The sequence below is a fragment of the Rattus norvegicus genome, chromosome 14 (assembly GCF_021556685.1).
Source record: "Rattus norvegicus strain SHRSP/BbbUtx chromosome 14, alternate assembly SHRSP_T2T, whole genome shotgun sequence".
NCBI classification, from domain to species: domain Eukaryota; kingdom Metazoa; phylum Chordata; class Mammalia; order Rodentia; family Muridae; genus Rattus; species Rattus norvegicus.
Window position 1 is genome coordinate 68,090,060 of NC_141547.1, and position 144,179 is coordinate 68,234,238.

Sequence of the window (144,179 nt, forward strand, 5' to 3'; positions counted from 1 at the left end):
ATACTTTATAAGTATTAGATTGTATTTAGTCTTGTATAAATCTCTTCAGCAGACCTAAATTTAAATTCAAAAGGCTAATATTGTATAACTCTTTAACTCAACAGAAATATTAAATATGTAAAATGTATAAAAAAGAGTACCACAACTTTATAAGTTTATTACTGACAAGAAAAAAAATGCATCTAAAAGTGAATTTGAAATAGTTGTCAATAAAATATAATTACTAATTTAAAGTTACTCAGGAATAATTAGGTGGTGGCCTTATCAATAGGAATGCATGTTTTTAGTGGGACACAATCATTCTTTACCCTTTTGACTTTTCTCCTTATTTACCCTTCGTTTATTTGTGGTTTCTTCTGTGCAGATCCTCTGGATAGCCTATCAATTGCATTCCTTATTTGTGAAACTTCACTTTTCAGTCCCATGCATTCTATTTGAATGTTTTAGTATTATACCGAATATTTAGTTGTGTGACCAAATTCCCACTAATACATTTTGCCACCTTAATGCAGTATTGTTAGTTACTTTCATATTTCTGTGAAGAACTTCATCAGCTCATGGCCTTGTCTGCCATATTGCCTTGTATATCACATGCCAGGTTCATACAAGACATAAGTTTTCAACCACCAGTTCCCTTGCCTTTCAAAAAAGAAAGTCTCAGTCCTAATTTTCAGTCTTGTACCCTCCATTGTAGTTATTTAAACTCACAGGATTCCTGACATCCATGTAATGTGTCTCAGGTTCTCTTACATAGATGATGAACTGAGAACATTCTGGCCCTGTCATCATTTCTGTCTTACTAACTTCCTGATACTTTTCAGGAAAAAGAATCATTAACCACTCTTTTTCTCTTCTTTCTTTTCAATTTTCAACATAAAATTTCTCAAGTTCTCTAATATGTTCCTGTCAGCAATTGGACATCACACGGAAAATGTAGCTATGAGTTACTTAATGACAGAAATCAATTCTGAAGAGTACATGGAGAATCAATTTATGTAGAGTTGAGGTTATACTTTCAAAAACACCGACTGTGTATATTATAGTTTATGGTTATGTGTTCTTTGATTTCTTTCATATAGACACTAAGTTCTTAGAAAGAAAAAAATTGAATCTTAAATCCTTGACTCACCTTTGCCACCCGTTAGAAGAATCTCAACTTATGCAGCCTGCCACTCTAACATCTCATTAATCTATTTGCATTGTATGTTGCACAAACAAAGAAGACCTATAAAGGTTAAGGCCATGCCAAAGTAGACTTTGTAAAGCCAACAAGATCTCACTCAAGCCTACACAAAGAACTACAGCAAACATGAGAGGCTAAAAGAGGGAGAAATTGTCTTCACCAGAAAAACAAAAAGCAAAAAACAAAACAAACACACAAAAAAACCCATCAGTTTGTTATCCAATACCAGTCAGCCTTGGAAACCTAATATGTGTGTGTGTGTGTGTGTGTGTGTGTGTGTGTGTGTGTGTGTGTGTGTAAATCAGGGTTTCTCTTACTGCACAAACATCATGACCAAGAAGCAAGTTGGGGAGGAAAGGGTTTATTCAGCTTACACTTCCACACTACTGTTCATCACCAAAGAAAGTCAGAACTGGATTTCAAGCAGGTCAGGAAGCAGGAGCTGATGCAGAGGCTATGGAGGGATGTTACTTACTGGCTTGCTTCCCCTGGCTTGCTCAGCTTGCTTTCTTATAGAACCCAAGACCACCAGCCCAGGGACAGAACCACCCACAATGGGCTGGGTCCTCCCTTCTTGATCACTAATTGAGAAAATGCCCTATAGCTAGGTCTCTTGAAGGCATTTCCACAACTGAGGCTCCTTTTTTATGATAACTCCAGCTTGCGTCAAGTTGACACACAAAACTACCCAGGACACTGTGTGTGTGTATGTGTGTGTGTACATACATGTATGTTATATTTGACTAGAAATGTTAATTCACTTATACTTCAAATAATTACAGATAGAAAGAATGCGTAAACAAAACACTTGAGGCAGTCATGGGTTTGCGCTGAACAACATGCCTGCTTCTGTTTGCTTATTGCATCCCACAATGATAAAGCAAATACAATTCCTATGAATGCAACAAATCTCTATCTTTCCAGAAAGTGTTTTTGACCATTAGTCTTCAGTGACATATGGGATTGGGGCAGAGAAGAATTGAAAAGAAACAAGAGTTTCATCAAATAGGGAGGGTATAATCCTGATGATGATTACTCAAGTCAATATGCAGCAAAGGAGATTAGAAAGGACAATGGCTTTAGTAAAATCTTAACAGTGCATTAATCAGAAAGATCTTCAAATCTCCATGTGTTTGCACAGGGCTAGAGTAGGCAGCCCTCCACTCTCCCAAACTGCCAGTGAGCACATGAAAAGATGATCAGTCTCATTAAGAATGCAAATTGAAAAGTCGCAATACTGATCCTGCTAAAGTGCCTATAATTAAACTCTTAAACGTGAAGATGATTTTTTGAAACCATACATTGTTCACGGGAATGTAACACGTCTTCAGCTACTTTGGGAAATAGACTACCAGTTCTTTAAAATGTACCATGTATGAGAACAGTGAAATTGTTTAGCAATTGAAGGCATTTGTTACTAAAGTTAAGGACATGAATTTGATGCATGGAACTAGCATGGTGGACGGAATGAATGGTTCCTGAAAGTTCTTCTCTGACATCCACACATGAACTGTAGCACACACACATAATTTAGCAACATCAGACTATAATCAAGAAACCTGAAATCGTACCTATAAACACTGTCAACTCAGTTCAGCACTTTCATGATAACCAGATAGCTGATTCAGAATGTGCATTAACAGAAAAATAAATTAACAACATGCTATGTAATATTCAATAAATGTTTATTTGGCAATAAAAATAAATTTAACAAAAGTCTACCAATGGACTTTGCTTGTTCTTATTCTAGTTTCTTCATATAGCTATGTCTATGAAAGCTCTAAGACCTATTACACAGAGTAAAAAATAACTTCAGGTATCTTTGAAAAATATTAAGTTCCTTAAAATTGTTAAAGAAATGGAGGAGTTTGAGATTCAGAAAGTTTTGAACATACATCTCGGGGCTCATAAGGGGAATGGTTTCATACTATCCTGGCAAGGGTCTCATTTCATTGCTTGAACCCTGTCACTTAAATCCTTGTGGATTTTCTAGGGGTAAGCATAGGCTTTGTGTGGAAGGAATAGCTTTTGTCCTGGAATGAAGATAATAGACATATTTCACATTATCCTTTTGTAAATTCATCAAATAAGGATGAACATTACTGTCGTGAGTATAACAGCAGAATATACACTAATGAGAACAATGATAAATCAAGGAAGTTGAAGAAAAATATCAAATAAACAAACAAAAAAAAACCAACTCCTTGCTGTGTCCATGTTTAGAAAGAAGGAAACAAGGAAAGAAAGAAAAGAAATAAAGGAAAGGAAGAAAAGATTCTTTAAACAATAACTGGGAATATTCCCTAGAGGGTTTTGTACTGAAAAGCAAATTCAGCAAAATATAAACCAAAAGTTCACTTTATTGTGATGCATGAAAATACAAAATACAAAGCCAGAGAAGTTGGCAATGGCAGAACACTATTTCCTTCCTAAGAGGCAGGCAGATTTTTGTGAAGGAATTGCTATGCCCATCCTTAAAATCCTTTGTTATCACATCATTGTCAATGGAAAAATACAACTGACTACTCACTGACGTTGAGACACTGCTGTAGAGTAAGGTTTTGACTTAGAGCTCCAGTTTTAACACTGCATCTGTGAAACTGCGTTTAATTAGTCCATCTTTGATCCCATTACCTCATTTCAAACTATCAGACTATTTGGGTACATATAAATCAATAAATTTCAAGTGTTTCACACAGCTATTAGCAGAAGGAAACATGCAATAATCATTATTTTGGCTATAACTTTCATTGCCAAATCTTCTCCAAGTGATTTTAAATGATAGGCATTTCTTCCTGACATACTGAGGCTCATTTTATTACTTCATTTCCAGTCACCACGCTAACCTGGTTAAGCTGTTCTGGGAACTCACTGAGCCATCTCTGACAATGGTGACATTTCTACTGTGATTTTTACACATCTATTATTTCCATTTAAAATTGTGCTAAATAAACTTATATTTCTTACTTCAGGTGAAGTTTAAAGTTTTCTTGTTTCTTCCCTAGGGGTGGGAAATATATTCATACTTTTCTGGTTTTGTTCCATGAAGATTTTTAAAAAAGGTAAGTTCTTCTTGCTAAGGTATGACTGCATTATCTGTTTCTTTGATGCGCACAATCATATACATGTGTGTGTTTGATGGCATGTGCATATGCCCATATGTTGGTGTGTGTGTTTATATGTGTGTGTGTGTGTGTGTGTGTGTGTGTGTGTGTGTGTGTGTTTGTGTTTGTGTGTGTGGGTGTGTACGTGTGTGTGACAAAGCATATGAGTAAGGTCAGAGAACAAACCATAAGATTAGGTTTCTTTCTTCCATTGTGTGAATTCTGGAGAGTGAACTTAAATCAACAGGCTTGATAATATCTCCCTTCCCAAGAAATAAATTATTAAAAATATGAAATTATATATCATATATTGTTGAATAGTAACACTTTACCAGGTTCATAGAGAGTTTGAAGTATTCAATATTAATTGTATTGATAAATAGTATGTAAGATACTTTGCAATGCTAAAATATAAAAATATAGAAATAGCACCATAACAACATAAACTGACACGTAATTAAGTAATTTAAGAATTTCTTTTTATTGCTAAAAATAACTAAAGAAGTATAATAAAATATTGGTAACATACTGAATAAGATCATTTTATGGATATAAATCAAGGATTTATAGATTATGATCCATTTTATGAAAAATATAATAAAGAAATGATATACTATAGTTGTGTAAATTGCATAAAAATGAAATTAGAAGTCAGTTGATTTGTTATTTTGGAATTTTTCTATTTTGAGAATCCATGATGGAAAATATATTGATATATGGAGAGGAGATCTATGTACCACCATTGCCAGGAATAATATCACACAGTTAGAAATGGTTAGGACCTTTAAACACCACAAAAGTTGTCATTTGGACAAAATATTATTTTAAAAGATGTTCAATATTTTCTCTGGTCAGAAATTTGTACACTTAATTCTTGTATTCTATCTTCACAGTCATCTGCCTTCTTGTATCACAAAATGTCTCGAAATACATAGTCGCTTACCGTATCAAATCAGTTTTAATGGTCAAGAGAGCTGGAAAAACAAATCAGAACGTTATTTCACTACATGGAATCGATTTAACATGAAAGCTTTATGGTTTGAGGAAATGTAATTGTCCTTTCGGAAAATCACAAGTTAGAATTTTTAGTGTACATAAGTAAAATAGACTGGAGTTCAAGGAAGCAGGAGATGGGTTCAGAAACACTGGCTGAGTAAGACTAGCATAGTAACTATTTATTTTCCTCTCTTCAAACAGCATAGAGCAGAGAATGATGTGTTGATGTGATTAGCATTTCTTCATAAATATATGATTCCAGATGAATAATTACAGAATAAGTTTACCCAATATTTTCTCCTACATGAGGTGCTAGAATTTTACTTAAATAACCAGCAGGATTCTTACGTCCCAGATATGAACGTCTGTTGTTATTACAGTTGTTATTAGTATTTCTTAGTTTCTCCTGCACAAGGAAGGTCTCAGGCTAGCTCTCACCTACTTTGTGAATATAGCCTGTGGCACTGAGGGTGAGGCTACTCAAGGACTTACATTTACTCAAATACTTTTAAATCAGACTACTTTTGTCCCATTTGGGGAAGGATAACAGTGCATTTTATACAATGTCACATTGGGACTTCTCTGCCTTAATGCTCTTTTCAGTATTACTGACTGATGCTTATGCAGTTACTTGTTCCATGAAGAAATGATCTATGACACACTCGTTTGAAAGTTAAAAATCTAATTCATGTACACTATTAAATATGAAAGTCTACAAAATCTTTTCTAAGATCTGGAATGCTACAAAAGTTATATGAGTCCCAGGTATTTAAATACCAGTTTCTCAGTGGTACTTTTAGTTAGTAGAGATTTGCTGAGCAAGTATTATTGGAGTTGTATTTTGTGGGTCTATAGCCTTACTACATTCTTAGGATGCTCTCCCCACCTTTTGCCAGTGAATAGATATGTGTTTTCTAATCTTCCTGTTCCTGTTACCTACTGCTGTGACTTATCTACCATTATGGACTCATGTGTGTCAAACCATAAGACAAAAATAATATAGTATAAATATAATATTTATTTTCTTAAAGAATAAGTTTTTGTCCATCTACTAGTTCCTTTTGGTAATGGAATTCTATCACAGCAACCTGAAAATTACTAAGAAAGGCTAGGAATGCACCAGAATTTCAATAAATGTAAAGCACAATTGACTTCATGCCATAAAAAGATATGAGAGGATAGGAAACGAAAGCCGTAGTTATAGTATTATGTGCAATTAGCCTAATTATCTAAGCAAATAGATCTGTGCTTTTAAATGGATATTTTCATGTATTGAAAAAGAATTTCTTGGGAATGCTTTTTAAAATTGTAATCTATGGAAGTAATTTCAAAGTCTGATGCAGGCTTTGCTTAAAGGTCAGTTATATGCTAATATGCTAAACCACCCTGTGAACCTTTGTAATATGTATCATATATTTTATATAGCACATATTTGTAAAATGGGCTTTTCTTCCATATTTATTTCTTTTTTCCTGTTCCGCCTCCTCCTCCTTCTCCTCCTCTTCCTCCTCCTCTTAATCCCCTTCCTCCTCCTCCTCCACTTCTCCTTCTTCTTCCCCTTCTTCTTCCCCTTCTCCTTTCCCCTTCATCCCCTTCCCCTTTCCCTCCTCCTCCTCCTCTTCCTCTTCCTCTTCCTTTTCTTCTTCCTCTTCTCTTCTCCTCCTTCTCCTCCTTTTTCTTTATGTTTATTGGATTTTTATTTGCATTTCAAATGTTATCCCCTTTCCTGATTTCCCGTACATAACCTCCCTATCCGATGCCCCTCTCTCTTCTTGTATGAGGGTGTTCCCCCACCCCAAGCACCCACCTCCTCCTGCCTCTCTGCCCTGACATTCCTCTACACTGGGGGAATGGTCCAGCTTTGACAGGACCAAAAGCTTTTTCTCCCACTGGCACCCAACAAGGCCATCCTCTGTGACATATGCAGCTGGAGCCATGGGCCTGTCCTTGTGTACTCTTTGGATGATAGTTCAGTTCCTGGAAGCTCTGGTTGGTTGGTATTGTTGTTATTATGGGGTTGCAAACCTTCAGCTACTTCAATCCTTTCTCTAATTCCTCCAGTGGGAACCTCATTCTTAGTTCAATGGTTCGCTGCAACCATTCACCTCTGTATTTGTCAGGCTTTGGCAGAGCATCTCAGAAGACAGCTCTATCAGGCTCCTGTCAGCATGCACTTCTTGACATCAGCAATATTGTCTAGATTTGGTGGCTGTATGTATATGGGCTGGATACACAGGTGGGGCTGGCTCTGAAGGACCATTCCTTCAATCTCTGCTCCAATCTTTGTCTCCATATATCGTCCTATGAATGTTTTTGTTTCCCCTTCTAAGAAAGACATGAGTATCCATACTTGGGTCATCCTTCTTCTTGAGCTTCATGTAGTCTGTGGATTGTATCATGAGTAGATCAAGATTTTTGGCTAATATCCACTTATCAGTGAGTGCATACTGTGTGTATTTTTTGTGATTGAGTTACCTCACTCAGGGTGATATTTATTAGTTCAACCCATTTGCCTATGAATTTTATGAAGTCACTGTTTTTGATAGCTCAGTATTCCATTGTGTAGATAGATGTTCCACATTTTCTATATCCATTCCTCTGTTGAAAGGCATCTGGAATTTTATAGCTTTTGGCTATTATAAATAAAGCTGCTATGAACATAGTGGCGCATGTGTCCTTGTTAAATGTTGTAGCATCATTTGATATATGCCCAGGAGTGGTATACTTGGGTCTACATGTAGTATTATGTCCAATTTTCTGAGGAACTACCGGACTGATTTCCAGAATAGTACCAGCTTGCAATCCCACCAACAATAGAGGACTGTTCGTTTCTTCACATCCTGGCCAGCATCTGTTGTCATGTGAGTTTTTGAATTTAGCCATTCTGACTGGTGTGAGGTGGATTCTCAAGGTTGTTTTGATTTGCATTCCACAGATGACTAAGTATATTGAACATTTCTTTAGGTCCTTTTTGGCCATTATCTATTCCTCAACTGAGAATTCTTTGTTTAGCTCTGTAACCCATTTTTAAATAGGGATACTTGACTCTCTGTTGTCTAAGTTCTTTAGTTCTTTGTACATATTGGATACTAGCCCTCTATCAGATGTAGGATTGGTAAAGATCTTTTCCCAATCTGTTGGTTGCCATTTTGTCCTAATGACAGGCTCCTTTGCCTTACAAAAACTTTGCAAATTTATGATGTACCATTTGTTGCACACATTCCAATTCAAACAATAACAGTGGAAGATTTCAACACCCCACTCTCATCAATGGACAGATCATGAAAACAGAAACTAAACAGAGACATAGAGAAACTAACAGAAGTTATGAACCAAATGGATTTAACAGATATCTATAGAACATTTCATCCTAAAACAAAATAATATACCTTCTTCTCAGCACCAAATTGACCTTATAATCAGTCACAAAACATGCCTCAAAAGATATAAGAAGATTGAAATAATCCATGTGTCATATAAGATCACCAAAGGCTAAGGCCGGATTTCAACAACAACAAAAATGGCAGAAGCCCACATATACAAAGAAGTTGAACTCAGTGATAATTTGGTCGAGTAATAAAGAAAGAAACATAGAATGTTTTAGAATTTAATGAAAATGAAGGCACACATACATAATCTTATGGAACACAATGAAAGCAGTACTAAGAAGAAAACATAGTGCTGAGTCCTCTAAAAAGAAACTGGAGAGTGCATACATTAGCAGTTTGACAGCACACATAAAAGTTCTAGAACAAAATAAACAAGTACAACAAAGACCAGTAAACAGCAATAAATAATCAAACTCCAGACTAAAATCAACCAAGTAGAAACCAGAAGAACTATACAAAGAATCAAAAAACCAGAAGCTGGTTCTTTTACAAAATGGACAATTTTGTTGACAGATACTAGGTACCAAAGTTAAATCAGGATTAGATAAACAGTCCTATAATTCCTAAAGAAATAGAAGCAGCTAGCCCTTCATGTAAAAAGATTTGGAAAGCTAAGGAATTCAAGGCCTATACCTAAACATAATAAAAGCAATATACAGCAAACCAGTAGCCAACATCAAATTAAATGGAGAGAAACTTGAAGGAATCCCACTAAAATCAGGGACTAGATAAGGCTGCCCATTTTCTCCTGCTTATTCAATATAGTACTTGAAGTTCTAGCCAGAGCAATCAAACAACAAAAGGTGGTCAAAGAGATACAAATTGGAAAGGAAAAGTCAAAATATCACTATTTGCAGATGATATAGTATACATAAGTCACCCCTAAAGTTCCACCAGAGAACTATGAAGCCTGATAAACTTCATCAAAGTGGCTGGGTAGAAAATTAACTCAAACTAATCAATAGCCTTCCTCTACTCAAAGGAAAAACAGTCTGAGAAAGAAATTATGAAAATGACACCCTTCAAAATAGTCATAAATAACATAAAATACCTCAGTGTGAGTCTAAACAAGCAAGTAAAAGATCTGTAGGACAAGAACTTCAAGTCTCTAAAGAAAGAAATCTTGCTTCTGGTTGCTGCCCTCACAGAGAGCAGAAACGCAGCCCCTGAGGAGCAACTTCAGGCCCGGGACCAGAGGGGAAAACAACTAGCACCATCTGGGACTCCTGTGCACAGGGACCCAAGAAAAAGCAGGACAGGACATTCTGGTTGCTGCCATCACGGAGAGCTGGAAGGCAGCCCCCCAAAAGCAACTTCAGGCCCTGGACCAAAGGTAAGACCAAATTTTCTGCTCCAAGTGACCTGCCCTTTGGAATCAGGACACACAGCGGCAATATTCCTCTGGAACTGGACATTTCCATGTCCTAGCTGGAGCCCAAACCACTCTGATCCCAGCCCACAACTCCCTGATCCCAAATCCATGGGAGAGAGAGCTCACTGCCCAGGCAGGTGATCTTTCCTGAGACTGCAGAACAGGAGAGACCACCAGTACTGCCCACCCCTTCCCACATTCCTGGCCCAAGACGAAACTGTATAGGTCCTCTGGGAACAGGAACATAGTGGCACTCAAGCTGCAGGTCCCCTGCGGTTCAGACACTACCCGGCTCTGAAGGGACCCGGTCAAACAGCTGCCTGCACCCAATCCCATGGGAGGGAGAGCTAAACCTTCAGAGGGGCAGACACACCTGGAAAGCCAGAAGAGACTACACTCTGCCCACATTTCTGACTCTAGAGGAAAATGCCTAGTGCCCCCTGGGACCACTGTGCACAGGAACCCAAGAAAAGGTAGGGCAGGCCCTTCTGGTGGCTGCCCTCACAGACAGCTGAAATGTAGCCCCCCAAGAGCAACGTCAGGCCCGTGACCAGAGGTAAGACCAACTTTTCTGCTCCAAGTGACCTGCCTGGTGGACTCAGGACACACGCCCACAGGAACAGCTGAAGACCAGTAGAGAGGAAAGACTATATGCCTGAAAGAAGAACACTCTGTTCCCATAACTGGCTGAAAGAAAACAGGAAAACAGGTCTACAGCACTCCTGACACAGAGGACTATAGGATGGTCTAGCCTCTCTCAGAAATAGCAGAACAAGGTAACACCCGACACAACCTGATGGGGAGAGGCAAGCGCAGAAACCCAAGCAACAGAAACCAACACAACATGGCATCATCGGAGCCCAATTCTCCCAACAAAACAAACACTGAATGTCCAAACACACCAGAAAAGCAAGATCTAGATTTAAAATCATATTTGATCATAATGATAGAGGACTTCAAAAAGACATAAAGAACTCTCTTAGAGAAATGCAGGAAAACATAAATAAACAAGTAGAAGCCTATAGAGAGGAATCACAAAAAGTCCTGAAAGAATTCCAGGAAAACACAGTCAAACAGTTGAAGGAATTAAAAATGGAAATAGAAGCAATAAAGAAAGCACAAAAGGAGACAACCCTGGATATAGAAAACCAAAGGAAGAGACAAGGAACCATAGATACAAGCATCACCAACAGAATACAAGAGATGGAAGAGAGAATCTCAGGAGCAGAAGATTCCATTGCTTTTATCTACAAAACAGTTAAAGATAATGTAAAATGGAAAAAGTTACTGGCCCAAAACATACAGGAAATCCAGGACACAGTGAGAAGATCAAACCTACAGATAATAGGTATGGAAGAGTATGAAGACTCCCAGCTCAAAGGACCAGTAAATATCTTCAACAAAATCATAGAAGAAAACTTCCCTAACCTAAAGGAAAGGATGCCAATTAACATACAAGAAGCCTACAGAACTCCAAAAAGATTGGACCAGAAAAGAAACTCCTCATGTCACATAATAGTCAAAACACCAAATGTACAAAACAAAGAAAGAATATTAAAAGCATTAAGGGAAAAGGTCAAGTAACATATAAAGGCAGACCTATCAGAATTATACCAGACTTCTCACCAGAGACTATGGAAGCCAGAAGATCCAGGACAGATGTCATACAGACCCTAGGAGAACACAAATTCCAGCCCAGGTTACTGTACCCAGCAAAACTCTCAATTAACATAGATGGATAAACCAAGATATTCCATAACAAAACCAAATTTACACAATATCTTTCTATAAATCCAGCCCTACAAATGATAATAAATGGTAAAGCCCAACATAAAGAGGCAAGCTATACCCTAGAAAAAGCAAGAAACTAATCGTCTTGCAACAAAACAAAGAGAAGACAAGCACAGAAACATAACCTCACATCCAAATATGAATATACCAGGAAGTAACAATCACTATTCCTTAATTTCTTGTAACATCAATGGACTCAATTTCCCAACAAAAAGACACAGATTTACAAACTGGATTTGCAAAGAGGACCAAGCATTCTGCAGCCTACAGGAAACACACCTCAGAGACAAAGACAGACACTACTTTAGAGTAAAAGGCTGGAAAACAACTTTCCCAGCAAATGATCTGAAGAAGTAACCTGTAGTAGTCATTCTAATATTGAGTAAAATCGATTTTCAACCAAAAGTCATCAAAAAAGATAAGGAAGGATACTTCATACTCATCAAAGGAAAAATCAACAAAGATGAACTCTCAATCCTAAATATCTCTGCTTCAAATATAAGGGCACCTATATACATAAAAGGAACATTACTAAAGCTCAAAGCACACATTGCACCTCACACAATGATAGTAGGAGATTTCAACACCCCACTCTCATCAATGGACAGATCATGGTAACAGAAATTAAACAGAGACATAGACAGACTAAGAGAAGTCATGAACAAAATGGACTTACAGATATTTATAGAACATTCTATCCTAAAACAAAAGCATATACCTTCTCCTCACCACCTCATGGTACTTTCTCCAAAATTGATCATATAATTGGTATAAAACAGACCTCAACAGAAACAGAAAGATAGAAATAATCCTATGCTTCCTATCAGTCTACCACAGGCTAAAGCTAGTCTTCAATAAAAATAATGAAAGAATGCCCAAAAATACATGGAAATTGAACAATGCTCTACTCAATGATAACCTGGTCAAGGAAGAAATAAAGAAAGAAATTAAAGACTTCTTAGAATTTAATGAAAATGAAGGTACAACATACCAAAACGTATGGGACACAATGCAAGCTGTGCTAAGAGGAAAACTCATAGCTCTGAGTTCCTGCAGAAAGAATCAGGAGATAGCATATATCAGCAGCTTGACAGCACACCTAAAAGCTCTAGAACAAAAAGAAGCAAATTCACCCAGGAGGAGTAGAAGGCAGCAAATAGTCAAACTCAGAGCTGAAATCAACCAAGTAGAAACAAAAAGGACCATAGAAAGAATCAACAGAACCAAAAGTTGGTTCTTTGAGAAAATCAAGATTGATAAACCTTTAGCCAGACTAACCAGAGGACTAACCAAATTATTAAAATCAGAAATGAAAAGGGAGACATAACTACAGAATCAGAGGAAATTAAAAAGTCATCAGATCCTACTACAAAAGCCTATATTCAACAAAACTTGAAAATCTGGAGGAAATGGACATTTTGCGAGACAGATACCAGGTACCAAAGTTAAATCAGGAACAGATAAACCATTTAAACAACCCCATAACTTCTAAAGTAATAGAAGCAGTCATTAAAGGTCTCCCAACCAAAAAGAGCTCAGGTCCAGATGGGTTCAGGGCAGAGTTCTATCAGACCTTCATAGAAAACCTCTTACCAATACTATCCAAATTATTCCATGAAATTGAAACAGAAGGAGCACTACTGAATTCCTTCTATGAAGCGACAATTACCCTTATACCTAAACCACACAAAAAACCAACATAGAAAGAGAACTTCAGACCAATTTCCCTTATGAATATCGATGCAAAAATACTAAATAAAATTCTGGCAAATTGAATCCAAGAGCACATCAAAACAATCATCCATCATGATCAAGTAGGCTTCATCCCAGGTGTGCAGGGATAGTTTAATATACGGAAAACCATCAATGTAATCCACTATATAAACAAACTGAAAGATAAAAACAACATGATCACTTAATTAGATGATAAGAAAAAATAAAATTCACCACCCCTTCATGATAAAAGTCCTGGAAAGAATAGGAATTCAAGGTCCATACCTAAACATAGTAAAAGCCATATACAGCAAACCAGTAGCAAATATTGAACTAAATTGAGAGAAAATTGAAGCAATCCCACTAAAATCAGGGACTAGATAAGACTGCCCACTCTCTCCATACTTAGACAACAAAAGGAGATCAAAGGGATACAGATTGGGAAGGAAGAAGTCAAAACATCACTATTTGCAGATGAGATGATAGTATATTTAAATGATCCCAAAAGTTCTACCAGAGGACTACTAAAACTGATAAACACCTTCAGCAAAGTGGCTGCGTATAAAATGTACTCAAATAAATCAGTAGCCTTCCTCTACACAAAAGAGAAACAAGCCAAGAAAGAAATTTGGTTAATGACACCTTTCATAATAGTCCCAAATAATGTAAAATACCTCGGTGTGATTTTAACCAAGCAAGTAAAAGATCTGTATGATAAGAACTTCAAGCCTCTGAAGAAAGAAATTGAAGAAGATCTCAGAAAATGGAAAGATCTCCCATGCTCATGGATTGGCAGGATAAATATAGTAAAAAATGGCCATTTTACCAAAAGCAGTCTACAAATTCAATGCAATCCCCATCAAAATACCAATCCAATTCTTCAGAGAGTTAGACAGAACAATTTTCAAATTCACCTGGAATAACAGAAATCCAGGGTGGCTAAAGCTATCCTCAACAATGAAAGGACTTCTGGGGGAATCACATCCCTGAACTCAAGCAGTATTACAGAGCAATAGTGATAAAAAAAAACTGTACGGTGTTGGGACAGGGACAGGCAGATAGACCAGTGGAATAGAACTGGAGACCCAGAAGAACCCACATACCTATGGTCATTTGATTTTTGACAAAGGAGCCAAAACCATCCAATGGAAAAAAGATAGCATTTTCAGCAAATGGTGCTGGGTCAACTGGAGGTTGGCAGGTAAAAGAATGCAGATCGATCCATTCTTTTCACCCTGTACAAAGCTTAAGTCCAAGTGGATCAAGGACCTCCACATCAAACCAGATACACTCAAACTAATAGAAAAAAAGTGGGGAAGAGTCTCAAACACATGGGCACTTGAGAAAATTTCCTGAACAAAACACCAATGGCTTATGCTCTAAGATCAAGAATAGACAAATGGGATCTCGTAAAACTACAAAGCTTCTCTAAGGCAGAGGACACTGTTGTTAGGACAAAATGGCAAACAACAGATTAGGAAAAGATCTTTGTGAATCCTACAACTGATAGAGGGCTCATATCCAAAATATACAAAGAATTCACGAAGTTTGATGGCAGGGAGACAAATAACCCTATTAAAAATGGGGTTCAGAATTAAACAAAGAATTCACAGCTGAGGAATGCTGTATGGCTGAGAAGCACCTAAAGAAATGTTCAGCATCTTTAGTCATACGGGAAATGCAAATCAAAACAACCCTGAGATTCCACCTCACACCAGTCAGAATGGCTAAATTGAAAAACTCCAGTGACAGCAGATGCTGGCGAGGATGTGGAGAAAGAAGAACACTCCTCCATGTTGGGGGGATTGCAGACTAGTACAACCATTCTGGAATTCAGTCTGGAGGTTTCTTAGTAAATTGGACATTGCACTACCTGAGGACCCAGCTATACCTCTCTTGGGCATATACCCAAATGATGTTCCAACATATAACAAAGATCCATGCTCCACTATGTTCATAGCAGCCTTATTTATAATAGCCAGAAGCTGGAAAGAACCCAGATGCCCTTCAACAGAGGAATGGATACAGAAAATGTGGTGCATCTACACAATGGAATACTACTCAGCTATCAAAAACATTGACTTTATGAAATTCATAGCAAATGGATGGAACTGGAAAATATCATCCTGAGTGAGGTAACCCAATCACAGAAAAACACACATGGTATGCACTCATTGATAAGTGGCTATTAGCCCAAATGCTCGAATTACCCTAGATGCACAGAACACATGAATCTCAAGAAGGATGACCAAAATGTGGATGCTTCACTCCTTCTTTTAAAGGGGAACAAGAATACCCTTGGGATGGAATAGGGAGGCAAAGGTTAGAACTGAGGATGATGGAATGCCCAATCAGAGCCTACCTCACACGTGGCCCATACATATACAGCCACCAAACTAGACAAGATGGATGAAGCAAAGAAGTGCAGACTGACATGAACCGGATATAGATCTCTCCTGAGAGACACAGCCAGAATATGACAAATACATAGGTGAACGCCAAGAGCAAGCCACTGAACTGAGAACGGGACCACCGTTGAAGGAATCAGAGAAAGGACTGAAAGAGCTTGAAGGGGCTTGAGACCCCATATGAATAACAATGCCAACCAACCAGAGCTTCCAGGGACTAAGCCACTACCCAAAGACTATACATGGACTGACCCTGGGCTCCAACTGCATAGGTAGCAATGAATAGCCTAGTAAGGGCACCAGTGGAAGGGGAAGTCCTTCGTCCTGCCAAGACTGAACCCCCAGTGAACGGGATTGTTGGGGAAATGGGGAAGGGAACATTCATATAGAAGGGGAGGGGGAGAGGTTAGGGGGGATGTTTGCCTGGAAATCTGGAAAGGTAATACCAATTGTAATATAAATAAGTAATACCCAATTTAATAAGCATGGAGAAATAAAATAAAGGTGGAGGAAAAAAGTAGAATAAAATTTAAAAACATAAAAATAAGAAAGAAATCTCAGAAGATGAAAAGTTCTCCCACACTCATGGAATGGTAAAATTAATATAGTAAAAATGGCCATATTGCCAAAAGCAATCTTCAGATTCAATGCAATCCCCATCAGAATTTAATCTCATTTCTTCATAGAGTTAGAAAGAGCAATTTGCAAATTCATTTGAAAATACAACAAACTTAGGATAGCATAAACTAGTCTGAACAATAAAAGAACTTCTGGGGAAATACCATTCCTGACCTCAAGCTATGTTACAGAGCAATAGTGATAAAAACTGTCTGGTATTGGTACAGAGACAGACACATAGATCAGTGGAATAGAATTGAAGACCCAGAAATGAACTCACACACTTATGGTCACTTGATCTTTGATCAAGGATCTAAAACCATTCAGTGGATAAAAGATAGCATTTTCAACAAATGGTGATGGTTCAACTGGAGGTCAGCATGTAGAAGAATGCAAATCCATACGTTCTTTTTTGCCTTGAACAAAGCTCAAGTCCAAATGGATCAAGGACTTCTACATAAATCCAGATACACTCGAACTAATAGAAGAGAAAGTGGGAAAGAGCCTTGAACACAAGGGCACTGGGGAAAATTTCTGGAACAAACAATGGCTTATGCTCTTATGCTCTAAGATCAAGAATCAACATTGCTTCCTTCTTCTTCTTCTTCTTCTTCTTCTTCTTCTTCTTCTTCTTCTTCTTCTTCTTCTTCTTCTTCTTCTTCTTCTTCTTCTTCTTCCTCCTCCTCCTCCCTCCTTCTCCTCTCCCTCCCCCATCCCCTCCCCGCTCCTCCTCCTGCTGCTTCTTCTGCTGCTTCTGCTGCTTCTGCTTCTTCTGCTTCTTTTTCTTTAAACAGTACTGGAAATCAACACTAAGGCTTTACACATTAGAATAAAATGCTCTACTACTGAGATATATCTTCAGCTAAGTATATATAATGCACTGTGATTCCATAGTGTCTCCTTGCCCCATTTTATCTTCTTGTTAGTTTCTTCTTTCTCCAAGTAGTCCCCATTTTAGCTGTCATACTCTCTTTTCTTTATCCACAAAAACTAAATGTCCTCTGTTTCCTAAGTGAGGTACACTTTGTTTACAATAATAATCTCCAGTTTGATCCATTTTCCTGGAAAAGCCATTGTTACTTGTGGCTAAACACAACTATAGTGTGTGTGTGTGTGTGTGTGTGTGTGTGTGTGTGTGTGTGTGTGTTAGAGAGAGATGGGGGGGAGGTCTGGGTGCTGAATGTGTACTTGGCTGCTATAATGTCCCAATAAGAATAGGTATGTATAGTATTATATGTTGACTTCATTTCTGTCATTGACATGCTTAAAAGTTGTTCATTTGGCTTCTGTGGTAGTGCAAATTTTAGTTTGATTTTGTTTTAACTTCAGTGCTGTTTTGCCCTGGTTCCTGAATTAATTCACATTCATCAACACTGTCTATGTGTTCAGCTTCTTGAGAAAGTGTAGCTTTCTTTGGACTACTTATTCTAACTGTGGCAATAGAAACTCAGTGTAGTGATTGGTTTCAATTTGGTTTATGATCTGTAATTATGAGATATAGTCAATTATAGCTCAGGCTGTTCTCAAATTCCCTATGTAGCCATTAAGTATCCTGAACTTTGCTTCCCCTACCTATGCATTCCAAGTATCTGAACTACAGATGAACAACACCATGCACACCTTTCAACTTAGTTTGATTTTCATTTCTTGCATTCTAAGAATGTTGAGCATTGTTGTTGTTGTTGTTGGTGGTGGTGGTGGTGGTAATAATTTGTAATTGTTTGTCTATTTGTTGGCCATCTGTACCTCTTTTTAAATTAATCTGCTAATTTTCATTGACTCTTTATTAATTGTATTAGCTATTAGCTTATCCTTGACTTTTTTCTATATTTTTATTTACTGAAAACTGTGAATTTTTTAAACATAATATACTCTGATTACAGTTTCCAATCCCATAACTCTTCTTAGACCTTTCCCACCATGCATTCAAATCTATATCCTTTCTCTCTTCCATTACAAAACAGATATTTGCTAGCAACCTAAGGCCACAGTGGTCAGTGAAGCAGATAGCATAATTGCACTCATCCTTCTCCTCCAAATTCAATCATCTAGTTCTCTCCCAAGTTCTATAGCAGACCATCTGCTGTGGCCTCCATTCCCTTCCTTTCTGCCCCATCTCCAGAGTAACATTCCTTTGTCTCACCCACAACTCCAGCAGTCAATCTCTGAAAACGCATGAGCAAGCTTCAGACCTCCACTCTCCTTCCTCTCCAAATCCATTCCCCTACTCTCACCTCCAGCACTGCAGCATACTAACTACTGGGGCCTCCTTTTTCTCTTATCCTCTGTTCCTATGGGACTAAGAAGATACTAAGAGAACACTCTGCTTTCTTCCATCCTGTGGACCTCTCAATCCCAGTTCCAACTTCTAGCCCATACCCATTCATACCTAGAAAGATGTCCCTTGCTCATAGTAAAAATTGCCATCTAGCAAAAGAATCTACAGATTCAGTACAATTGTAGAACTAGAGTTTTTAAAAGGTTACTCATTGTCAGAGTCCGGATGTGCAGGGCCGGACGTGCCTGAGGGAGAGCCAGAGATAGGACTTGCCAAACCAGCTATCAGCCCTAAGGACATTGACCATCTGTAGCCTCCCCTCCCCTTCCTTCACCCCTCTGAGTGAGATGAGCCACCCTACCTGCCTGCCGAGCGGCTAGAGAGCACGTACTCCTTGCTGATGTAATTTCGCGCTGAAAGTAACTGTGCACCATTTGAATTGACCAATCATGTGTAACCTCGAGAATGCCCCTAACCTCCCCTATATAAATCCCCGAGTCTGGAGGCTCTGGGTCGATTCCTCTGTCTCCTGTGTGAGATACGTGTCGACCCGGGATCTCGTTAATAAAGCTACCTCTTGCTGTTACATCAAGAATGGCTACTCGTGATTCCTGGGGGCACCCCACCCCGCGATCGGAGCAAGAGACGTGGCTCCCCGTTTTGGGGTATGCTCTTTCACAATCTCCATCAACATTTTGACACAATTCTTCACAGATCTTAAAAAGACAAATTTTATCTTCTTGTAAAAAGATAAAAAAAAAATCCCAAGCAAACAAAAATGCAGGATAGTTGAAACAATCCTGTAAAACAAAGAAGTGCTCATGCTGCTCATGGGATCACCATGCCTGATTACAAGATGTCTTACAAATCCTTACTTCTAAAAACAACATGGTATTGTCACAAAACTTATACATCACTCAATGGAATTAAGTTGAAGACCCACACATAACTCCTCATATCCACAGAGAACTGATTTTTTATAAAGAAGTAAGAAGTCCTGACTGGAAACAAGGATAGCATTGTCGAAAAATGCAGTTAGTCAAACTAGATGGCTTCCTGAAGAAAAATCCAAATATATCCCAGATTTAATCACCCTTCATAAAACTAAAATGAAAATGAATCAGAGACTTTAACATAAAACCAGATACACTGGACAGAAGAGAAAGTGGGAAATATCCTTGAACTTATTAACACAGAAAAAAACCTTCTTCTGTATAAAAATGCCAGAGACAGTACAGATACTAAGATAAACAATACACAGGACCTCATGAACTTGAAAAGTTTCTGCGTAGCAAAGAATATTATCATTTAGACAAAATGGCTATAAAAATGGAAAAATTTTTACCAGTAAACATTTGAAAGAGGGCTAATATCCCAGCTATGTGCGAAACTCATAAAACTGGATATTAAGGAAACAAATAACATAATTAAACAAATGTGCACAGATCTGAACAGAGAATTCTCAAAAGAGGATGCTCAAACAGCTGAAAAACACTTGAAAAAATATTCAATAGCCTTAGTCTTTAGGGAAAAGCAAACAAAAGTACTTTGAAATATCTTACACAAATCAGTTTGGTTATGATCAATAGAACAAATGGAAGCTCATACTGGTAAGAACATAAAGCGGACTCTCAACCATTGATGATGGGGTACAAACTGTGTAACCTTTGTAGACATTGGTATAGCACTTTCTTTGGAAGATAGGAATATATATTCCTCAAGAGCCAGCTGTGCAACTATTTTCCGTAGGCATAAATGATGCTTCATCTGAACACAGAGACACCTGTCAAACATGTTCTTCCATACTTATAACCAGAAATTGTAAATGACCTACATTTCTTTCCACAAATGAATGCATAAAAATATGTCATTCATTTATAACCTGAAATATTACTCAATTGTTAAAAAAAATCCAGAAACATGAAATTTATTGGGAAATAGATGAAACAAAGAAAAAAATCATCCTGAGTGAGATAAAGTAGTCCCTGGAAGAAAAATAGAGTATGTTTCTGTTTTATTTGGATATTAGCTGTTAAGTCAAAGAAAATCAAATTATAATACATAAAGCCTCCGAGCTAAGTTACAGGATAAAGAACTGGGATGGAATAGACAGATCCCTCTAGCATGGAAAAATAGAATTTATATATTTATGGATGAATGAGAGAGGTGTTGTAACAGCAGAATAAAGTGAGGAGAAGGAAGGACAAGAAAGGGAGTACAGGGAGAAACAGCTAAAATTAAGGGCCATTTTGTGTTAAAGAAAACTAATATAATAGGAACGTTCTAACATATATACATACATGAAAGAGGATATATGATGTGAAATCAATAAAGAATTGAGGAAACAAACAACTGGCCATCCCCAAGTGAGTCCCATGTGGAGCCCACACCACCCAAGCTGTTGCTAAGTCTATAGATTTCTTTCTAGAAACTGGTGGCAAAGTCCAACTGCTGACGACACCTACACAACTCACCGAACACGGGAAAGTCAAGCTGGTTCCTACATAGAGCCTTCATTCTGATGGCCATTATTTTTGGTATCAGAAATTACAGTGAATGCTACTAAAAGAAAAACAGAAACACAAAACAAGGCCCAAACCCTTTCATTTACAATGGTGTCCTGCTTGAAAGATATGCTAGTGCAATGATGGCACAAATTGTGGGCGTAACCAACTGGTGTCTGATTCAATTTAAGGTCCACTCCTCATGATGGATCCCATACCTGACACTACTTAGGTAGCCAAGAATCTGAGTCCACATAACTTAGGGACCCATGGGAAAACCAGTAGAGTTTCCTAAAGGAATGTAGCAATAAAACGACTGCTATAATCATAGACCAATGTCTTGTTCAGCCATAGTCAGGGAAGCTTCCTCCTGCAGCAGATGGGAATAAATATATAGATACACAGTTGGATGTTACGCAGAGACTGTAAGGACTATCCAGTATACTCATGCCTCAATAGCATGTCTACACCGAATTCCTATCCTTAAGGTTCAAAGTACCCTGAAGTAGAGTCAGAAGAAAGAGTATAAAACCCAGATAGGAGGGGGCACAAAGGGATTGAAGCCTTCTAAATACCATAAGACCAAAATACTTACTATTCACAGACACTGAGCCAACATACCCAGCGTCTGCAGGGGTCTGAACCAGATGGGGTCTTAGAACCTAAAGGAAAGTTGAACACACATGCCCTTCCATAAACTAGAAGCTATCTCCGATTGATAACTGCTTGCAGGTGAAAATTTAGTTTTCTCCAAGGGAATTACACTAGAGAAAAAAGCTACCCTTAAGGGTAGGCTGCATGCTTTATGTTTTATTTTCTTATTATATCTTAGAAGCCTGTTTGTTTTCTAACTAGAGACACAAAGGCAGTGGATCCAGCTAGGAGCAGAGATGGGAGAAAAAGGGGAGAGAGAGTACAAAGTAGGGAAAATATAATCAGGACATATTATGTGAGGAAAAAAACCAAACAAGTACTTTTAATAAAAGAAAAAAGTTAAACACACACACACACACACACACACACACACACACACGCACACACAAAATCTATATTTTAAATTCACACTCTCTGTTTCCTCAAACACCCCCAGTGTTTGCTTTTTCCTCAGTAGAACCTCTCTGAACCTCTCTGCTGACAAATGGTGGTATCCCAGGATCTTTGCCAAGCTGGACTCCTAGACATCCTGTACAGATATCCTCAGGGAATGTCCTGAGTATATCTGAGCAAGCGAAATTGGCCCTCCTTGGCTATCCTTTTATGATCTTTATCATATTGCCCACTTCTAAATTCTCTTAACAGTTCTTACCACTAAACTGAATCAGGTAGACATGAACCTATATTGTCTTCCCACTCAATATTCTTTGTAATAATCAAACATCACCTTTCCAGTCAACTCTTTGTCTACAGCACTATTACCAATTCCTGTCACAAAATGAGAGTTCAGTAATTAATATATTGATAATAAAGATTAAATAGTTGATTGAATAAATAAATCGAGGTAGAAAAGTAATGATATAAAGAATTAGCTTAGTTCCCAACATAGAATATACTAGCAATCTTTCCCTTGAGTCTGTTTTTATAAATGTGGGAAATAATTTGTCACTCTAAAACCCTTGATTACAGCACAACGATCTGAGGTGTCTGACATTCTCCATGGTATTATCATTTACAATGTCAACTGGGCTTGGACCACTTAGAAAACCCAACGAATTGAGGTAACAAAGCTAAAGAATAAACAATGGGAAAAAATTAATTCTCTTATGCCTTGCATGCTACACTTTCTCTTGCTTCCTTCTCCTTCCAATGACATTTCTCTTGAATTTATGCCCACAATGTCATGCTCTATTTGTTTCTACATTTCTCACCAAATTATGACTAACATCCCTTTTCTTCTTTTCAGCAATATGTCAAGCAGCTAAATTTGAATTACTTTTTCCCTTTGTGACTGAATGTTCTGCATCATGTAAGGAGGCTTAAAAGGATCGTACAGTCAAAGAAGTACTCACATAATTAGAAAAATGCTATTTTTTTCACAAAATTAAATAAAGGCAATCCTATCCCTCTTTTCTTTCACACATATCATATACACTAATGCACAACACAACTGTATTTCCAAATTTGTAACACTTCAGGTCTCTGGGTTTGATTAATAGTAATTGTCAGCCCATTAAAATGGATTATGATGATTCCCAAGGAATTGGTTGTTAACATAATTAACAGCTGGCTTTGCTTTCAAGGCATTAATCAAAAGAGCAAGTTGCAGGAAATGACCAGGTTCTCACAAATGTTGCTAATTAGCAAAGGCCTTGAAGTTGGCTGATAGTGACTGCTGGTACTGTTATCTGCATGATTGGATCACAACTAAAACTCCCACAATATGATGTGTTTTCTCAAATGCTATTAAACCAAAGGTTTTTGATTAAATTTACTTTAAAAGAAGCACACTCTACCTTTTGACTGTATACATTTGGATACAATGCAGTTTGGAAGATCTGCAAGAATGATGACATTACATAAATCTTAATATCTTTCATTCATAAATGATGATAGAGTCATACATGTTAATTTCCCCCTAATTACTTTATAATAAGTTAAGTATCTGTCCTAAAATACTTTGAGAAATGTTATAAACTTTACAATTACCTTCTTAAAGTATGGCACATTGTACCCATGTAATGAACCTGGACCATGAGGGAAACCAAAGATAGAAATACTCAGACAAACCTTCCCTCAAATTATTCCCACTCTATTCAGGAAAAAAATAAAAACAAAAAACAAAACACCTTGTGACCCATTTTTCAGAATTTCCACTCAGTATCTTTATAGACTTATTTTGTTTATATTTTAAATTAAATTTTGTGTCCTAATTTCTCAGTGTGTTTTGCCACAGGAGTATTCCCTAACATTATATGCAAAAATCATATTTAACTGGAACATACTCCTTCAAAGTGACATTTTATACTTTTTGTTCTTAACAATTTCCATAGCATCAGAGTCATAGTTTTTGCATTTAAATATAATTGGGTAGTAGTGTTGAGAGAATGACCTCTTGAAGTACTATAGTGCTTTCCCGTCAAAAACAGAATTCACACACCGTGAAGCAGGCAGCAGAGAAGACCACTCAGACACAGGTTAAAGCCAATGGAAAGAAAGACTTTGTTAGCCAAGCAGTGACAACCCTGTATGTTTGGGACCCACGAAAACAACCTGAGTCTTTCTCAAGTTGGGTTTTGGAGCTCGAAAATTGCATTCTAGGTTGACACATCTAAAATACCAATAACAGTTATCCAGGATCAGAACTAGACAAGCCAAAAACGCAATGTTAGGACATAAAGCGACTTTGCCAGAACCATGGACTTTGATGGATTCGGTCTTTGCTTTTCTTCTGGCAGGAGTTACTGTCATGTGCTGCCTTCCAAGGCCTGATCAGTGCTGCCATCATCGTAGTCTCAGTTGTGTTAACGTCCCGGAGCCTACTAAGATCTGGAGCCCTATTATACACGAGTAATTAATATATGATACAGGTAGGACTGTCAAAATCAGTACTAATAATATAAGGCACCCAATTAAAAGTGTATTTCAGATAAATTACAATTTTAATGTAAACATTCATATTTAGAGTTAACATGTTTACTCTAAATGTAGGTTAATTTTATCTGACAGCTTCCCACAAACGTGGGAACATATTTAGTTGTAAGAAGGCTTATGACCTGCCAAAATTACCTCCATCTCCATTGGCTAAACATAAGAGGTTTTATAATAAGGAAAGATGACCTAGAGAATGAGAGTCAGTTTGCAGACTAACTGGTGCTCATATAGACCAATTATACTGAACATCTTGGGCTGGTCTATTCTGATCATAGTCACGGAAGAACAGATAGCAATGGAGATAATCTTTCAATAGAACCTGAACCCAATATGCTAGCTTTGAAAACGCAGGGGTAAGGAGCCAATGGAAGTTGTCATCTCCAGACCATGGAGAAGACAAAAAAACATGATGTATCCTCTGTACCATTCTAGAACATCCACAGCACCATAGCACTCTCTATAGTGTCATTCTGTCTTGCAAAGTCCTTGCTGCTTTTTACCAACAAATGTTTGTGATGCATTTCACTCTTAGAAGGATATGGTCAACTTGTCTGGTGGCTACAAGAATCTTATTTCTACAAAGCTATCAATGTCTCTCTTGAGCCCCATAATGTGATAGCTTTATACAACCCATTCTAAACTCCAAACTCAGTCCTAGAAAATACAGTTTCTGGAAGCTTTCTGGAGCGAAGCACCCTCCTCTTTCTCCTGGTTACTTATTTCTCCCACAGAGAAACTGCCATGGCCTGTTCCACTGTTGGAAAGCTAGCAGTGTTTTCTTCCTTCGTTAGCATGTGAACGGCTTGAGGAGCAAGACGGCAAGCAGCATCTTGAAGCATTAGTCATGAAATTAACTATGTCACTGGGGAGTCGCATTGCAGAGCAAATCAAAGACAGCTGAGATAACCAAAAGCTGTTGGCTTGCGTGGAACTTTCTAAATCCGAGATGACATTCAGGCCCTCCTAACCACTTTGCAGGAGTTCAAGATGAAAATCCAGGTTTCAAATGCTCCATATGTATCGGTAGTTATTGCATTATAGGTGGTAAAACTCAAACAGTTTCGTTTCCCAATAGGACTGTGAATACTAGAGAGGCCTCTCACTGAAGGCTGAAATCATCCCGAGTTCTGGAAATGACTCCTAGCTCACAAGTTTCTGATTAGGCAAGGAAGATGTTTACAGTCCTTTAAAGATGTGCATGTTTTTACAGAGGACTCTCACCAAACACAGGTCAGAGATGGAGTAGAAGTAGTTTAGATGGGGTTCTCATATTCAACGGGTTCAAGGTATACAAGCTTAGAGAAAAATAACTGTTGTACATAGAAGCCACTGTTCTTGCAAAGGGCTTCAGATACTGTGGAGCCCTAAGACAGCAGTCACCACTGCCCAAGGTTGCCTTGAGGATGGAATCTCTGGCCTGGAGGTATGACGCCAAGCATTGGTACTTCAGACTGTACTAGAAAGCAGTAAGGGTTTTCTCCCAAGAATGCATATTATCAAAGATACATATAATATCTGCAAGGTCTGATTCATGTCATATGTTACTTGCATGTTACATATATCAGCATATATGGAAGAAGACGTAAAATGGATATTTCCACTCCAATATTGGTAGGAAGTTGCTTTATTTATTGTAGAAAACTTTAGTTTTCCTTCATAGCAACATTTTTGGAAGGCTTCTCTTTGCTTATTATTTTGAGCCAAGCAATAAATTAGGTAATTTTTATCTATTACTTTATCCTCTGAACATCTTTGCAAGTTTAATCATTTTGTGGATGCCAGAAGTGGATTGGGTGTACAGAGAGCATAAGGAAATGTTTCCTGACCTAAGGAAACCAGGCATAGAGTATGGTTTGAGAGAATATGTTGTGCTCATTTTTGAACATGCTGAATTTGAGATCCTATGGAAGTATAGAAGGTGTCTACACACACACACACACACACACACACACACACACACACACATCTTTTAGTCAATTTTATATAAAAAAGAAACGTTGTCTTGGGAATTATTGAGAGTATATATCAATTCGAGCCCTGAATGGTGGCCTCACTTAAGGAAGAAGAAGAAGCAGAAAAGTTCCAGTGGAAACAGCGCAGGGAAAAACAATGCAGATGCAAATGTAAACTGGAACACTCCCCTAAAGACACATGGATCAAAGCCAAGAGTGACGGCTTGCACAAAGACACAGCTTCACGGCAGGTCACATTGCGTGTGTTTAGCTCGCCCGAGTATCTGAATTCAATCACCAGTATTTTGTTATTTGTGGTACATAAAAGAAGCATGGCAACACACAGATTTATAGTGCTCTGGCCATCAATAGCTAAATGTTTTTCCATTTCACATCAAGTACTGACTAGTGAATTATAGTGACTTTGCTGAAATGTTTTCAAGGTTGACAAATAATAGTAGCTGTCGACTGAAATTGGAATAGTTAGAGAAATGCAAGGAAATAGAAAGCCAAATTAACAACTGTGCTTAGGAGTCAATGAACAAAAGGAGAAAAATAAGAGAAATGGTCCATATATGAAGAGATAATCTTGGGTAAAACTATTTCATTAACATTTTATGGGACTGTGTTAAACATTTCTACATAGGGCTTGGGGAATCAGCAGGGTGGTTATATGTTCTGAATTCTTCTAGTACAAGTGTGGCAATAATTCACAGAAAATAATGTTGAATGTTAAACACAAAGAGCTCTAATTGAGGACAGCGCTGACTCAGGGCCTCTAAGGATGAAATTAATTTCATTTTTCTGTCCAAAGAAGTGAAATTCCTTTCATTTTATAAGCATAGAGATCTTGGTTCACACTGGCCTTACTTCCCCAGCTAGCTGTCACTAGCATATAGAAAACATTAGTCACCAAGCCTATAATAAGATCTGGAATCAGAGCAGAATTTACAGCATAAATTACTTCAAATGTGCCAGGCACTATTCAAGATGTTGGGAAAGTATCTTTAGGAGTTGGTTGGTGCTTCCAGGGGTGGGATGATAAAGGCTTGCAAGTCAAGTAACAGGCAGACATTAGAATGGAAAAATTAAGTGAACGAGCGTAAAAAAGAATTAGTCCATACAGGAATGTATCAAGAAAGATATCCAGGACCATGCTGAAGGATCAGCCCTTGGCAGGAAGCTGAGCTATTCTCCCACTGTCACTTCAGATATATCCCCCCAACCCATAAGATTCTATATCCTGTAAGCAAATTTCTGTTCCACTTTCTCCATAACATGTAACATTTTCAAGTTTAACCTACTTACCAGGTTGTTGACTTGTTGATAGTTGAGTCTCTTTGTCATATAAACAAGTTCCATTTTACCAGGGACTGAATAGATCTTTGTTTATTCAAATTCCATCATCTGGGAACTAGACAAAAACTAAAGGATGTTTAATATCAAATTATTTTTAAGCTTAAACAAGAGATGAAAAAAGGACAGAGAAGTGAAGAAGAGGAGGAGAAAAAGGAAGAGCTGAGAGGAAGAGGGAGAGGGATGACTCACATCTAGCCACTGTAACTACAAATCTTTTGTTTTTCCTTTTTAATGGTGAGGTAGCACATTTTCAATTGTGTATGTAATAACCTATTTTTAAATTTAGAATATGCCATTCTTTTTGGTCTGTCAATAGTATATATCGATGGTAAGCAAAACTCAAATTATTTTCAGAGTAGGCAGGATGTGGGACTATTTATGCTGTTTGTTGACCTCGTTGAGAGCCCGTGACTACATCACAAGATGAAGAAGTCTGCAAATTTTACTGCAAAACTAAGATAAAAGAATACATTCCAAAATTCAATTACAGGCACTGACATGAAATATCTAAGTTTTATTAGTGGGAAGATTCTCTAAAGTTAAACTTCAATTGGCATGAAGGAACCTTCAACACTTCTGGAATAAAAATGCTCCCCAAATACCTCCCCAGTGAATCTGACTAAAACCTTGTCTCCCTGAAAGCTTTGGCAACTGGATATCCTCTTGGCTCCAAGTTAACACTAAGCTATATATTCAACACATATGGAGACAATACATTAGGTGAACTTGCAAAAAGACCTTTGACAGCTACTCTCCCCGATTATCTAAAAAGAGGAAGACTGCTCTGCAAAGCAAGGAAAATATGTCTGGTTTCATTTAAGTCTTTGTTGATAATGTAGGTCATGAATAGACATTCACATGGAAGGTTTTTATTGTGAATACTACCCTGATTTATTATCTTAGAATCCTGTATATGAATATATATGCATAGAAAGTTATTATCTTTTTAGAAAAAATTGAAATATAATTTTGACAGATAAATCAGTATACACTCCTTCATATAAAATCATATTCATATCTTGTAGAGCATATTTGGGAAGTATACATTTTCTCTCTCAATAGTAGCCAGATGTTCGTGCAGTATCGAAGAGTCAAATAGGTAGAGACAACTAGAACAGTGACAGATGAACATGAATAGAAATAGGATGTGAATATTTTAGTCTAAACTATGAAAGTCAATATTTTTCTCTCAATAAACTCTGAAGAAAATAAAAATTCAAAGTTTTACCCCTTGCTTTATTATGTCAGACATAATAGTTGGAAAATAAAATGTGGAAACAGCAATATATGTTGGAGTATTGATAGTTTAGGAGAAAGCTTTTTATGAGCTTGCCACAATGATACTACTAAGGCATCCTTTCAATTATTTGTGCCTTTGAAAGAAATATACTTAAAGAAATGTGTAGCATGCATTATAGCGGTTGCTTGATAAAAATGATATAAATGTTTCTCAATTTCCAACCCTTCTCCTCCCCTGAATAATCTATTTGAATTAGATACTCAAACAGTCGATGAAAACTGGCAGTGTCCACTGTGTTGGAGGAGTGGGTTTCCAGAATCCCTGTTTCGAAGATTCGACACATCACTAATGCTAACAACTGCATGTAAATGACTCCCGACTGCCTCTGTGACTTGAGCTTATTGAACAGCACCATCCAGATGTGGGAGAGTCCACCTCAGCATCTTTTCTCAAGACTAGTACTACAAATACATGGGGAAATTCCTCAATGGATTTCTTTTTTAATTAATTAAAAGGAGGAGAAAAAGGAAGAGCTGAGAGGAAGAGGGAGAGGGATGACTCACATCTCTCCACTGTAACTACAAATCTTTTGTTTTTCCTTTTTAATGGTGAGGTAGCACATTTTCAATTGTGTATGTAATAACCTATTTTTAAATTTAGAATATGCCATTTTTTTTGGTCTGTCAATAGTATATATCGATGGTAAGCAAAACTCAAATTATTTTCAGAGTAGGCAGGATGTGGGACTATTTATGCTGTTTGTTGACCTCGTTGAGAGCCCGTGACTACATCATTAATTAATTAGATATATTTCTTTTTTTTTGGAGCTGGGGACCGACCCAGGGCCTTACCACTGAGCTAAATTCCCAACCCTTAGATATATTTCTTTACTTACATTTCAAATGTTATTCCCTTTCCCGGTTTCCTGCCCATAAGTCCCCATCTCCTCTCCCTCCCCTACATGGGTGTTCCCCCATCCATCCCCCTTACCGCCCCTCCCCCACATTTCCCTGCACTGGCGGTCCAACCTTGGCAGGACCAAGGGCTTCTTCTCCCATTGGTGCCCAACAAGGCCACCCTTTGCTACATATGCAATTGGAGCCATGGGTCAGTCCATGTATAGTCTTTTGGTAGTGGTTTAGTCCCTGGAAACTCTGGTTCATTGGCATAGTTGTTCTTATGCGGTTGCAAGCTCCTTCAGTCCTTCAATCCTTCCTCTAATTCCTCCCAAGGGGGTCTGTTCAAAACACAAGCTAAGCAACTGTGAATCTGAAACAAGTTAGAGTTCAGGGAGGAATTGACAGCATAGTGTTTAAATCAACTTACTTAGGTTGCCTTACAACCTATGTAAGTTGTCAAAATCTTTATTTGAAATAACATGAATAGAGTAACTTCTTAAATAGCTTAAACATTTTTCTCATTTTGTATCTTCATGCTGACATATGGCTCATGCATCTGAATGCATACATATATAATACATAAAATACAATTGCTATGCATATTAGCATAATGATTATGTTATAAGCAATAATCTAGTTATTTATAACTAAAATTTAATAAAATGTAAATTATATTTCATCTAAAATTGCTATTAAATCAGTGAGATCTAGAGTTATTTTTATAGATAATTGATAGTTTATAAAAGAAACACCTGAAAAGAATGGAAAAAATTCAATCTTTGCTTTTTGAAGGCAAATTTTACTGCATGAGATTCTCTATTGTTACTGTAAATCTTCTAATGCTATTACATTTAACAAAAAAAACATTATGATTAGTTGAATGCATATCATAATATAACAAAATGATAGTATTGTGGTTTATTATGTTGATATGATTACAATAAAATAATAGTTATTTTACATACATTAAATGTATATTATTATTATAGTACATATATTTCCACTATTTTTACACTTTATTATTCTCCTACCAGCAGAACAGTCATTTGTAATATGACAGATATTTATAATATTTTAGTCATCTTAAGCATCATATTATAGTTTAGTTAAGCATAGTCTATATCCCTGAAGATAGCAAAGAAGACACATATTTATCCTTTACACTCACTGAAGTAATAACTTTTAAATATTTAGACTTTGGTTAGTGTGTGTCCCCACTATAAATAATTCATACCAATAAGTATTGTACTCGATCCTCGCCAGATTCCTTTATTTGTTAATTTAGCAAGCAAATAATATGTAAGCATATTATGTTACAGTGAGACACCATGGCATGTGGTGGTGCGGCAATGGAGAAGAGACAGAACACGCAAATCCCAGTGTTCACCGAGGGCAATGCAAGGAGACTCAGGACAAACGACCCAGACAGAGCAAGCTGTCGAAATGAAGAACCGAAAGACCAGCTCACCTCCCAACAGAGAAAGCAAAGAGAAAAATCAGCCTGTGCTGAAGACAGGAAATCATTTCTTCATAATCACAGTCGAGTCATCAAATATATTCTGGAACTCAAACTCAGGACCTCAGTAATGATAACTGATGCTTTGCCATGAGAAACTGTCTTATGAGAAAAAAGAATCTGTGTTTTTCATTCAGGGTCTTATTTTTACAGTTATAGAAGATTCTTCAAAAATATTGAAGGCCTTTTAATGTTTCAGTAAGTAAAAAAATAAGTATTTTTCTAAAGTAAAAAAATGTGTTTTTTCCCACTTATTTTGTTTATTTCTCTTTTCAATCTTTTGGTCACTGTGGAGCTCAGGATGACAATTTTGGCACACATCCTCCCACCATGGTTCTTCAGAGTGCTGGAATTACAGGCCTGAGCCATTCATCATGTTTGGCCTTTTATTTTCAAATAAAAGACGATAAACTTCAAGACAAAATAAACCCAAATTTAATTTCTGTCTTGGGTTCTTCTTTCCCAAGAACATTACAGAACTGCCCCAAATCAAGCTTGCTGACATATTTAATTATGAAAACTGTTATCTTACTCATTTTTAAATGGGCAACATAGAGTTTTGTATGTAAGAAAAATTCTCTCAGCTATTGCTGTTATATTCCATTAATCAGATGAATCTCAGTGATTTAAATATCTTTTTAAAATAAAATGTAACAAGTCATAGTTTGTTAGAGTCTTTCATTTACCATATATTAGTATGTTCAGTCTGCCTTCTGATTTAAACCATGCCCTTTCATTTTTCATAAGCACAATTGCAGATTGTTCTGAGTTCTGCGGAAAAGAAGAAACAACATTCTTTGGAGGAGTTTATAGTCAAAGACTAAATCAATGAAGCTTGGTTTCTGTGAGGCCAAGACTTAGGAGATGTCCCAAAGTTTTTTTCAGAACGAGGACTTTGACACAAAGAAACATGACTCTAAAAATTATACTCCTGCTATAAAATGTAGAATACTCCATATAAACAAAATTTTATTCTGTCCTCTGTCAAATGTGGATTGAGTTTTAAACTTAGCAACCTGAAATCATTTTAGGACATCAAGATATGCACACAGAAAAGTGCTTATTATTATTTTATATCCTATGTTAATCTATTTAGTACTAAAAATTGATTTTGTCAAAAGTATAAATGTTCCCACTAGAAAGAGATCTTGTTCATTATGAAAGCATCATGAGCAATAAACAATATTTGTTCAAATATTTACATATTAAGCACTACAAAATATGCTTTAAATGTTCCATTGATGTATTTCCTATTTCCTTCTTCAATTCATTTATTCATTTACCCATGTCTCGCTAGCCGAAGATGACTCAGAACTCACTGTGCAGTCTAAGTTGACATGGAGTTCGCCATATTGTTCATTAGCTAGGATAACAGACATGTACAGATGTGGTCCCACATTACAAAAGTCATGGGAAATACATATTTTGTAATGACCTCACAATCTGTATTACCTCACAATACAAACTAGGAAAAATAAATATAAGAAGTGTACCAAGTGTAGGTGGCTTGTAATAGCTAAATATATCTTGGTGATTTCTGAGCCATAGGCATTGATCAACAGTGTCTGATATTTAATAAATGACCATCTGATTCATGTAAAAGATTTAAAAGTAAGTAATGTTTTGAGATACACAAATTAACTTAAAATGAAATCTTCACTGTTAATTTTTCAGTAGGTAGACTTAATCATTTACTTTAACAAATAAATATAGGCATTCTTATATATTAGAGCATGGTTCATTATTCAATGCCATAACTAAAATCAGAATTTTAATATATTAATATAAATTTTGTCAAAAATTTTATTATGAGTTATCTAATAGTCAAATAGCCAGTTTTTAATTTTTGTTAAAACATGGTATCTGCAAATAGTTTCTTGAAGTTTTAAAGAAAGCATATAGTTCATAAACTGAATTTATTGTTACAAGTTATAAAATAAAATATTAGAACTGGATATGTTTTAAGGAATGAGGAAAAAACATGAGAAGTCATAATATATTAAAATAATATCATTGATGTTCATTGTATGGGGAAAGGTTGATGGCTTATTTAACCAATAGTTTAGCCTATCAATTTTCTTTTCTTTTCACTCTCAGAACTAGTTGTATTTTATCTGAAAGATGAGAAAGTTCTTCAAATTACCTTTGGAAAGAGAAATTAAAAAGCATAAAGAATAATATAGATGCTGAAGTCGGTTGACTTTGAGGTCTCCAGGAAAAGGGGCGGGAGTGGTAAACAAAAACCCTGTGGCATTCAGCTTGGAGTATCTGTACAGGTTCATTGAATGAAGACATATTTGCTGCTTCTATAATTCTTGGTTTGTAGTCAAAAAGGAAAAGATAAATAAATAAAAGTGTTGTTATAAATTATAAACATCATAAATATCAGTGAAAATCAAGATTTGAAAAAAACCTATAAAATCACTGCAATCTATACTAGTAGGTTATATTTTTAATCGGCTATCTTGACAGCATGATTAAACAGGAATATTAAGGCATTTGGACTTTAGCTGCCAATTATAAAGGGCTCAGGTATTTGAATGCTTCATTCCCAGTTGTTGAAAATGTTTGGGGAGGCTATGGAATCTTTGAGAGGAGAACCTTGCTGGATGAAGTACATCACAAGTAGCGGTCTTTGAAAAATGATAGTACCAACTTTATCCAGGATTCTATATTCTCTTTGCATTCCTAGTTGGGTAGGGCATGTGACCTCTCAGCTTCTTGCTCTCTTTTCCATACCTGCCTGTAGCCATAATTTTCATTACCATGATGGACTTTTACTAAGCCAGTATAGACTCATCCATAGGTTGCTTTGGACCACACTATTTTATCACAGGAACAGGAAAATAACTTATTCAAATCCTGATTTGTTTAATTCCAGACTTAGTTTCTTTTGTAAAATGCATTCAACTACTTGACAAAAAACTTGGAATAGAAATTGTCTATTCTGCCCTACAGTTTCAGATGGACAATATTCAGCAGAGGAAGAAGTCAGTTCATATCATGGTTTGTCAGAGAGGAGAGAGAGTGAACCAGGAAGACACCAGGTTTCATTTGCTCATAAGGACCAGTGTCCTAGGGACATACTTCCTCTGATTGAGACTTGACTCTAAATATTCGAGAAGATGTCAAGTTATGTCACTGCCTAATGCCATATTTTCAGAACATAGTCTTTGGAGAACTCGGTTTCAAACAACCATTGAGAGAAAGGGACCTGATCCTACACAGCCAATACCCCATTTGCAGCTTGACTCCCCAAGTATTCTGACTGAAAAGGGATTACAGGATTGAAGGCTCATGGACTCACAGTAAGGACAGGTTCCAGTCAGAGACAAGGAGACCAGATAACACCAGAGAAAACCAGATGGTAAGAGGCAAGCTCAAGAAGATAAGCAACAGAAACCAATTTGACTTATCAACTTCAGAACCCAGTTCTCCTACCCAGTTCTCCCAACACACCAATAAAGTAGGATTCAGACCTAACATTTCATTTCATGAAGATGCTAGGGGACTTTAAGACGGACATGAATTACTCTCTTAAAGAAATACAAGAGAATACAAGTAAACAAGTAGAAACCCTTAAAAAAGAAATGCATAGATCCCTTAAAGAAATACAAAACACAATCAAACAGGTAATGGGGCCACCCACCCATTTCAAAGTTTTTAACCCAGAAATGTTCCTTTCCAGAGGAAGAATAGGAACAAAGAATGGGACAGAGATTTAAGGAGGACTCAACCAGGGACTGCCCCACCTTGGCATCCATCATGTTTGCAGACACTAATCCCAAAACTTTGCTGTGGTCAAGAGGTGCTTGCTGACAAGAAACTAGTGTGACAATTCTGAGGAAGTCTCACCAGCAACTGAATAATACAGATGTGGATGCTTGCAGATGTGGAGCCAACCATCAAACTAAGCTCAGAGAACCTGGTGGAGGAGTTGTTGGAAGAACTGGAGGAGCAGAGGGAGATTGAAACCCCATTGGAAGAGCAACATAGGCTGGCCTGGCCACCCAGTTCTCCCAGAGTGTAGAACACCAACCAAGAAATGTACCTGGAGGGATCCATGGTTCCAGATACATATGTAGCAGAGGATGGTCTTGCCTGACAGTAACATAAGGGGAGGCCCTTATTCCTGGGGAGGCTTGATGCCCCAGCATAGGGGGGATGCTGGAGTGGTGGGATGGGAGAGTGTGGGTGGGTAAAGGAGCACTCTCATACAGGCAAAGGAGGGAGGAACAGCAGATGTCGGATGAGGGGCTGGTGAAGGGGTAACCAATAAGTGGGATATCTTGGGATGGGGGGTGGGTTGGTGGAGGGCGTAACCAGGAAGTAGAATATCATTTGAGATGTAAATGAATGGAATGATTAATAAAAAATATTGATAGTAAATGTGCAAGTTCAAAATGTAGACAGTGTAGAGAAACAAGATGTCAAATGGTTCAAGTCCCAGTCATGGAATAGATAGCACCTGCAAGCATCAAAGGAAAGAACTCTGAATTAAGTTAAAAGCAAACATATCCTATAGTTCCTTCTTAGGAATTTTTCACTGTCATATTTAATGAACTACTTTTGCTACAATATACATATTTATGAAAATTCTGTTTCTATTGAATATTTGCAGAAGTAAGTTAAATTTTAATTATTATCAATATAGATGGTATGCAAACAAATGATAGAAGTCCCAAATGTACAATTTGGGTAATGTTTTGGTTTCTAGTTAATATTTTCATCTTTGATAAGTTGTATTTCTCCACTCGACATATTGTAGAGGAATTTTAAAGTAATGACATGGCTGCTATCACAAGGGACCACACCCAAGTAAATTCTTGATTTGTGTGATATTGCTGGAATATAGACATACCTTTAAGAGACATCTTTAATCCCAAAAAATAACATCATATTGAGGAAAAGACAAAGTGTTGAATCAGAGAAAAATTTGATAAAGTAAATTAGAAATATGACATGCCCATATCAGCTCAGGAGGAGAAGTGATTTGAGAGCAGTGAGTGAGAGAATGACATGATATATGTGTGGTAGTTTTACTTGGTTTACAGAGTTAGGTTATGGAGAAAACAAGCTAGAAAAATGTGAAGACAGAATGAGTCAGAAAATAAGAAGGAGCCAGAAGTACATATTGCCAAATTAAAATGAGACCAAGCAGAGCAATTCAGTCAGAAGCCAAGCGAAGCCAGATTGAATCAGTCAGCTTGGAAGATTAGGATTTATGGAGGCTAAAAGCTAGCAGGTCTAGGGATAGCTAGAACAGAGAAAGAAATATTCTGTGCTCAGCCCAAGCCTTGTATTTGCACAGCTTGGACATGGCTGTCATTTCATCTATCATCTGAGCATGATTAGGAAAAAGCTTCTTGTGTATGTTCCATTTATAACTGATCATTTCTTTATTCCATGCTTTTTGACTAGTTGTGAGCTTTTTGTTAATCAATCAATATCTACTACAGATACAAACTTCTCAAATGAGTGTTGAGATGGGTATTGATTTATGGGTATAGTGATAAATCATTCAGAACAGATTTAATATTATGTCAACTTACTAAAATAATAGCAATAGGTTCTTTCCAAAAGCCAAAGATTTATCTATTTATATGTTCTTAGTCCAAAAATGATGGCAAGTATGGGTTTTACCTTGTGGAGCCAGACTTAAACTCAATCAAATGATGTTTATTACTCCCATGATATTCAGATTTTGCTGCACCAATGGGCATGTCTTGTCGTTTGAATCCTTACTGAAGCTTGAAGGGTTAACAGCTACGTATTATACATAGTACCCTCTAATGCTATGAACATTAATTAGGACTTAAGTTTCTAAGTAAATACTAGGTTAATTTTTACATGTTCTATCACTTACACAAGTATGAAGTACCTTCAGAAATAAAGTTCTTAGAGGTAATAATTTAGCTATAGTAAAATTTTTGTTTCTGTTTTTTGTAACTCTAAAGTAAAATCCATTGATTTCTTGAGCTCCCCTAGCTCTGTTTTCCTGTTCATTTATACCTGTGTGGTATTTAGTTTTCCTCTATTTTTATTATTTCCCATCAGATTTTTGTTCCATCCAAAGTGCATTGCTCAGTGTGTGGTCTTTCACTTCCCTGTACTACCTTTGCCTCTTTAGTTTATATAGATCAGAATATACTACTTTGACATTGGTGAGCTCTGACAAAATTCCTAGAACTCACTTTGTGTTGGACAATGTCTCATATTCATCTGTAGTTCTCTAATTCCATTCTGGCAGTTTTTCCAGAGATCATTTAGCAATCTTGCTATTCTTCTTTATTTTGACTTCATGTATAGTTTTTATTTCCATATGAGCATATTTTATGTTTTTTAAAAATATTCCCTGTCATTTCTGTTTTTTCCTAGTTAATTCTCTTATATAAGGAGTAAATCCAGTATCTAGACTGGAACTATTGATATGTAAGAACGAACCAGCATGTACTCTTATGATGTGGATTGGAACATGGTGTGCTAAGATTTGAGATTAATTTGTGGATCAGTCATGTTTTATGAACTGTCACTAAATGAGTCTTGGATCTGTTTTAAAACAATTGTCTCAGGTTGGAGTTCATGTTCTCTCTTCACTGCTAATCATGTGGTAGTGTTCTATTACTCACCAAATAATGGCATTGACATTTGTAAAATGGCAAGCCCTGAATATGTGTCTTGTAAATGTTTCTGTATCTGATTTAGTAAACCTTTATTGGCTATAAACATCATTCTTTATCTTAAGTAAACAAAAATCCTTTTATTAATCACGAATATCTACTATTTAAGAAAAACAACTGTCAGATGCAGAGGAACATTTCTTATCTAAAAGCATTTATCTCCAAACAGTCATGAAAAAAATATTAGCTTGCCTAGGGCAATGTATGGTTATATTTCATGATCAACTGCCCCATTGTCTAAGATAGTTTTGTAATGTGGGGTTATACATAGGGTGATGTAGTGATGTAGCAATGGTTGAAACTCAGATGTCTACTGATGCAAAATGCACAGCCTGTATAAACTAAGCACGGATAACAGAATTACATATTTTTAGGCCAGATTTTGCTTTTGAAGGCAAAATACATAAGTAAGCAAGTTCTCTCTCATGTTGTGCATATATATGTATGTATGTGCATATATTGTTTTCACATGTGTGGGTAGAGGCTTGTGTGTGTGTGTGGGGAAGTTAGAATTCAAACTAAATTGCCAGTCCTTAAGAGTTGTGTACTTTCATTTCTAGAGAACACTCCACTGAGACCCAAGTCTTATAAGTTTAGCTAAGTTGATTGGCCAGTGAATACCCCCAGGGATATTTCATTCTGCCTTTCTGACACTTTGATTTCAAGATGTGTGCCACCAAGCCTGCTTCATCTGGAAGAGCTGGGCATGGGAATGTGGCTCGTCACACACGTACTGACTGAACTATCTCCCCAAACCCACTTCACATTTTACAATTATATGGCCTTTTGTATCTACTTACCTACTCTTTAAAGCAACATGAATAAAATCAATATTTGTCTTTCTTCAAGGCCCAACTGCATAGAAGTAGTAAGATTAAACGACAACAGTGACAACAAAAGAACAAATGGCACCTACACAGGTGTTTACATCTGGCTATATTGGTCACACACAAAAAGCAAATGTTTCAGCTGCAGCTGATTCTTGTCTTGTACTAGTAAAAGAGCAATATTGCTATAGTTTTTTGCATTTTTTTCCCACAAAGGAAGCAGGAAATCCAGATTATTCTGTGAAATGTTCCAGGATTTAAATGTTGACAACTAATTCAATTAATTTTTAAACACTGTATAGGCAAATATGATGTGAGCCAAACAAAACACATGTGCGGGCGGTGGGATACAGTGCGGTACCTCTGCTTAACAACCCAAAGTCTCCTCATACCCTATCTTGTTCTCTTCTATTTTCCTTCTGCTAGTTCATGACCAAGGTCAAGTATGAGCCTCTTAAAGCCTTTTCCAGTTTACCCAAGACAGTGTGTGTTTTGTGCTTTCCACTTTTGCGTGTTCCATTCACAGGCTGCTGTCATCCGATCAGTGTGATACACCACCTGCTCATTCCTATGCCTGTCCCTTCTAGGCTTTTCTTAAGTGGCTTATTAGGCTCTAAACACCAGATCAGGCAAGCGTGTTTTTAATTGAGAGAGAGAGAGAGAGAAAAAAAAGATAGAGTCTTTACAGACACAATTAAGCTAAGGATCTGAAAATGAGGTCATCCTGTATTAACTGGGTAGATGATAAATTTAATGACATGTGCCTTTAGATAAGAAGAAAGGACAGAGACAAAGGACAAGAACATATGAGGACACACAGATAATAGAGATGTACAAACACCAAGCAAAGCAACAACTAGAAATACTGAAGCCCAAGGAAGCAAATGGGGACCTTTCTTTTTTACAGATTTCACAGTGACAAAATTTATTACTTATAGTTTAATTTCTATCTCTTGCTTGCACAATTGAGACAAAATAAATCTGTTCTTTTAAACTCATTGTATAGTTATGGGTAGATATACAGGTAGAGACTATACTTGACCAATCCTAAATGCCAAACACCTAGCATAGAGTCAGACATGCTGGAGACAGGCATGAAATTTGTGTTAATTCTTTGGAATCAGAAGCATAAATTCTTAGTGTCTCTGAGCTTATGAGATTCCTTGAAAACTTCATGCACTATAGCAGAATAATATTATTTCATGCCTCATAAATTCAGTTTTTGAATGGGTTTATTAAGACTCGGTAATTAAGAGAGCAACAGTTTATTATTACTAAGAATCTTTATGACCTGTTTCAGCAGAAGAATATAAAGTATGCTTCTCCATAGATAAGTGAAGAGAAATAATCTCTTTTAGGTCAGATGTTTCTACATACCACAGAAATGCAGTTCAAAAGGCCATTTTATTTACCTAAGGAAAGAGACACATTGTCCCCAGGGCCAGAGTAGCAGAGTAGAAAGAGGAGCCTCTGATCATCAGAATTGGATTTGAATCACAGAGCTAAAACCTTGGGGAAATGGTTTAACCTCATTGAGGGCCCTGATCATCATGGGAGGAGGCAGTAAACACTAAGTATTTAAAAAAATCAAATAGGTTAAAAGTTCTTCCTTGCTATCTAGACTTGGGAATAAATGAAAAAGAAAAACTGATACTCTTCTTTTACAGATTTCCAGTCAGCTGTTTTTGTCTTGATTGAGGAATTAGTTTGGGAAAATGGGATTCAGTTATACTACTGGTTTGAATTTAAGTGTATTAAGTTGGATTTCCTACGTTTTAAAATACAATCCAGATTTCTGTTCTATAATTCCTAAAAAGCTGGTTGGGATGGATGTAATTCTTAGTATACTAGACCCATTAAATCCTGGAATTGTTTCCCTCGCAGAGATGAAAACAAATCAAATTCTGACTTGGCTGTACATTAAACACCCTTCCGGCTGATTGTTAATTGATGCTCATAATCAGCATATGATTCATAATGAGAAGGTCACAGGGATGAAATCATGGAACAGCACCACTTCAGTATTAAAGCTTTTTTTGTGAGGAAGTACATCTTGCCAATTGTGCTCAGACTTACTGTAGTGTTTTGGATGAGAATGTTCCCCAAAGGCCACTTGGTCCCTAGTTGGTGGTACTGATTGGGAGGTATGACCCTGTTAGAAAGAAGTATATATCTGAGGATAGACTTTGACATTAGATAGCATTGCCTTCCCATTTGTTTGTTCTGCTGCCTGCTTTCAATTGAGGATGTAATCATTCACCTTCTTCCTCTTGTAAGGACGCCTGGCATACGCTGCCATACCTCCTGGACACATTGATCTTTATCCCTCTAAAACTCTGAACTAAAATAAACTCTCCTATAAGTTAGTATGAAAAGTGACTAGGACACATATCTCTACTGGATACAATGTTGGTAACGTTGCCCACCAATATTAATATGCCCACAATGAGACATATTAAAATACAATAACACGATTTTCATTTCCTTTTAAAACTCCAAAGGGTTTTATGTAAGTAGCTAGCAGATCATCAAATAAACCAATTTTTAGACCTCACTCTCCCCGGGTATGAATAAGGGAAGTTGACTTATACAATTGACTTGTTTGGATCATTGACTCCCAATTGGTGGGAACATTCTCATCCAAAACAAGACAGTAAAGTTAAGCACAATGGGCAGGACGTACTTCCTCCCAAAATGATTTTATATTGATGTGGGGCTGCTCTGTATTGTCTTCTCTGTTACCTTCTTAATCATAATATTGATTGTGAGCATCTACTCAGATGACACTGCGAAATGTCAGACATTTGGATTGTCACAGGTAGAGAAGATAAGACACCCCTGGAAAATGATAGAGGTGAGAAACACCAATAGACATTCTTCAATTTGCAAGTGTATAAGACAGGCCCATAGCAGCAGAAAGTCATTAACACTAAATGTGAGCAGCTAAATAAGTAGAACACTCTAAGAACTATAAATGATATGACCATGGCCACTAAAACACACACACACACACACACACACACACACACACATTACATAAATGGTAAAGCAGTTAATTTTATGAGAATAAACACAGGAAAATTTTTTATTCAGAAGACTGTAATTAGCAGAGTGTTGAGTAGGTGGACAGTAGGTAGTAATAGGGATACAGGAGGGAGGGTTAGATATAATAACGTTTTTACCTTAAATGTTTTCATACAATTTCTTTTTAACACATGTACAACATGTTATTTGCAAATTCTTATTGTTGAAAAACTGAGAAAAGTTAGATGAATTTTAGATCTAGCTGAAGACCCAGCTATACCACTCTTGGGCATATACTCAAAAGATTCTCCACTACGGCACAGGGACATGTGTTCCATTAAGTTCATAGCAGCCTTATTTGTGATAGCCAGAAGTTGAAAACAACCCAGATGTCCCACAACAGGAAAATGAATATATAAAATATGGCTCATTTATACAATGAAATACTGCTCATCTATTAAAAACAAGGACACTATGAGTTTTGTAGGCAAATGAATGCAAAATATCATTCTGGGTGAAGTAACTCAGATGCAAAAGTATATGAATGGTATGTACTTATGATTGAGTGGATATTAGCTTAAAAAGTACAGAATTCCCAATATACAATCCATAAAACTCAATAAGGATAAAAAGCAGAAGGAACCAAGTGAGGATGCCTCTATCCTACTTGGGAAGGAGAAGAAAGCAATCACACAAGAGGGGAGGGAGGGGCCTGGGTGGGAAAGGGGGCATGGAAGGGAAGAGGGGAATATGATCAGGTATGGAGGGGAACAGGACTGAAGCCCTGAGGGCCAGCAGAAGTAATGGAAACAGGAAACCTCAAAAGGTGGGATGTAGAGGGACCCTCCAGAATGTACCAGAGACCTGGGAGTTGAGAGAATCCCAGGATGCAAAGGGAGGGGACTTAGATGAAATGCTAACAGTGGAGAGAGGGAATTTACTGAATCCACCTTCAGTCAAAAGACAGGGCATCAAGTGGAGGGATGGGATTGCCATTCAACAGTCAAAAACTCTGACCCAGAATTGTTCCTGCCTGAAAGAACTGCAGGAAAAGAATGGGAGAAGAGCCTGAGGGAAAGGAGGTTCAGTGACAAACCTGGCACTATTACTGATGCTATGGTGTGCTTACAAACAGGGTCCTATCATGACTGCCCTCCGAAAGACCCAACAGACAGGTGAGTCAGATTCCCATATTTAGACACAACCAACGGAGAGAAATTGGAGACTCCTGTGATTGAATTAAGGAATAAATGGAAGAAGCCGAGGAGGAGGGCAACCCTATAGGAAGACCAGCAGTCTAAATTAACCTGGACCCCCAAGATCTCTTGGACACTGAGTCACGAATCAGGCAGCATATAACAGCTGATATTAGACCCCCAACACATATACAGCAGAGGACTGCCAGGTCTAGACTTAGTCAAAGAGAATGTATGGAATCCTGGAGAAACTTGGAGCCCCAGGGAGTGGGGAGGTCTGGTGGAGTGGGGGTTGGGTGGGGACATCATGTGCGGTGGGAGGAGGAGGTTGGATGTGGAACAGTTGAAGGTAGACCGAGAGGGGATAAACTGTTTAAAAAAGATTGAAGAATTAAAGAACAAAAGGAAGAAGAAAACAAAACTCTCCTCTTTCAATTGAGACTAATATTGAAAAACAAATCAATAATTCATCAGATGGTCTCCCAACAAAAATGCTGCAAGACAATATGAATGGCATCACCGTAGCAACAGACATACCACTCCCTTATTATTCCACAGAATAGAAAATGATAAAAAAATTTAAATTGGCATAAACTGTGTACTTGAACAGTAGCTGTTGGTTGATCAGTTTCTTTGCTGACTAGTAGCAAATGCAGTGAACACAAGGGAAGAACTCGATAATTAAGCTAATATAATGGGCGCTCATTCATTTGCCCACTACAGACATGCACTGCATAATTTCTGGGGTATCATAGATTTTTTTCTATAAGGAAGAAAATGAAAGCTCTATTATGATTACTAATAAATGGATCTATATACAGATCATCTGAAATAATTTGAACAAACACTGACACAATAGTTAATTTTCAGTTTTATTCATCTGAAAGAAGATATGTCTGCATTCTTCTGAAACACATGTTTTATGGAGTGACATTCCCAATGCATTATTTTTGTAAACTATACTTGAAATTTCTTCCTTTCAAAAATAATGAATCCTGGCTCTATTCAAGTACACATCTAAGCTTATTAAATTACTCTCAGAAAATCAAAATATTACTTTTTAGTTGCAAATCTTTCTGAACAGGAGGGTCGAGGTTAGGCTAATTATGTAAAAATGCTCTGAAAATCTACATAATAATACAGCTCACAAAATATAGGGGAGGATGAATAATGGGAGAAGATAATTCTTGCAACTGCTTAAGTTCTAAAATGTTTTCAAATCCATGTAAAATCTCATTGTAAACTTTGGAAACCCTTTAGCCTGGATATAATCATTTAAAAATATATGGGATAAAAGACAGAATATAGACACTCTATAGTCAGTTAGTTTAATACTTAAAGAGGGTCATCAAGAAGATTTCAGGATTGAAAAAGTATTTAATATCATACACACACACACACAGAGTGAGAGAGAGAGAGAAAGAGAGAGAGAGAGAGAGAGAGAGAATGTAGTCTAATGAACCATGTCAAGATATCATAGAATCTAGACTTTTGAAATCATAAATAATATTTCAATACGTATGGGTGATATTTGCAGAAACCTAGCAACAGAAACATAAAAGATGGATAACATTGGAGAAATTAATGTGGGAACAACCATATATAATGCAATGATTTCAGAACCCTTCTAAAAATATCAGAAGCAGGCATCTAGACATTCTTTTGAACAAAATACAGAAAAATGACAGAATGCCGAGCCCCCTACATAAAATTTAAACCACTTATTTAATAAAATTAAAATAGCTTGTTCATTCTTATGATTTACCATATTCTAAGACACTGTTAATGTAGCGGAGTTATAACAAGCTATATTATACAACTCCCACATATTGCTAAATCCAAGTTGCTATTGTTGTTTTATCAAAAAAATCCTTGCATATTTTAATAACTTCTATAAAAATTATACTTCAGCTCAAATATTAAAAGTAGGGTACAACTAAGAATGCAAGTTGCTAAACAATAAAGGGATAAAGTTTTATGATTACATAGAACCTTACTGAACTAATATGCACTGATAATAGCATTGCTTCTAAAACTAAAAAAAGCTGAAGCATTTGTTATTAAATCACTGTGTCTATAAAGGAAACAACCATATTTTTGGTCATAAATATAAATATTTGTATATTTACAGAATGCTTCATACTAGCAAAAACAATACCACCACCAAAAGAACACATAAATCAGCTGAAAAGAAATTTGTGATAGCTGCAGAAATCATTCCCTCCTTATGTCTAGGTAGCAGGCTGTGTAGCAGTTACTCTTGAATTTTTTATTCTAGGACAACTTACACCATGTGAACCATGGTAAACTTGGGCAGTGACATTTGAGTTACTTGGACTCTCTGAGCATGCCAGGGGAAGGGATTGCCTGGTTCGCAAATTTACCTCAAAGCGTATTTCCCATAGCTCTTATGTGAAGTATTCAGTATTATTTCAATTACATCAATCTCTTCACAATCTGTGTCATCTTTGGACTAAACTTTACTAGACCTTTCTAATAAAGATAAACATTAATTTTTCTGTTTCATTTGTTCATCAAATTCTCACTATGTACCTGGCTGAAAATTAGATTTTAAAAACCTTGTCATAGTCCAAAAGCTGATTCTGAAAATCAAAACCTGGAAACATCCTTTGCCCAATAAATTATATCATCAACGTTAACATCTACTTTCCATTTAGTATTGGGACCTGGACACAGCACAGACATAACATGTATGTATGTCTTTTAATCTGACTTCTAAAATAGAGTATCCACCTGAGATCTCATAAGCCAAATATCATGATTTAGACATACAGTATTCCCTTCTAAAGAGAGCAATATGAAAATACCAAGAAATATTAAAACATAGAAGACCTAATAATATCAGAACAGAAATGAAATGCAAAATCTATGCCTGACACTAGAGACCTAGTGTGACGTGAGCTCCAGTACCTGTGAGTTGACCAAGTCATAGTATCTGTGCTTTACAGACTAAGAAGGTGTTACTCAGAGAAGCCAGCTACATTGTTGCAGACCCGAACCAAAGTAATTAATGAAGCACTATTCAAGAAAACTTTAAGGACTTTATTTCCAGAATTCAGGATATTGCTTGGCTTATGCTCTATAGATAAATGTTTCTAAGATACATTGAAATGTTTGCATATACACACATACGAAGCTAGCCACATACATGTTAAGTCACGGACCTTAACATTTTGAAAAACCTAACATATGTCAGGATTATTAAATATATTCAAATTATTCAGGTGCTTATGTAATTCACTCTGAAAGTGGTAGTTATACTATATCTTATAATTAATACCCAACTGCCTACACAGAGTCAAATTAGCTGAGTTAGTACTCGGTGTAACTTTTGCTGAGGCACTGTCACAAAGGAACATAAATAACTTCAACAATAGGTCCTTTGTGCTACTCCTCCTTTACACAGAGACTGCTAGGAGCTCAAGTTCCATCTTCTTTTTCCCATGGACTTGGGAAAATTCAGTATTAAAGTGTTCCCACATAGTATATTTCAATGTCATAAAAAAAAAAAACTCCTACAACATATCTTGGTTTGTGTTTTACTCATTGGATTAATTTGATAAATGCATCCTTACCTCATATTATTATAAGATAAATATAGTCATGAAAAATTGTCTAAGCCACATGAAGCTATTATTCCTAAAGCAAGTAAGGGAAAGTATTGCTCAGAGAGTCAAAATGTGCCTCTGGGATAAAGTTTCAAAATTGCACTGTTCTCATGAAACATCTTCATCTCAGTCTGCGGTCAAAGCTGTTGACTCACTGATGCCGTAACAAGTACCCAACAGTTCTCATTGCTTGTGGACACTGTTCCCATTTGTTAATAATTTTGAGTATAAGACTCGAAATAAAACTTTAATAATGCAGCTAAAACTAAAATTCATCTGAGATAAAGTAAGAGCGGATAAAGAGAATAGGGATGTGTGATAAAATACTCTAGGCCCCTGGAATTAATTTATAATGAGAAATATCATTAAATAAAATCAGTGATGACCTTCTTCTCTCTCCACCTTTGTCTCTGTCATTTGCTTTTGTCCCCTTCCCCAACAATAAACCTCTCTCATGTGGAGAAAAAAAATCAGTGATGACAATTAGTCATAGTCTGCTGACCACTAAGAGCCACTGATTGTGTTTGACTCCACAAATTGCAGACATTGTGATCTTCCATAAATTCCTTAATCTGTCTTAGAAGACAGGGTAAAAGTCACTCAAAGACAACAGCTCCCAATTCTTGGAATTCAAGAGCATATGCTTAAAGGAAAGAACATTTTTATAGGAGTAGCTCATTAAGAATTTTGATATATAGAGTTCATTCTGGATTGTCCAAAAGGACAGTAAAAATTATCCTGAGAAAAAAACAGAGCAAAATCATTCTAGACAGGGGAGAAGGTATAGAGGTTTTGAAAATGGGAAACAACTTTGAACTGATAAACAAGTGCCAGAGTTTGCCAGAAACTGCAAAAGGCCATGGACCACATGAAACCGAGAATTTGGAAACTGCTGAAATGGCTCACTAGACTCCAGAGTATATCCTTGTGACATTGATTTTTATCTGAGCCCCAGAACAATGGAATAATGAATTTCTGTTGATTTAATCATCCAGCTTTGGGGTTAGTTGTGGCAGCTAATGAAAGAAATGATTACACTTACCTTTTGCTTGGTTTGTCAAACCATTAAATTAATGTAAATAATACTTATCCATAAACGTATGGGAGAATTAAGAAGATAATTAACATGGCACACATGATATAGAAACATATATTTAACAGGAACAATGGAAATGTTGGTAACCAATTTTCTTTCTTTCTCGTCATTTACCTAGATCTAGCATCGGTATCTACATTTTGGCCTATAGCTACAATCATATAAATTAAATATAACTATGCCAGCAGCTACTACTATACCTATACTATTGTCCTATAGTACCCCAATTTTAGAAATTACTGTTCCTTTTACTCCATATGCATGAAGATTTTAATCAATTGACACCAAGTAAGATTATAAAATGGCTGAATTATAAAATTTATATTATTTGACATCTCTATTATTCTATGAGTAATAATGTAAAATTATTCTGTCTTGTAAACTTCATTCTGTCTTGCACACATATATACTAAGAAAAAAAGGCAAAAATGGAGGATGGCAATTCTAAATATGCACATTCTCTATGAAGTTTCCTTCCTAGGCCAGTCATGGTGGGTCATATCTGCAATCTTAGCACTACAGATACTGACGTAAAGTTTTCCGTGATTTTGAAGGCAGCCTGGGCTACCCAATTTAGTTTGATTAAGAAGGGATAACTGCAGTTATTTTATCCCAAAGGTCATGTAAACTAGGATGATCACCACCTCCCAACAAACACACACACACACACACACACACACACACACACACACACACACACACACACAGCTTTACCTGGAAAATTTTGACTTTGTGTTCTTTATCTCGAAGACAGTCATTTATGTCATTCATAAAAATCATTAGAAAAACTCAGAACAACATTCTCTTCCTACTTTTAATCTTATAACAAATGACCAGTGATGTTTATTACCTTTATTTCCTTTTGACATTACTGTTTGCTTTTTTAATTTATCCATTAAGTTGTAAGTTCCCTAGAGATAGATACCATAGGTAACATCTAAGTATCTTTAAAGGTAGTCATGTCCAAAGTCTCATAATCTATACTAAAGGCTGTACTCACACCACCCATGCACATTCCTCTATAAAAATGGGTACACACTTTCTTTTTCCTTCTAATGACTGTGTACATGCTTAAATTTATTTAAAGCAAGTCCGGCACTGCTGTTCTTTGAGATTTTGAAGCACTTTAGATACTTTTTATTTTCCTAAAATGAAAATATAATTCTTCTCTGTCATAGGTATATTTTGGAATATCCTATGTGAAAGAGCTGTTGACATGACTTAGAACTTTGCAATGATAGTAATGACATTTTACAATAATCAGTGAAATGTGTTTGGAAAATCCATGCTGAGTGTATTGACTCCCTTTGCTTTAGGGATATCACTAAATCCAATATACAAAATATCCAGATAACAGGTAGTGGTCAATTACTGAAGAAAATCATAAAGCAATTCAAATTATTTTGGATCTATTATGTAATGCATTGGAACACTGAGATCTTCAATTTATAACTTCACCTTTATTCTTTTTTACAATGCATACAATTTCTTTTCTCAGTAGACTTAGATTGTGAGGTAAATTTCTGTAGACATACTGTAGTTGCCTAAAGTTGCTAGCAAAGTATAAGCCATTATTTTTGAACCTTCATTTTTTTAAGTCTAGAATGGTTATCTGCAATGAGTGCACAAAAATTGGTGGATAAAATACATTTCATTAGAAGGATGAGTGGACCAATGGGAGGAGAAACCCTTTTTCCTGCCAAGGCTGGACCGCCCAGTGTAGGGGAATATCAGGGCTGGTAGGCGGGAAGGGGTGGGTGGTTGGGTGGGGGAACACCATCATAGAAGAAGGGGGAAGGGGATTTGGATAGGGGATTTATGGATGGGAAACCAGGAAAGGGGATAACATTTGAAATGTAAATAAAAAATTCAATAAAAAGAAAACTGAAGAAGGATAAGTGGAAAATTGACGAGTATCTGAAGCAGAGGATAGATCTCACTACTGAAGTTAGGTAGAATAGAAGATGCTGAATTACCTTTATTATGTTTCGTGTCCCCTGGGACCAAAATCCATATGACTAGAGACTTGATTTTAAATGATCCTCCCACATGACTGTGGTGACTCCTAAGAACCACAGAAGCAATAATGTTAACTTACCATCAGTTTTTACAAACGCTTTATAGAAGATTAAATTGTGTGTCTTATGTAGATTCAAAATCCCAGCAGTCTGAGTTATGTTTCTATTACTGTGACAAAATACCATGACCAAGGCAATTCATAGAAGAAGGTGTGTAATTCATCTATGGTTTCAGAGGTTTAGAGTCCATGATGACATAACAATAGAATGGACAAAGGAACAGTTCAGACCTCCCACTTTGATACTCAAGCAGGAAGCAGAAAGAGGAAAATCACACTGAAGGTATCCAGTCTTCTAAGACCTCAAAGTCTGTCCATAGTGATATGCCTCCTCCAATGAGATGACATCTTCTAATGAATCGCAAAAGGTTCTACCAACCGGGGACCACATATTTAAATATGTGAGCCTATAGAGATACATTCTTATTCAAACAACCAAAACACTCTAATGTTTACTCCACTGCAAATTTGAATGTTTTAGATCAACCGTTCCCTGAAGTCTTGTGTTCAAGTTTTACTCTAAAACTAAGAGAAAGGCAATCATAGATACATCTGATCAAATCAATATCTAGCATGAACCAGTCTGGACACTTTTACAAGAGGAAATGCTACAAAAAGGGTGAATTTTTGAAGCTAAATATGACACAAAGATTTTTCTTATTTTTCTTTTCTTTTTACTGAAACTAATGTTTCTCATATAATATATCTTGATTGTGGTTTCCTGACCTTCAATTCCTAGTTCCTCCCCACCTTCCTTCCCATCCAGATCCACTCCTTTTCCATCTCTCACTAGAATGTAAGCAGGTTTCTATGGGATAATAAAATAAAAAGAAATAGAGAAAAAAGAAAACAAGATAAAACAAAAGCTAACAATAAAATTGGATAGGACAAATGAACAGTACGAAGAGTTCAAGAAAAGACAGAAGAAACAGAGATCTACTTATTTGTACTCAGGAATCTCATACAACTACTGAACTAGAAGCCATGTGTATCCAGAAAGGAATGCAGAGAGAAGAAATTATGTATATGATATTAGAGATAAGGAGTGTCTGCTTGCCACTTACTGCTGGCTTACTGGGCATGCCACCCCTCCTTAAGAGTAATTTGTTTCCTCAGTGAGACATTCTCGGGGTAAACTAAACTTTTTTACATTTTCATTTCAAAGGTTATTATCAATTGGAGTTTGTTTTAGGATTTGGAATGGGACAAGTGTCCCGTTCTGGTTTCAGCTCTAGGACCTCAAATGGTGCAGAACTTGTGCAGGCCCTGTGCATGCTGCCTCAGTCTCTGAGAGTTCATATGTGTGTGTATCTTGTTTATTTTTTGGGCAGTGTTTTCTTGGTGTCCCCCATCCTCTCAGGTTCTTATATTCTTTTTCCCTCCTCTTCTGTGAGGTTCTGAGAGCCAAAGGACATGGATAGCACATCTTGCAGACAGGACACCGTTATAACTCAAAGGATTTGTGGCTGAATCAGTGCTTTTTCTTCTGCTGGTTTGGGGAGTACATTCCTGTAGCTATGTTCTACTACATAGTTGTGAAGGCTCTATGTAGGCGCTGGTATGACTTATTCGTGTCCAATGACTTGTGCACATGTTTTCTTCAGCAATGCACCTTGCCATCAAGTTGTGTAGACCAACCTGTGTTTGGGAGCTTTCTGTGAAATTCCTTTGATCAATAACTCAAATGCAACCCAATCAGGCTCTGGTTTATATGGTGATAACTGAGAGTCAGTTGGGGCTTGTCTCACCTGCTATTTGGGGATTACATTTAGATTGTTTCATTATATAACATATTTATATGTATATTATTCACATAGATGTAACATGTATACATGCACATGTATATGTATATGATGTATATATGTGTATATGTAAATTTTATCTCTTTCATATCTTCTCTCCCTTGTCTATCTTCTCCCTCCTCCATCCACTTGATCCTCTTCTCCCAGCTCCCTCATACATACAATCCCTCACAGACAATCCTTCCATGACTCTCTATTTTATTTCCCTTTCCTAGGAAGAGTACTATGTTTGTCCCACTTCTGCATACTTAACCACTGAAATTTATAAGATCTAGTTTTGTTATCGTTTACTTAACAGGTAAAATCCACCCATAAGTGAATCCATACCATTTTTGTCTCTCATGTTCTGTGTTTTATTATTCAGAATGTTTTTTTTTATGGTACCATTCCTTTAACTGCTAATTTCATAATCTCACTGACTCAAAATATAGTTCAGCCATTAAAGACAAGGTTCACAACCACAAAGGTGTTTTAAAAATTAATTTAAATTACTTTAATAAAGTTATAAAAATGAAAACAAAAAACTCAAGTGACAGCAGATGCTGGTGAGGATGTGGAAAAAGAAGAACACTGCTCCATTGTTGGTGGGATTGCAAGCTGGTGCAACCACTCTGGAAATCAGTCTGGAGCTTCTCAGAAAAGTGAACATAGTACTATCTGAGGACCCAGATCCACTATCTGGGCATATTCCCAAAAGATGCACCAACATATAAAAAGAACACATGCTTTTTTTTTTAAATTAACTTGAGTGTTTCTTATTTACATTTCGAGTGTTATTCCCTTTCCCGGTTTCCGGGCAAACATTCCCCTAATCCCTCCCCCTCCCCTTCCTTATGGGTGTTCCCCTCTCCAACCTCCCCCCATTGCCACCCTCCCCCCAACAATCACGTTCACTGGGGGTTCAGTCTTAGCAGGACCAAGGGCTTCCCCTTCCACTGGTGATCTTACTAGAATATTCATTGCTACCTATGAGGTCAGAGTCCAGGGTCAGTCCATGTATAGTCCTTAGGTAGTGGCTTAGTCCCTGGAAGCTCTGGTTGCTTGGCATTGTTGTTCATAAGGGGTCTCGAGCTCCTTCAAGCTCTTCAAAAGAACACATGCTTTATTATGTGCAGCAGCCTTACTTATAATACACAGAAGCTGGAAACAACCCTGATGTCCCTCAACAGAGGAATGGATACAGAAAATGTGGTACATTTGCACAATGCTGTACTACTTTGCTATTAAAAACAATGACTTCATGAAATTCATAGGCAAGTGGATGGAACTAGAAAATATTCTGAGTGAGGTAACCCAGTCACAAAAGAACACACATGGTATGAATTCACTGATAATTGGATATTAGCCCTAAAGCTCAGAATACCCAAGAGAAAATTCATAGACCACATGAAGCTCAAGAAGAAGGAAGACCAAAGCATGGATGCTTCATTCATTCTTAGAAGGGGGAACAAAATACTCACAGGAGGTAGAAGATGTGAGGGACTTGGGAGGAAAAGAGGAAGGGGAGGGAGGAAAGGAGGTGTAGAATCAGGTATGGGAGAAGACTAAGATGATATACAGAGGGTCAGGAATTTGAACAGAGGTGTGTAGCACTGGGAGATGGGGAACTGGGCGTATCCACCAGCAAGTTCCAGATGCCAGGAAGCAAGAGACTCCCAGGACCCAACAAGGATGGGAGTAGCTGACAGGCCCAAAAAGGGGAGGAAGAATCATATACAGAGGTTAGGCATGACCACTGGTTGGGGAATGGGGCCACCCACTCATCTCCAAATTTTTAACTCCAAATTGCTCCTGTCTAAAGGAAATATCAGAACAAAGTGTGGAGCAGAGACTGAAGGAAAGGCCCCCTGGAGATCCATGCCATATGCGGACACAAAACCCAATCACTATTGTGAAGGTCAAAAAGTGCTTGCTGACAGGAGCTTGTTATAGAGAGGTTCTGCCAGAACCTGAGAAATACAGAGGAGGTTGCTCACAGCCAACCATTGGACTGAGCACCTGGAACCCAATGGAGTATTTAGAGAAAGGACTGAAGTAGATGAAGGCGTTTGCAACCCCACAGGAAGAACCACAATATCAACGAATCAGAGCCCCCATAGCTTCCAGAGACTAAACCACCAACCAAAGTGTACATATTGAGGGATCCTGGCTCCAGCTGCATATGTAGCAGAGGACAGCATTGTCTGGCATCAACAGGATGAGACGCTTTTGGTCCTGCGAAGGCTTGATGCCCCTGTGTATAGAAATGCCAGGCAGTGAGATAGGAGTGGGTAGGTGGGAGGAGGAACACCCTCAGAGAAGCAGGGGAAGGGGGATGTGTAGGTGTTCTGGAGGGGGAAACCAGGAAAGGGGATAATACTTGAAGTGTAAATACATAAAATATAATCCACACACACACACACACACACACACAAACCAACTATACTACTTGGACAAAGCCCTCTCTGGGAAAGTAGGCAAAGGATGATTATGGATTGTTGTGGCTTAAAATGAACCTACCTACATACTCTCTCACCAAACCCTAATTAATAAATATTAAAATAAAGTGTAATGACAGCCATTAAACTGATTCTGGGGACCCCAATGGAAGAGCTAGGGAAAGGACTGAAAGAGCTAAATGGATTGCAACCCCATAGGAAGAACATTATCAACTAATGACCAACCAGAGCTCTCAGGGACTAAACCACCATCCAAAGAGTACACATGGAAGAACCCATGGCTCCAGCCACATATGAAGCAGAGGATGGACTTATCTGGCATCAGTGGGAGAGAAGGCCCTTGTTCCTACGGAGACTTGATGCCCCAGCATAGGGGGATTGTAGAGTGGTGAAGCAGAAATGGGTGAGTGGAGGAGCAACCTCATAAAGGCAAAGGGTTGGGGGGAAGGGGGAATGGGTTGGGTGTGTGTGTGTAAAAAAAACAGGGAAGGGGGATATCATTTGAAATGTAAAGGAATAAAATGTTAATAAAAGACAAAGAAAAAAAGAAAACAAAACAAAACTAAACAAAAAATGTATTTAATTCTATCATCCAACCAATACAATTTAATATGAGACACAAATGTAGTAGAATAGTAGAATGGGAAACATTTTGAGTTCTAACATGGTATTTTAAATTACTTTGCTAGTTATGCAACTTTGCCAATGTCTCCCATTATTTAATATTCACTTTGTTATTCTCTTTTTAAGTGTGTATTTCTAAGTGCACCCCTGTTGGGTTAAGGATTATTTATAATTTACAGGAGACTAGGCCTACATACTACCAGCGACAGCAAGTACAAATCATGATGTCCTTGCTTTCATTGTGGTGTGATTTTTGTCACTTGTTATTTGTAATAGGTAAATATGTTTCAAAAAAATCTTACTAACCCTTCCTTATTTATTTGAAATAGTACAAATTATTCATTATTCATTTCAAATATTAACTCTTGAGGCCATGAACTTCTCACAGATTTTCAGGCTTTATGAAAGTATCTAGAAGTGAATTTTTGGCTCAGCCATAAAAGTGCCTGGCTCACAAGCATGAGAACTCATGTTTGATCCCCGAACATGAGCAAAATTTCTAGGTATCACAGCCCTTATGATAATAATTGCAGTAGTGCATAAAGCAGAAAGACGCAAAGGTTTCCTTAAGAAGTCTGTCCAACCAGTAATGCCTGTCGTTTGGTCAACTGGACACTAACCTAATCATTCTTCAGGAAGAGGGAAACTTAGTTGAGAAAATACGTCCAGAAGATTTGTCCATAGACAAGTATGTAGGGCATTTTCTTACTCAGCAATTAATGTAGGAGGCCTCGGCCAATTCTCTGTGATTCTACGCTGGACAGGTTCTTCAACAAAGGAAGATGAGCAAGACATTAAAAGGAGCCTGTAAGGGCTCCCCTGCATGGTCCTCTGCTTCAGTTCCTGCCCTGGCTTCCCTGGTATTAAATGCTGTAACATGAAATAAACCTTATTTGCTTTGTTTTGTTTTGTTTCTTTGTTTGTTTTGTAAAATGTTCTTTCTCCACAGTCCAGACAGTCCTGGAACTCACTATATAAACCAGGCTGCCCTTGATTTCACAGGTATTTGTCTGCCTTTCTGCCTCTCAGGTGCTAAGATTAAAAGCTTTTGATAGAAGCCCTAACTAAGACAGCATTCTAATATATTTGGTGACCTCTATAAAAAAAGGGACTCAATCTTAAAAGATCTTTCTCAGTCTTTCTCGTTGTTCTCATACCTGCATATGCATATTCACAAACATATACCTGTACATACAAAATATATACATTAATTAAAAGATTAAAATATTAATAAAACACTTTTGTAAATTGCTGGCATATAGCAGTCATTAAAGCAATTGGGTTGAATTTGGCTTTTATAGTCCATTTCGGTTATGTCTTCTTCTCTATCCCTTTCCCTGCAAACTCTTAGCAATTGCAAAGATGACAATTTATATATGCCCTTGATTCCTCTCTGTTATAATTTGATTTTTATGCGTTACTTCATGATGCCCAGATATAGTTTCAACAGTGTATTGCACATTATTTTTATTCATTTCAAACATCATCTTTCTAAGGACCGTGACCTCCTGACAGATGTAGTCTTTCCGAAGGAGGTCTTCAGAAGTGAGTTTCAAGGAAGGGATACTGAGCCTTGACCAGAATGAGCTTTTTGTTATTTCCATCTGCATTCGATGAGGAAGTTGTGGCCTCTGTCTTTTCACTGATGTGGATTTTACCATCATTATCCATGACTCTAACCTGCGGCCTTGATTACTATAATACTCATGACTTTGGGCCACTTTTGAGCCTCAGTTGGTGAGGAATGCAGCCATCTGTTTGCTTGTGGGTAGCCACGGCAGGAAGCATACAGTACCAATGTTCCATCGTAAAATGCAATGGAGCTGCACTTTAATGAAGCCACAGCAATGCTGAGTGTATTTGAGGAATCACTTGAATATTTAATATGTCTAAATGGAAAAAGAGATATACTTTTCTGCTCCCCCGTGCTATTTTGCCATCCGTGGTTGAACAAAAGACACTTAATGAAAACATCTTAGCTGAAGGTTATTTTCAACAGTGTGGGCATTATACAGCAGAAAAGTTAGACTCACAGGAGGATTTAAAGTACCTGTTTTCAAACTTGATGCAAATGATTATTAAGGAGCTAACAAAAGAACACGGGAATATGTCGACAGCTGACAGGACAGTTTTATGTAAATTGAGAAGCAGAACACACGCAAAAGTAGGGAGGAAGTACAGCTGGTTTGATACGTACACTGGGATAGAAACAAAAAGGCTAGTATCATGGAAGGATACTTAATGAAGGCATCTAATAGGCAAGACCTGAGAAAGAACGTCCTGTAAAATTTTAAAAAGGGAAATAAGATGTATATCATAGACAATTTATTATTATATAAAATATTACATATATTACAGACAATTTTAAATACATAATTAATAAGCATATCTATTCTACATATCTATGTACATGTTGTTACATACATTTGTATATATATTTATAGTCATTCCTCATATATACAATTATATAATGATATATACATATATGAATATAATCATGCATATATATATACATATTTTTAGCAAATATCTCCTAATCAATACTTGCCCCTCCTTTTCAATCACTGACCATAATTCTATTTTCTAAGTAACTTCCTTTGAAAACAGGAAACATTCCTTTAAAGCACAGTTTGATGTTATACTTTTTAAGGAATATGGAAATAACAGGATCCCCTGAATTACTGAGCTGAATTCAGCACATCCTTTTATGCCTCCCACAGCACTAGTATTGTTTGGGCATGAAATTATAATAGTGAACTGGAAGATTAACACATCTACCAGAATGTTCCAGGAGAATCAACAGAAATACTTCTCCAAAACATATGGAGAGTTAATCCTAATCTTAGAGGTTTATTAGAAACTTCTTACAAAAGATTGACAGAAAATGCTGGAAGTAGAAAAAAGCTGTCCCTTGTAATCCTGGTCTGGGATTGTAATGCTGGTTGGTGGTTGAGCTTGGGGCACTGGGGTAGAATTACAGAGTCCTTAAACAGTTGGCCAGAAATCAAGCTATATTGCTCACTGGCTGTGAGACTTTGAACAAGTTCCACATCCCAAATCTCAGTTTTCATGACTAAATTAATACCAATTCCATCAATAACGGAGATGACGGTGTGCTTGTTAAGTGAGATGCCTTCTTTCATGGTGTCTGTGTGAAACATTCAATTTCTTTATCTATTTTTATTTCTATTACAGGTAAAATGTGAGGAAAGTGTTTCCTGACTTTCTAGGTGTAATAGATGTCTATTCTTAGCTCACAAGGTGTGGGAGAATCATGTTCACTGTTGACTAAATGTATCTCTTCTTTATGATTGATGTCATTAAATCTTTCATTTCTCCCTGTCTTCATCAGTTCAACCTAGAATTATTGAGTGCAGGCAATGAGCTGGACATTTTTCAATTAATTGACCTCCTTCTGGTGAATGAGGTAAAAGTCCCTTGGCAGAGAATTGGAGTCCCTACTGTTATGAAATATTAACAGGTGACCAAAAATTACCAACATGCATCTCAGCAGGGAAATGTCCACAAGCTCATCCTGATGATATGATGAGTTGGAGCCCTAGATCTGCTAATGGTAGCAGGGCTTAGTCCAATGTGCCGTCTAAGTCAGAAGCCATACTCCAGAGCTCTTGCCACTTGCTTCCTGAAGCTACACAATGCTGCTTTCCACCGATGTCAATATTAAGAATTGGACATGACCTTCAAAGTTGCAATTGGAAAAGCATAGTCAGGCGACCAGCCAATCTGTGGAATGTTGTAACCCTGTAATTTCTACCTATCCTGTCATCAATAATTCTCTTTCATTAAATGGTAAGGTAGTAATTAAAATAAAATATACTATAGTTCACAAAAAGAGTACAAAGAAAAATGTGAGTGACTCCCAGTGAAAATGGATGAAGAGTATGAGGGAGAGAATGAGCTTCTTTATATTATGTGTGGGCAATAACTGGGAGCTGAATTTAACCATCTCTGTGTTCTTGACTCCTAGCAAGAAGCTCAGTCTACAGCCTGTATGTAATCAGGATTTTAAGTCCTCTATTCTACCTTGGTTTGAGTAAATGCAATAACTGTACTTTTTGGTTAATAATTTAATAGAGTATTATTTTAAGAAAAATATCATGCAAATATATGCATGGTGATTTTTCTAAGTCCATAGTAACTACACTTACTTTCACTTCAAATCCACCTAAATTGCTTTCATTTTAGTTACGTTGGTCGCCTTTGAAAATATAGTTTATACATTTCCCTTTTATTGTTTTAGGAATGCCAGTCACTCATGGCTTTCTGCATGTAAAGGTTATTAATGAATGAAAGTATCATCTCATACTGAGATACCCGAACTCCTTGATGAGCTATCTCAAGCTGAAGCCCAAACAAATGAGGGCCAAGGTAAGGTAAGAATCAGGCTATAATTATTCTTGTTTAGCAGTAGACACTGTTATGAATTATGGGTTAAGCCAATGTAATAAAACTTTAGTGAGGCTTTGTCTTACATTGTCAATTAAATAACTTCTGGCCTACAGACTATAATTTGATTTATGTTGCCTTCTTCTTTATTTTTACGAAAGTGAGAAATTACAGAGCTATCCTAATGTTTCAAAAGATTAATTGTCCATAACGCCAATTTGATTTGCATGAAGTCAGCACAGCTGTAATCACGCTCACCTTCCCTAGTGAATATATCTAAGAAAATAGTTCTGGGTTACAAGTCCCATCGTGTTACACGCAAGAAGCCAAACTAAATACAGCAAAGCCTGCCTCCTGCACTTTCTCCTGGATGCTCTCCTGCAGTTGATCTTTAGATTTCAAAGACGATGCAATGCTTCCAAACCTGCAGGTCACCAGCGTTCTACTATTTTGTCTTGGCCGTCTCCTCCTTTTTAACAAATGATAAGGAAATTGTTTTTCTCTCAAGACAATTGTTGTTTGATAGCAGCATTCTTTCTACTTCCACAGAGTCAGCCAGTAGAAAAAGAAAGACAACATAATATAATATTGAATTTCAAGTGTTCCTCTTAGCCTTTCTTTGAGAAGACCTCAGTGGTGAATTCATCTCACAAAATAAACATCTTGTGATCACCCTCAGTGTCCTACCTAAATGGAATGACTTCACTAACAGCTACAAGAGAGTTTGCATCTCTACTTATAAGGACTTTTTCCTTTCAAATTCTATTTTAATTGACAAATAATAAATATAAACTCATTAAGTACATTTTAATGTTTTCCTGTGTAATTATTTTATAGATTTTAAACAACTATAAATATTATTTGGCAAAAGTAATTTGATTCTTTATGAGAGACACATTCTGGATATTGGATAAAAGCTTTATTTTGTTTTCCAAAACAGGAAGCTAATGCCAAAATACTGTACATTCAGTCCTAGAGGCAGCTGCATTCAGACCATAATTAAAAAAGCTCATAAGAGATTTCCCCCGACTTACTGTTCTTAAAACTGCCTTGCTTTTGAAATCTATATACTATGACGTGCACTCTTTCTTGCTCTCTGGGTAGAAGAGGAAAGAGAAACGATTTAAAATGGTAATGTAGACTCCAGAATGTGTATAGCTTTAGAGACACCTGACTTAGGCACAAAGTAAAGTAAGTCAGAAAGCTTAAAGATACCTTAGAGATTAATATAGGGAAGTTATGAGACCAGAGGTCCCAGCTGCACTTAATGGGAGGCAAGCTGAGTCAGAAAAAAAAGTCTATTGGGTTCCAGATTTTTACCGGCTTCAGCAAATTACTCAAAAGCCATAACTCTGTTTGTCTTATTCTTGAAAAATAAATATAATAATATCATAAAAATTTTGATGAGATTACCTCCAGTTCACAATGATGTAATGTTTCCTGGAACACCCTCCCTCGTTCTTGTACCTTGAATATTCAGCTCCTTCGTAACCATACAGAATTTGTTCCTACCTTCCCTGGACACACACAGAGAAACATGTACCTAAGTGAATAAAAATTACAGGCATTACTTGAAAGGTGAGAATTTAGTCTGAAGAACTCACATTAGTTTTGCCTAATTTTTGGACTGAGAAGACAAAAACAGTCGCATTCTGCCATTTGCATGAATATGCAAAATTGCCACAATGTACAAAAATACATCAGTACTCTCAGGAATAACTGGAGAAGTCGAGGGAGAATAGATTGACAGAAGCCTGAGTTCTGGATTCTTTTCTGAATACTTGTCCTGATTCCCTGTGTGTTGTTGCCCTTGCCACAACTTCTTACTGTCTTTCTGTGTTGGTGAAAGAAACCCTCCTTGTTTCCTGGGTTTAACTTATATAGATTTTATTTCCCATCGAAGAAATGAATGTAGAGTAAGAGTGAGCCTAATTTCATGCTACTAAAATCATAACCACATGTTTAGAGTCTTTGAAGTTGAGTGTCAGGAATAGAATTATAATTGCAATGGCTACTCATATTTTTTGATTGCCTACTGGAAGCTGGTATTTCTGTAACTTTTCTGCTTAATCTCAGATAGCCTGATGAACAGATGGCGGTGTGATAAGACGCCATGAGCAAAGGCAACTTAAGGACAAAAAGAGTTTATTTGGTTGGAAGGATATTTGGACGGATATGAGTTAATCATGGTTATGATACATGGCAGCAAGAGGTAAACTTGGGGGCTTGAGCAGGAAGCTGAAAGATCACATGGTCAATTTCAACAAGAAGCAGAGAGAGCAAACTGGAAGTGACCCGTGGCTATAAAAATCTCGAAGTCTGCCCAAGTGACATACTTCAAACAAGGCTATTCTACCTTTCCCAACTGTGTCAAGGTAGAGAAAAAGTTCTCCCTACGTGTGTGTATTTGTGAATATATGTGTGTGTTTGTGTGTACATGCACACATATTTATATAATGTATCTATAAAATGATTACTTTAAACTCTCTGCATTTCAGTCTGATGTGTTGTCCTGATTGTCAGTTCTTTGCCTGTATCATAGAACAACTTCAACTGAACAACCAGCATCTCCTTTACAAGTAGTTCATATACCTAAACCTATGGGAGACATAGCTTCTTTTCTAGCCATAAGTCCATTTACTTATTCATTACATATGTACATATCATTAATCATTAATGAAAGTTATGCAACAATTATTTGAGTAATGATGAAAAATAGAAATGTTTTTTATCTTTAAATTTTCAACGACATATGAGGGATGTAGATTTAAATAGGAATTTAAACTTCGAACTCAAATTTCTCAAGTATTTCAACTCTATTTTTTCTTTGTGATCAGAAGTGCTATCATGGTACACAAGTCTTTTAAATTATAAGATTCACAAATTAATATACATCACAGAATATCTTAATCACTTGTTTAATTTTTGAAAAAAATCCCACACAGTTCTCTGAAATTAAAAATGTATGATGAAAAACTTCAGTTGGTTTCTCTTTCTTCTCATTAAGTATACAAAGGATCTTTTCATATAACTGTGTTAGTAATCACAGCATTTACTCATTATATGCCAAATATTAGAATAGAAGAAATTCAAATACAGTGAAGGACAACTCTGTTAATTATGCCCAACCACTTGCTTGCTCCAAGAGGACTAATCTCCTGACGGCGTCAGTCCATCATTTGTGAATTAGAGGGACTAAGTTAGTAAGCAGCAATGTCTTACTCTTTGTCTTGATTCAATTTAGTTGGCATTCATTCTCTTAAATGATACTTTAAAGGATTGTGACTTATCTTCACAATCGCTTAGATTTAGAAGATTAACGTAACATATTAAGCAGTAAGACAGTGAGAGTCTAGCCATATAAATCTGGTATGTTTGTAGATTTGCTTTCTCAAGGTAAATGACTAATGCCAGAAAAAGATTCTAGATATGTGATGATTTGTACAGTGGGTGTTCGCATGAGAATATGGATAGAGAACAAGACGGAGTGATAGCTCTTCACAGACTCATTTGGTGTTTCATCCTGGCATGTTCAATTCTTACTGTGACAGAAAATGGGTGTCAAATGTTCTCCATTCATAAGATGAACCAGATCTGAAAACAATATTAATCATTTCTACTGGCTTTCTTTTGTTCGGTTTTCTTTCATATCACCAGATCTAATTGAAATGGAGACCAGGCTCACATATTTGTTTATCATAACCAATAATTTGAAAAATACTGATTTTGAGAATCAGCTCTAGATATTTTGCAATGCTTTACATAGCTTTTGATCCTAATTCTCCACTTAATTCTCATCTATAAAATGTCATTTACCCATTATAGATTTAAAACAAAGCTCTACCTATTGAATTTAAAGACTATTCTTTTACCTTGTAAACGTCCATATGTTGAGCTTCTTTGTGTAGTATAGAACATTAACAAGACATGGATAAATCTTTTGCCAGTGGTACAAATTGATTATTTTTATTCCAGTACAATTATGTTCTAATTTTCCATTGTTATGTAAATAACAGGGAGCAAACACCATCACCTACCTTTGTTGATTGTGTACTTTAAACTATACCACTATTTGTCACATGGGACTTTTTTTTGGAATGGCTGTAAAGTATTAGTTTAGTAGTACACTAAGAGTATGTAGTACATTAATAATTCAATATCAAAGAAAGTGTGTGTTCCTTTAAAAAAAATTTAGGAACTCCGCAATCTGGGCATCACCTTCTCATTTGCTGCTGTACAAATACCTCACAGTAGTCTATTAAAGCATATATATTATTGGATGAATATCTCAGGGTTATTCATATCCTATTATTAGGGATGCATATCCTAACAGTGTGTGCAAGGGTCCCCGATTCTTGTTTCCTTCTGAAACCCTTTGTCTCCTACTCAGTTGCCTTGCCTAGCCTTCATGTGATTGTATGTACTTGGTCTTTTATAAAAAATTATTTCATTTTTAAATTCCAGATGTTGCCTTCCCTCCCAGAGTTCTTCATCCCTTGCCCCTCCACTTTGTCTCTGAGGGTGTGCCCCACCATGGCATCCCCCTTCCCTGGAGCTTCAGGTCTCTACAGGTTTAGGCACATCCTCTCCATCTGAGGCCAAAGCAGTCCACTTATTGTATGTATCTTGTTAGGTCATGTTTGACTGATGTCCGTGGGAGGCCAGCTCTTTTCTGAGGGGAGGCAGAGAAGGTAGAAAATTTCATTTCAAACCATCACCTGCAAATAGTCTATAGCCTATAATATAATATCAATAGGATAGAAAATATCTATCCTTAACATTCCTACTTTCCTACTTAAAATTCCACTGATATCTATGGAAGTGATTTAAGATGATCAAAAGATCACTGAGCCCTTGCAATGGAAACAACAATTATTCTCACTGAGCACTAAGAATGTTATTGTGTGTGTCTTGTGGATCTCTGATCACCATAGATTCTATGAGTCCATTCATGATTTTCTCTCTGTTTGGAGCTTTATTCTCTTTTACAAAATCCTATGCTGTGTGCTTAATTGCATCAATACTATGTCTATTAATTCCTAGCCTTGTGTTCCAGTAGAATTATAGAATGTTTGAGTTGTTCCTGCCACTTAGTTCCTGCTTCATGGACTCTCTTTGAGGTTATGAATAAATTACAGAACCTTTAAAACAGCAAATCCTTAATGATAATCTGATGGTGCTTTATAAAACATCATACTGTTTGAAAGTCTTTGTCAATAGGCTAAACTAATTACTCTCATTAACCAATAAATGTGAAACTAACTAGAACATGTCTCTGAGACATGTTAGATTTATTAGACAAAAGATGCCCAAGGTATAACTGTATCTGGTAAAAGCCATAGATGAATGTCAACTGTTGAAATCTCAAACGTAAAACAGCAATATGCTAAAAATTGTCAATGGACTTTGGAAGAAAAAGTAGGACTACTCAATGACAATTAATGACTAGAGTGGGTTTATAAGCACAAGTGTATCTGTTACATACTGCCAACACATTTGACAATTCAAACATAATCCATAAGTCTAATTCATAGACCATATGAACAAAAATTCTGATCTGAATATTTCCTCATTTGGTTAGATGCTTTTCTAAAGCTTTAAGTTGTAAAAGCTTTCAATCATAGTAATCAAAAGAGCTTATTTTACTAGTTTACCTTTCTTCTAATTAACTTGTCTTTCACCTAATTGAAAATAATTTGCCCACTCTTTCTCTTTCTGCATAAGAACTATAATCCTTATTATAAAAGTATTATTTACTTTTACTGACACTCCATTCTCTATTGTTACTACTACTCAAATGCAGGACGTAAGATTTTCCATACTCATATGTTGAGTTTTTTCTAGGTGTATCTTTGCAAGACTTACTCCTGTAATACCCTTCATATTTCCAAAACCGTCAGTCTCTGCTTTCTTAATACTTTGCACAAAAGGGTATACTACAATACTCAATGTCAAAGAAACTGTTTTGCAAAAATTTTTAGTAACTTGCAACCTTGGTATCACGCACACATCCAGTGCTATATAACTGACTGCAGCACATATGTTATGGCTGAGTAGCCTGGTGCTCTTGTGTAAAAAGCTGACAGTGTAAAAACTTAACAGTGGGTGTCGCTGACTCTTTTGTCTATCGTGAGACTCCTTTTCTCTTACTGTGTTTGCTTGCCTAAAGTTCATGTGATGGTATATACCTGTTCTAGTTGGAGCCTGTTGGGATGTTTGATTGATGTCCCTGGGAATCCAGCTCATTTTTTAAATGTGAAGCACTGAGAGTGAGAATCTGGGGAAGAGCAGGCATGGTCATGGTGGAGGGACTGTGGTCAGGATGTAATAATGCGAGAAGAATAAAAAGAATCAGTAATGCTACTGTGTCAGCAAACAACTGTTGTACACATTACCCAATATGTTCATTATTATAATTATATGAAAAATGTAATGTTATTTTATATTTTTAGATAGTTATAACTCATATTTTCCAAAGGAATAAACACCCATGAAGCCAATAAATCTCTACATAGGATAAATAGCATATGATATTAACTACTATACAATAATAACTATTTAACAAAATTGTGACATTTGGAGTATATGATAATTACTAAGTCTTACATCACAAAACCCATTGTCACTTAAAACAAGGCACTCTAATTGTTTTCTCTATGTATTATCTGTGCACTGCAGCATATTTTATATTTTCAGGAGTTCTACATCTATAGATTAAACTGCTCTTGGGTAAAAACATTAAAATTATATTTTCTCATAGTTTATGTACAAATACTGTCCAGTTTTATGGATGTGACAAGAGCATACAAGGAATTTGGTTCTACCTAAGGTGCCAGAATAAGTCATATTTCATAAGTATGCTAAAGAGATAGGAACTATGTAGGTTATTATCATTCAAAGGCAGGAGTATGTGGACACCCAGGATTTTTTAAATCATAAATTTTTTCTATGATTCCTAACAGTAAACTTACTTAAAAATACCTAGTTTGATCAGATACAAATATAACCAAAATTTTCAATCCAGCCATGAAATTTTAACATATTAAAAAGTAGTGGATAGGAGTATAACTTGTGGCTTAGCTTGTTCTACAGAGATTGGCAACTCTCCCTCCCCTTTTATGGTACACATACACACTACTAAAGTATTTATACAACTTCTATAACAAGATTTAGAGATTCAACCACATCTTATTTTTACCCGTTCTTTTAAAAGCATTTTTGGCAACTAAAGTTTATCCGCTTATCAAGACCCACAGCACACCAGCCCTGTGGCTTGTCAGGCACTAGTCTGGATATCAAGTTCACTTTAAATCATAGTAGGTCAAGTTTAAGGGAGTAAATGTCACTGATGGTAATTAAAATCATCTTATCTAAAAGATAATGTGGTTTTTCATTGTCTTCACATTTTAAAATTCCAACTATTAAAATTTGTGTAGCATGATATGAAAAGCAATACCATAATACATGTGATTCCCTGTTCATTGCTCTTTATTATACTAAAATTGACATTTTAACATTAAATAAAATATCACTGTATCTTTATGTACAGTCATTGAAATAAGACATCCATTAAAACCTCATTATAATCTTTCTATGCTGATCTGTATATCTTCTTTCCAATATGGCTAACAGAAATATTTATAGTTACATACATGTGAATATCAGTACCATTTCATTCCCTTCTTTTCTAGTTGCTCCTGAAACCCCTATGGTCATTTGAGTTTGTACTTCTTCAAACGTACAAATAAAACAAGAAAGAAAATGGTACATATAATTATACTTGCCTCATGGGGTAGGGAAAAGGATTAGCTTAGATTGAATATCTGAAGATTTTCATTCAGTCCCTAGCACAAAGCTAGCACACATGCAATGCTAATTTCGTTCCTTCATCTTACATTTATACATCATGTATAGTGTTTTTCCTGCAAATGAAATCAGTGTATACATACATGGAAAGTTGCTTATGATTATGAAAATATTTTGGGTGTATTTTCTATAAGCTCTTTTATAACATTTCAGTGTGGATTTCATGATTCAATTCTATACTCTCAGAGAATTTAATTTTTAATATTATTTGTTAATTTCTTTTATAACTAAATAATTTATGAACTATTGATTGCCTATATGTTTGGAGGTATCAGAAATAGACTTTCAGAATGCGGAAGGAAACCCTTAAAAGAAAATATTGAAGTATTTCGAAAAGCACTATTGTTACCATCAGTTTCTGATACCTTGTACATGTCACTGTGTATTTATTTGCTTACTTAGACCTTAGAATATTTTATAATGTTACTGAATTTTCACTAGTTTGTTGGTGAAAAAACAAGCATCATAGTGCTAAGATAGTGTGTCTTTAGACCACATGATAAATTTTGGGCAAAGCCAGAGTCAAACTTCAGCAGTCTAACCTCTTTATCAATAAACAAAGGCTTATATCCAGTTTAGTCCGTTAGTTTAATAAATAGTTTACTTAAAGATACTTCAATTACACAGATCCCATTTTTAACATACAAATAAATAGTAGTCTGATATAGCTGTCTCCTGAGAGGCTCAGCCAGAGCGTGACAAATACAGAAGCAAATGCTAGCAACAAACCATTGAACTGAGAACGGGGACCCTGTTGGAGGAATTAGAGAAAGGATTGAGTGAACTGAAGAGGCTTGCAACCCCAGAAGAACTACAACCAATCAGAGCTCCCAGGGACTAAAACACTACCCAAAGACTACACATGGACAGACCCATGCCTCCAGCTGCGTAAGTAGCACAGCATGACCTTGTTGGGCGCCAATGGGAGGAGAAGCCATTTGTCCTGCCAAGGCTCTATTCCCCAGTGTAGGGGAATGTCAGGATGGGGAGGCGGGAAGGGGAGGTAGTTGGGGAGGGAGAATACCCTTATAGAAGAAGGGGAAAGGATGAAATAAGGGGCTTATGGATGGAGCAGGGAAAGGGAATAACATTTGAAGTGTAAATAAAAAATATCCAATAAAAAATTCTTTGACTGTACATTTAAAAGCCCAGGGCACGCCATTGTAAGCTGGATAGTTGTTCTTTAGTGAACGTTAGATACAAGAGTTCTGCTTTGCTCAAAGTGGCATGACTAAGAATGACATCTACTGTCATACCAATCTTAGTTATAGTGAAAAAGTCTACTGGGACAGATGGAACAGATATTGGCGTTAATCCCTTGATTCCCTTGGCATTGTTCATGGAGACATCACCTTGGCATTTGCTATACAGATTCAATCTCTTTTGAGAGTCTCACTTTACTTGATGTTAAATGAATGGATCCATCTATCCTGGCATTAAGGATTTTACACTAGTTAACTTTTGGCTCCAACCTTAAAGAAGAAAATGGTATGTAATATGTTTGCCTTTAAGTCTATCTATTTTAGTCGACTAGGCCTGCCATTACAAAATTCTAGCCCCAGGTTTCCTTAAACAACATATGTTCATTCCCTCATTTTTTTCCTGATGACTACAAGTTCTGGATCAACATACCGACTGCTTTCTTCCGAAACCTTTCCTTATCATTTTAGATGATTGACTTCTGTTGTCTCTGGCAATGCTCACTTGCTCTTTTCCCAACAAATAGATGTATCTGTTACCATGTTTCCAACTTCTCCCTTCCTTCCGTTCCTTGCCCCCTCCTTCCTTGCTTCATTCCCTCCTTCCTTCCACTCTTCTTTTAGTTTCTTCCTTATTTGATTAAGAACAGATGTATAAGCAGCTCTTGTGCACTTGTGTTCACATGAATGAGGGCCCCAGGTCAACCTCAGATGATGCTCTACAGGACACTAACACGTTAGTTCCTGAAACTAGACATCTAATTGGAAGGTGGTCTTGTTCTTTGTATGGTTGGCTAGGTGGCCACCCAATTCAAGAATCCTCCTGTTTCCATTTCTCCAGTACAGGGATTACTAGGGCACACCACTAAACCTGGCTTTGCACAGGAGTGGAAGGGATAGAACTTATAAGTTTTATGACATGACTTGTCTTTCCATGCCCCTTTTTTTCCTTCCTTCATGGATGCTAGAGCTAATGAGTTAAAGAATCTTGTTTGAATTCTTAACCATTCTTAGAGTGTATTTAAATCTTGCGGAAAGTGACAAATTTATCTATTTTGACACAGCAAATCCATGCTCCACATTATTCTGAGCTTTCTTTTGAAATAAAAATTTAAAAAGAAGAAACTGTTTGCCACAGAAGAAGCTGTTTTATGGGGGACTACCATTTCAGTATGTAGGATATGCAGGAGTTATGACTTTTCAGAAAACACTTGGGTGTCAATTTTCTCCATGCACAATCAAAGAACAAGGTGCACATACATAGAGACTAGGTATTATGTGACATTTAAAAAAAAACTCAAATCACTTCTACAACAAAACTCCTGGTGCTAACATGGAATATTTCTTTTATCTCAATAAGGCTACTTTCAATCTTAAAATGGAATATTTTTGAGACAAGAATGAATTCATTGACTACCTGTTCATATAGCAGAATTTCATTAGTGTACCCAATATTCTTGGCAATCCAGGCATTGAATTTTCATATGAAACTCAATTTATAGACAAAGCAAAAGTATTATAATGAGATACACCATTTCCCCTTATTTTAACAGTTAATGATATGACCAAAATTTAAGCAAGATTTGGTCTCCAGACATGCTTAAATAAAAGGCTATATGTTTGGTTAATTTCTTGATATATGTTTTATTATCTTTAATGATAGGATACAAAGGAAAAGCTGTTGTATTTGTGAAATAATTATTTGTGATATTTGGTATTATTGCAAATTTACCAAAAGCAAAGAGTCTTAATCCAGCTTAACTGAATGAATCTCTTGTACACGTTGGCTGATTTCTGTCACAGTGTCTCACACTGTCTTGTTTATCAGCCAAGAAGGTCTGAGATGCTAAATCTTGGCTAAATATGAATCATAGTGACATACTTGTTATTAATAAAGTAACCTTGTTGGTGAAATGAGAAAATATAGGTGCAGAGACACCTCAGAATCACCTAGATATGGGAAGGGCAGGCAGAGCTTCCTGAACAGGTGATAATAGCACTCCAAATGCAGACTGGTTCTCACTAGATTTTCTCATTAGCTCATTATAGAAAGTGTTAGTCCAGAATTCATTGGCGGGAAAGGCAACCATGTCTAGGAACATTACACACACTTGAGGATACATACTGATTAACTATGCTGTATTCACTTTTTCAAAGATTAACAACAGATATTTCATTTAGTGACATTACAGTCTCCTTAATTTTTAATATCCAATATGTTATAAAAATCAAGACATTATTGAATGGTCAAGAAATAGTCTTATCAAAATTTTAGGTATTTCCAAAGTATTTTCTAACTTACTGGTTATAGCCTCGGTGAGCTATATCTTCAATTCAGCCACAACTAGGTGACTATTCTGTGATATGAAGGCATATGCATTTTTGATTCTCTACAGAAAGCACTAAAACTTGGGTTGTCCAGAAAATAAGATAATAATAAAAATAGTTGAGATTATTAAGACCTCAGTTTGTGCCATGCATTGTTTAAACATATGTAGTTTTAATAATAGTTTAATATTATAATATATTTACATCATAACACTTCATTCATTTTGACATATATTAATTAAATAACTTAATTATACTTTTCATATCCATTGTAAAGATAAGGTAACTGAGTACTAGAAAATTATAATCTTAGTTATAGTTACATGGTAAAAATGTTTGTCAATTAGATAGCAAATTTATTTTATTAGTTCCCTAACTATAAAAACCATTACAAAGTAAAAAATACAAGAAATTCAGACTGGAGAGATGGCTCTTGAAATGGTTCTCTACCTTTCTAATGCTGCTGTATTTTAATAGAGTTTCTTTATATTATGCTGACCATGTCCATAAAATTTTTGTTACTACTTCATAACTGTAATTGCACTACTAATGAATCATAATGTGGGTATCTGACATATGCCCCCTGTTAAAAGGCTGTTTGACCCCAAGGTCATGGCCCACAGGTTGAAAATCACTGGCCTAGTAGATAAATGTGCTGGGAAAATATGCATTCCAGTCTGAGTTAGATCACCAGCACCCTGCAGCCATGTAAAAGTTCTGTGTGGAAGAGAGCTTGTGTAAACCAGCATCTGTGGATGGCTAGAGAGAAGAGAAAGATGAGGTTTCAGATCAGCTGGCCAACCAAAACTCATAAACACCAAGTTTAGTGAGAGCTCTTTTCTCAAGGGTGTAAGGTATAAAACCATGTAATAGAACATCCTATGCCCTTCTCTGACCTTTACATGTATATGGGTATATGCACCCACTCATTCTCATAAGCACGTCCCAACATGTGTATGATTTTATCTATATGGTATCTATGATTGATAACTGTAGCAAAATTAGTTTCTGATAGATATAGACAGATATTCAGATTGTAGATAGAGATATAGATGGTATGGAGATGATACAGATATAGATTAGAGTTAGAGATAGAGATGATAGAGAGGTAGAGAGAGATGATATAGACATACATAGGTAGAGGTAGAGGTAGGGGTAGATAGATAAGAATCTCCCTTTTCACAGATCTAGAAGCCAGAAATGGGCATCCAAGTCATAAGAATAGTAGGCTAAGAAGGTTTCCTTGGAGTCTCTCAGTAGACATTGAATCTTTTATCCCCCAGCTTCCACTAAAACTGAATTTTCTTTAGCTGCATCACCCTGGTCTCTGCCTTTATCTGACATAATCTCCTTCCTTTTTGTCAATGTCTTATCTTCTGTTAGTATGACAAGTGCCATTGTATTTAGGGTTGACCCAAGTCAGTCAGCATAATGCTTTCCTAATATCCTTGTTTTGATCACATATGCCTCAGGTGCTTATTTTCAAATCTGTATGTTCTTAGATAGCTGTGTTAAGTACACAATTCAACTGCCTACACCAAGTTTTCTGGCTGTATTGTTGCTATGATCTTCTAACAACTAGGAGCACAGTAAGATTCCACTAAGTGGAATGGAGCTGTAAGGGGAAAGGTTCTGGATTTAACTTAAAGCAGAAAAGAGCAAGGAAGCTGGTGTCATCCTTAGATCGTATTTGTCATGACTGATGTAACTCACTACTCATCCCTACTTTTAGTTGGTCATCTCTAAAATGCTCTTTTATATATCCTACCACATCTTGTAGGAAGATGTATTAAAAGTTAATTAATAATCAAATGTGGCATCTTAGCAGGTAGGTAAAAAATATTAAGTGTTCTTTAATGCCCAGGAATATAAAGTATGCCAAAAATCAAAGAATTCATCTCTAGATAAAACTTAAAATAGTAATCTTGAAAAAGATTATATTTAAACTGTAGATTGATAAATGAAGACAGATCAATGCTGTTTAGAGCGTGAAAAAATAATTTAATTAAAAATAATAGGATATTTTGTAAGACTGTCATGGAAAAGGATGACAGTCTGCAAAAACGTATCATTTAGATAATATAATATCTAAAGGAGAACCTTCAAACTTAAGATTTATGTGAGCCAAAGCTTGTACCAATTGTTAGAAAGTTTAACATTAAATTTGGTTCATACCAAGAGCATTTATCAATTTAATCTCTTTAATACAGAAGGATATCCTAGTGTAGCACAGAAGAAACAATCCTAAGACCCAATGGAAGTTCTCCTCAGAGTGAACAGTCACTGAGCCCGTGAATCCTTGGTGACTCTTCTGGGTAATGATGCTGTTCGGAGAGAATGGACAAACAGCGGGCAGCAGGCGCAGAGCCAGGGGGAAGCTTCTGGATGGGACGCGAGGAGGCAGACGGATGCCACCAAGCAATGTACAGGGCAGGATTCTCTTCATGTAATTTCCATTATCAAGAAAAGGAGAGTGTGCCATTTTAGGGCGCATAAAGAAATAAGAAATGTGAAAATAAATGAGGAACAGAATATAAAATATCACATAAAATAGCCAAATGTAAGCGAGAAAGAAGGGAAGGACATGTGAGGAGGTACTGGTCATCCTGCCCTCTAAAGTAAGCTTAATACACGACCCAGTGACTCTACCTAGTGTCAGTTAAGAAAAGTGTACTGTGTACTCTTGCCAAAATTTTACATACATGTGTGTGTGTGTGTGTGTGTGTGTGTGTGTGTGTGTGTGTGTGTAAGCTAAAGTTTCAGTGTGTGGAGCTGAGGGGATAACGTGAAAGTGGTTTCTCTCCTTCCACCATGGGGGCTTCATTGATGAAAAATATCCTCTTTAGCCATTTTGCTGCCCGTAAATAATATTTCAGTGTTCACTTTAATACATACACATTTTCTAAAATATGATATTGCATTTCGTACATAGTGACCTCCCTGCCTCTTAGGCCTTTGTTTTTCTTTGGCAAACGGCAAGTCCTTGACCATTGTCTCCCAGCACTGTGAAAAAAAACCCAAAAAACAGCAAAGAAAAAAATCCTTGACTTTGTTTTTCCACCAGAGCTTAAAGGAAATCAAATCAAATCAATTTGTACTATAACCAGCATGGCATTTGTTCATGCGAATGTATATTTGAGGAAATGAATAAAAGTTCCTGGAATTTTACAAGGTGTGACTCAGATTTAGGAAAATTATTTAAATAACGTTTAAACTACTTAAGTCTTACTAAGCATGGGGTATTTCAAAAACCTTTTCAATATTACAATTCTAACATCGTACCTGTTACTGTGATTAGATTTTTACTTCATCATTCTAGAATTTGCTTTCTGCGGTATGTCTGGCTATGTGTTTGACAAGTTTTCTTGGCAGTATAGGGAATGTTTAATAGCCAAGCATGTGGGAGAGTGAGAGATTTTCCGTCTGTTAATTGAAGAGAGCCAAAAGGAGGAAACGCCATTACGCAATTCTTGAACCACGTGGCTAATGCAGAATGTCTCACAAGTGGCTCCCATTGCAGTTATATACAAAGGCCGGAACCCACTTCTACCTCTAGAAAAACTATCAGTTCCTTTCTGGTTAATAGATAATATTATGGGGTTGTTTAACTGGTTTATCTGTTCCTGATTTTTGTCATGTTCTCTTGATGGGCTATATTTTTATTCACGTGGTGATAAGAGAAGGAAACAGTCAGTGTTCATGTGAGAAGCTTTGATCTGGTTGTGGCATCCCTAAACCAGATCAGTCTCAGGAAACAAGGAAGAGAGTCTAAGACCTTGAAAACAAATCAGTTGTCCGGAAGAACAATTCAGCGTCTACTCCTGTATCTTAGTTAGTGTTTTACTTGGTGAACAGACAGCATGACCAAGGCAACTCTTATGTGGATGACATTTGATTGGGGCTGGCTTACAAGGTCAGAAGTTCAGTCAATTATCATCACGGTGGGAAGCATCCAGGCAGGCGTGGTGCAGGAGGAGCTGAGAGTGCTACATCGTCCTCTGAAGCCTGCTAGCAGAAGATTGATGTCTAGGGACTAGCATGAGGGTTTTAAAGCCCATGCCCACAATGACACACTTCCTCCAACAAGGCCACACCTTTTAAGAGTGCCACTCTCTGGGCCAAGCATAGTCCAACTATCACATCCTGAAAGAAAATATGTGCCGAATAAATATTCCAAATATTTTAACTGCTCTCTCTTTTAAAAAGCATTTAAGGAGGAAACAAACTAAAACGAACACAAACAAAACAAGGTGATTTGGAGGTTTTTAATGTTTGTTTGGTTTTAGTTTTGTTTTTATCAACAGAGCTGCACTCCCTAACAGCAAGGACCCTGACAGTAATGACTCAATCCCCAGTTGTTTCCATTCCCTTCGCACTTGATGCCACTTTTCACCTTAAATGCTGCTGTACATTGTAAGCATTCCTATTATGAATTTAAATTACCTTTGGATTATTGTTCTTATGAAGAAATAACTGGCAGAAGTAAATCTCACATTTAGTTTTGACAAGTAAGCATGGTAGGGCATAATGACACAGGCCTGTGGATTCAATATTTGGGAGGTAAAGGCTATATGTAACAAATTCCAGGCCACATATTCCTCCGGAGTGCACTAAATGAGCAATGGAGGAAGTGATAAAGGAGTGAGGAGAAACAGAAAAACCTATGGAAAATTATACCTGACTTCATTAAAAACAGGAATAGAGAAGATTGACCGCTTAAGTGACTGCTGACACAGTTATGATCTGAAATAACTGAATATAAGCACATGTATGGATTTATATAGATACAAATACATATATATGCCTACACACTCACATATGGTTATAAATCTATATATAATCAGAAACAATTAGATATTCTTTTAGGACTATGACTTTCAACCTTCCTAATGCAGTGGCCTTTTATCAGAATTCCTTGTGTTGTGATGACCCCCAATCATAAAATCATTTTGTTGCTATTTCATAACTGTAACTTTGCTACTGTTATGAAGTGCAATGTAAATATTTGATAACTGCAGCTCAAAGGGGTCACAATCCACAAGTTGAGAACCTAGAATCTGAAGACTTCTTGAAATCAAATTATCTAACTCTTAAAAGGAACTGTGTAGATTTAGGGCTTTGTCTAAATTAGCAGGGGGAAATAGTCAATATACAATGGTAAGAAGGCAAGGGCTTTCATTGTAATTTAACATATATTGATAAAATTATAGTACATAAATGTGGATTTTATTTCATTTTTAATTGTTATGTCTGCAACTGAAAACTATTACTGTGACTAGTTAGGAGTAAGTTTTGGTGTGAAATTCCTAACCTTATCCTTGGTGTTTGTAGGTAGAGAAAATTCTATGTAAATTTTTACTAGGACCACAAAGAAACTGAAGCAATCTGGAGGAGGGAGGCTTCAGGGCCAAGAGAGTCTCCTGGGACATTTTGAAAGTTGAGAAGGTTAATCCATAAGCTCAGAATGGGAAGAAATGTATGTGACTCAAATAAGAAGTTATATAAACTCCCATATAAAAGACTGGTTATTGATTAGTTTTCAAAAATTAGGACATGATAGTCTTTCATTTTGATGTCTGACATCGACACTCCATGATATTCTTGTCTTTTAAGCCTGACACTGACACTCCATGGTGAAGTAAGGTATATTATAGGCAGTGCAGAATCACAGGAAGCAGCAGTGGGGGAAAGAAAGAAACCTTGGTTCTATTGATTCTATCACTGGATCTCTTTTCTGTACATGAACAGAGTTACTTGTTTTTCTCTGAAACAGACATATAGATCAGTGCTGTGGTTTCACTGAATATTTTTTGCTCCTAGTATTTAACAGTTTTAGAAAAGTTATCAGAAACATGTGACTTGTAATGACCATTTTTATCAAGTACATTTATAAATAAACTTAGATTCACTGTATAAATGTTCTCCTTTCTAATCTCTCAATAAAACTTTAATTTCTGGATGACTTATTTAAAATATATATATATATATAGTTATCTAAAATATATATAATACAATTTTTATTCTAAGCAAATCAAAGTTAAAGTTTGGGGATATGGCCTTTGGTTTTTATTGTTATTTATTGCTCATTTAATGATATATCAAAGAATTAAGAGTCTAATCTGCAAATGTGAGCCATTAATTAATGTTTGCAACTGAATCACTGTCTTTAAGTAAGTCTCTACCACTAAACTAAACTCCAGTCCTAAACATTTTTTGTGGTGGTTTCATTTAATTAACTTTGATAAACAAATTAATTTTGTCTTTTCTATCATTACTTTTAAATCTCCTGAGTATGAACACCGTTCCTCATATTTAATTCATTAGCTATTCAAAAATGTTCACTTAATTTGTCACACAGAATTTGATTAATATTCCTTTCTTTTAGGTTTCAGGAAAGCCTGCTGTCCTTTACCAGGCTGAAGCATTCAGAGTCTGGTCAAGTTGTACCACAGCTTGAAGTGAACAGACTGACCTTGCCTGTCTCTATTGCTGTGATTAACATAGAAATAGGCCGATTCATATATTTACCTCCTCACCTTTAAGGAAACAAAGTTGGATGCAGTCCACAGCAGGGAGCGAAATGTAGGCAATGGAGCATGCCATCTGGTAGGAATATGCTGGAAACTCTTCAGCTTTCTCCATTTAACAAAAGTAAAAGTAAAAGTCTATTAATTCAGCTTCTAACTTGGCTCAGAAATAAATTCCACAAGTCTCCAATTGCATCTGGTTTGCTACATGTCTGGCTCTAATATGTACCATGAAAGCCAGACAATTTGGATGAAAATATTGCTCCTCTCTGAGCTTAGCAATTGGGAGGGAATAAAAGTATAATTCATCTCTTAAACTCAGAGTCTTTCCCTCACGTCTTCATGATAGCAATCTGGAGGACAAAGTCTGCTTGGTTTATTCCTTGGGTGGTAAAGTAAGAACCCACATTTTCTTTTTTTTTTCTTTTTTTTTTTTTATTAACTTGAGTATTTCTTATATACATTTCGAGTGTTATTCCCTTTCCCGGTTTCCGGGCAAACATCCTCCTCCCCCCTCCCCTTCCTTATGGGTGTTCCCCACCCAACCCTCCCCCCATTGCCGCCCTCCCCCCCATAGTCTAGTTCACTGGGGGTTCAGTCTTAGCAGGACCCAGGTCTTCCCCTTCCACTGGTGCTCTTACTAGGATATTCATTGCTACCTATGAGGTCAGAGTCCAGGGTCAGTCCATGTATAGTCTTTAGGTAGTGGCTTAGTCCCTGGAAGCTCTGGTTGCTTGGCATTGTTGTACTTTTGGAACCCACATTTTCTTAATGAGAAGAGGATACTGTTGGGAAATGTAGTTTTTCCATATTAAAAAAAATCTGCTAATAGACCTGCAATGCCAGTGTCACTGTGATACTAGCTCTCTGTGCATGCATGCCTTTGAAAGGATCATGGTCTCTGCTTATTGTATCAATTTGATTATGTCTTCTTTATAATGTATTTTCTATGTGTCTGCAAAACTCCATGCTTAGTGAGAGGCGTGCTAATGCATCTCAAGAGAACAAGTAGTGTGGAATGCCCCAAACTCCCTTAAAGACGTGGTTACATTATCAATCAACATAGTGACATGGATAGGCGGTTCCATGACATGGAATTTAAGACTGTATTCAAATCATTAAAACAGGAAGCAATTGGTTATGACAGCTCTATCCCTCTTATCATTAGTAAGTATTGCAAACTTTGTGGAAGCTTGCCCTAAGAGATGATAACTTAAGGGATAAATTACAGTAAGACATGACATTTCTGTACAGAACAATACAACTTTATATATACTTGTATCTTTTATTTTGTAGATAGAAAATGAGATTAGGAAAAAGTGTTTTGTAGTTATTTTAACCAATCTAAAAATACTGTTATTTGCACAAAATACATGTAATAAATGGTAAAGGATCAATAACTTACAGATGTTGCTAGGTATTAATTTTGAAAATTAACAAATGGTGACATAATATTTATAAACATATGACTCAAGTTAACCGCAAGGCAGTACTTAACTCAAAGAAATTATACCCTTCTGTTTCTACAATTTATTATTAACACGCAATGTATGAACTAGCAATATATTAGCCATTAGATTTTCTAAAATTGGAAATACTTTTTTAAAGATTTTATTTTTAAGCATGGATGCCCCTGTATGTGTATATATACATGCATGCGTACACATACACGCATGTGACGGAATGTGAGTGAACTGACAGCAGAGAACAGAAGACTGAAGTTACAGCGAGTTGTGGTGCTGGGAACCAAACTTAGCTCCTTTTCAAGAGTAACAAGTGTGCTTAGCCACTGAACCATCTCTCTCTATAGCACACCACATGGAAATATCTTAATAGTGTTAGGTCAGTACTGAAATTGAATATGATTCTTTTTCCCCTTTTTGTAATTGTATATTTCTTTATTTACATTTCAAATGTTATTCCCTTTCCCGGTTTCCTGTCCGTAAGCCCCCAACCCCTTCCCCTCCCTTTCTTCTATAATGGTGTTCCCCTCCTCATCCACAACCCTGACATTCTCTTACACTGGGGGGGTCCAACATTGTCAGGAACAAGGACTTCTTCCTTTGATGCCCAATAAGCGCATCCTCTGCTAGATATGCAGCTGGAGCCTGGATCAGTCCATGTATAGTCTTTGGGTAGTGATTTAGTCCTTAGGAGTTCTGGTTGGTTGGTTGAATATGATTCATATTTAACCTTAATTAATTTCATCTAAAAATGATACATTTAAGATTTTCTTGTTAGTAGTGCCACATGGTCCCAAGTTTGGGTGGGCAGAAGACACCATGATAAATACATATGAGAAAGAGAGGTAGGAAAAGTATAAAACTGGAGTGGAGGAGTGGTGGCATGTTCAAGCACCTTGGAGAGAGGCAGAACTGGACATATGAGGACAGTGACAGGTGAGAGGGCAGAGTTTGACATGTTCTTATATCACAATGAAGTCAGAAGGATGGTTTGCACCAGCTGCAGCTTATGCAGATACAGACCTAGCTCCTGCACCTGATTCCCATATGACAGAGACTGGAGATGAGGAAAGGTTCACATTCTGCATTGGACCTCCAGCAAGAATCACCTTGGTCTGCGAAGCCACCAGAGGCCATGTTGGAGACTGTGGTCTATGCTGTTGCCCCAGGATAGGATAGAGGCTGAGATCCTTGTGGATGTATATACTCTGTGTGGCTGCCTAATGTCTTTGTGATGTCCATGGACTTTGCTGACTTGGAAGAAGGAGGGACATGAGTGACGTGAGTGGTATGTGCTGACACCTTAATATGAGAGCATATTAAGGACCAGTGTCAGAGAGCTGGCCCTGCTTCTTGCCAACAGCTGAATGACTCTCCTCTGTTAATGGCTTCTGGATCTCAGGCAAACTGAAAAAAGACTCATTATCTTGATGAGGAACTGGATTGAACAAGAAGGCAAGTAAGAAGAACACAGAACAGATATGGTGATTATTTATAATCTATCGAGGTGGACTGCTTGAGGAATCAGTGACCCAAACGAGCACAGCCATCTCAGTTTAGATGGAATCCTAAGACAGAGTAAACTGCCAGGTTTGTTCGTGTAAGTCTGCATGCTGTGATAGCTCCAAGAGTAATAAGCTCCACAGAGCAATTCCTGACTGTCCCTATACCTGATCTTAGGTAGAAGACAGAGATGTGCATAGATCAGTGCCATGCACATCAATCATGTTTTTGCTGAAAAACAAACAAAACTAACTGTAGCTCTTACAGTTATTGCTATATTGAGGAAATAAAAGGACACAAATGAGCTTCCTGCATCTGTATCTGAAGGATATAATTTAAAATGTGCCTTAGTTATTATTAACTAGGGAGGAGTTAGGAGGTGTGAGGAGACACCATGACTAAGGCAATTCTTAGAACGCATTCAAGTAGGACTAGCTTATAGTTTCAGAAGTTTAGTACAGAATAATCATGAAGGGAGCTGTATGACACTGCAGTAGTAGCTGAGAGATTTATGTCCTGATCTGTAGGCAGCAAGCAGAGAGAAAGACACCAGTACAGGTTTCGAGGCCTCAAAAGCTCATAATCTAGAGACACACCTCCTACAGCAAGACCACACCTACTCCAAAAAGGCCACTCTCCTTAACTCTTCTAATATGTCTCCACTGTAACTCCTATCCATCTTTGTAAAATAGCACTGGTAATGGGTTGTGACTTCTCAGTGTTTCTCAGATTCCATTTCTCTCACATCCTACTTCCTTGCAATACCCTTGAAAATCTTCTGCAACCAGTCCATTTCAATTTTGAAATAATAATGGTTTGATTTCTCCTTGACAAGAGACTTGAGCTGTTCCGTTCTCATATTTTTACCTTCTTAGTCACATGACTCATATGCAGGTCGGCTCGCCATCACTCCTCAGACAGATCTATTTGGCTTTATCCTCATTTATCCGTCACAGAAGTTCAAGGCTGCTGAGGTATGAACACCTAGCTGTCCTATGATTCATACATTTGGCCTTGTCCACAATGATACAAGGGTAGTATTTCAAAACCATATTTGATTTCATATTCAGGCTTGACATGTCTTTTCATTGAAAGTTCTATAGATTAACATTTCTTTTAATTAGTAGCCTCAAATCTACGTTTTCTTCCCCGGATTGCCTGCATGGTTTTATTGCTCACAGCAATTTATCTGGAAAAGTGCTTAATGTTACTTTGACTTCCCAAAGTCTTTATGGATGAGGATGTATCTGCATCCCACAAATTTCAAGATTTAAAAGTATTATTTTTTTTGTGAGTGGGATGTGGTAGAATATTGATATATAGTCCATAATGAGATTATCTCAAAAAGGAGAGCCAAATCTGAACATAAAATCAATTTTCTTAGGACATTAATGTCACTTGTTCAAAAAGACATTTTATGCTATGTTAGGAAACTAATGTTTAGAGGAAGCCTTTCCTCAGGTAAGGCATGGAGTTCTGTGCTTCTGTCATCATATGAAGTTTGAAGAATTTAGAATACCTCAGATTTAAAAGTTTTGAACTAGGGATGCTGAGTATATGAGTAAATTCCCCTTCTTTTCTGTTGTTTTGGGGGGATGATCCTACAAAAACAAAACTCACTCCTTTTCATCTGTAGTCTAGCTTTACAAGTCCTACTAGAAGAGGACTTCTTTAACTACAGAGAGAATTGTCACTTCATCACTAGAAAATCTGATTCTTTTCACTTCCCAAGTAGCACCTGTCTCTGCTTTTGCTTGATTGATTATTTGAGCGTGTATCTTCCCAATTTCTTATGGTGATGTAACTATCAGAGAAGAGGTGTAGTTCAGAGTACCATTCTCAGGAACTACAACCATTTCTGAGGCATCTCATATGTTCAGATATAATTTCAACAACAATAAATGACAGAATCTATATAGTGGTCATCAGTAATACTTTGAAATGTATTAAAGAGAGGGAGTCCTTCTAAACATGCTATGGGAGGAGAAGCCCTTGGTCCTGCCAAGGCTTGATCCCTCAGTGTAGAAGAATGTCAGACTGGGGAGGTGGGAGGGGTGGGTGGATGGATAAGGGAAGGGATAGATGGAGCAGCCGGAATAGGATAGGAGCTTTGTGGATGAGAAACCTGGAAAGGGGATAACATTTGAAATGTAAATAAAAATATCCAATTCAAAAAATGCTACGCTAAAGATATATAAAGGTCCTGAAGATTCCTCCTAAAGAAATGGGGAGGAATTTTTACATTTCACACTGGAATTCCACTGAACCTTAAATGTAAGGACCACCTTTTCTCTCTTCTCTGATTTCTATATTTCATTGCTCAAGGCGGCCGGCCATACAAGCAGCTATTGCTTCTCAGATGTTCTCTGTTTCAGGACGGCTCCAAAAGAGGGAAGTAAAGAAGTCAAAGTGCACATTTAATGACTCCTATACCAATTTATAACTGCAGCTCCCAAGTCCAAAGGTTTTTATAGTAATTATTTTACTGAAAATGAGTAGGGTATCTAGGAAAATTAAAAACAAACAAACAAACAAAACAGCCTTTCACGCTAATAGTTGGAGTTTCTCCTATAAAGAAAGGGAAGAGATGGAGCCTGAAAAAATATTTTGGGAATCCTTGTGTCACGCACAACCATGACGACACAATCTTTCAATAATTATCTATTGTAAGGTTCCTTAGTCTTGGGTGCTTAGAGTTCCAATAGCAGTAGATGCTACATAACTCCAATATGATGTTGAATTATTAAATATTTTAAGCATAAAGGCTTATATTTCCCCTTTTTACGAGAGTATAGAACCAAAAGCACCATAATAGAGAACTGACAAAGAAATTTAGCCATTAACATTCCCATACTGTAGCATGTTTCACTGAGTTGAGATTTTATGAAAAAAATCAAAGTGAAAGCAATTCTTAAGATTCAGATTTTATCGGGTACAGAAATTGCTAGAACAGATAATATGAAACTTTTTCTGTTTGTTTTTTATGGCAAACTGCAAATATTATAGATTTCTTTTTATTTTTTGTTTTGTTTGATTGCTTTTATTTATTTATTTATTCATTGTGTTCAGTCATATAATCTTTTTTGCAACCATTTTTTCTGGTGGTGCAAAAATATGCAGAGTTACAACACAAACATGGTCAATAAAGCTTTATTTATAAATAATTGAGCAGCTATCATATTTTATTTGCTCTACTTGCAGTATTCATTGAAAAAGCACTTCCTATAAGAAAAATAGTAATGTTTAGTCCTTCAGAATACTGTGTTATTTAGAGTTGGCTCTGGTCTCTTAAGTACCATAAAGGAGTAAATGAAACATCTGAGAACAGTAATGAGTCTTGAATAAGATGTGAACTGAAAAATATTATATAATTGATGTACCTCAGACTCAGAAAGAAAAACACTGTGTGTTCTCTCCCATATGTGGACCAATTCTTCCAGTAGCTACATATGTGTATTTATGTAGGAATAAGAATAGATTGCGTTCAGAAAATTTTTGAAAGGTACCAATGAGACTCGGAAAAATCAGTTTTAATAGAAAGGAATTGGGCAAGTAATCTGATACATTTGGTATGAAAATACAATAGATATGGCTGGGACTAAGACACCGAAGGAGAGAACTCTAGCAGGGTAGAGGAGTCAATTCATACTAAGTCCGCATGGAAATGTTCCAAGGAAATATTTTGTGAAAATATATTATCTGTAGTCTAGTTTTACAGGTCCTACTAATGAGGACTTCTTTGACCTCAGAGACAATTGTCATTTCATCACTAGAAAATCTCATTTTTTTTCACTTCCTGAACAGCACTTGTCTCTGTTTTTCCTTGATTAATTATTTGAGTGTTTATCTTCTCATTTTTCTTCCTATGATGTAAACTGTATCAGAGGCAAGATGTAGTTCAGAGTACCATTCTCAGGAACTACAACCATTTCTGAAGCATCTCATATGTTCAGACTTGATTTCTACATTGAACGACAGAATCAATATAGTGGTCATCAGTAATATTTTGAAATGTATTAAAGAGTGGGGGTCCTCATGCCTTAAACATGCTATGGGAGAAGCATAGACAAGTAAGTAGCTAAATTTAAAAATACAAAATTTAAAAGAGGGTCAGTCTGGATACATGTTTTTCTCAGGTCCTTAGAAACGGGAAGAGATCTGCATGGACTGTAGAGCCAGTAGTTCTGATGTAATAATAACAACAAGGGCAAGTATGTGCTGAGTCTGTCCAATCCCAGTCTATTCTCGAAACATAGGTGCTAATTCGGGTCATTTGGCTTCACCAGAGTCTTTTATGAGTAAATATGGGAATTCGTTTTAACCATGTCAAATTGGAAATGTCAGGAGTTTCTGAAAATGCTCTTGATTTTTAGCCATAATTTTGTGGTGTAAGTGTATATAGTCAGATCTCCATATATTCCAGTCCCTCATCCATAAATTCAACCAACTTTGCATCACAAATACAAAAACAAAACAAAAACAGAAAACAAAACAACAAAACAAAATGCCACAATTTTCTGTATATGAATATGTAGATCTATCTTTCCTGAAATTGTTAATAAAGACAAACAACAATTTACATAGTATTTATGCTTTATGGTATACTAACAGTAATATAAGGAAATTTAACCTAAGAAAGAGGACATACAGATTATGCACAAATATTATGCTCTTTTATATTAGAGGCATAAGTCTATCTGTGAGGTTCCTAAAAATAACCACATAACCACACCTACCTCAAATAAAAAGGGGACAGCTATAGATCGATCACACAGAGAAATTTGGTAGAATATTTTATGTTTGTTTTTTGAAATAGAGTCCCTTGTGGTAGCTCTGGCTGTCCTAGAACTCAATATGTAGACTAGGGTGTCTTCAAACTCATTAACTAGACCACTTGCTTCTGCCGTCCAAGTGTTGAGATTAAATATTTTGCTGCCTTGTCTTGCTCAAGATTGGGTTGACATTTTTAAAGTTGCTAAAGAAATCCTAATCCACATTGGTCTAATGACTATGAGGTCATTTAAGTATGTGATATGAAACACAAAAATTTAAAACTACATAAAGCTGAACATTTGAAAAGCTATGTATTTTAGAGAATGCAAAACTTAAAGGTTTTTTTTTAATGTTCCTGAAGAGAGAAGAAGGAATACCACTGAAGCCTGTGGGTTGATGAAGAAATGTTTTACACACACACACACACACACACACACACACACACACACACACACACACACCAAAAATGACAGAAGACAAGGTTTAAAGCAAGGACATTTTTCTAAAAACAGGACCAAAATACATCACACAAAAACCTCTCCATAAGAAGGGAAGTCATTTTGAGGGATCTGTATTATCATCATGTAATTAGCACCCCAGGTTATATTTATTTAATCTCTTGGATGTCTGAAGAAGTACAGCCCAATCTGGCAGAATCCTGATGGATAATATTCCTAATGGAGTTATAAATTGAAACTAATTGGTTTATGTGATTGTTATTAAGTCTAATTTCAGTTAGTTAATGGAATTTTGTTTGGCAAGGGAATAGAGGTTATCTTTCCAGATGATATTTTACTTTTGAAATTAGTTGGTGTATTACCCTATTGGATCCGTAGATATAAATAAACATGAAGTGATAATGCTTGCCTGTACCCTTTGGACCAAAGGTTAATTTTAGAGAAATGTAACAAGAAAATTCGTAATAATCCTAATATAGTAACTTTCCCATCCTGAATATTTTTTCTTTTAGTTTTTGCCTTGAGCATCCTGCACACAAAAGCAAGTCATGTAAAGTTATGAGTGTTTGGTGGAGTTGAATTCCTTACTACATTTGCTTTAATGTCCTCCAATACCATTGAGTAAAGCAATGATATTTTCTGAGAACTAAATATAGCAAAAGTACCAGAAAATCTACTTAATTAAACAACCTGGGTATTCTTCTACCCTGTCACCCTTTAAATATGACTATTTCTTAACCGTCTTCCAACTATAGATTGGTTGAAATGGAAAACCACGATTCACATGTGTGGCTCACAAGTTGATAATGTCTATATTCACTGTGTAATAATTGAAATTCTCCATTTGAAAATTTAATACTCTTCTAATAGAAATAAACAACTTATATTCATATTTTATAAATAAATATGTTGTCATATATAATAAATGGTAAAGTTTGAGATTCAAATTAGCGTTAAATCACTCTCTATTATTTCAAATTTCGTATTTCTCTCATCATTTTATAGAGTCTTTAAAGAGAATAAGAAGTAAACATGGAAATTCTAGATCCCCTCATTTCTTAATTTGTTTCTGGATGAGCCTTTCCCAGAGTAATTCTCCACAAAAACCTTCAGACTCACCCTTTGGTATTCACAAGCATCAGCTAGGTTAACCTACATCATTATCTGTGAGTAGAGCGGTGTGTAATTCAATGTGTACATTCTCTTACAGAAAGAACCCAATCTACACTAAAAATGAACTGAAAAGAAGACTGGTTGCTCAGGTATAATGACAGTTGCCCTTCTACTGTGAAAAGCAAAAATTTATTTCTTAGGCACCACACCACATAAATTAATTCATAATCATCTAAGAAACAACATCAGGTTACTACAGGCTCCTGCATGCTATAAGTGTTCTTCACAAAAGCTTTGAACTGCATTTTTTTCTTCAGATCACAGTGCTAAAGGATCTGAATATATATATATATATATATATATACACATATATATATATATCACAATATAAAATAGAAGAACTCTCGATGTATAAAATCCTCTATACATTTTTTGTAAAGTTATAGAATAAAGTCAAATTATGGGACTCAAAACCAATGACAGAGAGTTAATATTTGATACATATGTATGATATACCTTTGTGGACACTTTATATGCAATCCTCACCAGGTGTTTATGATAACGTGCTATGGGAATTACTTAATATTCTCCTGTTTACAGATGAAGAAACTGAACTTCCTAGAAACTCACGCAGAGAGCTAAACCTTCATAGTTAATAATGACATTCTGAGATTAAATGTTCTTCTTAGCACAGTGTGTTGGCTGTACAATAGTTCATGGAATTTTCTTGATTTTTAAGAATTCAGCCTAATAGTTATAGCTTTTTTGGACAAAACATTGACACCAATGCACTGACTCTCTTGCTCTAATTATGTTAGTATTTTGATATACAAAAATCTTACCATTTGCTAAATTTCATGGTAAAAACATGGTACCATTCATATAGAAATAGTGTTCACTCATTAGTTACCAATATACTCCAATATCAGAATACAACACAATGCAAATGTTATATTGCACATCTGTATTAAAATCATTTCAGAATATTATCTAAGTACCATATTTTTTTGCTCTAAAGATGAAGGAAAAATTAGAGAATGAATTGCACAAAATCTGTGACATTTCAGATAATATGAAAGCTACTGTCATATTTCTTTAAGTGGAAGTTTACAGACTAGACACCGTATAGTGTAATTCCATCTGCAAAATTTTCTGTGGCATTGGATACTTGTGTGTAAAACATATTTAATATCATTATTTGAGGTTTTTAAATGCATTATTACTTTATTTCTTCTTATCCCCTTGCCACTGATTGCTCTCAGAGCTCACCATTTTTTCTCTTCATCACTACATGTGAGTCTTTGATTTCGCCTCCATCATGGCACTCAAAAGTCATTAATACAAAGACGAAGCATACCACCTAATCTACCCATACTCCTACCGTCAAACCCCTATAGTGGTAGTCCTTTATTGATTAATGCTTTATTTTAGTATTTACCCTGTTAAAAGTGAACTTATATCCACTTTTATATATACCAGCATCTCACACTTTCTTTCAAAATGTCTACAAATTTGTATATAAAATGATATCCCACATACTATAATCACTTAAGACTTTCATTTTAGTAATAAAGTTAATAAGATAAGCATGAAACGATATAGAAGTTTACCGTTGATATGTTTTAGTATTCTACAGTATTCTCAATATTTATAAGAACTGATTTTTGATCATTTTAAATTGACAAATGAAAATGATAAGGACTTGAGAATGTCACATTACTTTGAAATGTGTGATCACTTCTTTCCTTGAGGTCTTCATAGACAAAGACTATTTTCTTTCTTCATTGACTAGTTCTGTGTGTAAACGTAAGTCAAGCTATTTATGCCTACTTAGCAGCTAAGTTGCTTTTTTTTTGTTCAAGACAATGTTGCTATGTTTGAGGTCCAATAATATAAATATAATACACATTGCCTCCTCTTGTTCTATGACAGGGTTACTAAATATAATTTAGTGAAATACTACATGTTCTTAATGTCTGCCAGTTTTACTTCAAACTCATCTCAAGAAAACATTCTCCTTATCCAAGGTTGTAAACCATGAATCCTGAGTTTGTTTTCTTTTATTTCAATTATATCAATTCATCATCTAATCTGTGTTTCCTTGTTGTATTTACAATTGTTGTGATAAATTAACCCAACAAAAACAAAAAATAGAAGAAGGGTTTATGTAGCTTATATTTGCGGGTTACACTGCATCCTTGTAGAGAAGTCAAGGAGACAGGAATTTGAAGCAGCCAATTAAAACCAGAATCAATAGATGGGATGGATCCCTAGGTAGGGCAATGTCTGGATGGCCTTTCCTTCATTTTCTCCTCCACTCATTGTCTCTGCATTTCCCTTTGACAGGAGAATATTTGTGAGGTGAGTGAGTGGCCCCATCCCTCAACTGGAGGCCATGACTATGCACTAGATATGGTCTCTACAGGTCCTCTTTCCCTTTGTTGGGTGTTTTGGCTAAAGTCCTCCCTTTTGGGTCCTGGGAAACTCTTGGGTCCCTGGCATCTTGCACTTTTAGTACCTACCCCAAGTTTCCCTTCCCCCACTGCTACACACCTACTTTTGAATTCTTGACCCTCTGTACTTCTTCCCCATCTCCTCCCATATCTGAACTGTCCCCGCTTTTTCCCTCCCTCACCCTCTTCATCCCAGATCCCTCTCTCCCTCTACTTCCCGGAGATTATTTTCTCCCCTGAACTGAATAGTACAGCATCCATCCCATCTGCTGACACCAAACCAATCACAATTGCCGATAACACAAATTACTTACTGACAGGAGCCAGGTATAACTGTCCCTTGAGAGGCTCTACCAGAGCCAGACCAATACAGATGTGGATGTACACAGCCAAACATTGGACTCAGTGCAGGGACTCCAATAGGGAAGTTAGGGAAAGGACTGTAGGAGCTGAAAGGGTTTGCATCCTCATAGGAAGAAACACAGTATCAACCAACCAGACCCTACAAAGCTCCCAGGGACTAAACTATCAACCAAAGAATACACAGGAGGCACCAGCTGGGTATATAGACTGCCTTATCTGGCATCATTGGGAGCGAAGTTCCTTGGTCCTGTGGAGGCTTGATGACCCAGGATAGGGGAATGTTAGGCCAGTGAGGCAGTAGTGGGTGCGAGAGTAGGGGAGTACCCTCATAGAGGCAGGGGTGGGGAAAAACGAAGCTTTGGAGTGTAAACTGGGAAGGGGGATAACATTTGAAATGTACATATATAAAACAACCAATAAAAAAATAAAATCAAGCAACAGGGAATGGGCAAGCCTGTTTAGGGCTCATCTAGGTTTTTCTTTTTTTTATTGGATATTTTATATATTTACATTTCAAATGTTATGCCCTTTCCTAGTTTCCCCCTCTCCCTCTCCTTTCCCCCTCTTTTTGCTTTTATGAGGATGCTCCCTCTTCCACCCACCCACTCCCACCCCACCACACTGGTATTTCCCTACACTGGGGAATCTAGCCTTCATAGGACCAAAGGCTTCTCCTTCCATTGATACTAGACAATGCCATCCTCTGTTACTTATGTGGCTGGAGCCATGGGTCCCTTCATGTGAACTCCTTGGTTGGTGGTTTAGTCCCTGGGAGATCTTTTCTTTTGTAGTTCATATGCAGACCCAGATACCTCCGGCAGTGGGCTGAAACTTCCTAATGCAATCACAGCAAGCACCCCAAGGCATGCCAATAGGGCAATCTAATCTAGGGAACCCCTCATTGAGACTCTTCCAATGTTATTCTAAATTAGAAGAGGTTGACCATCACACGAGTTACTGATTTAATCAGATTGGTTTCTTACCTTCCTTATTTATGATAATTTAAAGGCTCTTCTTCTTATTGGGGGTGTGTGTTGCTGTTTAATCTTTCTTCTGCCTTTTTTGTTTTGATTTGTTCCCAACATATTTATCAATTGTACGATGGTGTTACTTCATTCTGGTTTTCATTCTTTTCAACTCTTAATATTGGTTTCTCACCATGGCATTGATGGCTTAATTATCTTCCTGACTTTGAGAGTTTGGTCTTCATATTACATTTGCTGGTCTTTCAGGTTCTATGGAGTTACTATTATTTCAGAGTCTTTCCTCATTGTAAGTCTCTATAAATACCTATTCATAGTCTTGCTTAACCAGTCTGCAGTGTTTTGTTTTGCTTCATTTGTTTGGATTTTTAAAATATAGGAACCATTTAAAGTTTAGAAATGTGTGTTCATATTCTCTCCATAGCTTAATGGCCCATGGAAGGTCAGAATTGTGACAGGCAATGGTTTTACACTATTTGTTACATGTCATTTTGTTTTAGGTTTTATGCATGTGACTGGGGGGAGAAAAACTCCAACAATCTTACAGAACTATGAACCGTGCCCGCAACAATAATGACAGGCCTAGCAAGATATATCAGTAACCAAGTACTTTATGATGGATGTAAGACTGATTCTATGACAAACAACTTGTGCCTGGGTTTGTTAGCTGGCACCCAAACCCATGGGTATCTTGATAATAGGCACAAAAAAAAAAAGAAAAGAAAAATGACCACTACCACCACCAACAACAACCAAATTAAATATTATTCTACTGAGTCATTATAGTAATAAAGTGCTCTGAGCTCTTAACCTCTTTTTATCTCCATGGTCAGGGTATGTTTTATTCTTTTCAGCGAAGTTTACTGTTGCAATAGATGGAAGATTAAGTTAGGATTCCACAACAGGTAAACATTACAGAATATAATAGAAAGGAGTACTCGGTTCTAAGTGGGACGTCACCATTATAATATAACCTTCCCCCAAGGTTCAGGAATCTTTGCAGAAAAAAGTACAAAAATATTATCAGAGAGAAATCTGGACATTTGCCTAGAAACATTATTTGGTGGATATGACAACACCAGGACTGTTGTACACATGTGCTCATAGTTCCTGTGTCTATGTGCACAAAAGCAGAAAGATCAAGACAGCCAAAATCCCATCATTTATAGGGGGAGAACTGATAAAGTTGTGCCTTTAGACGAGGAGGTATTGGTAACTGATGGTTGCTGGGGGCAGGACAATCAGGTTTATTGAAGGATGCAGTCTAGAGAGACTTCCCACACTCCTGTAGATGTGTCTGTACCCATTGTACAAAAAGTTGACAGTATATGGAATCACTAGGTTTTTAAAACAGCACAAAATGTAAAGAAGGAAAAGTGGTGAGGGAAATAAAAATGGAAGTGAAGGGATAGATTTGATCAAAAAATTACATAAAATGCATACACTGTGTGGATTCTCAATACAGTTTTAGAAGCAAAATATTGTATTTTCATGTTTGCTTGCTGGAAACACTTTACACACACACACACACACACACACACACACACTCACACACCCCACACACCCCACACACAGAGGGGTGGTGGAGATACAACATTAGACACTATACTTTGTACCTCATTTGCAAAAGGAAATTATAGAAAAGCATGGTATCAACTTTTATTGTCTTTTGAAAGACACAAATTCAAGCATTTCGAGGATGTTTATTTCTGGAAATCCTCATTTATAGTTGCTATGATAATATCTTTTGTACACAGTTAGCAATTTCACCATAAGACGCCTGACAAAAGAAGCCTTCCTCTCTAAGGGAACCATCATTTAACAGTCGTCACAGACTTAGGCTGTCAGCACAGAGAAGTTTGAGATAGCTGTCTGCAGAAGGTACATCATTTTATTCCTTTAGAAGTTTGTAAATGACAAACCTTAAGACATGAGATCACTATATAATAAGGTACCCAATTTATTCTAATAAAGATAATGAGCACAGATAAGAATGAAAAGGGACCTGTAGAGAAGTAAGTAAGGCGTCAAGAAGAAATTATGATGTTTCCCATTTGGAAATGAAGAACAGCCACATGAAGTTGATTAGGCATTTTTGAAAGGCAACAGATCTGAAAAGAATCTTAACGGACTAGTAGGATGTGGACATTGAAAACAGTTGATTAAAGGGCTGGGAAGACTGTGAGTGAAAGAGATGAGCTGCAGGTCTGGAAAACTCTGCAGCTGGGCTTACTGCGACTTCTAAGAAAAGAATTGAAATGATCCTTTAAAAATAACCTGAAGCCACTACCTAAAGACTATACATGGACTGACCCTGGACTCTGACCCCATAGGTAGCAATGAATATCCTAGTAAGAGCACCAGTGGAAGGGGAAGCCCTGGGTCCTGCTAAGACTGAACCCACAGTGAACTAGTCTATGGGGGGAGGGCGGCAATGGGGGGAGGGTTGGGAGGGGAACACCCATAAGGAAGGGGAGGGGGGAGGGGGATGTTTGCCCGGAAACCGGGAAAGGGAATAACACTCGAAATGTATATAAGAAATACTCAAGTTAATAAAAAAAAATAAAAAAAAATAAAAAAAAAAATAAAAAAAAGAAAAAAAAAATAACCTGAAGGCACGGAGACATTCTGTGACACTTGGTGACATTCACCTTTGATCTTTGTAGCTGCCCTGGGGTTGAAGATACCTACCTTGTCAGCTTCTGTATCTCCCTTGCAACATTTGAATTCCCATCCCGGGAGTTTAGAGTAAGCATTTCTAGCAACACAATCTCTTCTTATGAAGTTCAAATTCTAGCAGGCTGACATTAGTAACAAGAGATTAGAGGTGTGAACTTCCTCAATATATGTTAACAAGGTGCTAAATGCGAAGGCCAATTATAGCTACCCCTGACTTCCTGTCTCCTGAATGCCCACTGAATGAGCATGATCGGGGTAAGGCTCTTGCTCTGTGGTATTTATAGGAGTCTCAGCTGAAACTTATTGGATTCCTGAAAGTGTGGTTGTGGATTCCTTGGGGTATTGAGGAATTTTGTAGGCTCACCATAAATGCTCCAGATGCCTCCCCGAACACCTGGCAATAAATTCCAGCTCCTTGGACTTCCCCTTTCTTCTGATGCAAGGTTATTAAATATGAAATATTGCATGCTGAAATGCACATAAAACAGCCTAATTAGTAAGAGGAGGAAGTGAGAGCAGGGGCACATATGCTAAGAAAGGGATCACGGAGGGGCTAAGGGCTATGCTTTATAATTGCAAAAACACAGAAAATCTAGCCCCTTTCACACAGACTTGCTTGTGCAACAATCCTCTCTGTTGAACTTTTTGAGTTGTTCAAGCAGGTTCCACAGTCAATACAGTTAGTACTAAGGATTTTGCTTTTCTCCTAAAAACAAAAACACAAACAAAAGAAACAGACACCATTATACTTTTGAGATTACAACAGTTTTAGAACTGAAACATTAGAAGGAAATTGTCTAGTGATTTCTCATATGGCCTTTACCATACACTCTTCATCAAAATCTTAACATGAGAAAATGCCAATACACAGATTCAATTCACTATAGGGAATTAAGGATCTCCTTCTCTCTCCTCTTGATTGCTCAGTCTCTCTCCTAGTACATTTTTATTTCATTATAATCCATATAATGTTGTAATTAAGCTCCCTACCATTCTGGCACAGTAAGCTCATTAAAATATTTGTCTTAGATCCCTAAATGCTACTCTTTGTGCCTCCCAACTGATCACTCAAAGCAGAGAGTGGAACTCTTTTAAATCTATTGATTCCTAGTCCCCATAGTGGGACACACTTTCATTCAAAATGTAAACACTGTGTTATCACAGAAAGTATGAACCTGTGTTCTGTCGCTATTTCGTGGATTCCTCTCACCACCTTCAGACAGAAATAATAAAATTAATGACCTCATCTTTAAAGATAGATTCATGAAAGAAAAACATGTATGCTTACATTATGTGTCATATGGATTCCTATATGACCTGACCTCGGGGGGACCTTCACAAAAGAATAGCTAAAAACACTAAAGAAACTCTAGGGTTCTTATAGCCATAGAAATTGAATCAGAAAGCAAATACACATTGTATAATGCTGAACGTGCTGTGCAAATGCTGGTGACTTTCAAAGTCTGTATATATTTTTTCTTTGCATCTCCGTGTAACACTCCTTTCCTCTAGGCACAGGGAAGAAGACCCTTTTGGAAGAAGGATGCCATGACTCACTTTGTAGGAAAACTCTTTTCTGCCCTGATTTAGAGGAGATAGGTGAGGGAAAGATCATAGCCAGTTGCTGTGAAGAAACACCATAACCACAGCAAATCCTATAAAGGAAAAAATGAGTTTCACTGGGACTGCCTTACAGGGTTAGAACTATAGTCCATTATCAGCAAGGTTGGAAGCATTGTGGCACACAGTCAAATATGTTGCTAGAGAAGGACCTAAGAGTTCTACTAATGAATTCATAGACAGAGAGTGAGACAGAGAGAGAGAGAGAGAGAGAGAGAGAGAGAGAGAGAGAGAGAGAGAGAGAGAGAAAGAGAGAGAGAGAGAGAGAGGGGAAGGGGGTAGGCTAGGGGGTGGCTTGAGCACTTGAAACCCAAAGCTCACTCCCAGTGATAAAATTCCTCCAACAAATCTATGTGTGCTCCAACGAGGCTACACATCCTAATCTCTGTCAAGTAGTTCAACTCCCTAATGATCAAACATTCAAATATATGAGCCTATGCAGATCATTTGTATTGAAACCAACACACTGGTTCTGTAATTCCTTCCAGTGACAAGTTGGACTATTCAAAGAGTCTGTATTTTGAAGTCTATCTCCTCTACACCTATAGTTCTAGATATGCTTTAAACCTGCTTCACCCATTAGCTCTACAATTTCTTTTGATCTCAGGAAACTCCTGCTAAAGAAATACCCTGAATGCAGGGGAGAGGTCCTAAAACACGTAAGTTATTAAGTATGCATTAAATGGCTCATAATGTGTGCTGAAATTCATTAACCTCAGTTACAGTGAATTAAATCACAAATGGTGGTTTCCTAGAAGTATTTCATGGATGAAAACAGTATAATTTATAGTTACACCTTGTAATTAGAGAGACTATGAATATTGGCGTGATTGAGAATGGCATCCGAAACACCATCAGTCTGGGTTCCTACCTCTTAGGCAGCGCTGTAGGTTGATCTTACTCTGCCAGTCCCTAAGATTTACTGTCTATTACATATAGTGAAAATGCTTTCATGTGCACTTTTGATATGTGCATTCTCAGCAAACATAAAATCTTTGTTGTCTTTTACTTTTATTATGGAAACTCTTACTTAAATCAGAGTATATTACTAATATCACTGTTATGTATGATGGGTACATGGCAGTATTAGCACCACAAAAATGCAAATTGTTGAATAGGTCAAAAAGTCATTCATCATGGAAGTATTTTAGAGCAATTCTTAGAGTTCAGACAGGATTCTTCAGACAAATATGATGTTTTCTCCACAAGTAGTATTAGCAATACATGAGTATGATTTTGTTTACCGTAAGAGGAATAACAACTGCTATGTGATGTTTCCCTGGAAAGGTTAGGAAATATCTATTCATATTAGACTTTATATGAAAAACAGACCAAAGAAATTATTTCACTTAAGTCTAGTTTGATGAACAAATGCATTTAATTATACTTACAGAGGCATCCACAAATTATGAGCAACTTCAACTGAGGAAAATGTCTCTCTCCTAGCAATCATTAACTGCTTAGAAATCCTAAGTGAGGATTGAAGAGTCATGAATTGCACTAAGTTTCTGGGCCTAATCTTGTGTAGATATCCTGCAGGTCCACTAACAGGCTAAGAGTGTAAGACCATGCCTTTCTCATTTGACAATATTCTAAAATAACTCAGCCTACACTACTGGTGCTTAGCAAAGAAAGTTAGGTTTGTTGTTATATGTGCTATGGTACATAGAGCAACGGACACAGCTGAATTGATGTGAAATATTGAGAAATCAATATATTTTGTTAGAAGTACACACACACACACACACACACACACACACACACACACACACACATGCCAGGCATGCTAGCTTATATCTGTTACCTAGCATTGGGAATTTTGTGAGTTAAAGAATAATTTGGGATACATGGCACTAAAAGATAGACTGGGTTACAGAGTGAGATTCTTTCTAAAAAAATCAAATTTAAATTAGATTAAATTTAATTTAAAAAAATTCAAAAATCTAAAAAATGGCAATAGTGAGGTCACAAATCTGCACGTTTAACAATATAGAAGGTTCCCAAATTAAAATGGGTATTTATAAGTTTCAAAAGGAGATAATGTACCTCAAATATCTCATTAGATATATGTGAGAAATAACTAGTAATATTTTAAGTTTTGATAATAAAACAATATCAATCTTATATGAATTGAATTCAACTGAGTAGACACAAAGGTAGGAATGCCACAGTGAATTACATGTTATTGTTGGTATCAAATATTTCCAAAAGGAATACATAGAAATAAATCCAATGCTCTGTTCTTAGGAATTTCGTAGACTGAAAAAGGTGTCCGTTAGAGTAGGCTATTTATGCCAGAATATTCAGTTACAAATAAGTATATACTTAGCACTTCTCAGAACTTTAATCTTTAGTGTTATGGATACAAATCATCTTTTTGCCAGCTGGGGGCTATGAGATATATGAAGTTAGAGACTTGCTCACAGTATTCTTAACAAAAAAAGAGGGAAAAAAAGAGAAAATCTAGAACAAAAGCAATCGCAGAAGAAACCAAATTTAGAAAAACTAAATAGAAAAGTTAAGATGAGTGGAATAGCTTATTCTAGTGTCTGTTGCCCACCTTGAAGAAAGGGAATCATCCAAGCATATGAGAGAGAGAGAGAGAGAGAGAGAGAGAGAGAGAGAGAGAGAGAGAGAGAGACAGAGACAGAGACAGAGACAGAGACAGAGACAGAAACAGAGAGAATATTGTAACCCAAGAATTAGTTAGGTAATTAATAATCGAGTAAGCTAACTTTTTCATTTTTTTTCTTTTTTCTTTTTTTTTCGGAGCTGAGGACCGAACCCAGGGCCTTGCGCTTGCTAGGCAAGTGCTCTACCACTGAGCTAAATCCCCAACCCCCGTAAGCTAACTTTTTAAGTCATGTGAAATAGGGTCTAAGCATCCTCCAAGTGATGTCATAGTCTGCACTCGGCGGCAGTACCATGGTAAACTACAGACAGACTTGCATAGTGTCATTCCTGTCCTGAATGTATGTCCTCAATTGTTTAATCACACACTTCCCAATTGTGAAAAAGAAGTGAACAGCGTATTACAAAATCCCTCTCTCCCTACTTGCCAGTGGAGCGTCTGTGGAACAGATGCCAATGACAGCTTGGAAATGTCCAAAGGGATGAAAGCAGCAATTACAATACTTCCTCTGTCTTCAGTAGCCAGGGTTGGCATCCCAAGCAGGCACGGCAGTTGCCAAAGGGCTCAGGTGGCATACTAAAGAGATGTCTTACTTAGGAAACTGGACTGTGATTTTTATTCCCCTCAAAATTCAGAGGTAAAATAGAAACCGAGATTATTGCTCTCTAATTCCTAACTAGAAATGAAGAGAATTACAATTATTTCAAGAAAATGACTTTAATGGTTTGCCTCAAGCTTCATTGGCAGGAATGAAAGATTTTTTAATTTTTTTCTTCTAATATGTTTGCTCAATACCTACTTGACTCCAGCAAAATGGTGTTGATGGGATCTCCTGAGGAAAACGAATATCTTTAGTCTCCTAGCTGTCTTCATAGATGTACCTCATGTCCACACATCCTTCTTTGTGCAGACCTTGACAAACGTCAGTCTTTACATCTAGTACTATGACCTCTGCTGATATCCCACAAACTTTTCTTACTCAATGGCTCCAAAACTGTCTCCTCAAAATTATATTTAAATTGTCTATGTTTTCCATAACCTTTCTTCAATTTTTGCCCCAAGTCTGAGGTCTGACTTGCTTGCAAAAATAATTTCAAGTCTCTAATTTATGAGTTTCATCAAAAACTTTAACCCTATCAAAATAGCTTCAGAGTCACCAATGTCTTCCTAACCTTGGTCAAGTATTGAATATTTAGCAGAAGATGAATCAACAGTAGATAAAAAAATGAGAAAACCAAGTTTTCTTCTTTTAAAAAGGTGTTTTTACACCAAGAAACACAAACTATTGAATGAATATTTATTTTCTCTACATTTTGGCAAGTTGTAAGCCCTGGGTAGGGTGAGATTTGATTTCAAATTCTGACCATAATAATTTAATATTATTAGCTGCTTTATCCATACAAATTAATTAAACACTATGAATGATGCACATTAGCGATAGCCACCTTCAGGTGGATATATATTTCATATATCTAATATATGAAAATAAATAAGATAATGATATAATGCCTCATCCTAGGGAATAGTGTAAGCTGAATTCAATGCACATTACATATAAGGTTAGGTATTAAAATTAATTGGCACGAAAACATCTTGCTTTATTTAATGTATATTGAGCTCACAAAGATCTCCAGGCCATGTTTTTTCTTGTTCCTTTATGAATTAAAGAATTACCATATTCTTTAACAGTACAACTAGCTCTCATCTTTCTAGTTTTCAATGATTCGGTTTCTTGCTGGTCACAATCCATGATTTGCTAAGAGTGGAATTCAACAACTGGTTGAACCATGAGTTTTATACAATGACACTGAATGGCCAGGCAGGCAATAGTGTTAGCATGAGGTAAGAGATATAATCACAGTGTTCATTGTAGTGTATAAATTAGCAGTTGTTATGACACAAACTTGTAGTGAAGAAGATCTACAAGATTATATTGCTGTGGTTGTTGTTACCATTAATGAATTTGCAATATATTTCAGAATATTATTTCATCACATTGAAATTTATCTGGAGTCTGTCATATTTAATTTATCCACCCATTTTGGCTTGTATTCTTTCTGTTGAAGTTTCTCAAGAAAATTCTTAAATGTATTGTCACCTCAACTCGAAATACCTTGCTGAGAGCATTTCTGAACGAATGCTTTCAATGTTACATAGGTGCTTGTCATTGCTACCAGAAGAAAAAAAATTATCCATGTTATTTTGTGGTGAACCTTATGACCTACAGTAATGTCCTGTGTGACAATTCCTGCCCACTGATGTAGTAATGCCATTGATATCATAGAAATAAATATGATTCTAATTGCTCTCTAGCCTATTGTGATTCACAAAATAGGTCCCATATCTGACATTTATCAGAACCAAGAATCTGGTAAGTCATAGACTCTGGGGAAATTATTCTAAACTTTCCCAATGCTGTGACCTTTTAATACACTTCTTCCTGTTGGGGCAAACCCTATATATATATAATTTTTATTGCTACTCAGAATTGTAGTTTTCTTATTACTATGAATCATAATGTAAATATTTTTGGAAAGAGAAGTTTACCAAAGAGATTGGGACCCACTGGTAGGGGATAGACTATTACTACTATTCTGCTTATGGGATGTAGTATTAATCTCACCCTCAATGGCTTCTGGTTACTCTCACATACTAGTGCATCTTTCTTTTTTTTTTTTTTTTTTTGGAGCTGGAGATGGAACCCAGGGCCTTGTGCTTGCTAGGCAAGCGCTCTACCACTGAGCTACATCCCCAACCCCACTAGTGCATCTTTCAAACTTCAACAGAGAAGTTATTTTGCAGTAGGTGGCAATTAATACAGATACCCACACCTGGCCAATTTCACCTTTAAATGGAACATGCAAGTCACACGTTCTCCTTTCTGACTTAGGATCATTGCAGAAGAGGTGGCGATAGTGAAAGGGTGGAAAACAGTGGGTAATTATAAAACAATGGCATTTCCTAGACACAACAGTGGAAATGCACATGTGAACTCGGATTGCAACGGCATGCACAAATCCTGTGCAAACTGAAGTAAACAAAATATGCCGGCATGGAGTGGGAAGGTGAAGGACGATGGCTTTAGCTGAAGATCTATCAGTAATTGATAGCATCTGAGAGAAAGAGTTTTGTTGAAGTATAAGTCTAAACTATTCCAGTGTCTGGCTATGTACACAAGAATATATGCATAGAATTAATGTAAATTAATGGATTCTAAAAATGAGAACACAAATTTGGGTGGGTCTGGGACGAGAGTGAATCTACAAGGAGATAGGGGAAAGGAATGAAAATAGTCAGCATATAATGCATGAATTTCTCAAAGAATTAATTAAAACTTTTTAAAAGAAAATAAACACAGTATAATTAATCTTACCATATGATTCATAAGTAAATAAGTGAAAGAAAAGTTGAATCTCTCAATGTCTACAGCTTATGATCAGTTTTATGAATTTATTTTTATAACATATTCTACAGAAAAACATTGTACTTAACTGTAACTAGCAACACTGTACATTCATTCAGAAGTCCATACTACTTTTACTAAATTTCATCAACATATATTTTAAGTGTTCGTTTATTACTATTTGAGTAAAATAATATTCAGCACTTCTAAGGTTTACTCCTGACTACAGCTATTTTGATATTATCATTAATGTACTGTACACACTCTTTGAATTCACTTTCAGAACCATGTTCTACAAATTTCACTAAAATGGGATTTTTAGTTTTAAAAATATAGACCATAAGTATTAGGTCTCATAAATATGCACACACACTTCCACACATGTGCCTGCATTTACACATCTTTTTTTGAGGCTAAGTTGATTGAAGATTTTTACTGATCATTTTTGTTACAAAGTTCAGCATCAATTTTCATCTAAGGATTTCCTATCTTATTATTGGTTATCTAAATTAAAGGCTTTATTGAGAGATAATTATTAACTTTCCACATTTATTAGCTGGGTATCTTTTCTACCAATAAGTATTTCTTATCCTCATTTCTTCTTCTTCTCAGTATATTAGATTTTTAATTAGCTATTACTTAAGTTTATAATTGAAACTTCATAGGCTATATAATTAGATTTTAAATAAAGTGAATTTTTTAATAATCATGATTTTATGAACATATCACACAAAGGACAAATTTAAAATGTCCTGTTAATTTCCTTTTGCACCCAGCCTTATACCAACATACATTGTTTATGAGCTAGTAAGTACAAATTATTGGAAGAACAACAAAAGGTTGATTACCTGATCTCATTTTATTCCACTAAATAGCACATAATCTCACATCTAACAATTAATTTTAAAACTTTGCAGAGTTCTCTAACATTTACACAAATCTGAAACTTTATATCCATTAAATAACAATTCCTCATTGTTTATATGTAGGTAATTGATGTATGCATGCTACTTTTCTGTCACTGTGAAGAAATTTCTAGACACAAACAACAAAAAGCAGTTTAGAATTATTGTGTGCATGGTTAGAAGCTAAACTTAAGCATGGCAGGGAAGGCGTTGTATAGAAAAAATTTTTTTAGTCATAGTGAGCAGAAAGGAAATACCCATACTCAAATAGTTTTCCCCTTCCTTCTCTAGTATGTCCACGTTCCCAGTTCATACTTCAGTGGTACCCTATCCAAGTTAATGTTTCCCCGTGAGTTAAGTGTGCCTTACCAATATCCTGAGTGATGATAAATCCAATCAAGTTTGAAATAAAATATATTTTTCCTTAAAATAATGTAGGTTAGTATACTGCTTGTAGAATATTCATATATGTTTATTGATGGACTGATATACATAAAAAGATAAACATAAAGTTTGTAATAAAACCCATCTTTAAGGGTCACCAAGAATGCTTCAACCCTAGGAGCAAAGTTCAACCACAAAGAGTATCCTATGAAAGGATAGAACTGACTCCTGCAAGTTCACCTTTGTCCTCTCAGACCACTGTCCCAACCCTAACACAGGTCCTGCAAGTCATCACCACATTAAATACCAATATGTTTAATATTTAAAACATATTAAGAAAATAAAATTATACATTTTACTTCTAAACGAAAGACATATAGTTAATATTATTTAACATGCTGTATACTACAGTATTACAGTGATATATAATGCACTATTTTATATTATATTAGATAAATCCATATGTCAGTACTCACCCTAGCAAAATTGACTTGCATTATAAGTTATATGCCCATTTCCAGAATAGATACTTTGTATTTATTTATACACACATCCATAGTACTTTAAATGTAATGAGTATTATGATTATCTCCATTACCTGGTAGTTGGCTTAGCTTCTCAAAAGCCTAGTAAGTGTAAAACACATTTTTAAGTAGTGGTTATACAATTCTAACAAACCTTTACATTGGTTTCCCTGGAATTTTATGTAGAATTTAGAGAAATTAATGTCTTAGGTCATCAAGGTGAGAATATAAGTCTGGAGTTAATTTCACTCTGTACTGTTATACAATCTGTTTTCTTTTAATCATATTATAATGTTTCCACTATGGTCATGAAATACACATGTGTATATATATATATATATATATATATATATATATATATATATAACTGTATATATATGTATGTGAGTGTGTCATATATTGAAACACTTCAGACTCTCAATACAGAAGATAAACAGTGGTTGTTTCTTCAGTCACCACAGTTATGAGGAAATAAATACATATATTTTTAAGTTACTAAATTAGTGTCAATTTGTTTACCAACTAAGACAAAGTGAAAAGTGTATGATTTGCTGAAAAGAGAACTGTACTGGGCAAGATTGGGGGGTGGGTTTGGGAGAGGAGATGGTGACAGTTATATTGCGAACTTAATTCTACACAGAGTGTAGGTAATCTACCATCTCAGGCAACTCTCTTCCCTGAAAAGTCCTTGTCTTAAGGGATTCACTTAGGGAAGTAGAAATCTTTAAGGGAGACAAGAGAAGATGAAACTGACATAAGAGAAATTTGGGCCTATGTGAGCCGTGATAAATAAAAATAGTTGAAGAAAAACATGAATGCTACTTTAAAAAAAACATGTAAAAGCCCCAAGGGTAGTCAAAGATCTCAATACTTCCACCAAGAACTTCTAGATCAACTAGGCAGAAAAACCTATGTGTATTCGTGAAATCAATACTACTACTTGTATGCCTCATTTAATTGACTGTTACCGAACGTTCCATTTAACAACAACAGATTATATGTTCCTGCTCTTACAAGTACATGGGATATTCACCACAATAAACTATACACTAAAAAAATCAATGAGATATATTTAAATGCCTATATATAATTCAAATATGTTATCAGAGCTTAAGTTATTAAATGAAAAAAATTATAAGAGAACAATACATAAAATGTATCCAAGTACTTAGTAATTTAAAAATATTTCCCAACAGCATAGTAAATGAAGAATTCTCTGTGAAATTAAGACATTTTAAATTTGATTAGAATTTAGGGCATGGCATAGAACTATTTATAATGTACTAAAAACATATGGTTAGGAATAAATTAATAGGTGTGGGTAAATATATGAGAAAATTATAGCAATCTAAATTAATATCCTAAAACCACACATTGAGAAGAGCAATAAGTAAATGTAATTTAAAGAATAGAATTTGAACCTTGTGTCACTGCTCACAGTAACCACAAGGAATCTTAGAGTAAGATGCTTAATACCACTCCAATTGTTTATTCAGAGGCACTCAAAATAATATAAATTATTGCTTTTTCTTTGGCTTACCCGCAAAACTTAGATGGGAAGACACCATTTCTAAAGGCAACATGTACTTCAGATACTGTAGAAAAATGAATCAAGCTAGAAAGAGCCTGCATTTTCCTTCCTCTTGGTAATATTCTCAGTGCCAAAGGTGCTGCTTGAAAAATGGCGAGCATATGGAGAAATCCATTGTTGGTGGGATTTCAAGCTGGTACAATCACTTTGTATATCAGTCTGGAGGTTCCTCAGAAAATTGGACATAGTAATACCTGCAGTTCCAGCTATATCACTCCTGTGCATATACCCAAAAGATGTTCCAGCATATAACAAGAACACATGCTCCACTCTGACCATTTCTGCCTTATTTATAATAGCTGGAAACTGGAAAGAACCCAGATGTCATTCAACAAAGGAATGGGTATAGAAAATGTGGTACATCTACACAATGGAGTACTACTCAGCTATTAAAAACAAGGACTTTATGAAATTCACAGGCAAATGGATTGGACAAGAAAATATCATCCTGAGTGAAGTAACCCAGTCACAAAAGAACACACATGATATGCACTCACTGATAAATGTATTATAGGCAAAAAGCTCGGAATACCCACGATTCAACTGACCAACCATCTGAAGCTCAAGAAAAAGGAAGGCCAAAATGTGGATGCTTCAGTCCTACTAGAAGGGGGAACAAAATAATCATTGGAGATAGAGGGAGGGAAGGAGTTGAGAAGGAGAGAGAAGGGGGTAAAGGGGGCAGGATCAGGCGTGGGAGGAGAGGAAGCAGAGGAACAGAAGACCAGGAAATTGAACAGAGGTGTGAATCAGAGGGGGATCTGCAACACTGTGTAGCCACCAAATGCCAGGATAGCAATAGGCTCACAGGACCAAATTGGGATAACATTAGCTGAAATAAACAATAAAGGGTAGAGAGAACCTGTAGAGACCATATCAAGAGGCTAAGCACAGCCCCTGGATGAGTAATGGGGCTACATACCCCTCTCAAAAATATTAACCCAGAATTGCTCCTGACTAAAAGAAATACAGGAACAAAGAGTAGAACGGAGACTGAAGCAATCATCATCCAGAGACTGCCCAACCTAGGTATCCATCCAGTCTGCAGACACCAAACCCAGACACTGTTGCTGACGCAAAGAAGTGCTTGCTGACAAGAGCCTTATATAGCTGTCTTCTGAGATGCTCTGCCAGAGCTTGACCAATACAAATGTGGATGCTTGCATCCACTGCATTGATCATGGGGACCCCAATGGAGGCATTAGGAAAGAAATAAAGGAGTTGAGGGGGTTTGCAACCCCATAGGAGGGACAAAAATATCAACAGACCAGACCCACCCAGACCTCCCAAGGACTAAATTTCCAACTCAAGAGTACACATGGAGGGAACATTCCTGAAGGTCAGTTTCCCTCTAGAGAAAAGCTGGCTCCAGCTGCATATATAGCAGGGGATTGTCTTATCAATGGGAGGGGAGGCCCTTGGTCTTGTGAAGGCTTGATGCTCCAGCACAGGGGAATGCTAGGGAGGTGAGGCAGGACTGGGTGGAAAGGTGCAGGAGCACCCACATAGAAGCCCAGAGAAGGGGTGATGTGTTAGGGGGTTTGTGGAGGGGAAGCCAGAAAGGGGGATAACATTTGAAATGTAATAAATAAAATAACCAATTAAGTAAAAGAAAAAAGTCATGCAATATCTTGCTTACAGTCTTGCTAACTTATGGATGCTACGTACTTCAATTGCAACCATCGAGCAATATGTTGTACTGGTGTAATAGTAGCAAGAATAATTGGGAATTAACCAATCATTTTCAATTCTTTTTTGGACTCTGCTCCATGGGAAAGAAAAGCCTGAATTCTACAGTACCCCTGTTAGAAACTCTATCACTGTTTCTACATGCCCAATCCCATCCTGCAAACCAGAGTCCCACAAACATTACACAGAGCTCAGGGAGTCCTGTGGAAGGGAAGGAAGGATCTGAGGAACTAAAGAGGTCACATTCCTCAAGGTCAGTTTCCCTGTAGGTAAAAGCACTACTTATATTTCACTATGAGATATGTCGACATATCCTAAACATTTATGGATTAGTGTTGCTCTTAGCCTGAGACGAAGAAACTCCTTTAAGAGGATGATGACTATGCGGAGACTCATAAAAGGTGGGATTGCTGAGCAGTGACTGCTGATTTTGGTGTCCTGAATGAGAGAGCTACATAGCCTACTCCAAGGTTCAGGGACCATCTCACAGAGGAAAGAAGAAAGACTGAGAATGTGAGGATGGAGAAGAGAGGAGCACTAGGAACTGCCATCTTCTGGGTATGGTATAGGCTCTCACACTGATAAGTTCCAATATGGCTACCTGCACAACTCTATAGAGATGTAGAAAGGGATAGTAGAGGGACCAGCTAGGAAGAAGAGTGTAAAAAATGATGGAAAAATGATTAGGGAGGATAATGAATGGTGGATGTGATCACAATACACTTTATAAGTGTATCCATTTGTAAATAACAAATAACAAAGAATGCAATGGCAAAAGCATTTGAGAATCCAAAAACAAAACTTAAGGAAGTGAAGTATAAACCTAGCAGGAGGGTAATTAATAAAACTAGAAGAGAAGGTGAAAAAACTGAACACATAAATATAAGAATAAAATGAATAAAACTAAAACAGGGAGTCTGCATGACATCGATAAAATTGATAAATTATAAGCCCAGCTAAACATGAGAGGAGGGGCAGAGTCAAACAAGACAGAGCATTGCATGCCAGGTACAAAAGAGGGATTATCTTTTCTGATACCACAGGCTATAAGTAACGTTGTAAACAAATCTAAAAATCTATGCCTATAAATTTTACGGCTTGGATCAAGCAGATGATTTCCTTGAAAGATGAAACTAAACTGCACACAAAAACGAATAAGTCATCTCTATAGAACTAGGTCTCCTAACAAAGTTGAATCCATATTTAATAATTTCCCCAAACAAAAAGCTCGAGACTCATGTTTGGTCACAAATATTTATTAAAGTAGATAAATATTTCAATCCAACCCCAAGGCTAGTATCCCCCGAAGACATGAGTGGTAATTCTACCACCAACTGCTACTCAGCAGACAGATCTGAGAATAAAGAACTGACGTACTGAGGTTTCAAATATCCCAACACCACAGGCTGCATCAATTCAGCGAAATATTCTTGTGGTACCTACTCAGATGAACATTTATCCATACGTGTACTTCCCCAAGGTCTTGTTCTGCTATTACAAAATCTATTCATAAAAGCAGGCCCCACACTAACAGTGCTATTTTAAATTTGAGAGATCATTCAAAACATTTACAGTATGATATGCTCATGGTTGAGATTTCATCATAAGACTGTAGGGAAGTCAATTCAATCAACTACCTTACATTGCCCAGATTACCCAATTTCACATGCTTCTCAAATGCAAAGGTGTATGGGCCCCATCACAAAGCCACTCATTTCAGCAGCAACTCTAAATTATACTTCATAGCTAAGTCATTTAAATCAGGTGTGGGTAAGAGCTGAGCTGGGATTTGCTCTGAGGGAGAGATCATATGCCATTATTCATTAATGGTACAGAAATCCAATAAGCATTCAGAATGTGTAAGTAGGTTTCAGGGATCCAAATGTAAGTCTATGCAACTGTATCACACGTGTTTTACTCACTGAACTATCCTCCTCCCAGTCCAGGCCAATATACATATTACCCCGATCTCATCAACTTACTACCTCAATTTTATCATAAACATACTATACAAATGCATCATAACATGCAACATAACATGTAAAATTAATTCATTTTAGAAAGTACTGGATTAGTTATCCTCAAAATAGTCCAGCGTTCATTGTCTGGGAAACTAATGATCACGAGAAGCCCTATTAGAAGAATAAAGCATGGCACATTTTATGAAATTATAGGAGAGAAAAAGGAAACCCCATGGAATACAAAATTGGTTCATTGAAACAGTGTAATATGTTAATGAAAGATTACCAGTAACTGAAGAAAATTTATCTGCAGAACATGAAAACTCCCTAATCATGATATAAATCTAAAACTGTTCTATGTCCCGAATGTTTTTATTGAGCTATTTCACTTTAGCTTTTAAGTGTAAAATTTATGTATTTTGTTCCATATATATTACACTCCAATTAAAAATAATGTGGCTGGAACAATCCAACTATGCAAACTTGCCTCTTCCATTTTATTTTCCTCTATTTTTTGTTATATTTTATTTTTTTACTATTTAAAATTTTAATCTTAAATATATTTGATTATATTGTTCCCCTACCCCAAATGCTTCCAAATCCTCACTACCTCCATATTAACCTAGTTTTAAGTTGTTTCTCACAAATAAAACAAAAACTCAGTACAACGAGACCACCCAAACCAAGAAAACAGTATAAGACTCTATCCCCCACCCCCCGCCAAAATCCACACTACACGTTAATCATATAAAGGGAAACAAAAAAACCTGTGAGATCTGTTATTTGTTGGCCAACTACTCCTGACCATTATGCCTGTCTGGAAATGATTGATATACCTGGTGTCACTCTGTTAGAGAAAACCGATTTCCTTCTCCCAGCAGGTATAAATGACTGTTCAGTTATTAACCTTAACCCTAGTGACTAGGTTGTCATTATGTATTTTAAAAAATTATAACAAAATAAATTATAATGAAATAAAACAAAAACTACTAATCAGTATTGTTTTATCAATTCTTTTACAATTTAATATAGTATATTTGGATCATCTTTCTCTCTAACTTCTTCCAGATGCACCCTCCTGGACTTCCTCTACTACTACTACTACTACTACTACTACTACTACTACTACTGCTGCTGCTGCTGCTGCTGCTGCTGCTGCTGCTGCTGCTGCTGCTGCTGCTGCTACTACTGCTACTACTACTCCTCTTCTTCCTGTTTTACCTCCTCTTTTCTTCCCTCTCCATCTCCCTCTCCCCCATCCTCATTCTCCTCCTCCTTTTCCACCTCCTCCTTCTTTTTCTTCCATTAAAGAGACTTTCAGTGGATCTTGTTTCTTTGACTCTTACAGTCTTTCTGACTCATCTTCTATGATGGTCCCCTGGTCTTGGTTGTGTGCATTGTGTTATAGATAATAACCTAGGTACCTTAATAAGGACAGGTACCTAGGTCTACAGTTCAGAGACAATCAAACCATGAAACTGAAGTGCAGAATACAAACAAATCATCCTTAATTTTAAACCTGAAAGGACTACTTGGCCACTGATGATTGATCAAGGTAATCTTTAGGCCATAGTAGACACTCTTTATAAACAGCATAGCAATGGACACTTCAGTCATCCAGATGTGAAAATGTCAAGTTTCAATTGCTCAGCATAAGTTAGGATGACACCATTTCATCAAAAGGTCCAATGAACAACATTTATTCTGTCCAACTGCTTGATATCAGACTATTGCTATGAATGTCTATCCCAGTAACACTGAGTCTAGATGGCAAACTCACAGAGGGTTGAGCTTATATATAGACATCAACTTAAGAAACATATATGCGATGACTGCATCTGAAGAACAAAGGTCTCAGGTAAAACACAAGCACAGGTGTGTGTGTGTGTGTGTGTGTGTGTGTGTGTGTGTGTGTGTGTGACAAATTAAGTAAACCAACCTCAACTTAATAGTAACATTTGCTTTCTGCCTCTTGCTTTGAGGACAAACTATAGTCTCTTCTCTCTGGGAAAATAACTAAACAAGATAAGATCTGTCACAGAAAAGATGAGATCTGTGAATATTAGTATTTGGGAGAATTGGTGTAAATGCGATAGAAACTTTTAAGAGCTAATGTTAAGCCATTCATAAGTTGGGTTGCTTTTCAGAACTACATTCCCAGTAACATGTTGCTTTTTTTTCATCAATATGATTCTCAACAGTTTTGAACTCAAATGCTCGATATAGAATTGATATTTTATGAACTGTCTCGAACTTTGCCTTGAAGTGTTGTTCTCTGGAAGACAAAATGGCATAGAAGAAAATGTTCTTTTCTACAGGAAAGATATTACTCTTACTAGAACTAGATAAAAAACACCAGGGTCATTATCTAGAAAAGTGAATAACAGCATCAAACACTGGATTTAGTGAAATTGAAACTTTTTATTCATGAGCAGGGGCATGACATTTCGAGAATGGGATATCAGATCTATTAGTATAAGAGTGCTACTTGGTCTATGGGGTGATGGTATGGGTGAAAACAATTGTTCCTATACAAATAATATGTAAACTGATATACCATTAGGCTTCATATAAAGATCAATCTTGGCTCAAACCAGGACCTGCTTAACAGACAAAAAGAAAGAATAGTCCCAAATATAAAACTGGTCCTGGAAAAGGTCAAGACAGGCATGATTACTTATGAAAGCTGAATTTTTGTTAACTAACTTTCAAATATCATCTCACAACTCTTAGCAACTGCACCTGGATTTTCCTTTCCATTCACAGAGAGGACATTTCTCAAAGAAAATTTCACAGCTGTCAAGTTCAGCAGAATATATCTAAATATTGTTTAAAGGTTTATGTTGGTACTCTAATCCCACCAAGAAGCTACATTTATCTACACTATCTGCCTTGCCTCGATCAAACCATGCATGCAAGCTTGTAATAGTAAACAATGCAGATATTTCACCACTGTAAGCTTTAATACTCCACTGTGAAATCAAGGACCCTTTTCCCTCATTTAATAATAAACTTCCCCTTAATTTGTTGTCCTTTTCAATTATAAATCGATTTATAGTTTAGATGCCATGTTAATCTGAATATGTTTTTTAGGTCCACTTTCACTTTTATGTTCCCAGAAGGAACATCACAAACCTAAACTGACTGGATCAGGACTCAGTGTTCTGGTTCGAGACAGGCAATGGTGTATGTGGATATGTCAAGCAAACTACGGTATTTTTTTCTAGCTCTAAATCCATTGTAGAAAAAAACTTGCAATTTCATGGGCTGTTCTGTACCCAAATATCAGGCAAAAAAGGCCGAGATCACAAACTGCCTGAGGTGAGCAAACTTGTGGTGTTTCAATATAAACAGAATGTTTTCAAAATCCCCATGCTAACACTACATAGTTAACTCTCTCTTATGTGAAAGTTCTACAGTGTGTATGACAAAATATAATGTCACATATCTCATTTTGCTTCTCCTGTGTAAACAATGACCCTAAAGATTAAAAGCAGATTGCTTAGAGGCCTCAATTTCTTCATCTGTCAATTTTGAGAAATAAAAGCTATATTATCTGTCTTGAGAAATTACTAATAGGAAGTAACACACAAAAATAGGTAATATAGATATTAAATTGGCACAAGTACACAAGCCATAAGATGTGTACACACACTGGACATGCATATATTCTCACACATTGTGGGGGAGGTAAAATTAAAGAAAAAGAAGATAAAACATAATACAAGGCACTGACTTGCATGATTACAGAGAGAAAGCACAGGAGAAGGGACAGTGCAGATATCACCTGAAGCTTGGCAGGTACAGGATCCTAAGAGATTCAGAACATCATTTCACATCCAATGACAGAAAAAAACATCCCATTCTTGTAGTTTCCATGGCAGCTCGAGAGAAAGAAGTCTCTTGTTTGGGACAGAATCTTCATTTTTACTCCATGTAACTGACTGGATGAGACCCATAATATTCCAGAGTGCAACCTGCTTCATTGAGTCTATTAATCTCATGCAAAGAGACTCCCAGAAATAAGCAGGATATTATTTTACAGAATAGTTTTACACCCAGTGAATCCGTCAATTTGCTACAAAATAAACCAACATGGTCTATAAGAGGCACTTATTTCACAATTGGGACTGTGAACTGAAAAGATGAATGACAGTTTCTATTATCTCTTTAATGACGACTCACCTTAATTCTAATATGACTTATGAACACTCCTCACTATCTTTCAGATTGATGAATGCAGATTTTTAGAATGGATAAACATCATTCCAAGAATGTGTGGCTATGATGCATAGCATTAGAATTCAGAATTGTTCATCTTTTTAAAATAAGAGTCAAACTGAGAAGGCATAAAACAGAGTGCACAAGAATTCTCCAAAATCATATAGCTTCCAGTTCACTTCCATGCCAATGTACACAGTTATATATAACTGTGTGTGAAGTTTCTATGCCATTTTTCCCTGAGAAGTTGAGTAGGCGGCATATATTTCAACAGCTCATCGCTACCAAAATGAGAGCTATAATGTATATTTAAAGATGATGTCAGCTTTTCTAAATATAATTTTCAACTCTGCATAGAAAAAAATAAACTGCAGAACTGTAATAATCAACATATAAATAGCAGCCACATCTTTGCCATACGAATTTGGATAGTGATATTATAGAAGAAGACTATGAGAAGGAGCCTTCTGTCACCACCCTTTCTGCTAACCAGGGAACAGCTGGGGTGGATGACATTTTTAGTTAAAGCCAGTTTGGAAAGGCTTTTATCCCATGGAGATAAGCTAAAGCGTCAAAATAAAACAATCCAAACCTGCCAATGTTTGATTGGTTTGAATATGCAATGGTGGTATTAAATGCTTGCTTTTCTCACAGTTTGGGAGACAAACCACACAGCTTTCCATTGCCCTTTGACTGCTAACAAATGAACCCACCAGGTCTCTCTTGCCTAATCATAGGCTCTTTTCTCCACTTCTTACTGTCCTGGCAGGACTCAGAGTGAACCCACTGAGACAGTGATGTGTAATACTTCCTCCTCTCTCACCAAGCTGTGTGAAAAACATTCTATTTATATTGGATATATCAAATCCCTGGCCCTTCAGAGGGTAGAGATATGCATTGGATTTGCACATGTCCATCACAGCATTAAAAGGCCAGGACCCAGAAGGAATTACTTCCATTGAAATATTGTTAATTTCAGGACTGTTCATATCTATTGTTATGATAAAATACTCTGACCAAAAGCAACTTGGGTGAGTTTATTTCAGTCTACTGTTAATAGCCCATTACTAATGGAAGTCAGGACAGAAACTCAAGCACTGACTTGTAGAAAACATGGCTTTTGGATCTCTGGCTAGTTTATGTTCAGCTAGCCTTTCTAGGTAGCCAGGACAGTGGTTTTCAACCTTCCAAGTGCTGCAACTCTTTAAGATGTTCATGTTCTGGTGAACATCGGCCATAAAATTATTTTGTTTCTACTTCATAACTTTAATTTTACTACTGTTGTGAATCATATAATCTGTGGTTTTGGATGGTGCTAGGTGATCCCTGAGAAAAGTTCATATGACCCTGAAGGGGTTGTAAACTCACAAGTTGAGAATCACTGACCAAGGATCACCTGCCTAGAAAGTTCAGGTGTCTACAGGGTGTAAGCCCTTCCTGTATCAAATGACAATAAGATCATTCTTCCTCAGATATGCCACATAGGCCAATCTGATCTGATAGACACTCAATTGAGACTCTCATCTGAGGTGACTCTAGACTGTGTCACATTGAGTGTTAAAGCTAAATAGGACAGTAGGTAGTTTTTTATATGGCAGGAGTTAGAAGCATGTGATCCTTGACTATATGGGGCCCTGAGACACATATATTTGGAACAAGACAATAAGGATTACTTAAAGATTATGTGTCCATAAATGTCTAGACACAGCACTTCTTGTTTGATTAGAAAGAAAATTAAGTGTAGCATACTGAAAGGAGCTCTGAAGAAAGCTATTCACTCTGAGGAATGGATTTCTTTCTTTAAAAATATATTTGTATCAAATACTGCCTGGCCTCCTGGTCCTCTGCTCACAGATCCAATCCCCCCGCCCCTCCCCTTCCTCTCTGAGAGGGTGTGGCCTCCCTGGGTATCCCCAAACCCTGGAGCATCAAGTCTCTATCAGGGTTGGCACATCCTATCTCACTGAGGCAAGCCCTGTTGTTGAACAGACACCACAGTTAGGCTCATAGATAGCCTCTGATCTAATTATTGGGGAGGACGAATGGAGACTGTGCCGCATGTCTGCTACGTAAGTGCTAGGGCCCAAGTTCAAGCAGAGGTGTGTTTTTTGGTTAGTGGTTCAGTATCTGAGAGCTCCTGAGGTCCAGGTTAGTTGACTTTATTAGTCCTCCTGTGGAGTTTGCATTGCCTTAAGGACCATCAATCCTTCCTGCAACTCTTCCATAAGAGTACCTGACCTCCATCCAATGAATGACTATGGATATCTGCACCTGTTCCAATCAGCTGCTGGGCAAGGCCTCTTAGAGGACAGTTCTGTTAGGCTCCTGTCTATAAGCATAACAGAGTATCATTAATAATGGCAGGGATTGGTGTTAGCTCATGGGATGGGTTTCAAGTTAGACTGCTTCGTGGTTGACCTTTCCTTCATTCTCTCTCCCATCTTTGTCCTTGCATTTCTTTTACATTGGGCAAATTTTGGGTTAAATGTTTTGTGGGTGGGTTGGTGTCCTTACCCACATCTACTGAGGGCCCTGCCTAGCTATGGGAGGTAGCCTCTTCAGTTTCCATGTCCCCTCTGCTAGGCATCTTGGCTAAGATTAGCCTCATTGACTCTTAGGAACCTCCCTTATCTCCAGTCTCTGGGACTTCCTTAAGATTCCCCTACGCTCGTGTGGTCACACACAGACACACACACACACACACACACACACACACACATATACACAAGAGGTGGGGAGAATGGAGTGATGAATCTATACTCTAATCTTTCTTTCATTTGGGAATTAATGGTTTGTGAATGTAAAAATAAAATATCTTGTGATAAATCAAACACACACTATTTGCAACTTGTGTTGAGTTATGTCTCTATCTTGTGATTGAATTGGAAATTTCTTGTTTCTTTGGAGTCTCAGTTGTGTCATGTGATTTTTTTTTCAAGAACCTATCTTATGAGAGGACATTTTTGGCTGAAGTAGTCCTATGAGAGGGTATTTGCTGAGCAAAAACAAGTGGTGTTTTCCAGGAAGCTGTCTGAAAAAAAAAAGACATATTCTGTTTTACTAGAGTGGATGCTTAAGAGGACAAGTGATGTTTAGAAAGGATATAAGTATTACCAACAGACAGTGGATGATGCCATGGCATTGGTCTGCCTTGCTGTTTTCGCTGGTCTTTATTGGACTTTGCCGACATTGGTGTCCACTGACAAAACGTTGGCATTGGTTTGCCTTTGTGTTGCCTTATTTGATGATCATCTGCTGTGACTACATAGAGAGAAATGCACAATAAACTTCTGGTGGTATTCCAGAGGCTTCTTTCCACTTCTAGATTGAACTGCATTATTATTGACTCGAATGGTGTTTGCAATTGGTTACTGCTGCTAATTTATGTGAACTGAACTGCTGACATCCTGACAATGCAGATTGGATTCACTCAAAAAACTATTTCTGAACAGGACTAGACCTTCTTTTGCGCTATTAAACTTTCTGTACCACTACCTCTCCCTGGTGGACTAAAATGGAGGTTAAAGCATTTAAGAAGCCTTATTTTTTTCCATCTTTATTAAATTGGGTATTTCTTATTTACATTTTAAATGTTATTCCCTTCTCAGGTTTCCATGCCAACATCCCGATAACCCCTCCCCCTCCCATTCTATATGGGTGTTTCCCTCCCAAATTTACCCCCATTACCGCCCTCCCCACAAGAATCCCATTCACTAGGGGTCCACAAAGTAGGTTTTGAAAAATAACAACCTACATGTGAGATTTCTGTCATTTTCTTTCCAAAATTAACAACATCATCAACTACTTATCAGAATAAAGACACCCCAGTAGACATGTCACCAATCTGATGTGACTCCATTTTATTTCTTCTCATTTGGGTGTAACTTTGTCCAATAAGACATTAGAATGTTAACCACTATCAAAATCAGTCTGGTGGTTCCTCAAAAAATTGGACATAGTACTATTTGAAGACCCAGCTATACCAATCCTGGGCATATACCCAAAAGATGCTTCAACATATAACAAGGAAACATGCTCTATTATGTTCATAGCAGCTTTTTTTTAATAGTCAGAAGCTGGAAAAAACCTAGATGTCCTTCAACAGATACAGAAAAGGTAGTACATTTGCACAATGGAGTACTACTTAGCTATTAAAAATAATGACTACATGAAATTCTTAGGCAAATGTGTGGAACTAGAAAATGTCATTCTGAGTGAGGTAACCCAGTCGCAGAAGAACACACATGGTATGCATTCACTGAGAAGTGGGTACTAGTTCAAAAGCTCGGAATACCCAAGATACAATGCACAGACCATTTAAAACTCAAGAAGAAGGAAGACCAAAATGTGGATACTTCAGTCCTTCTTAGAATGAATAACAAAATACTCACTGGAGGAAATACAGGAACAAAGAGTGGGGCAGAGACTGAAGAAAAGGTCATGTAGACACTGCCCATCTGGAGAGCTACCCCTTCTTTATCCACCCACCAAACCCAGACACTATTGCTGCTGCCAAGAAGTACTTGATGCCAGAAGCCTAATGTGGATGCCTTCTGAGAGGCACTGCCAGAGCCTTAATGATACAGATGATAATGCTTACAGCTAACCATCAGCCTAAGTACAGGGATCCCAATGGAGGCATAAGAGAAAGGACTGAAGAAGTTTTAAACCCCAAAAGAAGAACAACAATATCAACCAGCCAGATCCCCCAGAGCTCCCAAAGACTAAACCACCAACCAGTGACTACACATGGAGGGACCTATGGCTCCAGCTGCCACATTGTCTGGCATCAAATAGGAGGAGAAGCCCTTGGTCCTGTGAAGGCTCATTTTCCCAGCATAGAGGAATGTCATGGCAATAAAGTGGGAGTGGGTGGGTGGGAGTGGGAGGGTGGGAGTGAGTGAGTGGGAGTGGGAGGGTGGGACTGGGAGTATCCTTATAGAAGCAGCGGGAGGGGGAGGGGCATGAAAAAGGGGAGAAAGGGGATAACATTTGAAATGTAAATACATAAAATATCTAATAAGAGCAGCTCTCTGCTCCCAGACCCGGTGAGAGAGAGACCCAACCGCCTGGTCAGGTGGGCACTCCTGAGGCTGCAGAGCGGAAGAGACCACCAACACTGCTCACCCCTGCCCACAACCCTGGCCCAAGAGGAAACTGTATAAGGCCTCTGGGCTCCCGTGGGGGAGGGCCCAGGAGCAGCAGGACCCCTGCCAGAGACACCGCCGGACCCTGAAGGAAACAGACCAGATAAACAGTTCTCTGCACCCAAATCCCGTGGGAGGGAGAGCTAAACCTTCAGAGAGGCAGACAAGCCTGGGAAACCAGAAGAGACTGCTCCCTGCACGCACATCTCGGACGCCAGAGGAAAAAGCCAAAGACCATCTGGAACCCTGGTGCACTGAAGCTCCCGGAAGGGGCGGCACAGGTCTTCCTGGTTGCTGCCTCTGCAGAAAGCCCCTGGGCAGCACCCCACGAGCGAACTTGAGCCTCGGGACCACAGGTAAGACCAAATTTTCTGCTGCAAGAAAGCTGCCTGGTGAACTCAAGACACAGGCCCACAGGAACAGCTGAAGACCTGTAGAGAGGAAAAACTACACGCCCGAAAGCAGAACACTCTGTCCCCATAACTGACTGAAAGAGAGGAAAACAGGTCTACAGCACTCCTGACACACAGGCTTATAGGACAGTCTAGCCACTGTCAGAAATAGCAGAACAAAGTAACACTAGAGATAATCTGATGGCGAGAGGCAAGCACAGGAACCCAAGCAACAGAAACCAAGACTACATGCCATCATCGGAGCCCAATTCTCCCGCCAAAACAAACATGGAATATCCAAACACACCAGAAAAGCAAGATCTAGTTTCAAAATCATATTTGATCATGATGCTGGAGGACTTCAAGAAAGACATGAACACACTTAGGGAAACACAGGAAAACATTAATAAACAAGTAAAAGCCTACAGAGAGGAATCGCAAAAATCCCTGAAAGAATTCCAGGAAAACACAATCAAACAGTTGAAGGAATTAAAAATGGAAATAGAAGCAATCAAGAAAGAACACATGGAAACAACCCTGGATATAGAAAACCAAAAGAAGAGACAAGGAGCTGTAGATACAAGCTTCACCAACAGAATACAAGAGATGGAAGAGAGAATCTCAGGAGCAGAAGATTTCATAGAAATCATTGACTCAACTGTCAAAGACAATGTAAAGCAGAAAAAGCTACTGGTCCAAAACATACAGGAAATCCAGGACTCAATGAGAAGATCAAACCTAAGGATAATAGGTATAGAAGAGAGTGAAGACTACCAGCTCAAAGGACCAGTAAATATCTTCAACAAAATCATAGAAGAAAACTTCCCTAACCTAAAAAAAGAGATACCCATAGACATACAAGAAGCCTACAGAACTCCAAACAGATTGGGCCAGAAAAGAAACACCTCCCGTCACAAAATTGTCAAAACACCAAACGCACAAAATAAAGAAAGAATATTAAAAGCAGTAAGGGAAAAAGGTCAAGTAACATATAAAGGGAGACCTATCAGAATCACACCAGACTTCTCGCCAGAAACTATGAAGGCCAGAAGATCCTGGACTGATGTTATACAGACCCTAAGAGAACACAAATGCCAGCCCAGGTTACTGTATCCAGCAAAACTCTCAATTAACATTGATGGAGAAACCAAGATATTCCATGACAAAACCAAATTTACACAATATCTTTCTACAAATCCAGCACTACAAAGGATAATAAATGGTAAAGCCCAACATAAGGAGGCAAGCTATACCCTAGAAGAAGCAAGAAACTAATCGTCTTGGCAACAAAACAAAGAGAATGAAAGCACACAAACATAACCTCACATCCAAATATGAATATAACGGGAAGCAATAATCACTATTCCTTAATATCTCTCAATATCAATGGCCTCAACTCCCCAATAAAAAGACATAGATTAACAAACTGGATACGCAACGAGGACCCTGCATTCTGCTGCCTACAGGAAACACACCTCAGAGACAAAGACAGACACTACCTCAGAGTGAAAGGCTGGAAAACAACTTTCCAAGCAAATGGTCAGAAGAAGCAAGCTGGAGTAGCCATTCTAATATCAAATAAAATAAATTTCCAACTAAAAGTCATCAAAAAAGATAAGGAAGGACACTTCATATTCATCAAAGGAAAAATCCACCAAGATGAACTCTCAATCCTAAATATCTATGCCCCAAATACAAGGGCACCTACATACGTAAAAGAAACCTTACTAAAGCTCAAAACACACATTGCACCTCACACAATAATAGTGGGAGATTTCAACACCCCACTCTCATCAATGGACAGATCATGGAAACAGAAATTAAACAGTGATGTCAACAGACTAAGAGAAGTCATGAGCCAAATGGACTTAACGGATATTTATAGAACATTCTATCCTAAAGAAAAAGGATATACCTTCTTCTCAGCTCCTCATGGTACTTTCTCCAAAATTGACCATATAATTGGTCAAAAAACGGGCCTCAACAGGTACAGAAAGATAGAAATAATCCCATGCGTGCTATCGGACCACCACGGCCTAAAACTGGTCTTCAATAACAATAAGGGAAGAATGCCCACATATACGTGGAAATTGAACAATGCTCTACTCAATGATAACCTGGTCAAGGAAGAAATAAAGAAAGAAATTAAAAACTTTTTAGAATTTAATGAAAATGAAGATACAACATACTCAAACTTATGGGACACAATGAAAGCTGTGCTAAGAGGAAAACTCATAGCGCTGAGTGCCTGCAGAAAGAAACAGGAAAGAGCATATGTCAGCAGCTTGACAGCACACCTAAAAGCTCTAGAACAAAAAGAAGCAAATACACCCAGGAGGAGTAGAAGGCAGGAAATAATCAAACTCAGAGCTGAAATCAACCAAGTAGAAACAAAAAGGACCATGGAAAGAATCAACAGAACCAAAAGTTGGTTCTTTGAGAAAATCAACAAGATAGATAAACCCTTAGCCAGACTAACGAGAGGACACAGAGAGTGTGTCCAAATTAACAAAATCAGAAATGAAGAGGGAGACATAACTACAGATTCGGAGGAAATTCAAAAAATCATCAGATCTTACTATAAAAACCTATATTCAACAAAATTTGAAAATCTTCAGGAAATGGACAATTTCCTAGACAGATACCAGGTATCGAGGTTAAATCAGGAACAGATAAACCAGTTAAACAACCCCATAACTCCTAAGGAAATAGAAGCAGTCATTAAAGGTCTCCCAACCAAAAAGAGCCCAGGTCCAGACGGGTTTAGTGCAGAATTCTATCAAACCTTCATAGAAGACCTCATACCAATATTATCCAAACTATTCCACAAAATTGAAACAGATGGAGCCCTACCGAATTCCTTCTATGAAGCCACAATTACTCTTATACCTAAACCACACAAAGACACAACAAAGAAAGAGAACTTCAGACCAATTTCCCTTATGGATATCGACGCAAAAATACTCAATAAAATTCTGGCAAACCGAATTCAAGAGCACATCAAAACAATCATCCACCATGATCAAGTAGGCTTCATCCCAGGCATGCAGGGATGGTTTAATATACGGAAAACCATCAACGTGATCCATCATATAAACAAACTGAAAGAACAGAACCACATGATCATTTCATTAGATGCTGAGAAAGCATTTGACAAAATTCAACACCCCTTCATGATAAAAGTCCTGGAAAGAATAGGAATTCAAGGCCCATACCTAAACATAGTAAAAGCCATATACAGCAAACCAGTTGCTAACATTAAACTAAATGGAGAGAAACTTGAAGCAATCCCACTAAAATCAGGTACTAGACAAGGCTGCCCACTCTCTCTCTACTTATTCAATATAGTTCTTGAAGTTCTAGCCAGAGCAATCAGACAACAAAAGGAGATGAAGGGGATACAGATCGGAAAAGAAGAGGTCAAAATATCACTATTTGCAGATGACATGATAGTATATTTAAGTGATCCCAAAAGTTCCACCAGAGAACTACTAAAGCTGATAAACAACTTCAGCAAAGTGGCTGGGTATAAAATTAACTCAAATAAATCAGTTGCCTTCCTCTATACAAAAGAGAAACAAGCCGAGAAAGAAATTAGGGAAACGACACCCTTCATAATAGACCCAAATAATATAAAGTACCTCGGTGTGACTTTAACCAAGCAAGTAAAAGATCTGTACAATAAGAACTTCAAGACACTGAGGAAAGAAATGAAGAAGACCTCAGAAGATGGAAAGATCTCCCATGCTCATGGATTGGCAGGATTAATATAGTAAAAATGGCCATTTTACCAAAAGCAATCTACAGATTCAATGCAATCCCCATCAAAATACCAATCCAATTCTTCAAAGAGTTAGACAGAACAATTTGCAAATTCATCTGGAATAACAAAAAACCCAGGATAGCTAAAGCTATCCTCAACAATAAAAGAACTTCAGGGGGAATCACTATCCCTGAACCCAAGCAGTATTACAGAGCAATAGTGATAAAAACTGCATGGTATTGGTACAGAGACAGACAGATAGACCAATGGAATAGAATTGAGACCCAGAAATGAACCCACACACCTATGGTCACTTGATTTTTGACAAAGGAGCCAAAACCATCCAATGGAAAAAAGATAGCATTTTCAGCAAATGGTGCTGGTTCAACTGGAGGGCAACATGTAGAAGAATGCAGATCGATCCATGCTTATCACCCTGTACAAAGCTTAAGTCCAAGTGGATCAAGGACCTCCACATCAAACCAGACACACTCAAACTAATAGAAGAAAAACTAGGGAAGCATCTGGAACTCATGGGCACTGGAAAAAATTTCCTGAACAAAACACCAATGGCTTATGCTCTAATATCAAGAATCGACAAATGGGATCTCATAAAACTGCAAAGCTTCTGTAAGGCAAAGGACACTGTGGTTAGGACAAAACGGCAACCAACAGATTGGGAAAAGATCTTTACCAATCCTACAACAGATAGAGGCCTTATATCCAAAATATACAAAGAACTCAAGAAGTTAGGCCGCAGGGAAACAAATAACCCTATTAAAAAATGGGGTTCAGAGCTAAACAAAGAATTCACAGCTGAGGAATGCCGAATGGCTGAGAAACACCTAAAGAAATGTTCAACATCTTTAGTCATAAGGGAAATGCAAATCAAAACAACCCTGAGATTTCACCTCACACCAGTGCAATTGGCTAAGATCAAAAACTCAGGTGACAGCAGATGCTGGCGAGGATGTGGAGAAAGAGGAACACTCCTCCATTGTTGGTGGGATTGCAGACTGGTAAAACCATTCTGGAAATCAGTCTGGAGGTTCCTCAGAAAATTGGACATTGAACTGCCTTAGGATCCAGCTATACCTCTCTTGGGCATATACCCAAAAGATGCCTCAACATATAAAAGAGACACGTGCTCCATTATGTTCATCGCAGCCTTATTTATAATAGCCAGAAAATGGAAAGAACCCAGATGCCCTTCAACAGAGGAATGGATTCAGAAATGTGGTACATCTACACAATGGAATATTACTCAGCTATCAAAAACAACGAGTTTATGAAATTCGTAGGCAAATGGTTGGAACTGGAAAATATCATCCTGAGTGAGCTAACCCAATCACAGAAAGACATACATGGTATGCACTCATTGATAAGTGGCTATTAGCCCAAATGCTTGAATTACCCTAGATCCCTAGAACAAACGAAACTCAAGACGGATGATCAAAATGTGAATGCTTCACTCCTTCTTTAAATGAGGAAAAAGAATACCCTTGGCAGGGAAGGGAGAGGCAAAGATTAAAAGAGAGACTGAAGGAACACCCATTCAGAGCCTGCCCCACATGTGGCCCATACATATACAGCCACCCAATTAGACAAGATGGATGAAGCAAAGGAGTGCAGACCGACAGGAGCCGGATGTAGATCGCTCCTGAGAGACACAGCCAGAATACAGCAAATACAGAGGCGAATGCCAGCAGCAAACCACTGAACTGAGAATAGGTCCCCTATTGAAGGAATCAGAGAAAGAACTGGAAGAGCTTGAAGGGGCTCGAGACCCCAAAAGTACAACAATGCCAAGCAACCAGAGCTTCCAGGGACTAAGCCACTACCTAAAGACTATACATGGACTGACCCTGGACTCTGACCCCATAGGTAGCAATGAATATCCTAGTAAGAGCACCAGTGGAAGGGCAAGCCCTGGGTCCTGCTAAGACTGAACCCCCAGTGAACTAGTCTATGGGGGGAGGGCGGCAATGGGGGGAGGGTTGGGAGGGGAACACCCATAAGGAAGGGGAGGGGGGAGGGGGACGTTTGCCCGGAAACCGGGAAAGGGAATAACACTCGAAATGTATATAAGAAATACTCAAGTTAATAAAAAAAAATAAAAAAAATAAAAAAAAATAAAAAAAATGAAAAAAAATATCTAATAAAAAATCAAAAGAAAATAAAGTTAAACACGTACCTCAAATATGTTTGTCGTAGGCGTTTTATTTTTCTTACTGGGCTTGATGTGTTCATACCATCACATTTGTGGCCCAATGCTAGATTTCCAGTGAAACACACGGGCCTGCGTTTTGCCTCGTTTCTGGGATGTCAGAACACTGCTCAGGGAGGTGAAACGCAGCCTAAGATAGGGGTCTCAGCCCATGTTTCTCCAGGTAAGAAATGCCATGAGACTGAGGCTCTAGTTCTAAAATTCCTGGGCACCCAGACACCACTAGGAACTACAAAGAGTTGAGAATAGGGGCTAACTGCCTAAGATGAGCATAGCAGTGTAGCTAAGGGTGAGTGCCAGGAGTGAGGAGAGCCTTCTGAGGGAGACTTAGGGTAGGCTCTGTATGATGAAGGCTGTCCCTCACAGAAGTTCTTGAGAAAGGAGACAATTCTTGCTTGTCCAAAGTGGTTATTCATGGTGGAAATGGATGCCTATGACTAAGTAGGGTGGACCAGAGAATAAATAACTTATGCATTAAAGAATACCTGAGAAGAGAAGCTTATTGGCTAAACCCTTCTGGTTCATCTAGCTACCTCATTAGCTTGGAGAACTCTGGGTATTTATGGTATGTAACCAGTTGTCATGGTGTTCTTAGTAGAGTGTTGGGTCTCTTGCTCCAGGACAGGAGTAGATTCAAGCACCTACTGTTCTCAATTATGTGAATTGCTGAGGTTCCTTAATCAATTTGACTTTACCAGTTTTTCTACCTGGAGCTATAGTTTCACTTGCCCCACAACCACACAGAGGATTTTTGAGAGTTCCTGATTTTAAAACTTATCCTTCAAGTTCTTCAAGATCTTCTCCCACTTTATGTTCTTTCTCAAAAAATAAACAAATCCAATACAACAAACTCTCCCCAAACCAAGAAATCAAATAAAACCAACCTAAAAAAGCATCAAACGACAACAAATAAAAGCGCACACACACACACACACACACAGAGAGAGAGAGAGAGAGAGAGAGAGAGAGAGAGAGAGAGAGAGAGAGAGCAAACAACAAAAAACAAAAATCAATAATTGAAACAAACAAAAGTGTGGAATCCATTATATGCTGATCATTGACTCTTGAACATGAGTCTTTTCATGGAGTAGTTGATAAATCCAGTGTCATTCTAGTGGATAAAACTGAAGAATATCATAATATGTTTAAATTTAAAATTTCTTTAAATTATAATAAAGAAAAAGGAATTTTATGTCTTTTTAAAAAGAATTTATAAAATTGGACATATGAATAATTTGCTGTATAACAAATGCATAATACATTTGATACATTTTTAATACTCTGTTTTGTTCAACTAAAAGATAAGAGATAAGATGATAGATATTTGAACCAACCTGAAGTGTTATTCTGAGTCTCTCTCTCTCTCTCTCTCTCTCTCTCTCTCTCTCTCTCTCTCTCTCTCTCTGTCTCCATATATATATATTCATTTTAATATGTATATTAAAATGTCTCAGAAATTTTCTGATAAATAAGAGTTATAATATCAGTTGGGCATTGATCTGAACAATCCTGAATTTCCTATTATTGACATAGACTGAGTTCTAATTTTTATGTTCCTACTCTTAATAAATGATATTGACTCATAATATTTAATTTTGATCATAACTTTGGGATATTCCTCAAAATGTGATGTGAGTTTGAAAGTTTTATCTTTCCCCTAGAATCTTTGTAAGAGCATCTAAACCCAGCCCTAGGTTTCTGAGAGTAAAATTAGCAATGACAATAATGAAAGATTAAAATAAGGAAGAGAATCTCCTTACATTAGAAGTTCAAAGTCAACCATTCATTCTGAGAAAAAGTATCTGAAGAGGGTCTTTATTTTATAAACAGGTGGCTGTGTTTATGGACAGAGGAGTGTGTAATTTCTTTGTGAAATTTTCACTATGTATCTGTCAGAGTGTATACACACAAACAAAGACATCCAATAAAGGAAAGTATATCAGATACTCTCATAAAAGAAAGTCATTTTTCTTTGGAAAAAAGGTCTGAACATTAAAGTTATAGAAAGAGATCCACAATAGGGAGAAGCTCTGGAGAAGAAAGGTTCATGTGTTTTCCCTTCCTATCTCAAGGCACACCCTAATTTTATTTTTAAAAAAATCTAAATGAACTTGGCTCAAAAACGAGAAGAGAAACTCACAGTAAAATCAGTGATTTACATTCTGGAACATCCAGGGAAGCTTCCCTTTAAAAGTACATGTCTACAACCTCAATAATATAAGGCCTTGCTATCGCGTAGAGCTTTTCACTTTTCTTTTGTTGGCTTTAGTCTTCTCTAATAAAATGGATGCCAACAACAGACTGACACCCATCTCCAAGTTTGGAACATACAAGTATTTAGTTCATTAAAAAGTGAAAGAAATGTCTTACAATCTTACTAGACAAAATTTGGATTACACATTCATCCTTGAACCAATCATCAAAACTCAGAATGGAATCAGTTCATCCACAACCTAGGGTCAAACTGGGAGAAGGGAGACATTCCTACTAGAACACGGAGATGAGAAAGTGGCTATTCATCAACTTAGAAAATGCTTCAAATTGGCCAGGTTTCATTTATATTTTGAAGCGGTTTCTAAGTGCTATAGTTAGAGTCATAGAAACAAACCAAATCTTAGTTGATTTTCATTCTTTGAATTCTGTCTCATCAAAAAATCCAAGGCAGACATTTTAATATATCTGAATCTGTTTGTAAGAGGAAGAAGTTAATTTAGAGTTTGTGTTATTAATTCTGCACACTATATTTTCCTGTTCCTAAAACAAACAAAAAGAATGACAATCCCCAGAGACTTAGCAACTCAGTGGTTACACCTACTCAATTATGTATTTGGCTCACTTAAAACATGAAGTAATCAGGTATAGCCAGGTACAGACTGGCTTGAAGAAGAACAAATATGAGTGAACTCACTCAACAATGGCCTCATGGGGAAAAAAGTACTGTTCTCTCACTGCTAATAAAAAACTAATCAGAATTTGAACAGTATCACATCATGTGGCTGGAGTAAAAAGGATTGGGATATATAGTACACTGGAGAAGCAGAATTCAGAAGGTTAAAAACTAGACATGACTAAAGTCCGGACATGAGAAAGAAATAAAAAACATTTTAGCAGATGAGGCTTCCAGAGGGAACCCAGAAAACAAGCAGCTACCCAGGAGGGTCACATATACATTGGCATCTGGTCAAAGTAATAAAGACAGGATAAAACTGAAAGCATGGGATCCAACAGTGGGGAAGTTTTCAATGTGACTATTTGAGGAACAGATACTTTCCCGCTCTGTGGCTGTTGGTGGTTTTGATTTTTCGCTGTTTGTCTTAGTTTGAGAGGTGAGCTTAGTAGTAGCATAGGCTTATGACTGTGGGATCTGGTGAGTTGATTAGAGAAGAGTGGACAACACAGATGGTATAAAATGAGAGCACTTCACTCACAGTTCCCATTGACTACTTCCTATGTATCAGACACACATGTACTTGGTTCTACTGGTTGATAGGTAACAGTTGCTCAAACCTCAGTTTGCCTATCATGCTATACAAGTAGACTCCCATGACTGCTGACTCTGACTCATTTGCAAAAATTTCTATGATGAGGTATATTATAACCTATTAATTGTATTTTATTCACTTGTGTATCTGGCTTTCTCTAAGACAGTAAGAACTATTGTTCAACCATTGTTGGATCCCAAGTATCTAAAGTATTACTAGGTATAGATATATTTTCTGATTATTTTTAATGTCAAATACCTTAGGGTGAAATCATTAGACACACAACAGCACCATGGTGACATGTATCTGTAGGACAAGTAAAGAATGCTATAATGTCCTATATTCTTCCTGTACCAAATGACTGCCAGATCTTTGGAACTTTATTCATGGATTCTAAAATATTTTAATGTATGCTTATCATCTCCAGGTAGATATTAGTTGTTACCATTTTTTCTAGGCTCTGCCCCCTCTTGACATTCCCTCTGTCCCTTCTCTCCCCGTGCCCATAGCCAGACTCTAATCCTCTCTCTCTCTCTCTCTCTCTCTCTCTCTCTCTCTCTCTCTCTCTCTCTCTTCTTTATTATACCTTTGTGTAGCTGGTACCTCAGGGGGGAGGGATGCCACAGCATGGTCCCATAGAAACACCCCCTTCCCCACACATCACCAGGCTTCCACCAAACATATCATTGGCTTCATTTTATTTTTATAGGGCACAACATTAGTAAAGAAAATTTGTGTCTATAAACAAACAATTATGAAAAACTAATTATGACAATGGATATAGAACTTTCTACAAACAATTGTCTCATGCCACTCATATTTGGAATAAAAAATATGAGAATCAGATTTCTAAATTTTGAAACACATCATCTCATTTCATGTATAAGACTAAAGGATCCATACATTATCCATATTTTCTCAAAACATGAACTTTGCCTTCTCATAACTGCTTGAAATCGTGTTTCTAACTATTGAGCATTACATGTTAAAAGAGGGAAGAGGTAGTCTTTTATTTCCAAGTTTGTTTCTGTCTAATCACTTTAAAATCTTCAAAAAAATACTCAGATTAGCATTTCTTTTTCTTTCATACTCTATTGACATGATTAGTTGATGTGGCTGGCACTTGTGCATTTGCATATGTTGTCATTTTGTCTATGATATTTATTTATTGATTGATTTATGTGATTCTTTGAATGTTTACTTTTTAATCTTAGTGTACAATGAGTTTGGTTGCTTAAAAAAGACTCTGTTTTGTGCTACACTGTTTCTCCTTCTTTTGCTTCCATTTCTTATTCTGTTCTCCTCCATTTCAAGTCCCTTCCATCTCGTCTCTTTTCTTTCAAGCCTACCAAACACTGTGAGTTCAATAGCTGAGACCTAAATAATGTTCAACAAATACTTTTAATGATATTCAAGTTGTAGAATAAAGAAATAGCTGAAGGAAAAAGTATGGCTGTCTCCAGCAAGTACTTACTCACTTTTTCTATAACTTATGCCAAGTATTTGGAGATTAGCCACCCTGAGTTTTCTGCCAACTCTGGCACAGCCTTGATATAGAAAATCCCCAGCAGAGAGGGTTCAGTTAATAAGTCCAGGAGGGAAGAACACAAAATCAGGAAGCAGTAGGAGAGGGGCCCACTGGAGATTGTTAGCAAAGGTTGACATCCTCACATATAATAGGCAAAAACAGCCCACAGGAGACAGCAGGTTCTTGCTTCCCCTAATTTAGTATCTAGTAAAGAAAGTACCTGGCCATTAAGGAAATTATTCTGTGATTAAACTGGTTTGGTAGAAATGGTAAAGCTAGTTAGGTCAGCTCCTTGTTAACTGGAGTGGTCTGGAAGTATGGCATAGAAACCGAATACAGTATATAATAATGAGGACATAAATTGCTCTTTAAAACTAAACAAAAAAATTGGCATTAAAACAAAGAAAAGTTAATGTTGAGATTTTTTAAAGGTGTATGGCATTTTAAAAGTGGGAATAATAATTCCTTCATGTTTGGCTTTGCTTCTTCTGATGAGGTGCACCTTGGCCTTGTGGATAAGACTAGGCATTTTGTGGTCCCAAACATCCCGAGTTAGACTCACCTTCAGTGGTCCCCTGCTGTGAAGCAGTGCCTGGTCATAGGCTATGGAGAAGAAAGTGATACTTCCTTTTCTACCTCTGTCCCTACGTTGGTAATTTCCAAGCTAGAGTTCCTTAACGTTAGAAGGCTCATGGTTTGTGTAAGTGGTCTCTTTATTTCATCACGGCTGATACTGACTTGTGAGCTCAGATTCTAAACTTTTTTTTCCTGAAATGATTGCTGCCCATGACTGCTATCTGTGGAGATGCCTGTACCATCTGCTTCAAGGAAGAACACTAAGAAAATAATTTTAATAAAACAGAGGAACCTTCTACCCTTGTTTTCATCCATTCTGGAAATGTCAAGAGTATCTCTGACTGATCTCGGTTCCCTTCTTTCGTTTATGGTGCTTTCATCTCAGAGTTATTTCTTCCATTTTATTCCCAGATTGTTTCCCTTACTCTAGGTTTGTATTACTACACAATGAGTGTAGTTTTCTAGTGAACATACCTGATTTATCTAGATTCATGTATCTTTGCCCATAACTCCAAACTATTTTTATAAATAGTACTGTTCTCTTGACAACAATGTTTTTGGAATGAAGCTGGTGAATTCCACAATTATCATACAGGTTGACTTTGATTGCTATTCACAAATCCTCTCTCCATCCCATGACCTGTCTGGGATAAGAGGTATACACATGAATATAGGAGGGAGCAAGATAAACCTGGCCTGTAGGCAATAATCAATGAGAGAATATAGAAGTGAGATACATGAAGATGCTCAGAAAACACAAGAAAGACATGTGGACCTTAAATCATGAAACGTTGACTGTATCCTGACCAGAGCAGGGACATTTGAGGAAAGCATACAGTGTAGACAGACACATAGAGGAGAGTGGACAGATTTCTGGAGACAGCTGAAGGCTAGACTAGATAGTTCAGCACTAAGGAGGGATAATCAAGACAGATTTTAAAAAAATTCAGGTTATGAAAGATTCTCTCTGTTAGAGTATACTAGTTTCATTTCTATTACTGTGATAAAAACACCTGGCATAAGAGAGAAACGGTTTCATTTCATCCTACAATTAAGTTCTGGTTACTGTCCAAGAGGTGAGGAAGTGGCAGAGGGTAGAGTTTTACAGAGCTGGGAACACCACATTCCCAGTAAAGAGCAGAGAGGCACGATCCTACTTCTTCTTCTATCTAGCTCCTTTTCTATTTTAAGTAGTTTAGAATTTCTTGCACAGGAAATAGTGCTATGTACAATAGTTAAGTCTTCTTACATCAATGAACACCCAAAACGTTTCTTTACAGACAACCTAAAGGCCAAACTTGCCTAAATAATTCCTCAAAGAATAATTTCTTCCCAGGTAATTCTAGGGCATTGTAAATTGTCACTTACAACTAACAGCATACACATCCAGGAAGAGAACATTAACATTATATGAGACCAATCACTTACTGAATAATTCTCAATGTACATGTAACACGCACTGAAAAAATGATGGTAAACAATATGAAACAAATTTTTTGTGAAGAGGACCTTCAAAAACAAAGGCCAACAATGACATTTTTAGACCAAAAATGATTTACATTATAATTTTGCTTGAAAACTGTGCTATATTTCCTAAAGTTAAGTTTGTACTTCATAAATAGAAGATAGATAGATGATAGATAGATAGACAGACAGACAGACAGACAGATAGATAGATAGATAGATAGACAGATAGACAGATAGACAGATAAATAGATATACATACATACATACATACATACATACATACATACATACACAGATTCCTGGTGAGATCAATACACACTTACTTGAACCTGAGTCCCCACTCATATTTCACAAACTCTTTTATTGGTGATGAGTGACATACTGCAGGTCTAGAAGTAGGATTCAGTCTGCTCTTGACTTTGCACCCACACATCTTTTATGTATATCAATGTGCTCAATGTTTTAGTTATAAGATTTCCTACTGTTATAGCACGAACCAGTAATCCACAGAGAAAAAAAGTAATATTGGATGTATAAACAGATGAACAGAGGCATCACAGATATAAGAATAAGTGATAGTCAATGGATGGTGAAAATACAGCACCCTCTACTATTCTTTCTTTTTCATATTTTTCCATTTTAAAGCAATTTTATTTGACTGTTATTCCAAAAATAATTATATCACGCTGTTATGTTTGGGGGAACCCTACAAGAACAATCTAATCTTTTTTTGTTTTCCTGTGTACTTCCAAGGACAAGAAAAACTTGTACTTGAATCCTAGTACTTGTTTTGTGTATCTCACTGATGTATCTCCTTGTAGACAGTTTTAATAAAAGGTCATGTTTCCACTCATCCATAACTCATCCTCTGGCCAAACTTGAAAGACTCTTGAGAGCAGAAATGCTATCGTATTCTCGAATAATGAACTTATCTTAACAGTAGTCTTAGTAGACTTTCAGATAACATCAGTCTTTGTGGGTTGTGACACTGGGCAACAAATTGCAGACTGTTTCTGTTTAGAGAAATGATAGGTTATAATGTGCTGGGCTAACTTTGGGCCACAGAAATGCCTTAGATACAGTTGCCTAACTTTAGGTCTTAGTGATCTCATTCATTACAGAAATTCATTTGACCTTCACATTAGTTGGTTCACATTCTCTAAAATAGATTGATAATGAAATCGTAGTCTTATTAAGTATGAAACAGCGATGATAATGTTCATATTAGAGTAAAACTGAACATTGCAAAATTTGATAATGAATCAGAGGGGGCCTCAGAAATGTATAACAGGAATAAAATTAATGTATTTCAAAATGTCTGTATCCTTCCTCCTTGTTATCTTGAAATATACACTAACTTTTATCTATACAATATGAGTTACCTGTCACAGCATATATTTTACTAAGGAGAATGAGTCTGATAGATCTTCAAGGAAGAGTTACAAGCAAGGACCTTACTTGTAACTTATTCATATTGATGCTTCGAATAGGAAAGAAGAAGCAAATTCCGTAGCACTCATTACATCACATAGCTCATGAAAAAAAAAAAAAACTGCTTCAGTCTGGAACTTTAACGCTATGGACTAGAAAGTGCTATGATTATCTCATTCACTATTTCAGTAATCTAATTGAAATACTTAACTGTAATAGATTCCACTTTAACATTAAAAAATACACCTATAAGTAATGCTTAATGTCATTAATTAATATGTATGCCTATGAAAATGCTATTTGAGGGGTGGAAGAGTTGTCTTTAAGAACACTTAAGGCAGCAGCTCTCTGCTCCCAGACCCGGTGAGAGAGAGACCCAACTGCCTGGTCAGGTGGGCACTCCTGAGGCTGCAGAGCGGAAGAGACCACCAACACTGCTCACCCCTGCCCACATCCCTGGCCCAAGAGGAAACTGTATAAGGCCTCTGGGCTCCCGTGGGGGAGCGGCAGGACCCCTGCCAGAGACACCGCCGGACCCTGAAGGAAACAGACCGGATAAACAGTTCTCTGCACCCAAATCCCGTGGGAGGGAGAGTTAAACCTTCAGAGAGGCAGACAAGCCTGGGAAACCAGAAGAGACTGCTCCCTGCACACACATCTCGGACGCCAGAGGAAAAAGCCAAAGACCATCTGGAACCCTGGTGCACTGAAGCTCCCGGAAGGGGCGGCACAGGTCTTCCTGGTTGCTGCCGCTGCAGAGAGCCCCTGGGCAGCACCCCACGAGCAAACCTGACCCTCGGGACCACAGGTAAGACCAAATTTTCTGCTGCAAGAAAGCTGCCTGGTGAACTCAAGACACAGGCCCACAGGAACAGCTAAAGACCTGTAGAGAGGAAAAACTACACGCCCGAAAGCAGAACACTCTGTCCCCATAACTGACTGAAAGAGAGGAAAACAGGTCTACAGCACTCCTGACACACAGGCTTATAGGACAGTCTAGCCACTGTCAGAAATAGCAGAACAAAGTAACACTAGAGATAATCTGATGGCGAGAGGCAAGCGCAGGAACCCAAGCAACAGAAACCAAGACTACATGCCATCATCGGAGCCCAATACTCCCACCAAAACAAACATGGAATATCCAAACACACCAGAAAAGCAAGATCTAGTTTCAAAATCATATTTGATCATGATGCTGGAGGACTTCAAGAAAGACATGAACACACTTAGGGAAGCACAGGAAAACATTAATAAACAAGTAAAAGCCTACAGAGAAGAATCGCAAAAATCCCTGAAAGAATTCCAGGAAAACACAATCAAACAGTTGAAGGAATTAAAAATGGAAATAGAAGCAATAAAGAAAGAACACATGGAAACAACCCTGGATATAGAAAACCAAAAGAAGACACAAGGAGCTGTAGATACAAGCTTCACCAACAGAATACAAGAGATGGAAGAGAGAATCTCAGGAGCAGAAGATTCCATAGAAATCATTGACTCAACTGTCAAAGATAATGTAAAGCGGAAAAAGCTACTGGTCCAAAACATACAGGAAATCCAGGACTCAATGAGAAGATCAAACCTAAGGATAATAGGTATAGAAGAGAGTGAAGACTCCCAGCTCAAAGGACCAGTAAATATCTTCAACAAAATCATAGAAGAAAACTTCCCTAACCTAAAAAAAGAGATACCCATAGACATAAAAGAAGCCTACAGAACTCCAAATAGATTGGACCAGAAAAGAAACACCTCCCGTCACATAATTGTCAAAACACCAAACGCACAAAATAAAGAAAGAATATTAAAAGCAGTAAGGGAAAAAGGTCAAGTAACATATAAAGGGAGACCTATCAGAATCACACCAGACTTCTCGCCAGAAACTATGAAGGCCAGAAGATCCTGGACTGATGTCATACAGTCCCTAAGAGAACACAAATGCCAGCCCAGGTTACTGTATCCAGCAAAACTCTCAATTAACATTGATGGAGAAACCAAGATATTCCATGACAAAACCAAATTTACACAATATCTTTCTACAAATCCAGCACTACAAAGGATAATAAATGGTAAAGCCCAACATAAGGAGGCAAGCTATACCCTAGAAGAAGCAAGAAACTAATCGTCTTGGCAACAAAACAAAGAGAATGAAAGCACACAAACATAACCTCACATCCAAATATGAATATAACGGGAAGCAATAATCACTATTCCTTAATATCTCTCAATATCAATGGCCTCAACTCCCCAATAAAAAGACATAGATTAACAAACTGGATAGGCAACGAGGACCCTGCATTCTGCTGCCTACAGGAAACACACCTCAGAGACAAAGACAGACACTACCTCAGAGTGAAAGGCTGGAAAACAACTTTCCAAGCAAATGGTCAGAAGAAGCAAGCTGGAGTAGCCATTCTAATATCAAATAAAATCAATTTCCAACTAAAAGTCATCAAAAAAGATAAGGAAGGACACTTCATATTCATCAAAGGAAAAATCAACCAAGATGAACTCTCAATCCTAAATATCTATGCCCCAAATACAAGGGCACCTACATACGTAAAAGAAACCTTACTAAAGCTCAAAACACACATTGCACCTCACACAATAATAGTGGGAGATTTCAACACCCCACTCTCATCAATGGACAGATCATGGAAACAGAAATTAAACAGTGATGTAGACAGACTAAGAGAAGTCATGAGCCAAATGGACTTAACAGATATTTATAGAACATTCTATCCTAAAGCAAAAGGATATACCTTCTTCTCAGCTCCTCATGGTACTTTCTCCAAAATTGACCATTTAATTGGTCAAAAAACGGGCCTCAACAGGTACAGAAAGATAGAAATAATCCCATGCGTGCTATCGGACCACCATGGCCTAAAACTGGTCTTCAATAACAATAAGGGAAGAATGCCCACATATACATGGAAATTGAACAATGCTCTACTCAATGATAACCTGGTCAAGGAAGAAATAAAGAAAGAAATTAAAAACTTTTTAGAATTTAATGAAAATGAAGATACAACATACTCAAATTTATGGGACACAATGAAAGCTGTGCTAAGAGGAAAACTCATAGCGCTGAGTGCCTGCAGAAAGAAACAGGAAAGAGCATATGTCAACAGCTTGACAGCACACCTAAAAGCTCTAGAACAAAAAGAAGCAAATACACCCAGGAGGAGTAGAAGGCAGGAAATAATCAAACTCAGAGCTGAAATCAACCAAGTAGAAACAAAAAGGACCATAGAAAGAATCAACAGAACCAAAAGTTGGTTCTTTGAGAAAATCAACAAGATAGATAAACCCTTAGCCAGACTAACGAGAGGACACAGAGAGTGTGTCCAAATTAACAAAATCAGAAATGAAAAGGGAGACATAACTACAGATTCGGAGGAAATTCAAAAAATCATCAGATCTTACTATAAAAACCTATATTCAACAAAATTTGAAAATATTCAGGAAATGGACAATTTCCTAGACAGATACCAGGTATCGAAGTTAAATCAGGAACAGATAAACCAGTTAAACAACCCCATAACTCCTAAGGAAATAGAAGCAGTCATTAAAGGTCTCCCAACCAAAAAGAGCCCAGGTCCAGACGGGTTTAGTGCAGAATTCTATCAAACCTTCAGAGAAGACCTCATACCAATATTATCCAAACTATTCCACAAAATTGAAACAGATGGAGCCCTACCGAATTCCTTCTACGAAGCCACAATTACTCTTATACCTAAACCACACAAAGACACAACAAAGAAAGAGAACTTCAGACCAAGTTCCCTTATGAATATCGACGCAAAAATACTCAATAAAATTCTGGCAAACCGAATTCAAGAGCACATCAAAACAACCATCCACCATGATCAAGTAGGCTTCATCCCAGGCATGCAGGGATGGTTTAATATACGGAAAACCATCAACGTGATCCATTATGTAAACAAACTGAAAGAACAGAACCACATGATCATTTCATTAGATGCTGAGAAAGCATTTGACAAAATTCAACACGCCTTCATGATAAAAGTCCTGGAAAGAATAGGAATTCAAGGCCCATACCTAAACATAGTAAAAGCCATATACAGCAAACCAGTTGCTAACATTAAACTAAATGGAGAGAAACTTGAAGCAATCCCACTAAAATCAGGGACTAGACAAGGCTGCCCACTCTCTCCCTACTTATTCAATATAGTTCTTGAAGTTCTAGCCAGAGCAATCAGACAACAAAAGGAGATGAAGGGGATACAGATCGGAAAAGAAGAGGTCAAAATATCACTATTTGCAGATGACATGATAGTATATTTAAGTGATCCCAAAAGTTCCACCAGAGAACTACTAAAGCTGATAAACAACTTCAGCAAAGTGGCTGGGTATAAAATTAACTCAAATAAATCAGTTGCCTTCCTCTATACAAAAGAGAAACAAGCCGAGAAAGAAATTAGGGAAACGACACCCTTCATAATAGACCCAAATAATATAAAGTACTTCGGTGTGACTTTAACCAAGCAAGTAAAAGATCTGTACAATAAGAACTTCAAGACACTGAGGAAAGAAATTGAAGAAGACCTCAGAAGATGGAAAGATCTCCCATGCTCATGGATTGGCAGGATTAATATATTAAAAATGGCCATTTTACCAAAAGCGATCTACAGATTCAATGCAATCCCCATCAAAATACCAATCCAATTCTTCAAAGAGTTAGACAGAACAATTTGCAAATTCATCTGGAATAACAAAAAACCCAGGATAGCTAAAGCTATCCTCAACAATAAAAGGACTTCAGGGGGAATCACTATCCCTGAACTCAAGCAGTATTACAGAGCAATAGTGATAAAAACTGCATGGTATTGGTACAGAGACAGACAGATAGACCAATGGAATAGAATTGAAGACCCAGAAATGAACCCACACACCTATGGTCACTTGATTTTTGACAAAGGAGCCAAAACCATCCAATGGAAAAAAGATAGCATTTTCAGCAAATGGTGCTGGTTCAACTGGAGGGCAACATGTAGAAGAATGCAGATCGATCCATGCTTATCACCCTGTACAAAGCTTAAGTCCAAGTGGATCAAGGACCTCCACATCAAACCAGACACACTCAAACTAATAGAAGAAAAACTAGGGAAGCATCTGGAACACATGGGCACTGGAAAAAATTTCCTGAACAAAACACCAATGGCTTATGCTCTAAGATCAAGAATCGACAAATGGGATCTCATAAAACTGCAAAGCTTCTGTAAGGCAAAGGACACTGTGGTTAGGACAAAACGGCAACCAACAGATTGGGAAAAGATCTTTACCAATCCTACAACAGATAGAGGCCTTATATCCAAAATATACAAAGAACTCAAGAAGTTAGACCGCGGGAAACAAATAACCCTATTAAAAAATGGGGTTCAGAGCTAAACAAAGAATTCACAGCTGAGGAATGCCGAATGGCTGAGAAACACCTAAAGAAATGTTCAACATCTTTAGTCATAAGGGAAATGCAAATCAAAACAACCCTGAGATTTCACCTCACACCAGTGCGATTGGCTAAGATCAAAAACTCAGGTGACAGCAGATGCTGGCGAGGATGTGGAGAAAGAGGAACACTCCTCCATTGTTGGTGGGATTGCAGACTGGGAAAACCATTCTGGAAATCAGTCTGGAGGTTTCTCAGAAAATTGGACATTGAACTGCCTGAGGATCCAGCTATACCTCTCTTGGGCATATACCCAAAAGATGCCTCAACATATAAAAGAGACACATGCTCCACTATGTTCATCGCAGCCTTATTTATAATAGCCAGAAAATGGAAAGAACCCAGATGCCCTTCAACAGAGGAATGGATACAGAAAATGTGGTACATCTACACAATGGAATATTACTCAGCTATCAAAAACAACGAGTTTATGAAATTCGTAGGCAAATGGTTGGAACTGGAAAATATCATCCTGAGTGAGATAACCCAATCACAGAAAGACATACATGGTATGCACTCATTGATAAGTGGCTATTAGCCCAAATGCTTGAATTACCCTAGATCCCTAGAACAAACGAAACTCAAGACGGATGATCAAAATGTGAATGCTTCACTCCTTCTTTAAATGAGGAAAAAGAAAAAGAATACCCTTGGCAGGGAAGGGAGAGGCAAAGATTAAAACAGAGACTGAAGGAACACCCATTCAGAGCCTGCCCCACAGGTGGCCCATACATATACAGCCACCCAATTAGACAAGATGGATGAAGCAAAGAAGTGCAGACCGACAGGAGCCGGATGTAGATCGCTCCTGAGAGACACAGCCAGAATACAGCAAATATAGAGGCGAATGCGAGCAGCAAACCACTGAACTGAGAATAGGTCCCCTATTGAAGGAATCAGAGAAAGAACTGGAAGAGCTTGAAGGGGCTCGAGACCCCAAAAGTACAACAATGCCAAGCAACCAGAGCTTCCAGGGACTAAGCCACTACCTAAAGACTATACATGGACTGACCCTGGACTCTGACCCCATAGGTAGCAATGAATATCCTAGTAAGAGCACCAGTGGAAGGGGAAGCCCTGGGTCCTGCTAAGACTGAACCCCCAGTGAACTAGTCTATGGGGGGAGGGCGGCAATGGGGGGAGGGTTGGGAGGGGAACACCCATAAGGAAGGGGAGGGGGGAGGGGGATGTTTGCCCGGAAACCGGGAAAGGGAATAACACTCGAAATGTATATAAGAAATACTCAAGTTAATAAAAAAAAAAAAAGAAAGAAACTGTAAGGAAAGCCAGCAATGAGAAACTAAAAAAAAAAAAAAAAAAAAAAAGAACACTTAAAACACTTTCAGAGTATCCAGGTTCATTACTAAAACCCACATAATAGATCACAAACATCTGTAATTTCAGTTCCAGGGAATCCAACCCCTTCTTCTTCCTGCATAATCCAGGCATGTCCATGATGCACGGACATACATGCAGACAAAATAGCCATGCATGTCCAATAAAAATAAATAATAAATGCGATTCTAGAAAGTTATGTGTTGCTCTTATTACATAAGCTTAATCTGAAAATGTAGTGTTAAAGAACCATAATTACATGCCATGAAACAGTAAATTAGAAGATATAAGTGGACTGCATGTCTTGCTTTTCTTTCAGATACTTTTGTATATGTCAAGCACTATTAGTCAGCCACACTCTTGCCATGGGATATAAATGTAGTTCAATAGTTAAGGACTTTCTTACCATAAGCAAGGCTAGGTTTCAGCCTTAACACTACCAACAAATATACAAATATACTGCAAACAGCCTGCTCTCTCCAGAATTCATAGTGTGTCCCTTGTTTACTCAGTCTTCATCCAATTCCACTCTCCCCCAGTCTCTTGCTACTTTGTATATGTAACTTTAATTTTTTCAAAACCTGCTTTTAGTGATAGTTCTTAAATATTTTAATCTCCCTTCCAGCTCACTACCCGCAAGAGGTAGTGGAAAAAAAGAATACTGGGGATGTGGACCTGTTTAGAAATGGTTCTTTGGAGCAAATCCTATCTGCATTGTCAGGAAATCTTAAGTTCAATTCACAGGTCAGCAGTAGCCCAATCCACTTGCAAACACTTCACTGATATAGCAGCAGTCTAGTTGGGTAAGTGTTGGGTAACAGCAGTGATGGCATGATCTAGCAGAAATATCCAGGTCTCAGCTGAATTTGCACAAGTCAGCAGGAGGGACCAGTGCCAACAGGAACACCAAGGAAAGTTTTTGGCTGTGCCTCTCTCAGTGAAACGAAGAGCAGCGAAGTCTTGAGATCAACATGCGTCACACTTGACCACTGCCAGCAAGCCATGCTCTGCATCTGTCACTGTCCATTGAGTCCTTTATTATGCCCTCCAGATATCACTAGTCTTCCCTGACCACATGTCTTGCCTCAGTATGTGAGTCTGTCTTAGCTGACATCTTCCAATCTGCCTGAGTCCAACAAAGTGGCAAGATGCTTCAGCACACCATCAGAAGTGTTATTGGCGGGCTTCTCTCTATGGAGTCCTGACAAATGGAGCTCAACTATGCAATGTAAGGTGGACCAATACATGTGTATGGTTACCAAAGAATCCTTCTTCACGTGTGTGTGTGTGTGTGTGTGTGTGTGTGTGGTGTGTGTGTGTGTGTGTTTGCTTTAGCAGGACATCTCTTCATCTGTGTCTGCTTCAACTAAACATTCCTTCACCAATCTGTCTTAGCCTCTGTCCATTTCAGCCAAATGTTCCTTCACGAACTTGACCCAGCAAAACACCATCCAACACAACTGATTCTTCAAAGAACCCTTAAGTTTCCACTGCATGTACACATTAACTTGAGTAGTTGAATAATCCTTGAGTTATTTTCTTCTGTGTTAAATATATCATATATCAGAACACCTAAAGTGTTGTTAATAAACATAGCTAGTTCACTAAGAATCTAAGGCAAATGCTCATTTTCCGCCCTGTACCAATAAACCCAACAAACTAATCAAAAGGCCATAAAATAAAAAATTAAAACACGGGGTTGGGGATTTAGCTCAGTAGTAGAGTGCTTGCCTAGCAAGCACAAGGCCCTGGGTTCGGTCCCCAGCTCTGGAAAAAAAGAAAAAAATTAAAACACAAAATTAACCATCAAACAAAAAAGACATATCTATTTCTATAGTCTCATTAGCTTCAGCTGAAGAGAAAAGCAGTTGCAGAATTGATCTTAGAAACCCCTGCTTCTGATATATTTTCCTATTTTGACAGAGGCCCTGTCTGCTTTTTGCCACTCCTTTAGCTGCATAAGGGCATGCACAATGGTAAATGAACAAGAGGAGGGATGGGGATTACTCTGAAGAGTTTGCTTATGTTTAAAAAGAGATGTAAGAATGTGAGAACAGAAACTGTTTTGGTTACCCTGGGGTCTCACTGAGTAAAGGCATAAAACTGAAAGCAGGAATAGCCATCAGAAAGCAACTTACAGGAATAGAAAAACCCATAGATTAATTTTGGCAATGTTGTTAAATTTTGAAATAATCTATCCATAATAGAAGAAGCTTTATGCTTCTCTATTTGTTATATAAATGACAATATTATCCTAGCCCAAACTGGAGTATGAAATATCTGTACATTAGAAATGTTCCCAACTCTCAGGTAATTTTATATCTTAATCTTACATTGTTTTTTTACATAATAAAATTTTAAATACCTAACTTTCTTTCATGCCTTTCGTCCCTCCAGCCACTCTTGGGTAATGTCTTTCCAATTCATCCCATGTATTTCCCTCCACTCTAATATTGATAAACTCCTTTTAATTTCATTTCAATATTGCTACACACACACACACACACACACACAGAGAGAGACAGAGAGAAAGAGAGAAGATAGATAGATAGATAGATAGATAGATAGATAGATAGATAGATAGATAGATAGATATAGATATATATATATCCTGCTGACTCTGTTTTGTTGTTGTTGCTCAACTATATAGAGTTTCTGCATTGGAGAGCCAACATATGCTTCATCCCTGAGAAAGGCTAACTCAACTCTCCTTCTCTCAACAGTCATCACTGGCCTATAATTCTTTGCTCAAGATTGAAACCTTATGCAATTTTTCTTTGTTCATTTCAGTGTGTCCATTTATATTGTCATTGTTCCAGTCATGTTTTTACAAACATTTATAAGAAAACTGGCATCACAGAAGACTTTTGGACTTTTTGACTCTAGTAATCCTTCCATCCCTTCTCTTGCTATGTTTACTAAACCAAAATACGAAGTCTATAATGTGAACGTATCCATTGGGGCTGGACTTCCCATAACCTGTTGGTTTCTACATTGTGTCCAATTGTGGTTCTCTTTGATGGGCTCTTGGCTCTGTCTCTTTGATGAATCATAGTAGCTTTTCTGCAGATATAAGGATAAGCCCAGCCAGCTACCCAGGGCTAGCGAGGTCACAAATATCAGGAAAGAATCTGCTATTGTCTTTTTGTTAGAAAAGTGTGATTCCTTAATAGACTCTTATCTTTACATTCTTAAGTGAATCTGTGCCCACAAAATCCATCTGTTCCTGTTTATCATTGATTTTGCCCTTTATTATCATAAACAAAATACCTCTACCTCCTTTTTCACCTGAAGTTGTACTCTTTAACAGAGAGAATGACTTTGAAGTTGGCTTTGCATCTCTGAAGTTATAACTTTTACTGGAATCCTAATGGTGGCAGTAGAAACACAATTGTGCCTGGATTGCCAGTTAGTCACATGGGCTTTTCTGCTTATATTACTGTTGTTATTTCCAAGATTGATGGAAAATAGAGATATCACTCATGCACAAACTATTGAATCCTGTATAAAATTGCTACAATGACCATTTTAAGAACAATTTCAATGCACCTGGTGCCATCACTTCACCCCCCATCAAACTGCATCATAATAGCTCATGAAAAGGGGCTCAGTGTTCAAAGAATAGGATCAGAGTGGAACCTGAATATATTCTATAAGGATTTGAACTTGTTTGCAGGGAAGTCACTTAATGCTTATCCATTCAGATCTATTTAAAAGGAATTGCCTCTCTCTAAGGCCTCTCTATTATAACTCTACAGATGCTAGATTGCCAAATTCGTCCACCAAAGAGCAGAGTACTTAGAAAAAGCTGCCAGATAAACAAGTTCTCACAGGCCTAGGGAGAGATTAAAGAGTGCTACGTGTAGTTACTTCCAAAGATGCCTTTGCTTCTCCTGCTGAACTGCTGCTGTGACAATCTTGGGGATGTATTGAGTCTGGAAGCAGGGAGTTTTCAAACTGACAGGCTTAAAAAATACAATTCACCTTTTGCCCTTCCACTCCCAGCTGCAGAACACTGAGCCTCCTTAGGAATCTGTTGTGTACCTCTGAATATGCGCTGATATCTTTAATAAAGAGGCTAAGCTGTACTGGGCCACAGGGTTTCTATTTCCTTCCCCAGTCCAAATTCTTCCTCTAAATGCAGATAATTAAGGGAGCATATTTATGGTTTAGCAAACAATAAAAAAAATCTTATGTATCTCTTAACTCTGTACTTTAACCTCCATGTTCTTACAAATTCAGAGAAATATCTAACAGCAAACTCATACTGGCTCCAAAACTTCTTCTTATCTTAGCTGTTGGTAAGAAAGACAGGAAATCAAGTGCACGGAATATATGGGCAGAGAAGGCTGTTTTGAATGTTTATCGGTGTCTTGGGTTAAAAGAGCTGGGAAGCTCAGTGTTACAGGAAGGGTGGGAAATGTAAGAGTTTATCCTACCTCTGACCATGTACCATTTTATGACTTTGTTCACTTAACTCTCAGTGTCCTAGTGTGGGAAAATTTTTCCTCACACACTGTCTATGAGTTGCTCCATGTCATTTTTAGAAACATGATAGATCAAAAGAAATTCTGGGATCGATTTGAGTCTACTATTAAAAACTATTTTTCTGAGTTTTGAAAGAACCAAGATTAGAGTTTATACCCAGGAGATAAGAAATGTAAAATCATTAATAACTCTTGAATTCTGTCATTTTACTTAACAACCTTCAAACAGTTTAAAGGGCAAAATTTGGACTAGAAAAATGTCATTTTAAAATGTAGCTTTAACTATCTCATCTATGGTCTTACTGATATAAACGTTATCCACACAAGAAGCCTCAATTTTCCCATTTTCAAAGCAGAAATAATAATAACAATATAAAAGCTATCAGAATATATTTAGAATACCTCTTATGCTTTAAAATTATAAGAATTTTTCACGAACTCAGGTGGAAGTGTCAGTCTTCAAAGTACAATATGAATAGTGTTTTATTGAAGAAAACAATGTGTAATAATTTTTACAGGAAGCAAATTA